Source organism: Numenius arquata, chromosome 16 (genome assembly GCF_964106895.1).
Source record: "Numenius arquata chromosome 16, bNumArq3.hap1.1, whole genome shotgun sequence".
Taxonomy (NCBI): Eukaryota; Metazoa; Chordata; class Aves; order Charadriiformes; family Scolopacidae; genus Numenius; species Numenius arquata.
Genome location: NC_133591.1, coordinates 4567884 through 4689737, shown reverse-complemented (window position 1 = coordinate 4689737; position 121854 = coordinate 4567884). Strand labels below are relative to the sequence as shown.

Sequence of the window (121854 nt, the reverse complement as noted above, 5' to 3'; positions counted from 1 at the left end):
TTCAGTTCCGGTTTTTGTGACCTTTTTCAGGGATCATTTCAGTGCATTTCTGTATAAAATAAAAATTTAAGGAAAAAAGGATTTTGAAGTATATTAAAAAAAAATGCATCTTCTGTACATAGGCAAACTCAAGAATCTTCTCTTCAAACACTGTTTCTTGTAGAAACATGTTGAAATTTTTTTGCTGATTTCTTTGTACTTCAAGAGCATGTAAATAATTTATTAAAAGTGACTATTGTAATTTGGAGTTCTTTTTAAACAGATTCCAGCTCTAAATCATGTCGAGGAGATGGGGAGGAAGAAGGATTAAGTATAGCAAAGGAGCTGGTGGCATTTACAGCTTGTGTCAAGCTTTGTATAATGTAAATTCTGTATAAATATGTTTTTTGTCAAATAAATAGATGGAATTAGAAGCATTAAGAACTGAAGACAAAAAATTGCCAAGTCAAGGCTTGTTCTTTCCCCCCCCCCCCTCAGTCTGAAACCTAATGTGCAAAAATCTATTTATTTCAAGCGAGGAAATGTGTACAGTCTAATAGACAACCTAAAATGTATTTAAGCGAGTTTGCAACTGGATTTTTTCAATTTAATATTTGTTTTGTTTTTATGAGTTTCCTCCTTAATTGCCACTGTAGTATTTGTCCCAGTGAAAAGAAACACATCGTAACGGACACTCTAAAACAAATGGGCAGTTTTAAAAGCAAAATAGAAGAACATCCGGCTCCCAATCCTTGCAGGTTTCTGGTTCTATAAACAGGTTGTTTTAATTCACAGTGTGAAAATAAAGGGCCTCCTTTAAAAGGAGGCAGGTAAAATGGTTTGCAATAAATGAAAAAAAAAAAAAAATCTTATTTTTTTTAAGTTCCTTAAAAAAACAACTCTGCTTTGAAAATTTAGGATTTCTGCTTTTTCTTTCGTTAAGCAAATTTATAAATTTAGGGATGTTTTGTGCATATAGAATCTGTCACCAGTATGTATCTTGTTTTGAAGAAAGTGTTTTTGTTGTGGATGTGTCATGCTGTATATATTTGTTCATATTTTTGTGAATTGAATACTATGTACCATTGTATTATAGTAACTTTTATAAAGCAAACCATAAATATACTGACTTTTCTTACAGAAAAATTATGTTGTGCTTAATGTATAGCCAGGGCAGCTTTTTGCTCTCAGACCTGTGCTGGGAACTGAGAGAGCTCAAGGAACCAGATCCAGAAAAAGAGCAGTCCAAAGAACTGATTTTCAGCAAAGTTTACTCAAAATATTAATTCTGGTCAGCAGGAAATGACTTGAAGCAACGTTATATTGCATGAAAGAAACATGTGAGTGAATTAAGTTTATAAACCTAAAGAAAATCTTCTTAGTATCAAAAATCTTTATGGCCCTGAAGAGCTGAAGCACAGCCAGGCGCTTGCCCCTGTGCCACGGTGCCGGGTGCCCCCAGCCCGTCCAGCCTCCGAGGTGATCCCTGCTCCTGCAGCCTCTGCCCTGGATTTTTCCGAGTTCACATCTTTTATTTTTTAAACTTTACAGAGGCGAAAGTCCTTAACCTACGAGCGAGGTGTTAGTGCTGCTGGTTCGGGTGATGCTGGAAGGCTGTTGGGGCCAGAGGCCCTTTGGTTTCTTTCTTTTAAATCAGTTTATTCAAATCTGAAATGAATTCTGTTGCCTGGGATTTACAGGAGGGGGGAGCTGCTGGGTTTGATGGGGATGAAAGCACAGCCTGGAGCTGGCCACGTGCCCCCCACCCTCCCTCTCTGGGGCTGCTGTGGATGTGGTGGTGGTCGAAGTGGCTTCTCTGAGCTTTATAAAAAGAGATACCCAGAGCAGAGACAAATGGAGTGGCTGATGGAGGAGGAAATGGAAGAAATGGGAGACAGTGTGGGCTGGAGGTGACTTCCCAGCTCAGTTCTTGGCTTCTATAGTCGGCCACGGCAGCTGAAGGCATGGGGATGAAGCACAGCCAAACCTCGGGGACAGAAGGCAGCAGGGCTCAGCCTAGAGGGTGGCCAGAAAGAGGCAGGGGCTTGGGCTGGTGGAGGGACTCATGTCCAGGGAGCCCGCCCCGAGCCGAGGGCTTGGCAGGGGCTTTGGCTGCTCGGGGTTTGAGCCGCTTCAATGCTGGGAAACTTGGGGAGCAGTGGTGGGTGCACCAGGGCTTTGGAGGACAGATGTGCAACAGCGGGGAGACCTGCAGGCACCAGAGACCCTGAGATGTTCTTCAGCAGTCATGTACTGAGGTCTGCGGGCTCCTCAGGTACTGTTCAACCTGCAGCTGCAGCGAACATGGGGCAATGGGGCTCCAGCCCCAACACCTGAACTTACCAGGCACTCAAGCTGTGACAGAAAAGGGTTTTATTGTGTCAATGGGGAAAATCCCCTTGCAAAGGAGAGTGACAACACCAGAATGATGCCCAGAGGGGACTTTGCACATGCAGCCGGGATCTGAGCCAAGGAATTTCTGCCAATGCCAGCAATTACTTCTTGAAACACGGGAGAAACCCCAACCCTTCATTAACTCAGGAATTTACAGGTATTAGAGCGAGACTGCGTTGCCTTGGGAAGGCTGAAATACGTAAATTCGATTAAGTCTCATTCTAGAATGTTGTAGCTACCCTAAAACCATGTGTTTAATCTCAGCAAATTCAAATTCAAGATTGAGTCTAAAAGCAATTAAAATAAAATCTTACAAAATGAGATGCACAGAGAGGCAAACGCCTCCATGCTTTCCTCTCCCAGCTTCCTGCCTAGCTAAAATTAACAGAAAACTTTGGATAGACTAAATTTAAGCGCTCCCAGTTGTTTCTTCTGTCTTCCTCTGTAGCCACGTGTCTTCGGCACATGCCTTAAACCTGCCCTTTTTAAAGAATTTGGTGGTTTTCATCAGATTAAACTGCTTTTTAAGAATGTCTTGACTATTTTCCATGACGTCACCAGAGGTCAGCGCCAGGGCTGGGTCAGGATGGCTGCTGGGTCCTTTTACACCTCCACCTTGGCAGCAGCTTCCCTGGGTTTATGACACTTAAGTCTGGACTATTTACCAAAACATCGGCTGTTTCCCGGTTCGCTTGTGAATCAGCTCATTTGGGGTGAGGGCGGCATTTTCTGCCATCTTCTAGATGCGCTTGGTCTCCCCGTTGGCTTCCAGGATGGTCAGGTTTCCTCTTGCATCTTGATCCATTTCTATTGCTTCAAACAGAGACTTGAAGTTCCCGGCGCCGAAGCCCTGTGGAGACGACAACGTTACAGACCACGGGGATGGGCAGCAGGTCCCTCAGCTCGGAAGTGGCTGGGAAGGAGCAGCACCAAGAGCCAGCTGGGTGACGGTACTCGATGGCCCTGAGGTCTTGAAGCCAAGATCATCGTGAAATCCTTAAACCAACCTGGTGGTTATGCCGCTGGATGACCTCCAGAAAAACGGTGGGTCTGTCTTGAACTGGTTTGGTGAAGATCTGGAGCAAGTAGCCTTTCTCATCAAAATCCACCAGGATTTTCAGTTCCTGGAGAAAAGAAACAGGACAAGAGCTCAAAGACCCACAGAGGAGCAAGGGGATCCCTCTGTATCACCCTCATCCCTGGAAAACACCATGGGGAGCCTGTCCAGCCCCGGTCTGACTCACCGCCAGCTTGTCGATGCTCTCCTTCACTTTGATTTTGGCAGTTTTCAGCCTCTCCCGCAGCATCTGGTAGTAGCTGGATGGCACGTCCATGAACTGCACACCCCGCTGCTTCAGGTTGGTGATCTGCAAGGCAGGGGAGACCCCGGCGTGGGTCAGGCTTGGGGCTCGTTTGTGGAGCGGTTTGTGCCAAGAGGATGGCCCAGGATGGACGGTGTCAGGAGGCAGAGTGATACTTTCCCATGACATCAGGCAACCTCACGGGTGGGGACCTGTCCCACCCTCTTGCTTTGGGCACCAGGAACGGGAGGGCCCAACATGCCTTCTCCAGGCAATGCAAAGAGTTGGCCACCATGCAAGGAGGCTTCATCCCACCCCAACCCCCCTGATAACTTGAGCTCTTTGGTCTGGAGAGGAGTCCAAAACCAAGTGCTCAGCTGCAGTGGGGCTCAATCCAGAGCAGCATCCACCCCAGGCCAAGGTGGGTGATGTGCTATGGTGGGCTGCCCAAGCTCCCCACCAGCCATCGCCTAAGGACAGCACATGCCGTTGGGGTCCCTGCAGACCCCGATTGCTTTAAGCTGGAGGGATGGACATCTCCCAGCAGCTTGCAGATGCAGGCAGGTCCCTTTCCAGGAACGAACTGGTACAGAGGGTGGTTAATCCTGGTTGTAAAACAACCACAGCACAAAGCCTACTCAGCCTGCCCCTGTCCTCGTACCCCGACGGGGGTCATAGTCCACCACTGCCCTGTGACAAGGACCGTGCTCGGTGGGACGGGACAGGACAGGACAGGGCAGGGAGCTGCTCGGGGCTGCACTCACCGCCGAGATGATGTCGGAGGTGTTCAACGCGATGTGCTGGACTCCGGCCCCTCCGTAGTAGTCGATATATTCCTACAGGGGAAAAAATGTCACCACATCAGTGACAGTGCAGCTACAGCGTGCAAAGGGCTGGACTTGGGCTTAGAAACATAAAAGCAAAATTGGCTGAGAGACCACGAAATGAAAAAAATGACCGTTTTAGTGAAATCAGGGGTAAACTGGCACTGTCCCGGCAGCGCTCCAGAGTTTGACAGCCCTTGGCAGACCTGAGCAGCGCCAGGACTGCTTTCCAGCAGCCACATTAGCACAGCACGTCTGTGCCAACTCTGAGTCACTGACCCCTTGGTCCCTTTTCCTTCACCAAAGCCCCGCTCAAGGCGGTGGCAGCCTGATGGATCAACCACCAGCGTCTGCTCACCTGAATCTGGGATTTCTTCTTGCCAAACGCCGGCTCATTGATGGGCATCTTAATGGTCTCTTCATAGTTGGTGACCACGATGGAGCGCAGGGCACTGAACTCAGTGTGCAGCTGCTTGTCATCCACTGACCAGAAGCGGTGGAAGAGCAGGTTCTTCTGGTACCTGCCCAGGCCACAAAGGGTACGGTCAAGTCCCTCGCTCCATCCACACACTAATGAACCTCTGCTCTGGCTTAATTAGCCTCAGCCGCTGACGTCAGAGGGGATGATGCCAGCAGAGTGATGCTGCTGCTCCATCCTACCTCCCACCAGCCCTCCCCAGTCTTACCAGTCTGCCACTGGGACCATCTGGAGGTCGGGCTGGTTCCCCACAACATGGTCAATGAAGTTAAGCTTGCCGCTTGGTCTGCGGGGAGAAGCCAGGGGTGGGTCTTGGCTTGGGGGCACCCCATTGCATGGGGGGCTCTGGAGCGGGGTGATGGGGACCTGTCTAGCTCCTTGCTGGGACATCCAACCAACACATGGTGGCAAAGAGCCAGGCAGGACCCTCTGGAAAGTACTCACAGCTTCATCAGGAGGGGGTCCTTGAAGAGGGGCGGATGGTACCCAGGTAGGAAGAGGCCCTTATAGTTGAGCTTTTCTATCAAGGTGTGGGTGGTGTCACCATACTGCAAGAGAGGGGAAAGTGGTTGTGTGGTGGCTCTGTTTTTTCAAGGACCTTCTGGGTCCAGCCTGTTCCTGTGGAGCCCGCTCTGGTGCAGGGGCTCAGCCTCCGCAGCTGCTCTGCTGCTTACCGTCTGGATCACCGCGAACTTCACCTTCCCGAATTTGTCCTCCTCCACCCAGGGTTCCTTCACAACCACAGCTCCACGTTCCTTGGCTTTCTGGGCAGAAGGACAGAGGCCCTCTCCTGCCACAGCTCCCCTGGGCCAGGGGAAGATGTCTCCAGGCCCTTCCCTGCCTCCCCTTGCCGTTTTGGGGTGCCATGCAGGAGGGAGCAGAGGGGCTGCCTACCTGCACGATGAAGTCACAGTCCTCTACTTCAAAGGCGACATCCTTCACCCCATCACCATGCTTCACCAGGTGCTCCCCCATCTCTGCCCAGAGCAAGAGCAGCCGCGGGCATGAGCAGAGGGGCTTTGCTCTGCCACAGCCATTTCCTGCTCTGTTCCCCCCGCCCCGCGACACCTACCCTCATTGCCTGGGTTGAGAGCGGATGAGAGAACAAACACGATCTGGTGAGGAAGAGGAGGATAAGTGAGGGATGGACACGTGGGCAGATGCACCACAGGCGTGGGGTTTAATTGCTGCCAACAGGTTTTGTCTCCTCCCCGACCTCTGTGAGGTGCACCAGCCCCCTTACCTTGTCCTGCTTGATGGCGTGTGAGACCACCTCCCTGCTGCCGGTCTCCAGCCCCCGGTACGCCAGCTCCTCGAACCCCAGCTTGTTGCAGTAGTAGGATGCAGCCTGTGGGCAGGAGAGAGCCGCTCCGGGTGAAGCTGTGATCCCCGGTTCCCATGGGGCTCCCCCTGACCAGGGCAGGGCAAACAGCCCGTGGGGAACAACCACAGCCGTGTGTGCAAGTCACACATGTGAATGTGTGTGTGTGTGCAGGGAACAGCCGAGCTTTCCTGCTTTCCACCAACAACCCGGGAGGAACGAGCAGGACTGAAAAAGGACCCACACTGGGGAAAAACCCCTAACCCCCAAACCTCCAGAGCCCTCCCGTGCCCACCGCTGGCCGAGGGCAGGCAGGGTGCAGTGGGTGCGTGGCCGGGCAGCAGGCAGAGAGCCTCCGCTGTGGGGGAAACATTTCTGCCTGTCTCCTGTTCCTCTGCAAGGCTGTGGGAAAAGCACCTCAGGTTTGAAGCAGAAGGATTTTTAAATCGCCATCAGCCTTTTAGCAGCAAATGATGAAGAGCAGCGACCACACTGCCTTCTAGGAGGGCCACAAAGATGCTCAGAGGGCTGGAGCCCCTCTGCTGTGAGGACAGGCTGAGAGAGCTGGGGTTGTTCAGCCTGGAGAAGAGAAGGCTCCGGGGAGACCTTAGAGCCCTTTCCAGTCCCTAAAGGGGCTACAGGAGAGATGGGGAGGGACTCTTGAACAGGGAGTGGAGCCATAAGATGAGGGGGAAGAGTTTTGAACTGAAAGAGGGGAGAGTTAGATTAGCTATTAGGAAGAAATCCTTTGCTGTGAGGGTGGTGAGACCCTGGCCCAGGTTGCCCAGAGAAGCTGTGGCTGCCCCATCCCTGGAGGGGTTCAAGGCCAGGCTGGATGGGGCTTTGAGCAATTTGGTCTGGTGGGAGGTGTCCCTGCCATTGGCAGGGAGTAGGAACAAGATGATCTTTAAGGTACCTTCTAACCCAAACCATTCTATGATTCTGTGGTTCCCGCTGCAGGCTGGTGACCGCAGCCCAAGCCCTGCTGCATGTGCCGGTTGGCATTTTCCAGGCCCCCTCCTGCACACACCCCCAGGCAGCCACCCCTCGCCTTGCGCAAGCCCCCCAAGGCCATCAGCAGAGGCTGTGCCAAAAAGCACAGGCTCCAAGCCAGAGACGGGCTTTGGGACGCCGGCAGAGCCCCAACCCGGTGGGTTGCTGGGACAAACCACCCCCCTGCCAGCCAATAACCCGAGTGGCCGCCCTGTCCCAGCACAGCCAGTGCCCACTGTTACATGTGCCCAGCTGGCCACAGCCTCTCACCTGCTTGGCATTGCCGACCCAGAAGGTGATGGAGTGGAAATGGATGAAGCGGCCTCGCGTGGGCTAAAGGGAAGGGGAAAACAGGGCTGAGAGCCACCGCCGCAGCCTCTCCCGTGACATTGCTCTTCTCCGGAGCAGGGAGAAGCGGCGGCTGCGACCCTGCAAATGTGTCTCATACAAATGTGTTGAAATTAAGTGTGTGAAACCCCGGCTGCTGCCCCGAAACAACGATTTTCCAAAGCGCTTTACAGTCAGGTCCCGCAGGATCCTGCTCTGTGGGGTGGAAGGTGCCGAGCCCCAGCTCGCCTGGGGCTGGGTCAGTCCCGGTGCCCCCAGTGCTCCCTGCGGGCTGCCCACCCGCAAACGCAGTGAACCTTGCTGCGTTAAAGATTAATTCTGCCTTGAAACTGTCTTACACAACCGCCAGTGCTGGGACAAATCCCCCTTCGCTCTGTTCCCCACCACCGTCCAACCCGGGCACCCGGCCACGATGTGCACCGGTGGTTTGGAAAGCACTTCACAGGGGAAAAAGGTGGCGAATAGGTGCAGCATTTGGAAATAAACGTTGGAACATTTGAGGATTCTGCTCAGGCATTGGGGTTAGCTGGGAAATACCCATCGTCTCCCATTCGTCGTTCTCCTCCCAAGCCACAAAGAAAAGGGAAACGAAAAGATTTCCATTGTTAATGTTATTTGCAATGAGAAACCACTCCTGTGTGGCCCAGCCAGAGAGCAGTCTTACTTCTGATTTTACCCGGTAATCAAGGAGTAAGGAACGAATATTCTTTGCATTAACAGAGTTTCACACCAGGCAGCGGGGCAGGACCGAGGACACGAAGCGGCTCTTACCTTCTCTCCCTTGTCTGTGTAAGACGTCTAAAAGAGAGAACCAGAAAAGAGAGATGTTAGCAGCTCAGGAAGGTACCTCAGCCCCCAGAGACCTCGAGTCCAAAGGTCAGTGTATGAGGAACAGCTCTTCTACATCACTTCCAGCACAGTCACTAAAAAGTCCGAATTCAAGCAGAGATTAAACCCGGTAAAGCTCCCGAGATGTCCCGTGCCGTTGAGCCCTGGCCGTTAAAATTAATTCCCATCTCTGCCCCTCACCATTTTTGTGTCCTGGCAGTGTGACAGTGGCAAAGAGAGAGCAAGTCCACAAGGGCATTTAATATAGTGGTGGGACTGGGGAAGCTCCTCCTCAGCCCCACCTTCTCCCACCCCCAACCTGAAGCGTTTGTGACCCAGAACTGTGTGGTTCAGGCTGGGAATTGCCTGTTCCAGGGCAGAGGGCTCACCCCTGCGTTTGGGCTTGTGCAGGGAGCTGAATGTGGGATGTTTTATGGAAGGGGTGAGCTGTGACTTCAGCTGTGTGGCCAGGTGTCCCAAGGGACTGGTGGATAGGCAGCAGCACCCCAGTGTGGAAAGGGGTGCCAGCATCTTCCCATGGGTGGCTTTTCCGGGGTTGTCTCCTGGGGTCGTTGGTGTTCCTGCCCCCAGCACAGCAGGGCTAAATGTGGTGGGTGGCGAGCGTGTGAGCGTGCAAGGCTCAGCGGTGCAGGAACCTGCCAACTCCATCGTGAAACCTCCCAGGTCCATGGTGGGGTGATGCAACCACGACAGCACATACTCTCCCAGCCCGCCCACCTGCCCCCGGGGACATTCACCCCTTCATGGGGACATATCCCCTCCCGTGCCCATCTGCCTTCCCAGCCAACGACGAGCGGGGCCAATTTGGCTGTGTGCAGGCTGCAGCCATGCTTACAGCGTCCAGGCCCGGGGCCATGCGGTGTCACCTTTGTCCCTGGTGAGCCCAGCGCTGCAGGGGTCCTCAAATTGTGGAAGCAGCGGGAGGAGGAGCAGGAGGGAGCCCTGCCAGGGGACACACCAGCACACGCACCCTGTGACCAGCAGCGGTGGTAAACTGGAGCTGCTGGTGAGACTGGGGAGGGCGAGCACAGGGGGTTTGGGTGGGTGTCAGCTGTGACAGCTGTGTCCCCTGCTGCCACACACCCCGGGGGGCACAAGCCATCCACCACCCCTGCAAGCACGCTGGGGCACGGACCAGAGAAGGGCCAGCAGCAGGGACAGGGTCACCCCGTGGGGCCACCGCGGCTGTAGAACCCTACGGCAGCGACACCGCTGTGCCACCACGTGTCCCTGCCACCGCTGCGTCACCCCGTGTCACCGCCACCGCTCTGTCACCTCATCGCACCGACACCGCCGTGCCCCCCCCCCCCCCCCCCGGCACCGTCACACCCGTGTCACCCCGTGTCACCGCTCCGTCACCCCACGGCGGCGCTCTCCCCGCTGGCCCCGCCCCCTGCTCAGACCCCGCCCTCCCCGCAGCGCTGGCCACGCCCCCAGGTGGGCGGAGCGTCCGACGGCGGCCCCGCCCCTCCTCCCGTGACGCGCTTTGTCCGCGCCCGTCGCGTGGCGTCGCGGCCGGTGGCGGCCATGGCGCAGCCCGGCGGCAGCCGCCCCATCACCATCAGCGACGTGCAGCAGCTGGTGAAGCGGAAGGACGAGGTGGAGGCGCAGATCAAGGCCTGCTACGAGCTGCTGGAGGGTGTCAGTGCGGCGGGGAGGGCGGGCGGGTGGTGGGGCTCGGGGCCGGGCCGGGCCGGGCCGCAGCCTCACGGGTGCTTCTTCCCTCACAGCAAAAGGGCGTCGGGATGGAGGAGCCGCTGGTGGACGCGGAGGGCTTCCCCCGCGACGACATCGACCTCTACCAAGTGCGTACCGCCCGGCACAACATCATCTGTGAGTAGGGACCGGCGGCGGGCGGGGGGGGCCGGGGGGCCGGCCCGGGGACCCGCGGGGCCGGGAGCGTCCCCTCCAGCAGGAATGAATCAGCAAAAACTGGTGCTGGGGGCGGGGGGGGGGCCCGGCAGGCTTCTGCTGCCATAAATACCCCTGTTAATACCGGTACAACCGTTTAAGTGGCTCGAGCACCGTGTTGTTCTGCCTGTGCATTGCGGTTCTTCAAAAACAAAAAAAAAAAAAAACAAAAAAAAATGAACCGGAGGGTTGCTCTGAGTTTGTTCCTCAGGGGTTTGGCTCGGGGCTCGCAGCGATGGGGGTCGGCTCAGTCGGTAAAATGCTTTTCTCCACGTGTTGTCACAGCGGCACAGAAATTCTGCTTCTGCCGTGGAGCCCTTTGGGATTCACAAAATACAGCGAAGCATTTTTGTGGTATTTGTAGAATAAACTTTGGGTAAAAAATAGCTTGGCATTTATTTCTTCCCAGGCTTATCCCGTGCCCCGTTTTTTGGGAACGGCTTTTGCTCTACATACGTGAGTGGATGGAAAAAAAGACTCGATGATTTCTAGGTGATCGTAGGCCTCCATGCTCTGCTTTCTTGCGTGTTTACCAAAATTTGTAGGGTGGTTTTCTCTGCATCTGACTTCTACTGATAAACATCTGCTGGGCTGTGTGAGCAGGGCTGGTGCCAGCACCCAGCAGATACACCAGCAGAGGTTATTGTTGGTCACAATAATGTTGGGATCTGAGACACCCAGAACACCATTTTCTGCGCAGCTTCAGAGGAGGGTGTGTGCTGAGAAAGAACCCCTAGGTATAACTCGCTCCTGCTCCCTCTGTGCTGATGGTGTCACCCACAGGTTTGCAGAACGATCACAAGGCCCTGATGAAGCAGGTGGAGGAAGCTCTTCACCAGCTGCACGCCCGGGAGAAGGAGAAGCAGGCCAGGGATGAGGCGGAGGCGTTGGCTGAGGCGATGAGCCAGGCCCAGAGTCTGCCACAGGCGTTTGCCAAAGTGAACGCGGTGACTCCAGGATCTCCTGCAAGTATCTCGGTAAGTTGGTGGAGTCTGACAGCCCGTGGGGAAGGCTTCTTCTGGACCCAGAGAGAAAACGTAGCCGATGGGTTTCTCTGTCACTTGTTAATAAGTGGGAATAAGTTGGCAGTTGATTAGGGTTCCCCTCCCTTTTTTTTTTTTTTTTTTTTATTTTTGTCACACTGGGATGCACTGTCGCTGTGCAGGAATGAGATGAGTACTCCCTTCTCAGCTCCTGCAAGGCCTCACTGGCCATTCTAGCCTCAGTGTTTCTCTTCCCATGAAGTAGGACAGAGGAATGAGTACTTTCTTCTCTCTAAGGACATGGAGAGGGTGTAAAATAGTTCAGTTGTTGAATGGTGGGAACGGTGTCATAACGCACCTCTCTGCATGTGGCTGTGTGAAGGGTGATGCTCCTGTGGTGTTACCTGTCTTTGGAGAAGGCAGATGCTCATCTCTCTTCTGTCTCTGCCCAGGGACTTCAGGTTGATGATGAGATTGTGGAGTTTGGTTCTGTCAACGTAAACAACTTCCAGAACCTGCAGAACATCGCCACAGTGGTGCAGCACAGCGAAGGGGTGAGCTGACTTCTGCTGTAACTGTGTTTTCTTGTCCATCTGTTAGCCATGGCTTTTGCTGTGGAACTTTGACCTCTGGGATCATTTCCCTGTCAGAAACAGTCTCAGATCCAGTCTGTGCTGTTGTAGCCCTGTTGTCTCACAGCATTGGGCTAATTCCTGCTGGATAGAAGAGAGCTAAGAGGTGTCTGCTCTTTGCTGTGAGCATCATATTATCTGTTCTCCCCTGTGGACTCCCTGCAGCTGCAGGCTGCATTGCTGTGCCACTCTCATGGACAGGCCAAAGAAGCTGCCACAGCCATCAAGTGCTTTATAGTGGAAGTGAGGGACCTCCTGGAGATGTCTCCATACCAAATACTCCCTCCTTTCAGATCTAGCCGTGGGGGTGGGAATGGGAGCTGCTGAAGAAGAGCTTCTCTGGACTGAATGTTCTTCTGGTGTTTCAGCAAAAGAATGAAGAAGAGGGTTGACTTGGTGATGAAAAGTTGCCATCTCTTATTCTTTTTTTTTTTTTTATTTCCCTTTCAGAGACCTCTGAGCGTGACTGTGCTCCGCGGTGGCAAAAAAGTGCACGTGGGGCTGACTCCAAAGCGCTGGGCCGGGAAGGGCCTCCTGGGGTAAGCTGCTGTTTCACTTTCCGGAAGGGGTGAGGCTTTCACCCAGCTCAGAGCAGGTTTCCTGCAGCCAGGCCAGCTCTTCTGCTTTGCTCTCAGTATGTGCTGCTGCCTGCTCTGGGGGACTTCACTGGCGGGTACCGGCTGAGAGCTGGAGGCTGACAGTTCTGCACAGCGATGTTGGGGGGTGAGCTGTATCAAATGTTGAGGACAGGGAGGAAGATCGCAGTGGCTAGTTTGTCTGGTAGAGGAAACCAATGGAGGAGGGTTGTGATGGGTCTGATTCATGTCATGTCAGATCTTCTGTGCTTGTTTGAGAACTGAGACGATAATGTTTCCCTCTACCCTCTTCTTTTTCAGCTGCAATATCATTCCCTTGCAAAGATGACCATTGCTTGGAAAACAATAAAGCTGAAGCTTGTGCCTGCTTTCTGGACTCTGATTTGAAAACTTCCCCATGTGTTTTTGCTGAAGCAGATGTTTCAGAGGTTGTGACCTCTACGTGCCAGACTCTGAGTCTGAAGAGGTTCTGCTGGAGTGAGGTCTGACTGCAGTTCAGAATTGTGCTGGTTCATCACCAGTAGGTTGCAGAGTTGCAAGATATGGCTTTTCATCTCTTACACCTTGTGTTAGTTTGGAATGAGGATACAGGGAGACCCAAACTTCACTTGACACAGACCAAAGAGCATTAAATGCTCTTATTTGGTGATAACAGAGCATTCCTCCCCACCCCCCTTTAAAATTCCACACTAAACATCTTGTAATATATGCTAAAAAGTCCTGGAGCACTTCTGGGTATCTATAATAGTAGATCACAGTCAAGAAATATGCAATTTGATATTTTATCTTCCCTGTGTTGCCACAACTTTTGAAGTCACTGAACGTGATGAAAGAATTTTTGGAACACTTAATTATTTTAAGTTAATGATATAAGGAATAGGGGTTATAATTCTACTTTGCTTTACTTCTAGTATTTTATGTGGTCATGATAAAAAAATACTCTTAACTTGATGACTTTTTTATTTTCTTTTGGTTTTTTTTTATTTGTGGTAGTTGATTTTGGGGTATATAAACTCTTCAAGGGGATTTCTGGGATGACTGGTTTGTTGTAAGTTTGTTTCCAGTTGAACTTCAAAATACTCTTCCAAAACAATAAAACAGAGTAATACCTCTCTCCATTCTGGTAGAAGTCATCATTTTGGACAATAATTGTGGGCCAAGTCAGGTGGGTTAAATGCAGATCCACACAGACACAAAACTGTGACCCCTTGGCCTTCCAGATCTGAAGCCCAGGGAAGGTGTGAGTCTTTCATTGGTGCTTCATCAGCATGTGTGGCATAAGTAACACATCACACATAATGAGCAATTTTGTTATAATGGTTATTAACCACACCTGAAATAGGCTGAAAAAGTGGACTAAACCCCAGAGTTTCAAATGACTAACCCAGGGCTGTGTGTTAAATTGAGTAGGTTTACCTGTCTGATATTTCAAGTGTCTGTGTTTCAGCAGCTTCTCACTGAACGGGTGAAGCTTCAAAGCAGAGCTCCTTGCTCGGTGATTCCTGCAGGCTTCGCGGTGCTGCGGAGGAAGCACTGCTGTAGCAGCCCAGGGCAGTGTTCCTTGGATGAGATTGTGTCTAGATAATCCACATCAAACACAGTCCTACCCTGGTCTGTCTTAGCTGTTTGCGTTTTGTCCTTTCAAGGAATTTTAAAAGGGCTGAAATATGGCACCATTTCCCTCCCATCTCTTTTCTTGAAGAATAACTGAGAATGGGAGGTGTTTTAGGACCCTCTGTCTCATCTGCATCCTGCCTCACTTCACCAGAGCAGTTCTGAGGCTAAGCCTGCACTGCTGACCTTCCCTGGGCGCTATGGCCCACAAAGGCCACTGCAGCTCCCAAATCCACTGTCAAATCCCACTGGGAAGCAGTGGGATGTCCCCATCTGTAGTCACAAGGTAAGTACCCCCGTGGGGTCAGTCTGTAGGAGGCTGAGTCTCTGGTGGGACCACAGTGCCAAATGACTTGCATAAAACAAGAATTCTTAAGTGCATGTTGTGTCAGGTTTGGGAGCTTTGTTTTCCTCGAAAGGGGTTTTTGTATCTGTAGGTGCTGCTGCAATTTCTAAATGTGGCTGGCTGCAAGCTGCCCCATCTTCCGTCCCTATAAAACGGAATGTAAGTGTAAGTATGTGGATAAACTGGGCATCAAGGGGCAGCTGAAGTGTCAGACCGTCAAGGGGCTGGCCTTGGCCTTGTGTAGTTGGGAAATGCCTGGTTATCCCAGCTGTGGCTAGCTTTGACCTGAGCTGCCGGTGAATCTGGGCCTTGATACCAATCCAGGAGAAGAAAAGCTCACGGGATGCATCCTTCTAGGCCTTCGCATTTGTGCCTCCTGGGATGAAACGATCTAGAAAATCCCAGCTTTCTGTACCGTTCCTGAAATGAGGTTAGGGGGTCGGTCCAGCCCCGCCAGCCGGGTTAATCCCTGCTCTCAGGGAGCTCATTTTCCTTTCTCCATGGAGGGTGTTGAAGGCTTCAGAGGGCTCTCGGCTCTGCAAGGCTCTTATAGGGTTAGGGGACACACTTCTACATCCCAAGTGCTGCATCTCCAGCCCCTCCAGTTGTGTGTCCTGACTAGAACAGGTTCAAAGATCCCGACAAGTGTAATAAACAGATTATGTTGCAAAACCTGCTGTGGGTAGGTAAGCTTTGAGCTTCTTCCTTAGACCACGCTCAAACCTCTGCCACAGGACCAGAGCGGAAAAGGAGCTGCTCTCAGTCAAAATAAACAGGATTTTGGTGCTGGAGGGCAGAGATGACTCCCTGTACCCCATAAGATCAAGGAACATGGCCTGGATGATGTCACCTGGGAAGAGAAGCACCATGTCTGAACAAGCTGCATGTGCAGGAGCCGATGCACTGAACGAGGCCACCTTCTTGCACCTAGCAGAGATGGGTGCAAATCCCTGCCCCTGAAACCATGAAACTGCCCCGATTTGAGGCAGTGGGTTGAGCCACAGAGGAGGAGCTGAGAGTGCTTTGGACGTCCTGCCTCTGCGCAGCAGCCTCTTCAGGTCGAGGAGATAATTTGAGCTGATAACAAAACTCCTTTCATCTCCCAGCAGGGTATGGGGCTCTTGCTGGGCAGAAGGAAAAACAAATTAGATTTGGAAATTGTTATTATTTGAGCTTAACAGCAAGGCTGAAGTCAAGAGTTGGGAGTGCTTAGAGCTGGTTATCTGCGGTGGTGATGGCTATAGCTCAGAGTGAATCCTAGGAATGGCATCCCCTGTGCAAGTGCCACACTGGCACAGAGCTGGAGATGGCAGGGGGGACCTGGTGGTGGCTGGAGGCTGATTTTTCTTGCTTTGACTCTGCTTGTCCTGCTCAGGGGTGACAAGGGAGCAGAAGATGCCTACAACCCCCTGGGGGGGGCACCGGGTAAAGATCTGTCATCCTGTTCCCCAGGGAGGGTGAGGGTTTGGTCTCCAAGGGGTCTGGCCGTGCCAGGGGGGGGCTTCATCACAGCCACGAGCAGGGTTTCGGCCTGGGCAGGGTGAAGGGCTGAACATCCCTCTCTCAACCAGGTTCCTGCCTTGGCCAGGGGGACAGCACTGCCCCTCCATGGCAGCTGGCGGGGAGGGGGAGGGTCCCCCCTTCTCTCCCTGTACAGCCCCCCGTCTCCCCTGCTGCTTTCCGGGCTGTCGCTGGCGGCGGCCGGTGCAGCCGTTGCCTGGGAACAGCGGTCAGAGGCAAACAGAAGCGGGGACTGGTGTGACGGTGAGCTGTGGGGTCCCTCGGGGCAGTGGGAGGACAGGGACGGTTGGGGAGCCACCAAGGCCTGGAGGGGGCTTGGGAACAGCTCTGCGGTGGCCCCGGTGAGAGCTGTGGGGCTGCGACTGTCCCCGAGCATCCATCCTGTGTGCCGAGGCCGGAGGGAGGGTTTTTCCCTGGGCCCCCTTCCCACTCCTGTGAAAGCTTTCTGTGCACAAGGTTTTGGTGGTGGCTCAAATCCAGACCTGTGGAGCCAGAGATGAACCAGCTGCTGCCCAGGGGTAGCTCTGCTGTTTACGGGGACAGTGACAAAACCCCATCCGAGGGGAAATGTCCTTACCCGGTATGGTGTGCAGGCAGACAAGGGAGGGAGCCTGATCGCAGCTGGAGTAACAGGGGCTGTGCTGGGCTGGCTTGTGCTCGGCAGGAGCATTACTGGAGCTGAAGAAGGGCTCTGAGATGTGTTTCCCAGCTTCGCGTGTGCCCTTTCCTCCTGCTGTGCTGAATTCCAGGTTGCTGTGCAGCCAAACCCTGGGTGGTGAGTGAAGTATTTCAGAGCATCTCCGCGCCCCAGCTCCCTGGAAGGAGGGTGAAGGTGAGGATGCCAGGTCAAGTGAAGTTACACCAGAGGAGACAACTCGGGGAAGAACAGGAGTAAGCAGTGAGCCCATGGAGACGTCCCAGGATGGACAGACAGCTCAGGAGGTGGCCATGCTGCCTAAGCAGGTGAGGGCAGCACCACCGCAAGCTCTGCCCAACAGGGTCTGTGAGCAGGTCCTGAAGGAAGCAGAGCCCCGGGCTCCAGGACTAGGGGGTGGTGTCTCCCAGACATGATTTCTCACGAGACGTCCCCAGGGAGGCAGAGCAGGGACCCCACCAGTGGGGCTCAGCGGATGCAGCATCTCTGTGCAGTCTCAGTCCAGCCATCAATATTTGCTGAGCACTTGAGCTGCCTGAGAGTTACATGAGCAGGAGAGAACCTGGCCACCTCCCTGCGCTGAGCGAAACGTTATCTCACCTCCCTCGGAAACAGAAACCGTGTCCAAGTGAGGTTTATACCTTGCATGAGAGATTGCCATAGAAAATCAAGTAGCCCCATGGGGAGAGGCAAAAACTGATGTGGATCCCAAGAACAAGCTTAACTGGCTGGTGCTCAGATGGGGGAAAGCCTGTCCAGGAGCTGCTGTGAGCTCTGACAGCCCAGGGCTAGTTAATACGCCTATTAACATCCTGACGAGGGGCCAAGGAAGGCAATGGTGGGATTTTTTTTTTTTTTTACCCTTGCTTCCTACCTGCTTGATGGGCAGCACAGCGGGAGACACTGGCAGCAGAGCTGGGATTGCTGGAGAGTCCTTTGCAGCCACCTCAGCCCCAGTTCCAGGACCTGATTCTGCTGTTTTTAACTTCAATTTCCCACCACTCCCTCTCCAGCCTGTGACTGTTGCAGCAACCAGTAACCATTGCATGGGGAATAATTGGGGGATGGACAGCAAAAAGGCCAGGCTTTTTGCCTTCACAAGATCTACAGGTTAGTTCTAGAGGAGAAACTTGGGCATCTTAGTCCAGGCAATAAGACCTGACTGAAAGAGGTTCTGGTGTGAGACACAGGCTGCTGTGGAGGTGCAAAGAGAACAAGATTAAGATGTGCAGAAAGAGAAACAGCAACTGGTGGGAAATTTTCCATGTTTTTTTTTTTCCTGAGTACAAATCCGTAGGCAGTTTGGACAGGAGCAGAGGTGTATCCTGATATTGGGGCCTGCCCTGAGAGTGGTGTAGGTTGGATCTGAGGTGTGCTGGGTTCCATTCCCAGCAGCTGCAGGGCAGCCCCCAGCCAGACCAGCCCAGTGCTCCTGGGGCTGGCACCCACTGAAACATCTCTCTCTTTCCAAGGACCCCCTTGCTGCTGCCAAGGAGAAGGAAGGAGAACCGGAGGATGCTGGAGCAGATGCACTGTTGGGTGTCCTGTGGTCTCCTTCAGGGATAGGGATCTCAGGTACCTTGCCCAGCACCTGGGCTGGGAGGCAGGACACAGCTGCTTCAAGGACTACCCTGGGGGGAGATGCTGCTGGGACATTGAGCCTGGAGGGTGCCAGACCCCCTGGGCTACCCCAGCACTGCCTGAGCCCAAGGGGGGAATTTCCAACCCTTGCTTAGGCTGCAAGGAGCAGGAAACACAGCAAAGGAGCAGGGAGGTCGACCAGCGTGATGGCTCTGCCAGCTTGGTGTGGGCGGCCACACCAGGGATGCTCTTCCAGGACGACAAACAGACCAGACTTCACCCCCTCGTGAGTACCAACGGGCACAGTGCCACCATGATGGTCCGCACAGCACCTGGCACTCCTTCCCAGCTCTCTTTCATCACCCCTGAGACCTTTTGTGGCTTTTTTTTTGCAACCGCTAAGAGCCAGGAGTGTCTCTTCCCTGCAGAGCCTGTCCTGGGTGTTTGGCTACAACAGCAGCCTGGGCGTGCACTGCCTGATGGACGGGGAGGACCGGGTGCTCCTTTACATCTCCTCCCACACAGTGGTCATCCATGACACCCTGGGGAACAGGCAGTACCACCTGCAGGTCTGGCACACAGCCCATGCATCTTTTCCTTCCTCCTCCTGAATTCTCTACCTCCATCTCTTCCCAGTGCCCTCTGTGTGCTCGCAGCTGGAGCGGTCCGTGGTCTTTGCTGCAGCTGCCGTGGCAGCTTTGCCGTGTGGGTGTTCCATACTTTTGTGGTGTGAGGGTGCTTAGGAGTCACCTATAACTGAATTGAGGAGCAGCCCATGCAAAAGAGTGCATCATTTTGCTCACACGCCTGTTGCCATTCCCAGCACGTGTTGGTGGAAGGCACTTTGTGTTGGATTGCAGCGGTGGTGGCGAGTGGCACATGGGTCGTAGCCCCCTCCTCTCCACTGCTCCTCAGCCTGGGGAGCCACAGCCAGAGCAAGGCACAGGGACAGGGTGACAGGCTCAGAAGAGCCTGTGAAAAATGGGATGCAAAAGTTGGGCTGGAAGGATGAGAGTGGAGAACCCATGGGAGGGAAGACAAGGGGAGCTCATGAGCAAAGCGGTCCGATGAATGCTTTAAAGAGCCACCAGGTCTGGAGCCTCCGAGGCACTTTCCTGCTTCTCTTTCCTCAGGGCCACACAAATGTCATTTCTTGCCTGTGTGTGAGTGAAGACAGGCGCTGGGTTGCAACCGCTGACAGAGGGCCAGATGCTCTGATCATCGTGTGGGACTCGTACTCTGGGTAAGCTCCTGGGAACCTCCTCCTTTGGAAACTTCTTATGTCCAGTAAATCTCTTAGGACTGACTTCAGCCTCAGCTGAGAGTGAAATGGGAGAAACATGGGGATGGGATAAAGCAGCAAAGGAGCCAAAAACCAAACTGAGGGCTTCATCGTCCTCATATCACCCACATCCAAGGAACACTGAGATGGGGCCAAGCTCCCCCAGACTAAGTGCACCATGTCTCCAAGCTGTAGTATTGTTTTCTTAAAAGACCACTGGTGAGTTGTTTCCCAGAGCCATTTGCTTGGGAGGAAGGGGTGGAGAGGATGTTGACCATCAGCCATGGTGCTGGCTGCTCCAGTGACAGCACCGGTGTTTGAAGACCCCCCGTCCCGCCAGCCACACCGCCTGGGCTGCGCTGTGCCACAGATTTTGCCAAGCAATTGCCAGGAACCCCCTGTGTTCCCTGAGCCCACGAGGACTTTTCTCCGTAGGATACCGGTGCGCACCATCTTTGATAGTCATCCAGAGGATGGGGTCAGTGCTATTGCCATTTCCCAGGATGCGAAGTATTTGGTGACTATTAGTGCTGGTACAGTGCAGGTAAAGAAAATATCTCCTCTTTGGTAGCCTTGCGGGATAGGTCCCTGGAAGTTGTTCCTAGTGCAGTGAAGGGGAAGGAGGGAATTCGGATGGGGAGAGCAGAAGAGAGGTGGAGCAGGTTTGCAGAGTGATGGCTTGGTTCTGCTGAACCATTGGAAGACAGACCTGGATTTCATTCAAGGGAATGCTGTGGACTTAAGGAAATGCATCTTAAGTTGCAATAAAAGCTTCTGACCCCAATGCACTTTCATTGAAGTAGTTTCTAGCATTTTTTTTCCTAAAATTAAGCTCTCTGCTGCCAGGCTATGCTGGGTTTATCCTGCTCCAGTCTTTTATATCCCCCCCCATCCCCTGCAGCTGGAGGGAATGGGGTTCACCTGGCTCCCCCAAGCCACCAATGTCCCTTTGTTTTTCCTTCTCTGCCAGAGAGTTTGTGTTTGGAAGTGGACCTTGCCCACAGAGAAAGCCATGTGCAGCACAGAGCTGAGGCCCGAGTTCGGACATCAGGTGAGTGATGGTGGCCGAGGGGTACAGAGGGGTGGGACTCAGCAGCCTCATCCTCACCTACTTCCTCCTGTACCCCTGCCCCATCCAGTACAGGGCTGCTGGTAGATGCTGGCTGGGGATGGGAGACAGGATCACACCCTGTCCCTGTGGAGCATCTTGGGGCTATCATCACTGCTCCTCTGCTGCCCAACAGCCATGGGCCGTGGAGGGCACCCTGGTGGGATGTCCTCCACTGCAGCCCTGGCACTGGCCAGGGCTCATGGCAGGAAAACCCCACAGCCCTGCTGGCTTGTCCCCTATTGCAGAGTAGAGAGCACAGCTCTAGTGTTTCACAGGGAATTTGCCCTCTCTTTTCAGTTCAGTGCAGGTGGTAAAGTGGGTTTTGGGTAAAAGCAGATGTTTTGCATGAAAGAACAAGCAGAAAGCATTGCTCGGCTTGGCGTTAATGAGATTCTCACCTTTTAATTTCAGGATTATGTCATTTTTAACCCCCAAAATTCCTATGAGTTTGTCAGCAACAGCAAAACCCAGGTGATATTTTACCTGTGGGTAAGTAGGGACATGGAAAGTTGTATTTATGGTGCCAGACACAATCCCAGAGGGTTGGGAGGCAGCACAGAGGGCTGCACACTAGTGAGGCAGTGTGCTGGTCAGCAGATTTTGGGAGAAGAGTGGGTGGAGGGAGGGTGTTTTGTGTTGTCTGGAAGGTCTTGGAGCCTTTTTGCCCCAGGAACCCTGCTTTGGTCACCACGGCATGGGGCCAGTGCCCAGAAAACGGGGAAGGGACATGCTGGCACAGTTACAAAATGCTTATCCCGGACATTTTCTCTGCTTTCCCCAGGGTGATGCTGGTTTGCAGTACAGCGCACCGCTCCTGAGCAACGAGGTAAGCACAGGGCAGGGGACACCACAGCATGTCACCCTCTTGGCTTTCCTCCTGGCAGCAGCACTGTCTTTTCCCATCTCCTTAAACAAAAACAGTGGCCACATCCCTATCCTCTCCCCCTTGGGTTCCTAAGGGGACAAGCCAGGATTGCCTGAGCTGAGGTCAGGAGGGGCGCTATCTCCCAGAGATGTCCCACTGCATCTTCTCCTTTGGTGGTCCTGCCACGGGACAGGGAGGGAATGTTACGTGGAGGGGCCAAGCAGGAGCATCTCTGCTTGCGGAGGGAGGACCCAGCACCCTGGATGAACGCATGACCTTGCCGCTCTCTCTGCAGACCTTCAACACTGTGGTGGGACACTTCAGCCAGTCGATTTTTCATTTTAACAACTCACAAGCTCTGACGGGCACCTCGGCTGGGAAGCTGGTGGTGTGGGACATGGTCAGTCCCTCCACCCCATCCAAGGAACTGCGGGTCAAGCTGCACGGCATGAAGGCCACCAAACTGGTGCCTGTGCAGAAGGACAGCCTTACCGTGCTCGTGGTGTTTGAGAGGTAACAGGACAGCAGTTTGCAGTAGCCGTAGGTACAGTCCTTAGATATTGCAGCCACAGAGCTAACGTTGATGAACTACAGCCAAGTGTTGCATTTTTAAGTCACTTGGCAGCGTGCAAGGACCAGGCAAATTCATGCAGGAAAGCGCCGCTGATTTATGAGACACAGCTCTGTTTTTTTTCAGCAATGAATTTGGCTGTGGGGGAAAAAAAAAAGAAAAAAAAAAGAGGTTGAAAACTCCTGCCAACGTGATTCCAGCTCTGCTGGGGTAGCTCAGGCGCGGGGTTGGCCACGGTCACAGAGGATCGTGGATGACTTGCTCAGCCTCCCGGCCGTTACCGACAGAGGGAGCAGACAGCCACCAAACGCTTTGACAGCCCTGGGGACAGGGCAGGGGACACCAGGGTCACAGCAGAGCCTGGTGTTTTCTGCACAGCCCTGGGCTTTCCCTCTGCACATCTGTATGGGGCTCTTCTCATGCGCTTGTGCAAAGAAAATGGGGAGAGTTTTGCTTCTGCCCAAGGATGCGATCCAAGAGATATTTGGAAGTTCTCAATCAGTGTGTTGCTTTCCCTTCCTTACAGCTGCATAGTGACAGGGGATGTAAAAGGTCAGGTTAAATTCTACAATGGACAGCTGCAGTTCCTCACCTGCTACAGCCACAGCAAAGTGGGTCCCATTCGGTCCATCTCCTTCTCCAAAACTCCTTCTGAGCCTCCCGATGCCTCCCCAGCCTGCTCCACCTCCGGCACCGCCAGCAGCCAGCCCTTCATTGCCAGGTGAGTGCCCCTTTACAAACCCAGGCTTTCTCCTGCATTTGCCCTGCATCTTGAAAGCGGGGGAGATGGTCAGCTGAAAGTTGCCCCATGGGATGCTTCTTTGGCTGGAGCAGGTTTCAACCCTGTACCCAAGCTTCTGGGCAGGACAAGGACAGGGAGGCAGGACAGGGAGGGAATGTGCTCCTTCATTCCCCTTCTCTGCAGATTTTCATTTTGGGTGTTTGTGCCAGCTGCCCACTAGAGACAAGTTGGGGGGGTATCTCCTGGGCAGCTCCTCTCTGCCTCCAGCCCCCAAGCATCTCCCAGTGGCTGCCAAAATGCGGGTGGGCTCCAGCACATCCTAAATTCGGAACTCGATGTGATGCCTTGGTGCAGGCGAGAGAAGTGTTAACGCAGGCACGGAGATGATCAGCTGGTCCTGGGGCGCACAGCTCCTCTGTCACGTACCCGGCACACCAGGCAGTGCTAATGCTGAGCCTCCAGCTCCCGCTGGGCCCCTTAATCCCCCCCTTAAACTCCTCCCGTGGATGGCTATTTCCAGTTAGATTTTATTGTGGCTGGGCAAGCTAATCGGGGCAGTGGCAGTGCAGAGACTGCCCCAGCGGCGATAGCACCGGTGCTGGCTTGTGCCACATTGACTCAGGAGCCTGGAACGGCCCCAGCCTGGTCACCGGCCCCTCTCTGCCCCTCTGTGTGACGTAGCTGTGCCTGAGGATTTACAGGGAGTCTGCAGGCCAGATGAAGCTGTTCTGTGGCTCAATCCAGCCTGCAAACCATATGTCTGTCACTCCTGTTAAGGCTCTCCTGGCAACGTCTGTCCTTAGCCGCACATGTTTTCCAAAGAGCCATGTGGGACAGATTCCTCTCCAGCCTGGAGCAGTGCCCTGGGGAAGGGTTTGGTTTTCCCTCTCGGTCTCTGTTGTCTCGTCCCTCTTTCTGGGTTGCTGTTGCAGCTCCTGCCGCTTGCAGCTGCTCTGGGCAGCACAAAAACCAAAAGGGAAGCCTTGAGCCCACTCACCCCACCAGGCTGGTGGCATCAGGTATGGTTGTAGAGCCCAGCTAAGGCATGCAAGAGGCACAGCATCCTTCAGTGCCCGGGCCAGATGTTCATAACCCAATGGCTGTCACGGGCCAGCAAAGAGGCTGCCGTTTCCCCACTTGTGCCGCCACATACGTCTGTCTGTGCAGCTCCTAGATCTCTCTGTGGTGGTCTCTTGACCTTTTAACTGGGCCCAGCCTCCCAGTCCTCAGGCAGACTGATGACTATACATATTTGTTCTGTAACGTGCATAATTATTCAGATGTCTGCTTTACACACCACCAATTATGCAGCAGGACCCGCTTGCTGCGTTACGGTCAGCGTGGCTGAGGGAACAGATGCAGCCGCTCTGTCTGCAGTGTGGGACTGAAACTGTCCTCTGACCTTGTCCGTGGCAGCGCGGTCGACATGGAGCCGCTGACAGTGGTGGCATGGAGACATGTGAAAAGACTATTCAGAGTATCTTCAATTGCTCATTTGTCCGTCTCACACACCAGTGACTTGCAAACGGCAAAAGTTACACAGATGTCATTCATCTTCTGGCTTGCCTACCCAAGTAGAAAATGGAACTGGCTCCAATGTCTTCCCCGTGGAGATTTACCAGGTCATGAATGCAAAGTGCCACCTGCCTTCCAGGTCAAGAAGTGTCTGCATATTGCATATCGCAAAATATAAGTGATTGTCCAACTAAGTTGCCAAAAAGAGACTGATGTGTAATATAGCTTGGAGGGATGCGAGCCAGCTAGTCTGATTCATCAAATTCTGTTTCTCTCACACTAAACAGGAACTTTATCCTTTCAACCTCTGATGCAACCGTGCTCCATGTTGCAACAGACAGGGCAAACGTTGAAAAAGTCATGGAAGAGGTGAAGCAAGCTGTGAATGCTGTCGCCTGTCACCCCCGGCAGGCACTCGTTGCTGTGGGGAGTCACTGTGGGCTGCTGAAGGTGTGGGACTACCAGCAGACCAAGTACCTCGTTAGCAGGATATTCACTGAGGCCGGCATCCAGTGCTTGTCCTATGATCCTCAAGGTATCCTGGCCTCATGACCTCCCCGTGTGCCAAGTACTGGGCTTCCCAGGAGGAGCAATTGTGTCATGAGAGTTTTCTGGCATGCTTTTCAGGTTATTTCCTGGCCGCTGGTTTTACTGATGGAAGTGTTTACATCCTCGATGCCATTTCCCTTCACTCCAGCTGCAATGAGTTCAAGTTCTCGCATGGTCCTGTAACTCATATTAGCTTCTCTCATGATTCGGAGTACCTTGCAACTGCAGTAAGCTTGTTGGTTTTTTTCCTCTCGGTGATTTACATGTGTAGCTTTTGGTGGGATTGGGAATTTCCAGCCATCCTGCGAGGTACGGCAGAGCTGCCTGTCCCTCCCCTGGGGCTTCGTGACTCTGAAATGCTTTTCCTGGCTTAAAGAGTCACTCTGGAAAAACGTCAGCAGTCACAGCCGCTCCACAGACCTGCTGCAGGCAGTGTCCCATCACTAACTTTAGTGACAAGCTTTAGCTCTGCATCCATCTGTAGAAAGGGCTGGAGCAGGGATTTCCTCCTGGCTGGTGCAGCTGAGGAGGGTTGCTCCCTTCGTCCCACATCTTGGTGCAGAAGTGTGGAGGCAGTGTTGAAGCAGTTTGGCACAGAGGTTGTAGCAACTGGTGATGATTTGTACAAAGGGAAAGATTCCCCCTTCAGGCATGGATGCCAGAGCACAGCAGTGCATCTTCCTTGTGATTTCTGGGGAGTCACTGAACTTGATTTACTATCACTCTGCTATAACAGCATGTCAGGGAATGCTCTCCAGCCAGGAGGATGCTCCAGCCAGGCTGAGGACTGCTGCGGTGCTGCCCTTGGGAGCAGCTGCCCAAACCTGTCTGACCTGGTGTTTTATCCTGGCTGTGACTCTAATCCTTCTGGTGGGACTCACAAAACTGAAAGGGCTGAGCTAAGCCCAGAGGGGACACGTAAAGCTGCCTGCTGCCAGCCAGGGGACATGTGCGAGGATCACGGCTTTGTTGACCTTTGCGTTGTCATTCCAGGATGAGAAATACTCGGTGACCGTTTACAAGAGAGTCCTGCGAAATGGGAGCAGATGCTGGGAACATCTAGCAGGGCTGCACTCCCACTACAAACCCATCCGGAGCATCCTCTTTGGGGTCCAGTTAGACAGCAACGAGCCCAGGCTCCTGAGCCTTGGGGAGGACCGGCAGCTGGTAGGTTGGCGTGAAAGTCTAAAGGTGGTTCAAGAGGGAAGCTGGACAAGGGCATCGAGGGAGACTCGGTCTTTGGTTCTGCATCTCCTAACCCTCTCCACACCAGCCCCATGGCAGGGAGTTGTTTCTCAGCCTGGTCTCAGGGCAGATCTGCCCAGGGTTCAGGTCTGAGGCTCTGCCGCTGCAGGCTGGTGGCCCTGGCTGCTGCAAGAGATGCTACATCCAGTGAATCTGCAAGGTTCAGGGTGCTGGCAGACCACAGGGGAGTTGCTGTGTTTCCTTGTCTTCCCTCCAGATTGAATACGACCTGAACAGCAGCAGCAAGGACCACTTGGTGGTGTTGCACAAGGACCGCATAGAGCAGGTTGCCGTGCCCCTGTGCTTGGCCTGGTACCCACAGCTCAGCACCGAGTCCTTTATCCTCACTGCCAACAACTGCTACAAAATGAAGCTCTACAACACGACAACCAAAATGTGCAGGTAGAGGAGAGATTCATGCCCCCATCCTGACTCTATGTTCTGGTCTAATGCCTGCCCTGCTCCCACCCATGAGCATGTGTTTGCTTATCTGTGATGCAGCTTTTGGGATTGCTCTAGGGCCCCCAGGTTGCTCCATCCTTGTGTCCACTCTGCTGTTCACTAGTGTGTCATCTAGCAAGGTTGTGGCTGCAGGTGGGTCTTGGTTTGCCCAGACTGTTGGACTTGAGATGCAGCAACTGGACATCAGATAGAGACAGAAGCTCACACAAGCAAAGCTCAAGACCTGATTGATCCCTGAGCATTAAATTCCTCTCTTAGCCCCAATGTGGTCCCTTCTAGCCAGGGACCCAGTCCTATCCTGTCCCCTCAGCCAGTAATACAAAGCCTTTACACCCACCACACATCCCCATATCTACACATCCTTGTGCACAGCAGCCATTCAGAGAGGGAAAATGGATGAAAATGTTGCTTGCTTTTTAGAAAGACCCTTTTGGGACCAACCTATGGCTCCCCATTGGAGAAGATACAAATCCTCCCAACAACAAACACTACGGATCCCCAGAAATGCTATCTGGCCTACATGACAAAGGACAAGGTATGGAGCCCCATCTGCCCCACCTGTACAAGACCCCCCACCTGTAGAGGTGGTGGTCCCTGGGGGAATTTCACTGCAGACAAAGCCATGTGTAGACTGGTCCTGTCTGAGAGGTGAGCGAGCTCCTGGGAGGAGGATGCAGCGCTGTCCCGGCATGCAGCCCTCCCATGGGACCCCCGGCCCACCCAGGCTCCCTCTTTCCTTACAGGTGGGCTTGCAGATTTTGCCTGTTGATGGCAACCCCCACAAATCTGCAGCTTTCATTTGCCACCCGGATGGTGTCTCTGACCTTGCTACCTCCTATGACGGACGCTACATCTTTACAGCGGGGGGAAATGACTGCACTGTTATGAAATGGGAGGTCAACCTAAAGTGAGTACTGCAGGAAGGAGAAAGGAGTCTTGTTGTGTCTTTCCACAGCTGTTTAGCCAACACAGCTGAAACAAATGTTCCCCGGCATTTACTCTGAGAATGGGGCTTTTGTCCTAAAAGGTCTCTGTTTGTGTCCAGAGGAGTTAAAGCCAGGTGTCCCAGCTATTTCTGCACTTATCCTGGTGTGTAGGGCAGTGCTGCGCCCATGGGGCAACACAGCAGGGTGCTGCTCAGGGAGCATTTCTTTGCAGGGCTCTCTTGAGCATGTGTCCCTTTAGAGCAGGTGACAAAGCCCTGTAGCATCACTCTCCTTCCACAACACCGTGCCCAGGCCAACAAACTGCATCTGCCAAGTCATGGTCATGGTGTGAAGGACAGGTCGTAGCACTTCTGCAAGCAGGAGACCCACCACTCACTGAGGGGAGCATGAGTTGAGGCTGGCAGCATCTCTGTTCAACCCTGGGGGTTGCCAGCTCCTGGGCACCTGGCCTGTAAGTGGGTTTATCAGTAGTGGAACCTCACATCCTGCACTCACACAGGCTCTCCAAAAGCCCTCGCTCAGCACCTACAGGCAGCTCAGCACGGTGGCCATGTGCCACGCTGGGTATGGTGGCATGGTGGTGGGGTCAGCCGAGATTGCAGTGACCTATCAGGCCCCAAGTAGGTATGTGGGATGGCAGCTGAAACAGGAGGGACACACTTTTGGGGGTGCTTTTCTCCCGTCTGTGTGATATAGCCACATAGTCAATAGGGGGGATTAAACCAGCAGACCTTGCAAGCGGTGGCTGTAGCGCCTGTAAAATACTCCAGTCTGGGAAATGGTACCCAAAGGATAAGAAGTTGAGCAGAGGATTTTCTGGTCCTTGTGAGAGCCTGGCCAGTGTGATGGGGGATTGTCGGGGTTAGGCAGGGGATTGGAGGAGCAGCACTGGCTGCAGGAGGAGCATACGGGGCGGCTGCTGATGCAAAAGTGTCTGCTCTCCAAATGGGATAGGCCAGCATTTGCTAGGAAATCCCCCCTGCATTTGAAGACTGGATTTAGGACAAGCCACCTTAATCCTATAAAGCTTTGCTTACATGAGTAAATGGACTGCAGTAAATGGGGTGGCTGGAGGAATGAAGGCTGCTTTTGCAAACGAGGATTTCCAGGCTTTGGCCCGGAGCATCAGCGATAAACCCTGCCAGGTTTCTTCCGCCTTTCTCTGCAAATGTGCAGTCTCCCTCTGCCAGCTCCCTTGGGCAGCGGTGCCAGACGCGTGCTCCCATGTGGCAGGCGGGTAACACGGCAATGATAGGAGATATATTTTGGATTCTTTGCATGTCAAGGACCAAAGCTGCTCGTGGCAATGTCTGTGCTGGGCAGAGGGCTCTCCCCTTGCGAGCACGGCAGCGGATGCCTGGTAGATAGACGTGTATATCGAAAGGGAGCAGGCAGCTGTGAATGAGCTGAAAACTGCCAGGCCAGCATGGAACAACTTCTCCTTCACACTTCGAGGACTGGAAAGGGAGCTTAGACTATGTCAGAGCTAGAAAACTTAGATAGTGTGGCATGGTCTCTATTGGTTTGTGGCTGGATTTTTTTTTTAATCCTGCATGTTACCCTGCTAGCACAGAGCACGTCTCCTGGTTTCTGGCAAATCAATCCCATGGGAGCTGGCTTTTAGCCCTCACTCCTATTTTTGCCTTTTAGAGTGCACCTGTGAAACACCGTTGCCCCTCACCTTCCTAGGACAAAGACCTCACGTTTAAGACACGCGCTGGTCCTGTGTAAAACATTTCTTGCAGGTACTGCTTGCTCAGAGGAGAGCCCAAGGGTGCTGAGCCAGCTCACCTTCATGTGCCAGAAACAAAGGAAACCTGGATGGGAAAGCAATAGGCTTATTTATTTTCTTTTCCACTTTGTGTGGCTTAAGCAGTCGGGGGTCAGAATAAGCGACATTTTAAGGAAGGCAATAGAATATAAATGATCCTTCTTTATAATGGTTGGCCAGGGTCCAGGCAACATTGAATTTCTATGTAATTTGTTTTCGGAGCGAAGCTCTTGATGAGCTAATTATCATTTTATTGCTGCTTCTGGCATCTTGTGCATCTCCACTGTGTTTAATACCCAGATAACTTAATTATGAAAAAAGCATGAAGCTTGCAAAAAAAACCCCAGTGGAAGCAGCACTACAGAGGTGTGTGTGAAACTGCAGCCTTGCTGCCAGGCGTGGGGTATTATGTGGCAACGCTATGCTGTGATTGCGCTACCAGGCTTGGTTTCCTTTTTCATCTGCACAAGCTGAACGGATTCTTTTGGCTCCAACTGCCTATGAAATTGAAACAAAGAGGTGGCACTCAGATGCTTTCAGTTTAATGTAGACTGCACCTGCGACACAGTCACCCGCTACAGCAGAGGAAGTAGCGTAATGGATTGGACTGAGTTATTGGGGAAGAATGTGTTAGATCAAGGAACAGGGAGCTTAGGTTTGTGCGGTTTATTGCAAACACCAAGCCCCAGCCCTCTCTGCATGTTCAAAATGCTGATCTAGCTAATTCATCTTCCTCAATGTCTCTATAAGGAAGCAGAAAAGCTAAATGCCAGACACCAAGCTCAAGTCCATGGAAAAGCTCCTGGCTCCCAGCCCTGTGCTCATTCCACTAAACAAGAGGGCCATTCAGTAATAATTAATTCCCACACTGTGCTATTGTATGTAAAACCTGGGTATGAAATATGCTGTAGAAGTACAGGGTGATGATAAAATAGTACTCGGTTCAAGGCAATGCTTTTCTTTCCTGAATTCTGAGGAATTATTTATTGAAAGTGTCTGTGAACAATGACTAGAAAGGGAAACGTGAAATCTCTCCTCACATGAACCCTTCCTGCGCCTTCTTTTCTCTGCTTCTGCCAGTGCCTTGGATGCTGCTGCTTCCCTGGGTGGGGAGGACTTGATCCCATTCTACGACCTACTGGATGGCGGCAGAGAAGGCGAATTTTTCAGGGTAATTATGCTCACCGTGAATGCTGTCTGGCAACATCTGGTTGGAGTTTAAGATTCATTTATACGGGCCTGACATTTCCTTATTTTTTGTCCAGCTCGCCTTTTAACAGCAATCTCATTGATATGCCTCTTAGTAAATCTTAACAGAAGCCTTATCTTCTGCGCCTGTTGGTAACTGAACTTTACAGTATCTTGTTTGAATCCTGCGCAGGAACTGGAAGACTATTTTTACTATGCACAGCTGCGCAGCCATGGTATCGATACACTGGAGACCAGACAGGTGTCAACGCATATTCCCTTGGAGGAAATTCCTTCTGTAATGAGAGCAATGGGATTTTATCCATCAGAGGAAAAGGTTGGTCAGTTATTTTTACTGTTGTTAGTAAAAGAAAAAAGGGCAAGAATTTTTGTACTTGTATTTACCAAATGTCTTGAGGGCCAGATTCTGACCATTGTGCTGGATGGCTCCACAGTATACTTGCTGGCTTTCAATGTGTTTAGCTTGGTCTGCATCAATATAGTAGTGGTCAGAACCTGGCAGCAAATTCCGCGAAAAGTAATGATTCCTCACTAGAGAGCTGGGCACCGCAGGGGCAGGCTGAGCAAACCTGGAGCCTGGAGGTTCAGGAGTGTTCAACAAAAAGATGACCTCAGGGTTTTCTGGAGGTTGAGTGCTCTGCCACCGCTGCAGAGGTGGGTTTCTTTGAAAAGTTAAATGAGAAAGTTGAGAATTGAATCTTCCTTTGGCTCCTAAGGGCAGCAGCCTCCAACTATCCAAAGTCTATGGACTAAAGTACCTCATGTGCAGGCAGCGCTGTGCTTTGGTCTCTCTGTGACTTCTACTAGTGGCTGAGCTGCTTTACACACAGCATGTGGTTGGGGGGCCATGGGCTGAGTCCCTCCAGGTCAGATGGAGACTCAATCAGAGCATCCTACATGTGTTACCAGCATGGGTGGGAATGTCCATGCAATCATTCATTTGGACATTGACAGAGCCTCTCTTTCTAGTTCTGCCTGGGACTGATGAAAAAATTATTTTAAATGGAGACAGCAGCTTTTATTCCCATGGAACTTAAAGCTCTTTCATAACTGATAAACTCTGCAGAAGCACTCTCTGAGCTTGCCTTTCAGGTTCCAGCAGCGGAGCTTCCTATCAAATATTTCTCAAGAGCTTTTTAGCTTCAAATTTTACATCAGACAAAGACAACTGATTTAATAAGGGTGCTGCTTCTTCCCCTTTTGTGGCTGTTTCTACAAGGCAGTTTGTATTGTATACAAACCTCACTTGTAATGTTGTAACCTGGCAAAAATTAAAGCGCAGACAAAAAAATTACCGAATCTGATGCAAGGAGATTTAAATAACGACCTCTTTGCACAAGCTACAGCCCTTCAACGCAGGAGGGGTTCTCCCAAGGGAAGCGGTACATCGCTGTGTGCTCCCTTCATCTTTCTGCGGGGGAGGCTGTGTTTGTCTCTGCTGATTGCACAGGAACCCCACGGGCTGCTGAGATGGTGCTGTGAGTCAGTGCCACCCCATCTGCCTGGGCATACTCTCTGCCAGGAGAGCCAGCAGATGGGAGGCAGGACCTTTGCCACAGCCACCACCTAACAGGCTTGCTTTGGAGCCCCCGCAACCAGCAAATGTTAGTCTAAACCGGGACTGCTTTGCCCTTGCGTCAAGCTGTGGCGTTATCCCCTCGTACTTTGTTAGATCTTTTCCTTGGCTCATTACATTTTCACCTCATGGGGACAGAAAGAGCATGTTCCCTTGGGAAATGTCTCTGGAAGAATAACTGTTAACCCTCCCCTACCCCAAATTAAAAAGAAAACAGCATTTCAGGCGTGGAAACAGAGGTGCTAAGCTGCTGTGAAACCAGGCAACCTACAATCTGCGTCTCGAAGCAGGCTGGACAGTATTAAAATCCAGAGAGAAAGTTCATTTCTCTCTAGAGTGTTTTAATAAAGAACAAGCAGGAGGGAGAGAAGGCAGCTTGGGCTGACTAGCAAAGCTTTTGGGAATTGATGTTTTTCTTTTTGTAGCTCAGTGGGGCTGATATAAAACCTAATCCCAGATCAGCTAGAGCTGAGTGAAAATGACTGTTCTTGCCTGGCGTGACATTCGCTACAGGAAAAAAAATCTAAGGCTGAGATTTCCCTCTTCCCCAGGCTTCATTCAGTGGAAAAACTTGTGACACAAGGACAAAGGCCCAAGGCTGAACGCAAAGTCCTCCCCAGGGAGATCTTGCATCAGCTTCCCTTCCCGGGGAGTAGCATGCTTGGTACGTGTTGGCACGGGGAATTCTCCTGGCATTTCTCTGCTGCCCCTGTATCTGCAAGGGGGCTGCTTCTTGGAGCACAAGTACAATGAAGGCATGGAGCAGATCCTGCCTTTCGGACACACATTTGCACAGCTGCCAACGGGGCTGACTCACAGCACCAGGCTTCAGGAAAACCACTAGTAACCAGCACGGCCAGCGCTTGCCTGTTTGCCCAAGAGCAGAGCGGTCCAGCTGTGCAGGATGTCAGCCCCTCTGAGCAAATTTTTTCAGATTTGGCTTGTGCAGTGGCAGAACTGCACCAGAGGCGTGTCGGGGGGAGACCGCTGATGCCTCCCAGGGTGCGTACATACTGTGTACAACCCACCTGGTTGTGTTGGGACTTCCACGCATGTACTTTTGTAGCGGGGTGGTATATTTACCGTTCTGTGGTTTGCCTGCCCACTGTCCCCAGAGGTGGAGCCACAGCTGCAGCAAAGGTCCTGGTAACTGCTGCTGAGTGCCTATCACACAAGCAGACAGAGCAAATCCAAAATGACTATGTATCTGCTACCCCCACCTTTACCTAATATTGTCACAACAAGAAGTGCGTAACCGTTAGCCACGTCCATCCTCAGCTGCTGAGTCCTAGCTCATTATCGCGATATGGCCACGACATCTGTGGTACCAGTATGTGTGCAATTACGGCACATTGGCATACATGAGATCGGAAACCGGCCTGGTGCTCCTCAAAAACAAAGCGTGTAACAATCTGTCTTGCCTTGATCTTTAGATTGAAGACATGATAAATGAAGTAAAATTCAGCGAGTACGTGGATACTGGAGAACAAGTGACAAAAATAAATTTAGGGGATTTTATCAAACTTTATATAAATCATCGACCTGCGTTCGGCTTGTCAATGAAAAGAATACAGAGAGCGTTTCAGGTTCTTGGCTATGATAATGAGAATGGAGACAAAGTTATTGAGAGAGGAGACTTACTGTTGCTGCTTCAGTGCAGAGGTGAGTTATTTCTTTTCTAATATTAGTTTTATGCTTCCTGGTTCTGCCTTCAATTTCAGCACGTATTCACTGCAGCAAAAAATTAATCTGGAACTATAGCTTGGTAACCAGGGCAGGCGTGTGGAGCCACTTGTCTTAGAATTTTAAATTGAATAATCACATCTATTGTCTCAGCTGCACTTCTTTACTGCTCTGGAAATCTCTGCTGGCCTGAGGTGTCTTGTCTGTCAAATGACGAGTACGGATCTTGTGTATAAACATGTTTACGGCCAATGCCACAGACGGGTAAATAACGAACTTCTGTTGTCTTGCTCCTGTTGTAAAAGTGCAGCAAAGCATTAAAACAGGTAAAGGGAAATGCTGTTTTACTCAGTACATTGCCTGGTAAAACTCCTTGCCACAAAGATCCTTGGAAAGCAAGGATTCAACCAGCCTGAGAAAGGTTAGTTATTTATACGGATGGTGTGAACATAAATAGATACATTAGCTAGAACAGTTTCATAACAGATCTATAACGCTATGCTTCAGGGCATGAGCCAGCTACTAACCGGGAACGAGTGCCATGTCCTGGTTATTCCAGGATACCAGATCAAGACTTTCCTGCACCTTCCTCTTCCTCCTCTGTGTGGAAACGGCTACAGCCATGGACACGGGGCAACAGGGACTGTGGTCTCTCCTGTGCCAGGAATTCAGTGGGAATAGAAGCTCAAGCCCCTGCAAGTGCAATGTTTCCTAGAGAGCTGTCTGCATGAGAATCGCTTCCTTTGATAAATATTTTTTGCCCAAAATGCAATATGCAAGAACAATTTTCCTTAGGATCAGCATTTTCCCATGTTGGGATCACACGTTTTGATTGGCGATGTGTTTCTATCTCAGAGAAGTCAAATCCTCTTTCAGAGTGTCCTGTTTTGTTGTACACCATTCTTACTTGAGTTGTCTTCTAGTTTTTGTGCTGATCTCGCTTTGCTCTGTACAGGAGAGCATATGACAGAGGACGAGCTGGCGCAGTGTCTGACCACCCTGCTGGGCAAGCATCCCGGGGGAGAAGGATCTGATCCAGACACCTACGATCCCTCAGGTACAGGATTAGCATTCCACACAGCACAGAAGCCAGATCGCTTCAATTCCCAAACAGAATAATTTAAATTGCAAGGCAATTACCCTGTTAGGCCACGAGCTGTCAAAAACGCTCAGATGGGATTGCAAAAATAGTCGTAGAGTTATAGATTGTCCTTCATCCATGCAGCAATTGCATGGGTGTGTCTGAAAAAAAATAAATGGACAATGAAACATAACTGGGACCTGACAAGACTACATTGCTGTCTGTCTATCTGCTGGCTCGGAACTGAAATTAGAAACACACAGTGGAAGGTTTACACGCCAGCGTCCACAGGCAAAAAGGAATCCTACAATATGCAAATTGCAGTGTTGATTTCATCCAGGCGGCCATGCCCATTGTAAGGGAGCTGTTGATAACTACCGCATTTGTCTACAATTTATGTCCCAGTCTACACCAGTCTAGAACAGCAAATTGCACACTGATTGCAGCCAAGCGGCATCGCCCATTGTAATTGGAACTGGTGGGAAGCGCCGTGTTCTGTACAATTCACATCCCAGTCTCACACCAGTCCAGGACAGCATCTGGTTAGGGCCGTTGGCAATGGGCAGCCTGCCACGAAGGTGCAATTCCTGAAGGGATCTGCCAAGCACTACAAATCAGCTTTGAAATCCCCTTGGGATTCCTTGGGATCCTAAAACCATGTCAAATCGCCAGTGTGTAAAAGTTGCATTTGGCCCCTTGACTCTGCTGAGGCAGGGACCTGCTGCAGGGCGAGACTCGCAGCCTCCCAGCGTCGATCCCTGATATGAATGCATAAAGTCTTAAGCTAGTAAACCAGTGTTTTTCATGATTACTTCATACATCTTTAAAAGCATTCTATCCACTTACTGCTGCTTATAAATTTTACTGATCTGGAAAGCCACTTTTACATCACTTACTGTGTGTTTTGTGGTGTTGTTAACTGCTCTCCAGGTGCAGCAGCTTTGACTGAAGAAGAAATTCCAGCAGAAATCACAGCAGAGATATTCACTGCTGACATTCTTGGCTTACCTATTGCTGAACCAGAAAAAAGAACAGAAAAGAGAGATAAATCTTTGCTCTACAAAGACACAGAAGCGTAGCTGCCTCAAAGTTTTCTACTTGTTCCTACTTTCTAGTCTCCTCTCCTCAAATGTCTTCCAAATCTGTATTTTGTGTTTATTAAAAAGTAAAGATCATGTAGTTTCATATTAATGAAACTCTAACGTAAGCCCCTGGTTTAGTATTGCCGCAAACCTATGGGATCAAATCTATGTAGGGAAACACTGGGGTGGCTGTAGAGTGAAGCAGAGGTTGCCCCACTGTTTTCTTGCATTGGCCACCCACCCTTGACTGGAACCTTCCTAGAATTCATTTCAGGTGGGTTTATGCCAGACGCAGTCTATTTTCATTATGTTAAGACAGTATTTATTTGTGAAACCTGACAGCAAAAGAGTAATGCAAAAGTATCATATCGATTAAATACATCGATAAATGCAGTATATGTAGAATACAGTGTACAAAATGCTTGGATAGGTTAGAATGGATTTGTAATTATAAATTCAACAGACCTCAGTAAAGAAAGGAATGCTGTGTTGTACATTAAAGCCAGGTTTCCATTTTGGCCTTTAAAACTCCCTTTTTGCTGTCTGAAAGTAGTAGTTCCAATTAGTAGTGTAATACCAATGGGAGGGCATCTTACTGTGTTTGTATAAACAGCATAATGAGGCTGATATAAGTTGCTGCAGAAAGATCAGTGAAGTGCTGTTGAACACGCTTCCTTCTTTACATCATCCTCAGCATCAATTTGAATAATAATGTAGGCCCTTAAGAAGCGTTCCTTTCAGTGGCAATGTTTTTTAAACAGAGATCGCTGTTGCGTACTCTGGAAGTATCCGTGATTGTTCAATTAGTGCAAACAGCCAGGTGTGCCCCGGATGGAAGTTAATGAAGTCCAGCAGCACCCTGACCGGGGCACACCGGGAATGGGACATTTTATGCAGAGAATCGCTTCGCCTCTAACTCTTTGCCCATTTACCGAGATGTTCACGGACTTCCATGAATCCGTGTCGGAGCAGCAGACCCTCAGCTACTTATAAAATCAGCCCGATTCCACGGAAATCACTGGAATTGTTTTAGGCAGCTGAGAAACCTTACAACCACTGGAGAGGAAGAAAGCAAAAAAAAAAAAAAAAAGAAAATCAATCTCCATATTATGGATTTACTAAGTATTGTGTTTAACAAGGCAGATGTTTTGCCTAACAGGAAGGATTGCCAATCCCCCGCGCTCAAGGTCCGCAACGCTGTCACAGCTACTTGCACAAGGGCTGGCCGGGGTTGTCACTCCTGAGCCGGCTGCCCAGGAGCGGGGCTCTGCTCCGCCATCCCCGCACCGAGCCGAGGGCCGGCGGGTCGGATCTCTTGTCAGCGGCGGAGCCGCTCCGGAGAGCCTCGGGGGCAAACCTCCCCTCAGGGACGCCCGCCATTCCCTCACGGGGCCCGACTCTCCCCTCACGGCGCCCGTCCCGCGCGCCTGCCCCTCCCCCCTCCTCCATCCACCGCCTCAGCCCCGCGCGCGCGCGCAGGCCGCCGGCGGCGGCGCGGCGCGCGTGCGCAGTGCGCGGGCCCCGGCGGGCGGGCGGAGCCGAGCCGCGCCGAGCCCATCCGCGCCGCGCCGCGCTCGAGCGGAGGGAGCATTGTGCGGGCGGGCGGAGGGACCGACGGACGGACCGACCGACGGACGCCGCGAGTCAGCGCTCGAGCGCCGCGTTCCCCACTGAGGCCGCCGCCGTCCCCTCAGCAACATGTCGGGCCGGTCGGTGCGGGCCGAGACCCGGAGCCGGGCGAAGGATGATATCAAACGGGTGATGGCGGCCATCGAGAAAGTGCGCAAATGGTGAGCGGGCCGCGCCGCGCCGGGACCCCGCGCCCGCTCCCGCACCCCCCTCAGCCCCCCGCCTTTCCCCCGCCCGCACCCCGCGGTGTCCCCTCACGGGGCCGAAGCCCGCCGGGCGGCTGCGGGGGGCGGGGAGCCGGCGGCACCCAGAAGCCATTTCGCTCCTGCGAGTCACATGAAGGCGGCGGCGGCGTGTGAGGGCGAGAGGCGGCTCCATTGTGCGGCCGAGCCCCCCTCCCCGCCGACCCCCGCCGCTCCCCGCCGACCCCCGGACCGCCACACCGCGGATCCCGGGCCGGGCGGGGGCGGGCGACGGGACGGGCCCGGCTCCTCCCGCCGCCTTCCCCTACAAAGGGCCCAGAGGAGCGGGCCTGGGGGAGCCCCGCCGCCGGGTCTGTGTGGAACTAGAACTCGAGGAAGTTTTTAAATATACGTATATATTTAAAGCATTGAAAATACCCCTGCAAAGCGCTCAAGAGTTTATTTTTTTATTAATTTGTCTCACCTTTCAAGTTCTCGGGGTTTGCACGTAAGCGGGGTCGTCTCCCACAGACGCTCCGGCGGTTGTAAACCCCGAGCGGGGCAGGAGAGAGCGCCTAATTGCCGCTGGAATTTGGTTTAAATTATATAATTGAAGGTTGTACCCCTAGTGAAATAATTCCCTTTTGTTAGGCCTTCAACGTGTTTTGGCATTTTCCCGCTTTTGTCTTTTTTTTCCCCTTTTTTTTTTTTTTTTCTTCTGCTTTTGTTAGGAAAATCAACATGAGGTGTTCGAACAATACAGTGAAACAGTCACTGCAATGTTCTGCACAGTCAGTCCGGGGTTTTTGGATGGGATAAAGAGCGGTGCCAGTGTGACTCGAGGGGGAATCTCTTTCTTCCAGCAAGTTGACTGTTCAGTAGTCTTTGTGCATGGATCTTAAAATACTTCCTTTAAACGTTTGAAATCCACTGGGAAATCCTTGGAGTTGGTATTAATCTGCGTTACTTGGCTTTTTTGAACCTGGTAAAATAAGGGGGCACTTTCATTGCAATCCACAGCTAATGCTTTGTTTGCGTTAAAAGAAGAGCAAAATACGGAATTAAACGTGTTCGTTATTCGGGTGAAGCAGATTGTTGCATTTAAATGGCCCTGAGCAGATGAATGGGCTCGTTGGCTTGAGCCGGACAAAGAATCGGGACGTGTGTCCAATAACGCAGGGCACGAGATGGGGATTTCAAAGAATCCAGCCATTGTGTAGGGAGCTGGAGCAGCCCGAGCACCGCAGTTCGATTGGTTTCAGGAACTCTCTTCTACTCTGGTGGTATTTTTAAGTGCTGTTTGCTGACTGGTGGGCCAGCTTTGAAGGGTCAGAACAATGTATAGCGATGTGACAGGACTTTTGTTCAAACAGGAGCGTTGTTGGATATGTGGGACTGTTCTGTCTGTAGGTATTTCATTCATGAGTGCAGTGTACTTCCTTTGAATCCTAGTTCATGGATTTCGGAGAGGAGTAGAGGCAGAAGGTTGGCCATTCAACAAAATGTCTAACTTTTTATTTTTTTTTCTTGGCAAGGGCTCTCTGCCATCAATGTCAGTTGCTATGGCTTCCTCTATAAAACAGAAATCTTACGGCATAAATAGATTTTGTACGTCTTAACCTTCATGAGAGACAACTTGCTTTAAAGGGTTCCTGTACAGAATCATGCAATGTTTCTTTTGATTATTGCCAGGAGTGTTCATATGGCTTTTTGTGTGTGCGTCTCAAGTATTTACATAAATAATTTTTCTTATTTTTAAAGGAATCGTAATTTGAAGGTGAATCTCATGATTCCCCCCTACCTGCAGTCAAGTACAGTGGGAAGTTAGCAAGAGAGATTCTGTGTCTTGTGGTTTAAATGTTTTGGGAAGGCTTGGCTTGTTAAATTGAACTTTACAGGCTAGCAATTCCTGCATCTTCAGAAGGGCCACATGGGCAATTTCCAAGCGTGCAGTTTTATTTGCATAATAGGAGCAATTTATTGCCATCCACAGCTCTTCTGTGGAAATGCAGCCACTGAAGATTAAAATACCTTGCATCCAGTGTTTCACAGAAGAGAGTTTTCTGAGGCTCGTGTACTTGGAGCGCTGTGTGTCGAGGGGTGAGCGGAGAGGCAGACTGAGCTGTGAACTCTTCCGAGCGGAGGGGTGCCTGCTGCCCAAAGCTTTATCGATCTGTGGAGGTGGGCAGCAGCCTTGCTGTGCAGCATGACCAAATGCCTGTACTGCCACCTCTACGAATGTGCCTATTGGAAAGCAGTTTCCATCAGTGCAGACTTTGTTCCTCAGAAAATTAGTGTTCTTTCTTAGACAGTGAGCCCTTTGATGCGGATACCCTATCTCCATGGGTGTTTGTAGAGCACCTAGGGCTTCTGGTATTACTGGAACTTAGTAGTAAACAGTGAAGCTGTTACATTTTTATCTTGTGATTAATGTAACCGTATCTCCTTTGTTTAAACTACTCTTGTGAATGAGCATCTATTTTAGAAAACACGTAGCACGAGTCTTACAGAATACATGGCTGTGTTGTATTTGTGTGACAGGAATGTTAAATTTCTATGGCTAACAGAGTAGTTCTACATTTTTTTTAACAGCACTTAAAATCTTTCTTTCAGTCTATTTTAAAAAATCCTCTGAGATAAATTTATCTCAACGAATTGTGAAAGGTACAGGATTGGTTTTTGCCTTTAAAGATTGATGGGTATGTGTAGATTCTAAGTGGGCTCTCAAGAAGAGAGAAGTAGAAACTATTGTGCCCTTAACCAGCATTAGAAAAATACTGGAAACACTCTTGTTTTATAAAAGTCTGTTTTATTAAACAGAAGAAAATGCAGATGCTTATTAAAAGACAAATAATGGGCAGAAGGCAAGCATAAGTGGTAGGATGTCTTGGGGGGCAGTGAAATAGTTTGCCTAGGTATGTAGCACTGCTGACCTTTTGGGCAACTGTGCAAACATTTAAGGATGGAGCTGTGATGTGGCTGATGGGGATAGGTACCCTGATATAGAGTACGCATCAGGAATGAGGAAATCTCATTGTGTTGCCTTGTCTTTGAATTGCAATATCTTTGCAGAAGTCCTTCGGCCTCTTTCTGACCCATCAAAGCCCTAATCTAGTGATAGCACCTTATGAAGAAGAGGTGAAGCTCGGCAACTGATGAAAGTACTTACAGCAAGTGCTAAGTATTTGTTACGGCAGGGAATTGGCTGTACAGCCAGATATGACTTGAGTTGTAGCTTCTCAAAGCCCGAGAAGTCAAGGAGCGAAGTCATCACGGGCAATGTTAGCCGGTACCATTGGTTGGGATCGCTAGCTGCGGCTAGTTAGAGGAGAATTTCTGACAATGCTGCTGTAGCTTTTCTGTTCGCTGTCTGCATTTGGACTTGCTGAAATATTTTTGTGTGGTATGTAATGCTCTGAGGTTGAGCTTCTGCAGGTTTTGCTGTTCCTGCTTCCTTCTTAAAATAGGCTTTTACTCTGAAAAGTCGTTATGACATAGACTTTCTTAACATGATGTCTTTGGAAAAAGACTGCTACTACCAGATTGCAACCCTAGTTCAGTCTGGCTGCATTGGCTGTGTTTGGTTTCCTGCTAAGACTGAAGTTCAAGTAGTGGCAGTTGAACTAAAAATACCCAGTGTATGTGCAGGAGCTGTTCTGAAGTACCATAATGGCCCAAACACACTGTTATCGTGCTTGAATTACGATACGTTTTTCCTACTGATGATTATTTCTTTTTGAGCCAGGATATGCTCTCTGACTTCAGTGGAAGTTGGGTGTAAAAGGTAGAGTTTTGTCATGCATGAGCCATATTTCCCTTTACTGTAGGAAAAGCTGCTTGTTGCAACGTGGAATGTAGCAGAACTTGCTTAAAAACGTGTTGGCCTGTGTAAGTTAAAAGGGACTCTCATAATGCACCATATTTATATAAACTCAGAGAGAAGGTGTTCTTAACGGTTAGTCTTTGTCCATTTGTACTACGTGGTATTTTATTGTATTTGCAGTGTGGTCAAGAAACACCATGTATATTTGGGGCTACTCTACGTTAGTCACTAGACAAACATCTACATAGCAATAGGCGTGCTCTGAAAAGCAAGCCTGCGTTTCAAAAAATCTTTTTTTGTGCACTTTTCAGCACTTTTTCTGTATAATAATGGCATTTTCTTTCCCATTCCCCTTTCTCCTTTGCTTGATCCCACAGGGAGGTCATAATTCTGTGATTTTCACCAAACTCTGTTGCAATGCAAGTGAGTGTGATGTGATAAATTCAGCATTATGACGTCACTTCGTGATCATCAACAGAAGATGGGGTATGTGGGTGCAAATCCTTGTGTAAATACAGATCACTATGATAAATGACAGTCTTGGTAAAAAGCCAAACAAGTGTGAAAGCCTTTTCTTGAATGGTAATATATTGGCAGTAAAGGCTTTCTATTTCTGTGCCATCAAATGTTTCTAGCACTCATTGCTGCTGCAGAAGCTGCCTTGACACTTTATGTATAAGTGTAATATACACTGTTGCTTTTGCTCACCGGTATATTACTTTTATACGTGAAATTTGATAGTCGTCTTTGGAGCTTTAGTGTTAATAGACAAAATATAAATATATTTAATAGTCTTGGGCTATTTAGAATGGGGAATTGAGTATATAATTATGGAAGTTCTAGGATATTAGTATGCCTTAGGCATAAGCAATAAAGGAAGTGTTGGTACTAATGCTTACCCAACGTATCCTTGGCTGTCCTTTAAATGCTGTGCAGATGGGGTTCAGAATTTAAAAATGCTTTAACACAATTTCAGATAAATGTAAGGGTTTGTTTCTGTTGCATTGGTTAGTTTCTGAATTTACTGTAACTAAAATATTTAAGATATTTTTCAGTGTGGAAGATGAAAAGAAAAAAGTATTTTTGTATATATTTTAAGTTTTGCCATTTTCCAGTGTTGTTATTCCTGAGTCATTCATGGTGGAGCAGGAGAGGTTTAAAACCAGAAAAAATGCTTTTTTTAAAGCTATGGAGTTTGTCAGCCAGACATGGACAAGTAAAGTTGATAATTGCCACCTTTTTAGCCCAATTAACTCTCAGTTTGATGGTGTACCATCAACCACCTTTTCCAATCCACCAACTTATAGATCAACCTATATAGTATAACAGGGGCAGGGCAATAAAGATTACTGCCTAGTGATCACTTAACAAAGATGGACTAGAGGTTCAGGGGTGGAATTCCGGTCAGGGTCTCAGAATGAGTGGGTTCAACAGCAGATCCATTTTACAGACAGGAAAAGGTGGAGAAAACTACATAAGGTTTCACAACAGAATGGGCACAAGAGTTCATTAATTCCTCATTCCTACTTTGGCATTTGGTTAGCGGGAATATTTTGTAGTTTGTACAGCATTTAGCAAATGTATTGTTACGGGCAGCATCAGTAAATTGTCAATTCTAACTAAATGGAAAGCCCCCGATCAGTGGGTTGGGATGGTGTCTTTCCACAAAAAAAAGTGAGTGTTGAGAGTACAAGTGGTTTTGTGGGTTGGGGATTTCTTTTGTTCGTTGGGTTTGAGTTTTGGTTTGAAATGGAAAGGCAGTAAGTATTACAGATAATATTCAAAGCTTTATTTGCAATAAACATCTTAAATCCTCAAGTTATTCTACCCTGTTGATCTTAAATGTCTGAAAGTCATTATGTTTCTTTGTTAACAAATTTGTGTTTGTGCTGCCAATGATTTTACTAACTTTAGGGGAGGTTGTTGTCTTTTTTAATACTTTCATGGTCTTAAACCTTTAATATTGTAAATGCTTAACACATGTGAAATATTTGAATAATAGCAGTGTGATGTTGGGTTTTCTTTTTAGCCATAAGTGTTTGCAGGACTGGGATGTTGGTGTACTTCCATCACAAAATATCCTTATTCCCATTGTTGTCTGAATTACTATGTGTTGAATTCAGTGAAAAAATCCCTATAGTTGAGGGTTATAAAAACTTAAAGTGGTACTTAAGAAGCTCAAAAGAATTAAAATGTCAGGGCTAACTTTAATACTAGAAGGAAAAAGTTACTAATATAGGTTTCCTCCTGTGTTCTACAGTCTGTCCAGTGAAGATGCTGTGTGAGGCTGCTTTGAGATGCTAACAGGTATCTTGAACTTTTGGTTTTCCAGTGCAGCATCTCTAAGTAATATTTTGCTGTAGGAAAAGACTAAAATCTTGATTATTTTTTTTTTTTTAAGCATTTATTCACCTCTCCCCACACCCCAAAACAAAACCCCAGCTGGTTTTATTTCCATAATAATTTCAAAGGTTTTCCTAAGTAGGAATAAGTTTAGTTTGTCTTGTATCCTTTAAAAAAATAAATTATATCATGATCATCTCTTCACAATTAAGTATGCTCTCATTATTGACATGCCCTCATCTCCACTGTCATTTTTATCACATCTAGCAGTAGAGCTCCAAATTAGCGTAAAATTGGGTTTTGACATACTTTAGCCATCTAGCGAACCCAAATGGATGTATCTAAACACATTGAGGAAAAACTGTGCTTCAGGAAGAACAGTGGGAAAGAAATGAATCTGAAATAGTTTTGTACTTTAATTAAAATATCCTTGTGGACAGATCCAAAATTTATCAAACTGCCTTTTTTCTTTTCTTTTCTCTTCTTTTCTCTTCTTTTTTTTTTGTGGTTTTTTTGTTTGTTTGTTTGTTTTTTAAAATAGGAAAGTGTTTCCTCTAAAGAGAAACAAATAAGATTGGCTTTAATAGCTAAAACAAATAGTCAGGAGGATGTTTGTGGCATTTGTACAATGTGGCTGCTTCTGATTCTGGAAACCCTTTCTAAAAATGGAGCTATCGCACATCTATGTATTTGGAGTCACATCCAGCTTCTCCCATCCTGCAAAGAATATTTTTTTAAAAAAAAAAAATCTCTAACTGGATCCCAAATCTATTATTTAAATGTGTTTTTAAAAAAGAAAAATGCTTGAGATCTCATGCCAAATTAATTTCAGATGTTCCTGAATATTTAATGGAATTGGTCTTTGTTGTTAACTTTTAATCAATCCATTTGCAGAGCTGTATTACAAACCCAAGAACCAGCAGTGGTGATCTGTGACCTGAAAACTTGATCACAGAAATGTGATGAAATTTCTCTGGCATTGTGGACCTTCTTATAATATTCTGCTGCAAAGAGCTCCAGGAATTCATCCCTTAACTAGGCGTTCAGCATCCTTTCCATCTCTGCACTCTGTGACTGTGTGACCCCCAAATGTAGTGATGCCCTCTGGCCAGATTTCCTTCACAATTTGTCAGTGTCACAATGTCACGGCTGGCTGGCGGGGGTCTGCACAGAGTGCCCTAGGTTATGCTTTTCCCCTTTCTGATAGCCTCAGCCTTTCCTTTCCAAGAGAGCTGGGCTCTCCAGTCTGAATTCTGCATCACGGCACATATTGTTACCAATAAGGCTCTTGGTTCCAAGGCTGGAATTTCAGAGCTGTCTGACAGGAGTGTTGAGTGAATGTTAAATTGCTAGCAGCAAATTTCTACCCAAAAATAAACCTCAGATGGTCAAAATGCATTTAGATTTCTAATACCATTAAACAGCTTCATGACAATCAAAACACGCTGGTTTGTCTAAAACCTCTTCTGCTCTCTAGAAACTTAAGTGAAAATTGTAGGCATTAAATCTGCATTTTCAATAGCTGTTCTTAACTGTACCTTTAATCCAGATCTTATTACTGCTACCTAGTCAAGTAACAGCCCTGAGAAATCTGGAGGTTAGCAGTGCTCTAACAAGTTTGTGAAATGCAAAGAACAATTTGCACAATGCAGTACTAAAGACGATGTAATAGAGATCATCCTACTTAATAGCCTATTTAAATCCTTGACAACTTACAATAGTAGATCGCTTTCTTTTGAATCTGAAGTTTAACTTTAACTTCTCCTGCATTGTAATTTTATAGGGAGAAGAAGTGGGTGACAGTTGGTGACACGTCCCTAAGGATTTACAAATGGGTACCAGTAACAGAGCCTAAAGTCGATGATGTAAGTATCCTGCAAGTATCTTGCTTTTTTCAAGATGTTCAGGGAAACGTGGTGTTGAGGGAATATGATCGTTATTCTTTGAGCCTTTAAGCTACAACTGGTGTGGGTCTTGCAGCCGTTTGACTAGAAGGACTCTAGGGAGGTGCTAATCTCTACAGAAGTGATGTTGATGGTTCAGTGGGTGGCAGCCTTCCCAGTGTCCACTTGGATCGATTCTCAGGTAACTGTTAAACAATAGGCTTGAAACTGGTTTTTGAAACCTTTCTCTAACATAATAATTGGGAGGTGGGGAGGGAAAGCTGAAACATCGATTACTTTTCCCCTCTTTCTGCCTGATGCTTTAAAGGAAGATAGTTGGTTTGGAACTGTGTGGAGAATGCATTCTATCTGTGCATCGCTGCTGTTTTGCTCAAATATACATGCAAAACACTGAAGTAAGGGTAGAAAAATCCTGTGGAACTGAGATCATTTGTATTAAGATGTCCAGCCCAAGCAATACAGCAGACGTGCTTCTGTTGTAATGTGTGTTTTCTCTTAATAAATGTTTTGTGTATGAATCATGTTTACGTTCTTAGTGTGCACTGTTCATGTGCAGTGATACAATCATTTGGTGTAAAAATAAGTGTAAAAATCAAAGCTGATAGGGCTTACAAATTGTTTTTCAAAATGAACATTGTTCTCATTTTATAAAATGAGATACTGTAATAGAAAACTAATCCGTGGTACCACGTAAGTTAATGATACGATGAATATATATCCTAAGTTTCGTACTCCTTCCTTGGCTGTCATGTGCTTTTACTTTATTTGAAATACGAGTTAAGACCTACCTGGAAGAAAACTACTATGTTAGTAAATGTGTAAAATGATTGTTTTTCAGGCAAGACAGTATCATGGTCTTGTCTTATTCAAAGTCCAAATTCAAGACCTACTTTGGATTAGTGTTGTTTTAACTGAGTTTGTTTATTTCTGTACCTTTGGTTGTACCACAGATTTCCATGACTGTCGGAGTTGTGGTAAGCCTCTTGTATTCTTCCAGTGCTTGAGCAGCATCTCTGTGAAGTAACACCTTGTGAATCGGGAAACCTTTCCTGGTTTCTTTCCAGAAACTTGTTCATTTTTCTAGTTGTCAAATGTTTGGTCTTGATTTTATTATTTGTAATATTAGGGGGAAAAAGCTGTGCTATGTGAGTGAGGGAGAGAGAGATTGAGGATATTTAGGCTCACAGCTTCTGAAAATTGTCTTCCCGCAGTTAAGCCTGCATGATAGGTACCACCGAACTTTGAAATAAAATTTCTAGTGAGTTTCTGGATGAATTTTCAAGGTGACTGGAACCTGAAGTCAGATTCTCTGTTAAGAAGAATGGTTTATGTAACGGTCTCTATGTGCAGAGTTTAATTATATTCTTTGAGCCATCATCTTCAGGTTTAGGCTCCAGATCTGCTGAAATTTGGGACGCTTGTGCAAGACCAGTTACTTTAGTGTCCTACAGTCATATTCTGTTCATTACAAGTAGAGGCCGTTGTGCAGCTGCAGTTGTTGTAGGCTTGATATGGTAAGGTTTCTGTCTTTTTGCTCTGGAAGTTCTCACAATTAAAACAAGTGCATATATTTTAAAAATAAATATCAGGCAGGGGTCATCTTGGCTATTTAATTTTGTTGTGGACATCCTTTTATATCCAATTTCATCCACCTGTGAAGGAGCAGACAGTATATTTGCTTTTTACTAGAATAGGAGAATGGGATCTTTTTTACTGCTTCATGTTTCAAATGGAAGTTGTCTTTGATTTTAGTGAACAGAGATTAGATTGCTTCCCCCCTCACGTGTTGTTCCGAAGACCCTTTGACATTTCTTTGAACTAGAATTAGCTAGGCTCTTTCCTCCTACTAGTTTTGGAAGGCTGTTGTAGAACCTCACCACTTTGATGGTTAAACCTGTTTAAAAAAAACCTTTTCAGCTTAAATTGCTCACAGACAATTTTCAATATTTCTTTTGTGGGAAAAGTGTTCTTTTTACCTTTAAAAAAAAAAACCAAACAACACCAAACCTGACAGAGATTATGTCCCCTCTGAACTTTCATTTTTCAAGGGTAAAAAAGTCCATGTGCTTTCACCTCTGCTTCACATAATAGGGAATAAAATCTGGTTTCTCTGAAGTAAAAATACAATTTAAAAATAAGCCTAATAATCTGTTTAAAATAGATGGAAAAGTCCTTCCACTTATCACTTGTTGAATTTCTTCTTCAGTCTTGTGTATATTTGATTGTGGGTTTAGTTCCTTCCCTTGTTGGAGGACACTGTCTTATCCAAACGGATGGGTTGATGAGCATTCTTCCTAGAGTCAGGCTTTTAATTGTCTTCTCAGCAGGCACGCAGGATCCTCCAAAAGCAGTGCAGCTGGCTCTTTCTCCTGTGAGACTGATTACGTCACTTCTTAATTGAAAATGCTGCATCCCTTAGCAGACGCAGATTTTCCACGTGACGGATGCTACTGTCTCTTCCTTTGTTTTAATGCTTGCAGTCCATACTGTTGTTTGGTCATGAGCATGTTGTGGCCTATTGTTCATGTAGGACTGTCTTGCTTATGCTCTTTGTTTTAGGCCAATCTGATTTTTCTTAATCCATCTTTTAGTTTTAATGAAGAAACAGCATTAGTTGTAGAGAAGGAGGAGGTCTCTGCAGTGTTGGTCATTGAGAAAGAGGTAAAAAGCTGTCTCTTTAGTGTTAAAATTCTAGATCTGTTAACATTCCTGTTGTGCATGCATGCATATTGTCTAAGTGTATTCTACAAACTTTCTGATATGAAAGGGAGAATGTATTGAGTTTCGTAGCGGTGTGTTGATATGCATAAACCATACAGTGAGCAGAGTTACGAGCTCAGAAATAGGGTAGTTTCGTGAATCTTAGCCCTGCCTCCGATCAGTGATGTTCTTCCCTTTCCCCGGTGTAGCAGAGATTCTTTTGACCTTGGTTTTGCAGCTCTTTGGATGGAGTACAAAGTTAGCAGCCAGCACCTCCCAAGTTTTCCGACTCAGTTTCAGCAAACCATTTAATCATTGTGCCTCAGATTCCCTGTTTGTAGAATGAAGGGTATTATTGGGAACTTTGTACTTTTTACAAAAATTATGCAGTTGTTTGAAGATGAAAAACATGTTTAAGTGCTAACCGTTACTAGAATTTTTGAATAAAAACCTATATATCCCAGTGTTTTGTGTCACGAAGAATACAATTAGAAAAACAGCCCTGCAGTTATTGGGACTTATGCATTATTGATAATGTCAGTTATTATTACGTTGGCTTTATTTCTCACTTGAAATTGAGAGGTGTTTACAGAAGTAATGAATGGGAAGGGTATTATATTGCAACATGGATTTCTCTTTACGGTGATAGTCTCATTTGTTTATGGTACTTTTTGTTTTTCAGAAAAATAAGAATAAGAAAAAAGGCAAAGATGAAAAATGTGGCTCTGAAGTGACCACTCCGGAGAACAGCTCCTCTCCAGGGATGATGGACATGCACGGTGAGTGGGAGAAGGTCAGCCCCAATTACCCTGTTATACCGCTGTGAAAGTACAAGCTCACAGTATCAAGTTTCTCCGTTGCTCAGATGTATGGACAGTGTGATTGAGTCAAAGTGAAAACAGGATCAGAGACTCATCTGGTACCTTGGACTTCTCTTCTGTGGATGTACTAACAATTGTTTAAATACCATTTTTATTAGGGCTGCGTGTTGGGGAAAAAATTGTTAGTGGAGCTCAATATGAAAATAAAAATAGAAATATCTACTATTCAAAATACTATACTCAGGTGAAGTAGTAGCTGTTGAGTTTGAAGCTTGAAGAACCAAAGCCTCAGTGGCACTATAATTTGTGCAGGTTTTGTTCTTTTTAGTTTGGTGGGTCATTCAGGTCAAAAGAATTCTGCAAGAGTCAAGAAAGCAAGCTCTGGTTCTGTGGCATCTTCAGGCACTATAAAGTAATTTTTTTTATGGTGTCAACTGTTGAGTGGTAACCTGGTGTTTATTACAGAGGAGCGTGCACAGCTCAGCTGTTTAAATTTTTTACCTTCTAGGTGTTTGGATAACAATTATGGCTGAGAATGCAGCACTGCTTGAGCTGATAGGAGCGGATCACTTTTTAGTGGGCTGTAAATTTTTCATTTCAGTTTTATTTGCATTTGTATTGCCTCCTGGTTGGTTTTTGCAGCGTTCACAGCAATTAAAGGATTGAGCAGGATTTTCACAGATCTGAATTAATTTTTCCTCTGTTTCAAACTTCTCAGCTTTTGCCTTGGTCAGATCTTAAGTCTTGTTTCTCCCATCCATGAGGTGAATATACTATTTGTTTTTTTATCATATATCACTTGTGTTATTAAGCCATACTGTACAAATTAATGATAAGCTGACTTCAAGCTGCTCTGAAAAGAGATGGTCCCATCACCAGCTATGTGTTTCTGAAGTCCTTTGGATGTAATGAGTTGTACAGATGCAGAGGGAGGTGGATCGACTTGAATTCTAGTAATTTAACTAATAATGCTGGGCTGGGTTAGTTTTCTTTAGGGAGCAAGAGCTTCCTTCTTGGTTACCCATGTTTGTTAGACTGGCTTAAAAATACATAAAATATTAGCTGAAATACTTAAACCACTGTCACTGGTTTTCACAGGAAGAGGGTACAGGCAAAATATCTCGTTAACTGCGAAGACAGGATCTGTGCTGCAGAAAGTTGCTGTGATCCAAGTTTTTGGAGGCTAAGAGAATATTCTGGACAATTATCACTTAGAAACTATTAATATTGGGACTGGATGATACATTTTACCTTGAGAGGGTTTTGTTGGGGGGAGTGTTTTTGACCTTCAGGACACACTTCAAAACTACCTGCTCATCTGAACATTGTAGTGATGGGTGTTTGTAAATTTGCAGCCTGAACACTTAATTAGCCCTGTGTTCTATGAACTATAAGATGAGATTGTCACTTTGATCTATTTTACTCATGTTGCAAAACTCTGGGTTTTTTTGAAGAGATTTGAGTAAAAACACTCTTGATTTTGTTGTATAATATTAGTTAGAGCACCTTTTTTCAAGTTTTCTGATTTTTAGTTAGTGCTTGAAAACTCCTGTATTACAATATAGGCTGCAAGATCAAAATTTGTTGTGGCGTGGAAAAAAAGTTAGATGTAGTATTAGTCTAAATGCTTGGACTTGATCCCCAACAAGCCATTATCAGGAAATAATACAGGAAAAATATGGAAGAATTAAGGTGTGTTTTTTGTCTTGTTAAATTAGACTTTCTTGGTTTTAACTCTTTTGTTAACAGATGACAATAGCAACCAGAGTTCAATAGCTGATGCTTCTCCAATAAAACAAGAAAACAGTAGTAATTCAAGTCCAGCACCAGAACAGAACTTGGCGACACAAGCAGATGGCACTGAAGTAAAGTCTGACGAAACTCAGACAGAAGCAAAGGAGCAGCCTGGTTCAGAAGGTAAGTTGAAAAGATCCATCTTCAAAGCCAAATAAAAAAACCTTATCCTTTAGTGTATAATTTATTTGCTTATCCTTTTTAAGAACTGAATAATAACAATTTGAAAGAAATGGTGAAAATGGCCATCATCTCTGGCCTACTAGCGATCTTCCCATACAACTGGAAAGGTCAGATTGACATTCAGGGTCTTTTCAGAGAGGAAACAAACAAAATAGTTGTCTTATTGTCAAAATCTCAGTCTTGAAAGAAGAAATAATTTAAAATCATCTTTAAAATGGTTGCTGCCATGTAATCACACAAATCCTGGAAAGTAGTACTTTTGTAGGTGCATGAACGTTCATTATCTAGTGTAAAGTAAAATAGAGGTGAGGTGCTTTGAAATTTTTTTTTAGTTGTGTAAACTAATGTAAGCTTTTTTTTTTCCTTACCCCTGCTAGTTACTTATTCAAAAGTTAGCTCTGAATTCTGTCTCTAATTTCCTAAAATTGTTACAATATTGTACTGCAGTTGCACACAGATTAAAAATACATGTGGGTTAAGAGATTGTTCTGAACCTCGCTTTTAAAATGATATTTTGGGTAATTGAAATATACTCTGTATTTATATTCTTTTGAAGATAACTTTCTTCATCCTATTACAATAGATAAAAGATGTCCTTAACACCATTCTAATGAATTGGTTGCAGAATTCTTCCCATAGCAAAGCAATTAAATTATGCCCTCCTGATTTAGTTCCTAGCTCAGTAGATCCACTAACCAATTTAAATTTAGAGCCTTTATCTTGGTAATGTCAGAATGGTTAAGTATGTTAAATGTTGTCGTTGTTCAATGGGGTTAAAATCGGACAACTGAATCATCACCAAATTGGAATAAATCAGAGTGCCATATCCTTCAAAGAAAGAAGTCTCAACTAGCATATTTGGTCATGGTAAAATGGTAAGGAATTTGCTCCTAGGTCTAATATTGTCTGAACCTGCTTGTGTGAAGTTGTTACATAGCATACGTGCTCCCTGACTAAATTTAGGTTTGGGGAGAATCATACCAAGTTCTCTGGATTAGTTCCAGAGACAGTTACTGTAAAATGAAAGGGAGAAGTAATGACAAAAAATACCCGTTATTAATTTATTTCTATTGGTTATATGCCTTTTAAAAAAATCTATTAAATAACTATTTATCTACCGAAGTGTTAGGATCAACCAAACCGCTGGAATTGTGACATTATTCAGCTGGATAGGGTTTAATGACCTTGTAGGTCTATCCCATGTTACTGTGCCGAAATCAAGGAGGTTCCTTAAAGCTTGGGGACAATTTGGGTGATCAGGAATGCCTAGTGAGGACTTCTTAAAACAAAACAGGTGCATTCAAAACATTTTGCTGTGCAAACAAGTCATTGCAGGCATTGAGTGACCGATAGTTGTCAGCAGCAACTGGAAGTGAAGATGGCAGCTATAAACTGTCACCTGTGGATGTTGCTCTAGGTGTGATTTTGTTGTGTGGAGATGGGCACATCACAGAGTGCTCCTGAGCTCAAGTTGCAATGTATGCTGAGACATACAACGCAGAAATTGAAATTCTTTCTGACCCTTGGGACGTGTTTCTTTATCAGTATGAACATGCTTTTCTGGCGAGACATGGAAAGGAAGATGATTCTGTCCGAGTTTGCTGAATATGATCTTTGAGACTGCTCGTCAGAGGTGTCACTTTATCTTGAATTCAGTCAGAAACTTTCAGAAACGCTTGTGATGCTTTTTATACAGTGCACCACAAAAATATCTGTTACTCCCTGGTTATGTCATCTTCATTAACCAAAGTTGTCCAAAAATTTTTTTGATCTTGCATTTCTCTTCATCTAGAATATATGTTTCTTGGGTCAGGGAGCTGTGGAGAGATGACTTTATAAAACTTGACTCCATGCATACTTCTGCAAATTCATTCAAATCAAAAAGGATTTTTTTAATGAGGTTAAGGAAAGAATGGGTTCCAATCCTTACACTGTGTTGATGTGGATACTGAAATAAATATAACTGACCCTTTGTAAGCAAAGGAGTTTGGGTGTTTATTTGTTGTTGAGTCTCTGCTTCTAGACATACTGTGTTAAACTTCCAGGGATCTTTAACCTGTAAAGACATTTTAAGTGCCCCTATCCCCTCTTCAAGTGAACGGGTGCTTTAACCCTGAGTCCTCTGTAAGTCTTGCTTTGAGAAAGAGAGAGAGAGAAGGGTTTTGGGAAAAAAACAACAACAACAAAACCCACAACAAAAACCGACAAAACCAAACACCAAAACCACAAATTGTAAGCAGGTAAGGGCTATAACAAGCTGGAAGGCTTCTCCGTAAGTGTGCACCAGAATTAAAAAGTCTACAACCTTAATGGTAAAAAACGTCTAAATTTTATCTTGAAAATTTAGTATCAAGCAAAAAAGTGGATTTTAAATATATGGCTGAATTTTGATTCAGATAACCTTATTCTCTCTCCTTAGCTACAGAGTTTTAAGTCCATTAGTTATCACAATTCAGCCCTTCCTGTAACAGCCTTTTACTTCTGATTTGAAGCGAGTTTCCTTGCGATCAGCGTGATTGCAAAGTTTGTGTTGAAATTTGTTGGCCAGCAGCATTGACACAGTTCTGAGTCCCAGGGTGTGCGGGAGCGTAGCTCCCTCTAGGGACTGAGTCCAGCAACTGTACACTGCTGGCAGCAACCGATGGTTGTGGTCCTGGAGTTTGGGCGTAATTCATTATATTCATACAGTTATGTGTGTTATCATTAATGGTTACACGTGGGTGAAGTTTATGCTTATTTATGGGATGTTGTTGCTAATGAGAAGACACGCTAAAAGCTCCTGCTGAATGCTTTCACTCGTTTGTTTAAAATTATTTCTTGATGTTTCAGATACCTCCGATGAACAGAATTCACAGTCTTCAATGGAAAATTCCATGAATAGTTCAGAGAAAGCAGAAATTCAGTCCTCTGGAGAAAACGATATAATTACAGAGGCATCTAAAAACTCTCAGGTAACTTTAAGTGTAAAAGCCCAATTACTTGGAATTTGGAAAAGAGTATTTTTACCAAAAAGCAAATGTAAGGAGGCCGGTTATGTATTTAGACTCATTTCCAAAGGTGGTGACAGTAAAGTAGCTGTAGAGTATTAAATGTACACGTATCTTGTTTTGTGGTTAATTTGGTTGGTTTCTTGCATTTCACATAATTTGAACAGTAAGACCAGACTGATCTGGTTTACTTTTCAGTTTCCTAAACCAGCCTGTTAATTTTGTAAGGGAATATTAAAACTTCGTGTTAATAAATTGCTTGGACCTAACTTACTGGACAGGCCCCTTTGAGGACCATTCAGAAGTAAAATACCTTCTATAAAAGTAAATGCATGTAGTGGTTAGGAAAGTTATTTTTTGTAGATTCAGTGAATGAGGTGTTTGGATATTTACTCGCTGGTAAACTGAAAAATTCTGGGTGGGTGGGAGGAAGAAATTATCCTCGTAGTTGTCCCTCTCACACCGAGGTCCTTGGGCAGAGCACTGCTCCGTCCCTTGTTTTTCCTTGTGGGTGGTTGGTTTGTTTCAGTGCACACTTTGCGCTTTCCAAACCCTGCGTGTTCTGTCCTGTAGAGATTGCTTTGGCTACAGCAGGAGAAAACGCATGGGCACTTGGTGCAGGTTGTGCTCAAGTGCGGAGCTGGGCGATTCCATGTATAACCATGCACCAAGGCTGTTGCTTGGAATATTCACTGTGATTTTTAGCCCGGAACTAGAATTTTACCCTTTGTCAGTAGACGACGACGAGTGTAAAGGTGTTGAGGTAAGATGGAAGTGGAGGAATGATTTCAAGAAGCAAATGCGTTTGGTCACATCATTCTCACGTCCAGGGATGCTTTGTATTTTACAAATGAGACAGCAGGGAATTTGTTCGTGCTTTTTCTTTGATGTTTATGGCGCCTGAAATTCAGTGCAATGATAACGTGGTTGTTTTTCTTTTTCCCCCTCCATTAAGGACTCTGAAGGAGTGCCACCTTCTAAAAAGATGAAAGTAGAGGCTTCCCAACAAAATGTTGAAGAGATTTAGACTATAGATTTTTCTGGTCAGTTTTTATGTGAGGTACATCAGTGGGCTTAATTATAGAACAACCTTACTTAAGCATCTTCTCTTGGATGAGGACAGAACTCCTAACTTTTCAAGTTACCAAGCAAAAATCCAAGAAAGCCTAACAAAGGTTTAACTTCTCAGACACTGAAAACTTTTTCCTGTGAAACAAACATTGAGAACTTTTAAGTTACTGTCTCTGAAATGGTTGGAGTAAACAACTCAGGAGGGGTCTACGCACTGTTTCTAAAGTCAAAATTACAATTATGTTGCTGCTGTATTTTTTTTTTTTTTCATTTCTCTATTTAACATTGTAAGATATTTAAGGATGGTACAGGTCAGGTATTAGCTTTCATGTGAAGTTCATTGTTCTGGCGTGATGTCTGCTTTTGTTTTGTGCCTTGTGTTCTGAAAACAGTGCTAACTTTTAAAAGTTGTTTTGCAACTGTCTCCTTTGCAAAGTGGCCTATGTTTGTATAATGCCATGTAGTAAGGCTTTTGCTTTTTCTTTTTCTTTCCTTTTTTTGTTTGGGGTTTTTGTTTTGTTTTTGATTTTGAAATCCCTGGTGCTTAAATTTTTAACAAATACAGATCAGGAAGCCATTTTCACTCTTGGAGTCCAAGGAGAAAAAGGAGCTTGATATTTTATTTTAGCAGCTATAGTGGAGATCTTTTATTGAATGCATGGCATTCGCAACTGTAAATTTGGTCTTCTAAATACTTAACTTCATCAGAAGTTAACATGATCTGTTTACCATTTATAGTCCAGATCTGAATATATACTATAACACAGCAGTGAAAATACTTGCGTATTAGGTCCAGATCTCTGTACTGGGTACAACTTGCTTTACAGAAAAGTTCCACTGTGTACATAAATAGGATCAAAGGGATTGATGCACAATGAATTTATTTTCAATTGGTCTTTTTTGATATCATGTTTTCAGTGAACTGGATTTCATTGTACTGTTTATAAGATGTTTACTTCTGTGTTCCAGGTTAATACTGTATTTGGGATTTCTTTTTTTCTTTCAGCAAGTCTTGTAAATAAGCCTTGTTGTTTCCATTGTCCCTACATCATTGTTAGAAGCGTTCCTTCTTTTCCAATTATGTTGAAATGTGCTTACGCTAGAGTTGATTGAAAGGCACTAAAGTATGTGCAACTCCCTTCAAATTCCTGGCACGGAGAAGTGCAGAAGCATCCGCAGATACCAGGTCACGAGGGCCTGATCTTCCAGTGGGCTTTGTACTTCCAGGGCGAGCTCCCAGTTAGAAATACCTGCTTTCGGTGGGAGCCGCGTGTTTCTCACTTCAGTGCACGCACGTACGTACACACGTATTGCTGGGTCGGGCCCTTAGCCTTTCTTTGCTTTGTGAGGGAGATGGAACTTGTAATTTAAAATACGATCTCACAGCTATGAAAATGGTTGCATATAGTTTGTAAGCTAGGAACTGTAAATACTTTTTTAAATTAAAAAAAAAAAATAAATAAAAATTGCTTCCAGTTGAAACATTTTCATAATTAGCTCTTCATTAAGCTTATTTATTTCTGAATTCTCCAATAGTGAAAATGGCTTGCACTTAGACTACTGCATTGCATTTGCAATTACCACTTTGTTATGAAACAACAATGGGGAAGTGGAGGGGCTAGGGGGGGGAATGGAGGGAGGGAGGAGTGGGGAGCCAATACTGACCTTCCAGAAGATGTTTGTAGGATTGAACTCCAAGTTAACATATGACACTCTCACTTTTGGAACTTTTCCTTTATGTTGAAATAAAACTTTTTGGATTTTAACTGAATAAAAATTTGATTGCAAATCATTAATGAAAACAGTGTGCTCCCTAATAAGTTTTTTGGGATTTCTGGTTTGATCATGAAGTCCATTAACATTCTGAAAATAAGGAAATGAGGAGCCAAAAACTGTATTTGCACAATATATGCAATGAAACGGTAGAATTCTCTCTTGAATTGTGTGTATGCCTAAAATGTGGATAACTGGTCAATGATGATTGATTTGTATGTATATTACATTCAGATTTAAGTGATATTTTGTGAGAAGTTCTATTGATATATTAAACGGGCAAATTTAGAAAGATTCAAACTTAAATATTTTTGATTTACTAACTTTTTGTTGTTTTTAATGCTAAAACAAAACAAATCTGATGCCACCTTTGACAAGTAGTCATGTTTACTAATCCCTATCTTCAGGTGCATCGCAGCAAGTTTTTAATTTTAATTTTGTAGACATTTCCAAGGGAGTAAATAGACTTTTTGTTTAGAAACTAATTCCTGTACTTTAGGAAGAAATAAAATATATAAATAGCACTAAAAATACCTCAAATTTTTCATTAGATAGAAGCATTTATTGGCATTATTGACATCAACAGGTTTAATTATAAACTTCCTTTTCTCTCCTGTGGCTTCTGCTCAGAACTGTTCATTGTTCTGTGGCTTACAAGACAAGGCATCATAACCATATTCCTAGAGGCTTTATTTCTAAAATAGTAATGCTTTATTTACAGCTTATACAGAATACATTCAGAACTTTTTTTTTTTAACCAGAGATTCTAGTGACAACAGACAACTGAACAAGCAGATAGATTTGGGTTCCTTAGACCTGTTATTGTCAGTCTCTAAGGGAAGAGACTTTGACATATCTGGTATGAAGAAATCCAAAATAGTGTATAAGACTGTTATTAGTCTTTTTTTGAAGTGCCTGATAACATTTATGGGCCAACGGATGTGATTTAAACACATTTTAATGCCAGAAAGTACAGATGGGACCAAACCAGAACATTGAATTGAGGTTTGAAACCAGATCTAAATCCATCTTTTTTTGGCTTGGACCTATCTCTACCAGAAACTTGTTTTATGAACTCACTGTAAAAGGGTTTATTGAAAGCATTGAAACGTGGAGCAGGAGAGATGTAGTTTTCTTCAAGATGACTGAAAGTTCTCATACAGCTAATGTTTTAGAAATAGTGCAAATATCAAGAAGTGCTTCCTTGCTACAATGCTGAATGTTGGAGCTTCAGTTACAAATAAATACAAAAATAAAAAAGAAAGGAAAAGAAAAAAAAAAAGAAAAAAAAAAAACTAGACGCAAGTAAATTAGCTGAGTTTGTGGAACATGTGGGAAGGCCTTCCGAATAAGCGATTTACTCAGCCAAACATTTTATAGCAGAACTATTCCTTGGAATTTTTATGCTTGGGAAAGTAGTTGTTAAACATTCCAAAAAGTGCTGGCACTTACAAAACAACAAAAAAAATAATCAACAAGGCAGTATAAAATAATGGTTTTGGGTGGCTATCTTCATACATAACATTGTCATGTTTTGGAATGTTCTTTATATCTAAGGGCCTGGTAGAAGGTGTAAAGAATTTTGTTTTCTTCAATACTTAATCGTTTTCCATCTTATGATTTGTGTGTGTGTGTGTTGTACAGCAGTATAATTTTTCACTTATTTATTCCATCGGTAGTTATGGTTTGTACAATGTACAATGGTTTCATTTCAAAAATAAAATAAAAAAATCACAACATGAATACTGTGTGAATAATTTTTATCAAGAAACTTAATCTCAGTTTGTTTTTTAAATTGACAATAAATTTCTGTTTTTATAAATGGTATTTTTAAATGTGCATTCTATGGTGTTGTCTCATTTGGTAATGTGTAAAATGATTCACCTTTAAGTGGATCAAAGGTATCTTGATATTGTGGGGCGGGGGCAGGTGGTGGTGGTGGTTGTTGTAACAACAACAAACAAATAGATCTGGCCAATGTAATTACAGCAACCTGCAGGTAATTTAAGGTACTTACTGTTGGCTTGGTACTTGGCTAATGTGTTGTGGTAATTGGGGGGAGGAGGGCATGGTGTGGAAACATGCTTCAGTGTGGAAACATGCTGGAGTCTGATGCTGGCAAGGGTGAAACCCCTTAAGAGTTTTGGAAAGATTCTTTACATTCAAGATGGATATAAAGTGTCCAGCTTATTTTTAGTGTTCTGTGTGCTCTGTCCCAAAGTAGCCTGCAGTTTCCCAGGCAGCTGAAGCGCTCTGCTGGCTCACCACTGCCAGAAGGGCCAGCCACAGCCCGCTTGCCTGCTCCCACCTTGGTTTTGTTGCCTCCTTTGCATTTATTGAGGTGCTCGTAGCATCCTCTCGTCAGCAACTTAAATTTGCTAACCTGGGAAGAAAACTACCCATTTCAGTCAGTTTTTTTTCTCTTCTCTGTATTAGTGAATGAAATCAGAAGAGTTGTATACGAGAATTATATACAGTGTGGAACTGGAGAGAGAGAGGGGGAGAAAAGAACAGGTAGAAATGAGGATATAATTCAAGACGAGTCCCAGAAGTAAAGGCCTCTGCACAGGTAAGGCTTGTGCCAGTAAAGGGTGAAGGAGTGAGCCACAGCCCAGCCGAGCGGCGGGGCATGGAGCTGGAGGTTGGCCTGTGGTTTGCCTGGGAGCAGGACGGGCAGAGGAGCCAGCGGAGCGGTAACGGGATGGCTGGACTCCCAGCACCTGCAGGTGGCCCCGCAGTCTGAGGCTGTGAGTAAGATTCTTTGAGCTCTTGCACCTCATCAAAATGGAAATGCTTATCTTCCTGTCTGTAGATTTAGGAGGATAATCTCTTACCACTAAGTGTTGTGGAGTACACTGTGGGTATATTTTTAAAGGGCTTGAATGCCTCTCTGTTTGGTGCGTATTACAGCTGAATTCTAAGTTGGTAAATGGCTGTCTCCTCCTGTGCTGAAAGCCTGTGCTCGTGAAGGAACATCATCGGAAGATGGTGGCCTATGTTTCACCTTGCACTGCAGATTGCTAAAAGGAATCAGTAAGAAAAAGCATCCTCAAAAGAAGCTGCAGTGGCTCCTTAGTGTTTCCCTGTGCCTCCTAGAATTCCTTACCGTGGAGGAGGAGAGGATAGCTAGCAGTCTTGACCTGTTGCTGATCACCTAAATGCTGATCTTAAAAAGGCAAACCAAGAGGTCTTTCTCCAAAATAACTGGATTTCTTTTCAGGGATGCTTCTTTCCTTACGTCTGCAGTATTTGCTCTGAGGATGACAAGAAGATAAAACCCTGAACTGCATCAAATGTTAGTCATAGCTTAAGACTGCTATCCCTATTTTAAATGATGGTCTGGTGTGCTGCTAGCTCTTCTTAGAAAATTGCATTGCCACCTCACGACTTTATTTTAACAAGTTACCCCTCTTTTCATACAGGAAGAAGCAAGCCTGGCTTGCTTATAATTTTGTGAGGTAAATGTATAGGCTTTTGTCATGGAAGTACTATATACAGTGCTGGTAATGACGTGTGGTTATTTTCTTTTGTTTTTTTCAGTTCAGGATTAGTTCTTAAACTACACGTAAGACTTAAAACAGATACTGTAGAACTATGAATGTTGTTTTGATATGTTTTAATGTTTTTTTACTTAAAGTACTCCCAGTCAGAATAACTTGCTCGGAGATAGCATTGCTCTTTTTTTTTTTTCTTTTCTTTTTTTAAAACCAGCGTTAATATAAGGTAGCAATAACCAGCTTTGAAGCTAAATATGCCTGTGGCCTTTTCTTAAGCATTTTAGTCATACATGATGCTGACTAAGAGCTGAATGTTAAAGAGCCCTCACATGATGCGTCCATGTCTTATTGCTCCTTTCATGTTTGGGGAAGTATTTGACCTACCACTCCTGCCCTAAACACAGTGATCTGTCTTGATTTCATTCTCTAACAGAGAATATTAGATCACTGCAAGGACATAATTGTGATATTGCAGGAATGCCTCTTCCTTCTGTGCCCAAGAGTTGCTAGCTCATCCCTTGAGTTTCCCTTGATCTTTTTTCTGCTTTTACAAAGCAGAGAAAGTAGCATGTGGCAATTTAATGTGTCCTCTTTTTTTCTCACTCCTGAGGATGACTGTGTAGCAGAGCCTGTTTTTTTTCTTTTAAGTACAAGGTCCTAGAACTGAGAGAATATGAGCAATTTAGTATAAACGCTTTGGAGTATGCCACCTAGAATACTATTGCTCTGTTGATGATGGAGGCTTGCTCTACAGGGCAAGCTAGAGATCTTTTCTCTTGACATATGTATGTGTATGGGGTTTTGTGCTGTAATAGATGTCCTGGCCCTATTGCTGTGCTTTCATCTTGACCTACAGATCCATTGTTTCCTTTATGCTTTTGAGAAGGATGAAATCTGATCCTTACTTCCCCTGGAAGAACTGTGCTTACTTTAGGCACGCCACCGAGCAGGTATGTGGTGGGTTAGGTGTGAGAAACCAGGCTAGCTGTAGAAGCTCTGAGTCTTGAGCTTTTTCCCTGCGATTGCAGGCTGGTCCCTCCAGCCGTGTTTGCAGCCTGCCTTGCTGCAGGTGTCCAGCTACTTCTGTCGCTGCCCTGGCTTCTTGCAGACTGCTTCTGGAAAATAATAAGCAATTTACTGTATTAAAGATAGAAATATTTAATTGATTTAAACTAGCACAATCGCTATCTCGTCAACATTCTGGTTCATGAGTCCCTTGAGGGGGGGGTTAAGTCCCTTGATGTTATCCTGCTGGATGGAAGTGCCATGCTGGATTGTTTAAACCAGCGGCCCTGGGGCAGAGTGAGGACAGTCCTCGGGGCAGTAGGGACAGGGCAGCAGTAGCGTGACACCGAGGCCTTGTAGCATCGGTGCCTTCCCCTTTCGTGGTGAGGCTGGTGGTGGTGCAAGGTGGGGGCTGTTCCACCATCAGCAGTGGGGTTAGGGGATGGGTAAAACATGGTGGGTGTCACATATGGCCAAGAACCATCTGGTTTGGGGGGTGTGGAAGGGGAGCCCTTTCTTCTGAAGAAGCCCTCCTCTTGTAACTAAAGGGCAGTAGGGTGAGGAGGGAAAGTGCTCTAGGGAGGTGCCTTGAGGGAAAGCGGCCTCCCGGGTGATGGTGGGCTGCTGCTTTCACTGAGGGAAAACACCCTCAGGGGCGTTTTCCAGTGGCCTTCGGGGTGGGTGATGGCGGCCTGGGGCTCTCCCTGAGGGGATGCTGCCGAGAGAAGGCAGCCTCAAGGGTGGCAATGGCGGGACGGGCCCTTCGCTGAGGGAAAGGGGCCCGAGGCGCGGCCCGGGCCCGCCGCCGCTGAGGGAGGTGGCTGAGGCGGGAGCGGGGAGGCCGCAGGGGAGGGGCGGCGGCGGGGCCGCTCCGGCTCCTTTAAGCGGGGCGGTGCGGAGCGGCGGGGGGCGGCCCGGGGCGGAGCGGGGCGGTGGCGGCGCAGAGCGGGCGGCGGGCTCGGCCGGCGGCTGGGCGGCAGCGGGGCCATGGCCGCCGACGTGTTCATGCGGCCGGCGCGGCTCCTCGGGGCGGCGGGGCCGTTGTCCCCCCGCACCGAGCCAGACGAGGACTCGTCGGACACGGACGACGGGGGCGCCTCGCCGGGAGGCGGGCGGCGGTGCGGGCCTCGGCGGGGGCAGCCCCCGGGCCCCCAGATCATCCACTCGGGCCACTTCATGGTCTCGTCGCCGCACAGCGAGCACCCGCCCAAGAAGGGCTACGACTTCGACACGGTCAACGAGCAGACCTGCCAGACCTACCAGTTCGGTGCGGCCCGCGGCGGCGGCGGGGCCGGCGGGCGCCTCAGCATCGACGCCTCCCTCACGAAGCTCTTCGAGTGCATGTCCCTGGCCTACAGGTACCGGCCGCCGCCGCCCTTGAGGCGGGGGGCGCGGGGCAGGGCGGCCCCGGGGGCTGGGGACGGGGCGGAGGGGCCGAGCGGCTCCCGGAGTGAGTCAGGGCGGCGGGGAAAGCCCCGGCTGGGCGTCGGCGGGGGGGGACCGGGCCGGGGACCCGAGGGCGCGGTGAGGGGAGGAGGGATGGCGGGGGGGGGGGTGGTTGGCGAGGCCTGAGGCGATCGGCGGGGGGCACGGGGGCAGCTGAGCGTCGCCCTTCGGCGGTGACCCCCCTCCCCGGCTCCACGCGTGGGTGTTCGTGTCCCTTTTGTTTTCATTGAACTTTAGGATCCTCGCGGGCACTTCGCGTAGGCCTGAGACCTCCCCGCGGGTGGTGTGGGGTGAGCGGAGAGGTTGTCACCGCGTTTTCAGCGGGGCCCGGGTGGGCAGGAGGAGGAGGAGGAAGGGGGTCGGGGTGAGCCCCTGAGGCGAAGCGGGACCTGGTCTCCGGCTTGGGATCGTGCCCTGCCTCTGCGGGCTTTTCGTGGCACTGGGAAACCCTCAGCATCCCACGGGCAGGCTTGAAGTTGCTGGGAACATCTAGTGCTGAAGAACATCTGGGGGAACCCCTAAAGGGCAAAGTAGGCGTTTGTGCCCGGTCTGTGTGAAAATCGGCCAACTCTTCTTTTATTCCCCCTCCCCTTCCCCCCCCCCCCCATTTTATTTTTATAACAAATTCAAGAAAGCGGGATCTGTCATTGTTCCCTTTGTTCCAGTGGTTGCAGCTGGAAGTAGCACTTCCTGGGTTTATCTGCGCCTTTTGCTCAAGCTTGAGTTTTGCTTTTCATCTATTTAATAAGGCGTTATATTCACACTTACTCCCTTTGTCTGTCATCCAAAATGGAGGCAGAGCTATGGAAAAGAAGTGTTTTGAAAAGATGTGTGCCTGCTCGAGTCTTTTGTTCCGTGTGATATAGCAGAAATTGGATCCAGTCTGATGTTCTCTGTTGAGCATATTTTGGAAGTTGATTAAAAGGAATGATGGAAAATGCCTCTGAGCATATCAACGGAAACATTTATTTTCATTTATAGGAACTACGTTAGCTTGGTAAAAAAAAAAAAAACAAACCAACTTTGCCCACTCCAAATTCTTCTATTTAAGTATTGCTCAATGAAGAGGAAACAATAGGGCTAACCGTTCTACAGAACAGTTCTTAAGGTTAGCAAGAAAATGTAATGTGAGTAATCTTCTCGGTCTGATAATTTTTACCAAGCAAGTTATTAGTTACTGGCATGAGAGCGAATCTTAGATAGGTGTGTACAACAATGGACATAAATTCTTTGCATTTGCAAAGGAAATAAAAACATAAAACGTAACTGAAAATTAACCAGCTTGTCTATCGTACAAGCTGAGAAGAACCTGCAAAGGAACCACAAGTATTATGAGGGATGGAACTAGACTTCTCATGTTTATCTTCTCATTGCCCTTTATCAGCTTTGTTTTATGCTGTGCTTCCACTAGTGTATCTGTGGGATTTTGAAGCTGAGGATCACATCTAATGCAAAGGAGTAATTCTGTGATACTAATTTGACAATACCTAACTCTGATGCAGCTGCATAAATTGAGCACCAAATCTAGCTTAGCAGAAATAATTTTATCCTGCTTGGTGGTGGTAGTATGAGGCAAGGTGCAGAAAATATCTTCTTAGAGGTTACCAAAGAAAACCATACTCTTAATACTTCTGTACTTGGATACCTTAAGGTTTGCATAGTTGCAGCCATGAAACACCCTGCCTGGATTCAGCCTGCTTGCTCTATGGTTTTGTGATAAGTTTTTTATAATCTGGCTAACAAACCAATTGTAAACTTGAGTCTAAAAAGGATTAAAATAATTTTAGCCTAATTTGCCTCTTGCCTCAGCTGTATCTTTCCCACTATTGTCTGTCTGATCTAGCATGGACAAAACACGCAGATTCTGTGTTTACATTTTTCGTGCTGCCTTTGCTGGGTAGAAATTCACTCTGGAAAAGAACTGGGAGGTGTGAAAACCAGCACCAAAAACCGTAAAAAAGGTGAAGAAGTGTGGTTTTTGCTTTGTGGCTGTTGCAGAACAGCAACAAGGGGCATGAGCTAACTCCTCGTGTTTCTAGAGCTGGGGTAATGCAGCTATGTTAAACACAAAAACAAGGAAGTTGCTGTAACAGAGCCCTGTGTGTAATATTTATTTACACTTGACACCCATTGCTCGTATTTCAGTGTTTAAAGTTTTAAAAAGAAGCACTAAGTTGTGTGGTATCCATTAGATCTCCCAATGAGGTAGAAAGCAAAGTTTTTCTAGGGCAAATGACCATTACCTTGGTCATTACTTAGGATGGTTTATGTTTGGAAGTGACCAAATTTGTGCCGAATCACTTTCACATTGGGACGCACAGTGTAGCCTGGGCTCTTTCAGTTGTGCTGTAAAATTTTCTTCTAATATGGCTTTGCTGTTCACTGTCAAACTTTTTATGATGATAAAAGCTCTTTCTGCACACGAGGGAAGTGATTCCCTCATGCCTTCGAGCAGTACAAGCTAACCTGATTTTAATTTTCGTCATAGCTGTTTCAGTCATGTATCCAGTTGCGCAGGTTGGAAATCCTCACTTCAGATGAGCCGTTTCACAGGGGAAAATGTGACCATAGCCTACTGCATTGTACAGTTAGGAGATTAAAGCAATCTTCTAAATCAATAAGTTACTTATAAACACTAGCATTTACAACAGTTATCACGAGGGCTGAACTTTATCTAAATGTCACCCATTTTTCTCATGAGATTGATTGTGGGAACTATACCACACTGACGAGAGTAAGAGAACCCTGTTTGTCCTCATTTCACCCCTTTATCTCAGCCCTTTAAAACAATGCGACCTTGCAGGTCTTGATGTGTGTACGTAGCTATAATTGACCTGTGGCAGGTAGGCCACTTTAAAGGCAAAAAAGATTTTTAAAAAGGTGCTTTTGCAAATGAAAACGATCTCTGACACTGTTCATTCCAATGAGATACTCTGTGAATAGTTATATGGCCTACAGCGGCTACTAAGCAGAATTAAGTCAAATGATACGTAATCTCGATACGTAATTTAGTAAAGCCCATTAATAACTTTACAGTTATCCAAATAATTACTTTACTTGAAAGTAACTTCCCAAAACTGAACTGTATTCTGAAATGTTCTGACTGCAGTGTATCGTGAAGTTTTTTCTTGAGATTAGGACAGAAGAATTTTTTCTCTTCATTTTGGAGTGCTGTTGTCTTCAGAGGAAGAATAATGCTCAGCTCCTTGTAGAATGCAGGCTGAAGCTTATGTGAAGTGAAAATTATGCTTTACAGAAGGGCGCTGTAAACCATTTATTGCCCTAACAGGCTGGAATACGGGGACATTAGACTTCCCTGGGAAAGCTCTGCTTTGGGAACAATGATGTATAATTTGTTTAAGGTCCAAAACCTGAAATGTGCACTTGGAGGTGCGGTTCTGCATATTCTGAACTCTGCATGTGGAGCTCTGAAAACGTGTGGTGGGAATCAGTGCATTGTGCTAGTTTGTCTCTAGGGTTCTGATGCTGGGGTGGTATAGAGGTAAGTCATGATGGAACAACTAATGTAATCACTGCAGGGAATAGGAAATACAATGTATTACTCCTGGAAAAAGTAGATTTAGGTAAATTCTTTAGTTATTTTCTCTAGGTGTAAAATGGATAAGTGACAGTGCAGGCTTCAGTTACTCACCCACTGTGTCTTACCCGTGCCCTGTAAGAAAATAAGAGGTTGATGAGGCTCTGGGACCATATAAGTTACTCATTTTCTTCGTGAAGGTTCCCCTTTTGCAGTACTGGGGAGAAGATCTCTGCAGTTGAGAAAATGGGCTGGTCAGCTGTGTGTGGTCATCGTGTACGTCTTGTAAACAAAGCACAAGCTTTATTTTAGGGATTGTTAAAGATACTACTCACACTCAATGTGGGTGGTGTTCTTTTTAAACTTCTGTCACATATTATTATGTCAGTTGGTGGCCATCTTACGTAGCGGTAGGGTATGATAGGGTAAATGAAAATGATACTGTGGGCTCATTTGTTATTAAGCAGCCTCAGAGTTCTCTCACTTTCTAATAAGAGCTTAAGGATCAAGCCAGATGTTGTACTTTAGGTAAGAGTGTTAACACTGGCATCAGATACTTGTCTAAACCCTTCTGGATCCTGCTTGTTCAAATTGCACGGAACAGGAGAGTGGGGTCTGGGAACTGTGATGAAGGCTACCTTTTGAAGAGCTTGCCAGGTCATTTCTAGATCTCATCTCTCCTCTTTAGCAATATGACTCCTTCGCTTCATGTAAATGTAAGCCAAAAATATTCCCTTCATCAGTGGACTGACATGAGGGATCAGCTTATTTCCAAAGCACCTCTGCCACATATTCTTTGTTAATGCAGCATGTGTTTTGGGAAGTTCTTAGCTATGGCGATAGCAGGTTTGAGATTAAAAACTTCCAGAATTTAGTTACGTATTTTATATGTTGCTTGTAGAAACTACTCTGATAAACGCACCTATATTCATCCCATGGATTGAGCCTACCTTGAGCAGAGTTGCTGTGTTATGAGTACTCATGGTTAAGGGTCATTTCAAAGCAAGGATGCTGTATTCAGAGCATAATATGAATCAGGATGTTGTTACTAAGCCTCTTACCTTGCTTATGGCAAATGCTTGATATAGTCACAAGCTTTTAAGCTCTATATAAGATGCGCTTTTAAATTCCACCTTGACAACCTTGAACCACAGAAAGGTTTGCAGAAAGATTGCTGAGCTGTTCACGTTTTAAAGATGCATTTCTCTTGCCAAAGTAAACACTTAATAGTGGTAGTGTAAAAAGGTCTTGGTTGAAATTAAGGTTTTGGTGTCTTCAGGGCTACACATGACTTATAGGAAGAAAAGACAAATTCTGTAGCCAAATTTTTTTTTTTTTGTTTTGCTCCTGGCTATTTTGGTGGCTCTGCATGCAGGTCACAAGCTTTTAGCGATTTCTGTGGACTTGGCTGGGTAGGGTGTTACTACAGAGGTGTGATGCACAGTAGTCACATTTTTCATAAAAAAGCACATAATTGATACTGTCTTTTGATTTACTGTTTAATCTACATGTTTTGTTGTACTTCTGTCTTGTGTTTTCACACAGTAAACAGATGTTATTTCCTGGCTTAAATACAACATGGATTTCATAATCATATTTTTTTATGGGTTGCCGAAATAGGGAAGAGGGAGCTAGTTTGTCCTCAGATTGCCAGTTCTCAGTAACTTCTGCGTGGTCTGAAAAAAGCTTGGCTGAACTGTGGGATTTGGCATTACTTTTGGTGAAGATTTTGTGTTGCGTGGTTGTGACTTACTTTAAATGAAGTAGAGTTTGATGACAACAGAAGTTAACACATTGATTTCCAGTTCTCTCCCCTTTACCTGATTTAATTTCCTTCTGCTGAATGGCAAGGGGAATTAAAGCCAAGAAACCCGAAATTGAGGTCTTAGCTATACTCATGTTTTCCCACATGCTCCTTTAGTAGGTCACTGAATCATTCTTGTTTGTTTCTCTCCCATGTGGGGAAAAAAAAATTCCACTCTTTTGGAAGGCAGAGTTGATATACACTCACTTGAGCAGCTGCTTATCTGTCTGTGTGTCCTTAAGCTATGATTAGTCTTAATCAAACAAAGGGGTATGTAGTGGTGCAGCAAGCTGGAAAGTGGTGGGGAGGAATAAAGGGAGCTTTGGAGCCGTATTGAGCTGATGGCTGGGCATTTCAGAGATGTCAGGAATTTTAAATTTGCACAAAAATTGAAAATCTTGAAGTAGAGAGTGGACTCTCAGAGTTGTCAAGTGTGAGTGGATTTTTTCCCGTAATAACAGAGATCTGTTGCAAAAAAGGAAGAGTTGAGAGGGCAGGGGGCGAGGTGAAAAGCTCACTGAGATTTGAAGTAAAATTAAGAAGATCTTTGAGGAATGCATTGAATTAATTAGAAGGGCCAAGATAAAGCTGCATGGTGGGGTGGATGGTGTCGACAGAGGAAGTCACAGAGATGGAAATAGGAAGGGAAAAAAGAAAAAAAGATATTATGAAGTTCAAGTTAAACAAATTACCTTTCAGCTGACTGGGTGGGTTTGAGCCTGGATTACAAACTCATTGAACAGTGTGAGTGAGGAAACGTTCAGCAGCAGGGTTGGATGGAATGGCAGCAAGGGAAGGGAACTGTCTGAGGATGATAGGGATGTTGTAGGGAAGAAAAGAGACTCGAGTCAAACTTGGAGGAGATCTGATAAAAAGGATGAAGGTGAATGGATAATGATGAGTTGTGGAGGAAGGAGGATGCTGGAGTAGGGCTGTTCAGGGCAGGAGAAATAGGTACGAAAGGGAAGATGGTATGGAAAATAAGGGTAGATGATTGAAGGTGTGGCTGGAGTTAGAGAAGTCCAGCATTTCTTCCCTGTGCTTTGATCTGTGATGGAGCGTTAGATAGGAAGCACTTTGTGAGAGTGTGCCTGATAAAGGGAGAGAGAGCGCCAGATGGACCCAGATATGGAAGTCGTGGATGATCATGCAGTAAAATGGGGGCAGGAGAGCTGGGGTTCCTGCTTTGGCTCTTCTAATGCTGCCTTGCTTCCTTTTGCTGTTAGAGAGAAAGGTTTGTCTTTTTAAAGCAAAACAACAACAAAAGACCGTATCAGTTTAGAAACTTGGACCAGTTTGGGTTTAATCTGGTATTTCATTTTTAATTAACAAACTTCAGGCTATATGCTTGCTACTTCCTTTCCTTTGTATGCAAAAATTAATTGCATTTACAGTTTTCCTCATCTGCCCTTTGATATTTTAACGTCACAGGCACAAGCAGTCACTTTAAAGGCAAAACTTCTAAGCTACTTCTAAGGAAAAAGACAAGCTTTCTAAACTCTTTGATGGCTATTGAAATATTTTACAGCTTTCATACAATTTTCCTTTCGCTCTGGGAAGGAAACCTTTAACATGTCTATAAAACAACTATGAAGATGATTAGGAAAAGTACTTGTTTCAGTTGCCTCCAAAGAAAATAGAGTTGGTTCTTTGTGTTTCAGACAGTGATGGAAAAACCTGAATCTGATTGTTTTTAGTGCAAGCTAGAGTTACACTATTGTCACAGTTTCTGAAGCAGGAAGGCTTGAAAAATGGGGTTAGGAAAAGCTAGGTTTTCCAGAATTCGCTTCTAACACTTGTAGTACTAAAACAGAAATTCTAAACATGGCCTTTTCAAAACAATTTTTTGTTTGTTTGCTCAAATGGGAGTTGGAAGGTCATTTTTGATTGTTTGTTTTGAGTGTAAAACATGCTGCCTTGGTGCCATTCATAATATAATTAATATAGACATTTCTTTGTAAGTAAAGAGTAATAGCTGTCGGAAATGTTCTAGTGTGCGTTTGCCGCAGCTTATTTACTTTGTGACACAAGCACAAAGCTTTTCGCTAGCCCTTAATTTCTTGGCTTGTTGATCTTAGATAAATCAGTTAACTGCTTTTTCCTCCCTTTCTCCCTTCTAAATATGACCAAAACGGTCTCAACACTTCAGAGACCCACATGTGTGCTCTGGTCTTTCTTGAAAGGGGGAAACAAAGACATGAAGTTTAGAAGTGAGCTAACATAGTGAGTCTAAGAGGAAGCTGTATAAAAGATGACACTTCAGCTACAAACTTAAATAGTAAAGGAAAGGAGACAAATGGAAGGAAGATTTAGGAGGGAAAGAGGAAGATGTGCAGCTTATTGACACCTCTGTTAGAAAGGCTACTGGCCGTCGTAACTGATGAGGAACCCTACAGGTGAAAATTGCAGGGTAATGAAACCAGGCTGGTATTTTAACGGTAATCATAAAGCTTCTGGAAGGCAGTGTTCTGCTGACTGCCTTTGGCATTCGCTGAACTGCCTGTGAAAAGCACCTGCTCCCCGCCGTGAGTGGTAGTTGTGGTTCTGAGAAGCATCATCGCCCTCCTCATGAAAGGGCTGTGCTTCGCAGTCGCCAAGGAAGCTTGAATATCTGGAGCATCAGCTCTGGATTCTGGAGTCTGTTGCTGATGGTGGCCTTTTGGAGAACCTAGAAAATCCTCCTACTTTTAGAACAACAGAAGCTATATTTTTCATAGAGGAATTTGGATTTCTCATCTGTGAGATGTTGTTTTGTTTGGCTTGGAAGTCTAAATGGTGTCAGCTTCCCTGAGCTGTCAAACGCCTAGTAGCCATGTGAGACATGACCCCTTTCTGCAAGAGAGGTTTGTTTAGACGGTGAAGGTGCCACTCCAGTGAGCTGAAGGACCCTGCCTATTAGGGAACTGTTTTTACTCTGCAAGCACGAGTGACGAGGGCTCCTTGTCTGCTTTCCTCCCTTGGCTTGATGTGCGGCAGTCGCTGGGCTCTGCCTCTCTTCATTAAATGTAGTGTTGGATTGAGCAGATGTTTGTCTATTCAAACTCCTGTGGGGATGGTGTTTGTCTTACTGTCATTGTCATACAGGTCACGGTGTCTTATAGGTGTCTTACAGGCTTAATGCCTCTGAGGAGGGGATATTAAAGGAGAGTCTGAATGACACCTTGGCCATTCTGCTGCGGTGTGAACAGTTTGCTGGAGCGTAATCGCTATTCCCTCCCTGTTAAGTAGATTTCAATTTGTGCCTTAAGGTATTCACACTCGGGTGCTACTTAAGAGCAAGCTCAGCACAGTTTATACTGAAACACCAGTATTTTTAAAGTTGGACTGTCTAGCTGTGCCATCAGATGGATAATAGAAGATGGGATCAGAGAGGACTATAGGAAGCCATCTAGGCCCAAGGCACAGTGAAATGATTCCTTCCCTTAGACTGTGACCGCTTGGAAGATACCTTAGAGGTACAAAGCCCGTGGTGTTATGAGTGGCTCTCAGAGCTGCTTCATCTCCTCAGAGACTGTGAAACAAAAGGTGACAAGCCAGATGGGAGAGGCCTGCAGGCTATCACTTGGATTATCATATAGCAGGGTATTAGTGAAAGAATCTGATTTTCTTTAATTACTGATATGTAAGTGTGTTTAGGCCAGACAACTGCTGACCTACAGATAACCCTTTTGACATGGTAAGTTTTATGACATAGCATGATGTTAGGAAAAGGTTTCATTGTTTAAGTAGCTAAGCATGCTACCTAATGAATTAAATGCTTTTTTCTGAAAAGCAAAGAAAAACCCCAATATTTTAATGACTTGTTAGAAGCTTTTTGACCTTTGGGTTTGTGTTCACAGCATAACATCATCTACATCAGTAATGCAGAGTTAGAGGCTTTCTCATCTCTTTGATTCTACTTCAGCTGATGGTGCAGAGCAAGGAAGCAGTGGATGGATGCAGTCCTTCAGACTATACTTAATGCCTTTTCTTACCTGAATTTTTTATATGTGGGAATGTCTTGCTGCATACAGAGAGAAATACTGTTTTTAATGAGTGGGAGGTTTCTGGATTTCCAGGGTGTCGTGGTTTCAGCCGAATTTACCAAAACCAGACTGACAGATGGCCCTTCCCTCCCCCTCCTTCCCCCAAAAGAGGAGAGAGGAAGAGAAAGAGATAAGGAGATTTAGAAGTTTAGAATGAACTAAACTACTTTAATGAAGAATTAATATGAAAATAAAAATAAAGAAGAAAATAATGAAATAGATACAATATATACAAAACCGTATCAAGCTCCCAGGATGACAGTCACGTCACCGGCAGGCACTGGGGAAGTCCCAGACTGGACTCAGCGACGAATGGGAACTGGATTCCAGCTCTGGAGTCAGGAACACACGGATCGGGATCAAAGGCAGATGAACAGACAGAGTCCTCTCTGGACATCGGCCATCGCAGGAAGGGGGTTGACCCTTTGATCCCTCAGCTTTTATACTGAGCATGGGGCAGGTGGGATGGAATACCCCACTTGGTCAGGTTTGGGTCACCTCTCCTGTCCACTCCTCCCCACTGATGTGAACCCTCTACGTTTTTTCCGTTTCCGACCCTCTAAGGGGGCAAATAATGAAATTGGCTGCCCTTGGTTGTTGTAGCAATAAGTATAAGCAAGGGCTTCCCTGCATACCATCCCTTGGCATGGAGCACAAACATTGGGCTTATCATTCTGAGAACGAGCAGTTTTCTCCACAATATGCCGTTAATTTCAGAGAGTTAGAGGAGGCCTAGCTAGGATGTAAAGTTACAGAACAAAAAATTGGTTCGGTTTTACTTCAAACCGGGACACAGGGATATCTTTATTGTTCATTTTTACCACACCACAGCAAGCCGAGGGTATCTTCATGGGTAGAGTACATACGTGTTGTTTGTGTTTCTCTTTAATTGCAGATTAACAGTATTTCCCTGTGCATTCTCTCAGTGATTTGGGAAACGAAGGACAGAATTTTGGGGGGGATAGTTCAGAGCACAAATGAAGAGCCAGAGCTTGTGTTCAGCTGAAGGGGCAAAGGAAGAAAGCTTGATAGAGCTATCTGTTTTGGTCCTTAAAGAATTGTCCTTATACAAGTTCAGGGATGATCTGCTGCTCCCAACAGCTTTGTTTCTGCATGAGCGTGAAAAGGCTTCTTCCATCTCAGTTGGGAAATGGAAGTGTGATCTTGTATTTGCTGGTGTTCAGTGAGGTTTACTTGTACTAGGGTTGGCTTGTGAATAAAAGCAAGAATTGAAGAGTTGAGCCTTGAGGGTGACCGAGGGGGTAAGGAGAAGATCCAAATAGCCTTGCTCTTGTGTAATAGGTTCGCCCTTCTTGAGAAAGAGGATTGTCCTTATTAGTTTTGGAAGTGATACAGCAGCTGCATTGCTGGTACTTGGGTCTTGCAAATCCGGGGGGAAGGTGGCAGCTTGCAAGTCTGCCCCAGTCTGAACCCTCTGTGTGGTATACATGTGGTCGTGTGTTCTGCTTGCTGCCTGTGCCGTATCTACCCTGGTGTCCTTCCAACAGAGTCCTGCTTATGTGGACGCTTGAGGTAACTGTGAGAGCTTGTGTGAACACCAGAGCCTTACTGCCATCAGAATGGTCATGGTAAATACAGGAGCTTGGTCCTGGGGCAGTGTCTTGCCTGGCTGCAAGAAGAGTACAAGCCTCTTCTGTCCTGAAGAGTTTTTGTTGCATCTTGCACTGCTGCTTAGAACAGATCCTGCATATTAGTGTCTGCACAGATAGTTCAGCTTAGTCCAGCTTTCTGTTTGCTTGGTAAACATCTGTCCCTGACAGAACGGAGGTTGAGAACTTGAACAGAAAATATGGTGGTGGCATGCCAGATGTGGGAAAGCATGAAGCAGTGAAAGGGAATGATCTACTTGCTTTTGCTCTTTATACATAAACAGGATGAGGCCTTTTCTTTTCACTGATCCGTCCAACCCTGAGCCTGTTAGTCCTCATATATCAGCAGGGTGGGTTTTTTTTAAGTGATATGTCTGCATAACAAAATCCAAGCAAACACTGCAGAGGCACGAAGGACGCTTTTGCTGCTGGAATCTGTCAAGTTCATTGTTTTCAGAACTCTCTAGCATGCGATGTTTACTCGAAATCCTGGCCTCTCTTACCCTCTGCCACTTTGTTTACTCTCCTTTCCCTCAAGGTCCCATAGTAACGGGTGCTCTGCCTGCAGCAGTGCAGGGACACGTCTACTGAAATGACCTTGGCCAGCGTGGCTACGAGACCTCTAGTGAAGTCAAATGCAGTGACTTCTCTATCCAACAGCCAGGCCGCTTTCCCAGCCCACTTGAGCTAGTTGTCCAAAACACTCTTCTCATCCACATTGCCCTGTCTGTGCCAGGGGCTTCGTCTCCTTGGCTGGATTCTGACCCAGCGAAGTTCTAATGCAGGACAAGGGTGAGACTCGGACCATCAAACCAGGACTGATGACACAGAGCCCCAGGCCTGTGTGATGATACTGTTGTGTCTTTAGAGCAGCTGGAATGAAGTGACGTTGAGGTTGCACAATAGACCTAAAAATAACTTAGGCCCACTGCATTTGGTTACTATCTAGCAACTGTACATTCATGTGAATGTGCATGTGAGCCCTCACAGGCTGTTCTGCTAGATTCTTCTTGCTGCATCTTGCATCCGCATTTTAGGCTGCTGTTAAATTTATTCACTGTTTGTCTTTATCCTGGTTTGAGGGACACAGAACTAATTCCTCTTCTAATGCTAGGGAAAACTACACTTTTAGAAGACTCCAGTGTCTGAATTTGTGAAAATATTTACTTTATAGCCAGCTATGGTGTGTGGGTTTCAAGGTCTTGGTGTTTTTGAGCTCGCCAGGAGAAGTGAGACCCAGGCTGGCCAAGATAATTATTTCATACCATGAATGTCACATTCAATATAAATAGGACAGTTTGCAAAATTCTTTCTCTTCCTTGATGGCAGGGGTCCAGAGAACTCCTTGCCCTGGTGCCGGACCCCTGAGCCCTTCCCTTCCTCCCGAAGCCATAGTGCTCAACAGTGTCCCACATTTGCTGTCCACTGCTGGGAGTGCACAGCTTCCTACTGATATAATTGGCTGAGTATAATCCTTGTATATTTTATATTGGTATTGGTATCAGTACTGTTTCTCCAGTGTTACTAATGTTAATTATGTAGTCTTGCTCTGTTAAATCTGTTTACATTTTAACCCTTGGGTTTCCTTGTTTTTTCCTGATTTCCCTTCCCGGGTGGGGAGGAGTCATTGAGTGATAGAATAATTGTCTAAACAACGAAAAATTGTTGTGCGTTTCTCAAACCATAACAGTCTTCTCTACTGACGCCATTCCCCAAAAGACAGGGACCAAATGGAGCATGAATTGTGGAAGTACTTCTCAGTTCTTTGTGATTCTTCTTTGAAGTCTATTACTGCTCTTCATTATCTTCATATTATGCTTTTGATGCTGGGTTATGACATTTGATGTAGCCTGTGTTAGTTATTGGAAACTATTACTTTGCTGTGTGTCAGAGGCAGAAGTGATCAACAAGGTAAAAAAGGAGAGGCATGCGTGTAAAAAGGAAAAAAAAAAAAAAAAGTAAAAAAAGTAAAAAAGCCCCCTGGGCTGCGGGCCTGGCAGCAGTTAGAGAAGTGCCAAAGAGAAGAGGACAGTGGGAGATCTTGTTGCATTCCTGATCTGCCAGTCAATGGATATGGATATTATCTGCTGCCACATTTTCCAGAGTAAAGAATAATATAATTTGTTGTTTTCTAGGATGGTTGGTCTCTGCTCATTCTGATGAATTTCTGAATGTTTGTATAGAAGCTGTAGCAATGTGAATAAGCTTCTCCATGACAAGTCAAGCTCTGCTAATAATATTTACAGTGACAACTGCCTGCATCAGGAGAACTCACGGTATTTGAGTGAGAGGCAGCACAATGAAGTCCTGGTTCTGCAAAGCTGCATCATAGATTCAGGAATGGGCTCTGAAATTTGCTTGTCTGTTAGCAGCACGTAAAGGTCTGGACGTTACATACCATGCTTCTCATGTTAACTCGTTCTGTACAGTGTCCAGAAAAGGTATAAATGTTTCCCTGTATACATTCAAACTCCTGCATACTAGTATCTGCACAGATAGTTAGCTAGTCCAGCTTTTTGTTTGCTTGGTAAACATCTGTCCCTGGCGGGATGGAGGTTGAGAGAACTTGAATAGAAAATATGGTGGTGGCATGCCAGATGTGGGAAAGCATGAAGCAGTGAAAGGGAATGATCTACTTGCTTTTGCTCTTTATAACACAGCTTTTGAGAAAGAAAATTGAGAGGAGGGGTTGTAGTGTGGGAAACAGGTTAGTGACCTGGGAACGCACACAAGAATGACTTTTCTGGGTTTGAGGATACGGAAGTTTTAGAAAGGAAGGACTAAGTCAAAGGATTTGGATATGGTTGTGAAATACTTAGATCTGCTACAGAGCCAGAGAAGTCCTTTGAATGTTGTCAGCTTATTTCAAACGAACCTAGTGTTGGGATGGGAGTACTGACTTGATCAAAGATATCCTCAAGGAGGAAACTGCACTTGTTTCAGGTAATTAGAGACCATGTTTAACACCTAAAACCTTTTGAAAATAGAAAGCAGGGATTGCGAAATAGCCCAGAGCCTGAAGCAATCTATCCAGAAGCTGGGGCATCCGAGTCATTGCAGTAGTCACCATAGTGGCTGTTCTCTATTAAAAATGTTATTATCCCTCCATTTTCAAAGCAGAGACCTGCCAAATCAAAACACATATTTGACTCACTTAGGTATGGGAGGAAAAAAAAAAGTAAGTATCTATAAACACAGCAAAAAGAGCAACAATGTAGTTCTTCCAATTCACTTGTAGGAAGTTAATATAATAGTTAATATCATTGTCCTTTACAGTTGAGGTGGGCTGTAGAGGGCTGGTTGTTGGGGGCTGGAGGGAGAGAGAGTGTCATACAAATGTGCACATCCTGTTCTCACCCTTCCCCAAGCACTGGCTTGAGTCCGCTGCTGGAGATGGAGCACTGGGAAAGCTGGACCTTTGGCCCAACCTGTATGGGTGTTCTTACAGCTCTTGCTAAAGCAGATGAGTTCTGGTGCCAAGTACGGGAGTGAGCTAGACAGCATTTGAGTATCAGCTGTGAAAAAATTCCAGGCAGCACTTTCACTGTTAATCTTTTTTCTTCTAAATAAGAGATTTGTCTTGCCTTATAAAAACTACAGCTTTAGGGTGCTCTCATTTTATAGCTTTTGCTTGGAACAGAAACGTGTTTTCTTCAGGGCAGCACAGGGCTGTACGTCAGTGGCATTTGGTCTTTGGAAGCGGCAGATGAGCCCAGTTTGTGTTGCTGCCTGGCTGCTTGCTGTGATATCAACTTAGTTCTGTGCTGCTGCCTTCCCTAACTGCCTGCCTGAAGGTACTGGATATTCCACTGTATTGTGAAAGCAGAGAGCCGATATGTTTGTGACTTGAATGAGGCTGTGATCTGAGTCATTCCTGGTATGACTGAGGGGTAATCTGTAATCAAACTGCATGGGAGCAAGAGGCATTCCTATGTTCTGGTCTGTCTCTCTTGCTGTGTGCAATAGTTAACCCTTCATAGGAACCGTGTGATTAGATTTTGCTCATTTATGTTATCAAATCAGCAAATGTTATTGAAGAGCACAGCTCAACTTCCAGACTCGGTAAGTAGATGCACAAAAATATGCCATAAAAGCCAATTCATTACTGTTTCTAATAAAGTTTTGGTCTGTGAAGGCAGTTATTGAGGAGCCCAGCGTGCATCCCATCTGTTTTCGGTATCCAGTCATACAAGTAGAACACTCAAATCTCCAGTAAAAATCCTAGCAGAGCTTAAGGAGCCTAAGATTTTTATTAGCGGTTTTTATTAGCGCGTTAGTAGGCTTGGGGTCAGATCTCTGCATGTGGTGATTATAGGCTGTGTGGATACAGCAGGCTTTTTGAAATGGAGAGACAGATTCTAGGAAGTGTAGAGAAATTGCTTCTGTCTGTAGCAATAAATGTGTGAGAAATGTTATTTACCTTTCATTTGAGCGTTTAAAGGGGCTCTGCAAAGTGAAGGTTGGTGCTGGTTTCTTTTGATTTTGGAATATGGGAAAAACATGGCTCAAAGAAGAGACTTGTGTGAGGGTCATTTAGTGATGGGTGTTTTTGTTTTGTTTGTCGTAAGATTCAGGAAAGTGCTGATACTGTCATTTGTTTTACTTGGGAAGTCACCTCTTGCTTTGGGACATAAACCATCTCAGTCCATTTGAAAATGTGTTTTAGGTAAGGAAAGAGGATAAGTCAGTCCAACTGTGACTTAACTACTGTGTGGGTGAATGGCGTGAGAATTTCTGAACAGTTTTGCTGGTAGATATTTGAGCATGGTGGTTACTGTGGGCAAAGGAATGACTTTATAAGGTTGTATTGCAATAAAACCAAGGTCTTTCTCTGACACTTGCCACATATAGTGAGATTAAATATTACTTTATAAAGTTAACCGCTGTGAAGCGTTCATCAATGCCCTGTGCTGAGCAGAATGAGCATAATTGCTATCATTATAAAGAGACAAATTCTACCCTTCAGCATGACTGGAGCCACTTCCCTAAGAACTGGGCTGATCATCTCTCCATCTGGGTGTGGGAACCAGGCACCTCCCTTGGCCTGTCCAATCCTAAATGGACAACCAGAGCCGTCTGGGAAAAGCGTGATGAGGATTGTATGTCACAAGCATTAGTATGCTCCCCGCCATGTCCCAGTTAATTAACGAAGGGTCACTTGCACAGCCTTTCCTGCAGTTCTGAAGACAAGTTTCCACAGCTCCTGTGTGAGCTGGTGACCCAGAGGTGAAGGTCTGTTTTCCACTGTTCTCTGAATGTTCAACCTTCCTTAGGAGGCTGTGGTTTTTGGCTGGTGAATCCCAGGAAGTTTCACTGCCGTGCTTTGAGATGTGGCTGCTCCTGCAGCAGGGGCAGGAGGAACTGCCGCTTCACAGGTCAAAGTGATGTTCACCTCTAACTGAAGGGCTGGTTTTGGTGAAGGCATCATCAAAGAGTTTATTTGCACTTAGATCCAACAAAGCTCTAAGTAGAGACTTTTCCTGTGAGGTATGCCTGGCCTTTTAGAGGTGCTTTTATTTTATTTTATTTTAAACTCCTTTTTTTCCCTCATTCCAGTCTGCTTTATGTTAACTCTGGAAGGGGTTTTCTTCTTACATTATCTTTCTATGGGATTTTGGGTTTTTTTGATCTTTTAGTAGCCTTAGTAGTAACACAACGGTGCCTTTAGGCTGTTTCTGTCTTTTGTGTAGTTTCTGGGTCAGCTTTTAAATAAACTTAGGATAAACTGTATGTGCTGTTGCAGTCTTGAGTTTTTAATAACTGAATTTGGTAATAAGTCTGGTGTTTTTCATGCTGCAGGGAGGGGGTTGCAGGCAGCTGGTATGAAAGCTTTGTTTCACAAGGGGAGAGGTGGGGGAGCATCTCTTTCTTTTTGAAACGCTTAAGTGTCTTTCAGAATAAGGTCCCTGAAGTCTCGCGGTATATTTATAGGCTGGTAATGTTGTGCAGGGAAGGTTACACGATCCTCTGTGGCAGAAGGGCTGGTTTCAGGTTGCTGCTGAGCGTGGTAAACAGCTCTGGGTTCCTGTCGGTATGTGCGCAGCTCAGAGGGCTGTGCTGATCTGCCACGCTGATACCCTTTGTTTGGGTTTTTCAGAAGCTCTGTGTGTGAAAAGTCTTTGAAGCATAATTTAGGTGCTTAGAACAAGGTCCCGGATCATCACATCTTAATCAGTTTATTAATGTAGGTGATGACCTCAACATCCAAAAGGACCCTGACATGTTCGTAGCTCTGTACTGGACAGTCCTTGCTGACAGCCATCCTTTTATATGAGAAGGAAGGTGCTCTGAACAACTGTATCAGCTCCTGACCATCTGTCTTGGAAAACAGCTCTTGTAATGAATATTCTGATTCTGAGAGGTTTGAGCAAAAGCCAGTGGCAGAAATCAAGTTTTAGGAAGAAGTGGAAAATTTCAAAAGACTGTGAAACAAGCGAGTAGGATCACTTCCCTGTATATTGAAGCTGCTCTGAAAATGACGTTTCTTTTCACCATGAATGAGAGAGCGCAAGAAACACTTCAAGGAAAACCAGATGTATTGACCTGGTGTGAATTACTTTGTTGATATGTTTGTCAATACAAGGTGTTGATCATCATCACAGTTGATAGCACTAGGAGAGCTCCTCCACCTCCTAGCAGAGATGTTGTAAGAAAAGATCACACTAGAACTCATCATGATATCCTTGCTACGCCACCTGCAACATTGTTAGATATATAATGTTTCCCTTTCCTCACCAAGATCCTCTAAACGTGGTTTGAGCAGGAGAAATGTGAGATGAAGAGAAGGAAGTGATGGAGAGTAGAAGGGGTGCATGGAGTGCAGTGGCCGCTTTCTAAAAGGCAAGTATTGCAGCTGCGAGGGAGGGGGAAAGCTAGCTGTTGGTAAAGATGGTGCAGCAAAGAAAATCTGATAAATCTCACAGCCCTCACTGCTGCTGATCACGGTGTTAGTCACTGGTGCACCATTGCATATTACAAAGTCGCATGGTACCTTAAAGTTGGTGTTTCTCTTCTCCTTTCAGGCAAAGAATAGGGCATGTGTTCCCTAAATGAAAGTTCTCAAGCTGGTTGAGAGGTGCTGAGAGCATTGACTGGAGGTCCATCTAGCATGGTGAGAGATCAGGAAAGAGAACTGGATGCGATTTTGCGAGCAAATGCAGGCATTTCATCTCACGATGGCCAGATCAGAGAAGTGGATAATGAAATGTTAATATGTCTATGCCTCATTTTCCCACCTGCAAAATGAGGTGAGAGCACCGTAGAAAAGCTTGTGAGGAATTTGTTAATCCTAAGTAATAATCTATAAATCAAGGCATGAGCACTGAAAAGCAAACAGCGTAAGAGGTCACCAATGACAGTGCTAAATATTCAGGATGTGCTGTTTACCATCTATTCTGTACACAGAGGCTTAGGATGTGGACAGATTGCTTGTGATCCTGTAATAAAATCTTTTCATCATAAGAAATGTGCAAAGATACCTACATATAAATTCAGATGCTTCCTGCCTTTCATAGTGATTGTGTATGCTGCCATAGTTTGCATTTTATGTAGGATTAAATGATAATATTAAACATGCATTGGCAGTCAGTTCCAACTGAGATTTGAACTCCCCTGTATAGAGTACGTGTTAAATCTGTACAGTGTAGGTTCAAGTTCACACTTGAACCACTGGTCCTTGCCTCAAAGGAACATTTTATTTTTTTCAACTGAATACTTAGAAATTGTGATAATCTTCGTTTTGTATGCTCGCCACGTCTACATCTAATCTGCCAGTAATAAAATGACAGATTGTGTCTCTCAACATTTTATACCAGACTAGAAACTCTGGGTTGCAGTGTTTATTTAAACAAAAATCAGAACAATTTCCTGTGTGGTTTATTTTTTAAATAATAGGCCTATATTACTGCAAAAGTTTTGTAACTCAACTGTAATATTCTTAGCTGCTGCTGATGTTTACAATGACATTTTCTTCTAAAGGAAGGTTGAAGAGATCTGATGTTTTTATCTACATGAAATCTGACCAACAGATGTGTTCTTTTAATGTTTATTTGTAAACTTTTACCACTCAGATAAAAATGGATTCTCTGTTGTTTTGAATTCTCTACCCAGTGGCAGAAAAAGTAAGACTCTGAAACAGCAATGCCAAAACAAATGATAATGCAGGTGCAGGTCATCTTAAATCTTACAGTGTTACCTCTATACCATTTTCATACTGAGCATATTAAGATATCTCATAAATCATTCTCATGCTGGGGAATGTGTAAATTGACATATGTAAATCTAATCCTTGCTAAAACTTACTTTTGCTAGTAATGTTTCTACTATGGGGCATGTGGCTGGGGTATGATTGATCACTGGCATTCTGTCCTCGCTTTGCCACCGACATACTTCGTGGCCATGGGCACCTGCTCTCCATCTTGGCATTTCAGATTTGGGCAAATGAAAGTAGTGGTACTTACCTCTGACCCTGGATCTCAAAGCACTGTGTAAGTTCTGTATATCGGTCTCTTTTTTTCATGGTGATATCTGGTGGTTCTTTGAAGAAGATCTTGATTTTTAGCAGTTGAAGTATGTGACATTTTATAAAGTTTTATTGTTTAAAAAGTACATGACTTTTGTAGATGGGCGCATTTCAGTACAGCAGGGATGAAGAGGAAGTTTTGGTCAAGAGTAAGCAGGGGTAGATGGTGATAGTGAGGCCTATTTCTCAGCCTTTTGACTGAAGTATTGTTGACGTAACTTAGGAAGCTTTTCCTGCTTTCTTGCTGTTTCAGCTCTGTAGTACAGTGAGTCAGTGTTGGACAAATGTCAGAAAAGCAGGAACGTTTTTAGAAATATCCTTTGATTTCTGGCTGGAAATGAGAAACTGTCTAAGTATTCTGAGTCTTTAAATAGACGCTGGCTGAAGGACACTATAGCCGCCAAGTCTCCTTGATATTTATACTGCTCTTTATGTTCTCTTTATGTTTTAGTGCTCTTTTCACCCTTTTGTAACTTGCATGAAACCTGTTTCTGATGAAATCCTTTCTCCAGTGGTTGTTTCCAGCTGTTTGCCAGCTTTCCTCTTCATACAGAAGCTCTTGGCCATATTACGTTTGGCTAAAACTACAGTGTGAAGCTCCTTTCCTTGATTGACATCATGGTGGTATAAAAAGCTGTCAGTGTAGGTGCGGTAATACTCTCAAAATGTGAGTTTTTCAGCTCTTGCTTTTCTCTGAGGCAGCTGCAGTAGGTTGCCTTGGCAAATACAGGTCTGCTGGCATAAGCCAGGCCCCTTGCAGGGTAGTGCTCAGCGTGCCACGACACTTACTGGGTCCATTCATGAGTCGCCAGTGTAGACACAATCTTTATCAGAGCAAGAGCCCAAACGCAAACCTTCATTTATGCAAATTAAGTTAAACATCCAAACTTTGCTTAAAATAATCTTCAACCTGGAAAATAAATAAGTGAAGGTTTATAGTGCATTCGTTGGGGCAGGAATGCTTGCCTCTGGTGTATGACTGATCTTTAACTTTCCTGTTTCTTTTCAGGAGGTGCATACCTCAGCCTTCCTGCGTTAAATCAGTCTAGATAACGTGTCCTTGGCAGGTGTTGCAATTCCAGTTTGCTAGTAGATAACTTTGATTTTTGTTTTTTATTTTTCTAACACTTCTTAATATATAATGCTCGCCATAGAGGAAAAATGTTTGACCATTCCAGTATCTCTGTCTTCAAGATTGAAGTATTATTTTTAAAAGGAGATGAATCAAACAGTGGGGAGGGTTTGATTGTTTTAAAATGTTTGGTGTAACTTCAGCACAAAGCTCCCTACTGTTGTTTGTGGAGTGTGGGCCATGTAACATCCTTCCACAAAGCTGGAGTCCACTACTGCGGGAGGATTTCAGGTAAGGAGTATGAGCTAGGTAACCGAGAAAGTGAGCTGCCCTAATGCTTTGCTTTTAAAATTAGCTCTGTCTGGGATTAGTATCCTAGGGCTGCAGCTTAACTTTGTAGGTACGAATATAAGATGCTAAAGCGTGGCCTTCTCGCAAGTCCTACACACATTCACTCACTGTAGAAATGTTTTTGTTTCACTTGCCTGCCTCTTTGCTCCAGCACACAATGCATATAATCTGATTCTCTGAATGAACCTTTGTTTAGGGAAATACTGTTAGTTTTGGCTCTTGGAGAGCTGAGCTGACAAGCCCAACTCCCCAACAAAACAGTTTGGAGATTAAAAAACAAACTAAAACCACGCCTTCAAAAAAGAAATGCTGGGGAGAAGCCAAAAAGTTCCTTTGCTGTGTTGCTGAAAAAGCTAATCTATTTAGCTACTGTAATATCAAATCAGCTTCTTTTTCTATTGCTTAAATTAAGAGCCTCATTACCATCATCTACAATAAACAGTAAAATCGTAGTCTACCTCAAAAAATTGCATTGTCATGTACAGGAAGGGATGGGGGGGGGGAAGGCACAGAGGAAGTGGGTTTTGAGGCAGGAGTTAACAAGGCAAGAAAAAGGTCTTGTAGCACAAGGGCAGTGGGAATCTGTTAACTAAACAGGAAAATGCAATACGTTTCTGTAGCTTGTTGCTGTAAACTAAATTTACAAAATTCATGTTTGAAAACAAAATAAATTGCTTACAACTATACAAGACCCCTATGATCTGTATGAGAAGTGATTCCTGCAGGTCCGCAGTAGCTGCTTTTCAGGGTATCTTTGCTGTGTTTGCTGAGAATATATATTTGGGCAGCAGGGTCAGGCCTATGGAATCTAAGTCACGGCGCTCAGAGGTTTATGTTTAAATTCCATGTACGATAGATCTAGGCCAGGTGCTATCTGAGTGCAAAAGCAAAAAATAACTTCTCCTGAGCTGGAGAGCCAACTCTAGCCAGAGATTTTCCTTGTCCCTGCGTATCAAAACAAGTGAAAGATGAGAGGGTGGAAATGAGGGTTCGATATGTAGAGCGTGGTGGAATGTCAAAACAATGTGTCCCACTTCTAGTGCTGTTGCTCACACACTTCGTAGCCATGGGCATGTAATTCAGTCTCACTGTTTCCTTATTTTTAAACAAGTGATCATACATTTCTTCCTTCACAGGGTATTTTAAAGACCTCTTATTTTGTGCAGCATTTAGTTCTCTACAATCGCAAGAGAGCTTGGCAGCTGAAATTCCTTGCTCAGCAACGTTTACCTGTCATGGTGTGGAGAATTAACTTAATTTTTTTCTGAATGGGGGAAGGGGATTTTTCAGACGGGTGTTTAAAGCAAAGTCTTCTCTATTGTCTTCTATTAGAAAAGGATTTGAAACATAATGATCTGGTACTGTTTTGACCGTTTCTGAGGTAGATAAAAAATGAGGAACTGCAAGTTGAATTAAAAACAGTTTGATAAAGCGTGAGCTGTATATAAAAAAAAAAAGTTCTCCTATACTACAGAGTTTTATTTAATCAACATGTATTCAAACCACCTATTAAATAGAGGCTATGTAAGCAGACCAGATCAGCCTTCTGAGATTGTCTTGTTTTGGGTGGAATTTATCTTAATATTTAAAGCTTTCCTTCTCTGCTCCTTCAGTGCTCTTTGTAGAAATCAGTGTTTCTTAAAATGCTGGTGTTTCTTAATGCTAATTAGTAATGAAAAAAAAAACCCCAAACTACTTGTGGGTTTGCACACAAATAAGTGTCCATTTCTGTCCAAATCCAGAGGGTGGTTGTGTCACGTGGTTTTCTGCTGACGAAAGTCAATCTTAAAATCCTCTTGATTTAAGGGAGGAGAACAGGGGATTCTTCTGTTGCGAGTCATCTACTATCAGAGCTTGACCATGCCTCTAGTGATGTCGGCAGGAGTTTTTCCATTGAGTTTATTGATAGAATGGTTTTCCAGTGTTAGAGAGCTACTGGTTTAAATTTGAAGTCATCCTAACAGCTGTGAATGGCGTCTCACGTGCCCCGTACTAAGGAAGAAGGTCGCCCATTTGCCTTGTCCCTCCTGGGTCAAAAGCATCGCTGAAATATCCTGTAAGACCATTCATTAACTGCTCTTTAAGATAATATTTGTCAGCCATACACTTAAAATGCTGTTAATTGATACACACCAGGGGAAGGCAACCCTTTAATATACAGCTTTTTAAAAAAATCTATGGAGATGAGAAAGGAAGAAACCTCCATAGGTACTGTTTGCCTGAAGTGCTTTAGTTTGGGTGTTATTAACATAGAAGAAAATTATGACATTCTCAGAGGCAAAACTTTGCATAAAAATGGACATTGCCAGAATAAAATCTGTGTTGTACGATGTTAGAATAAGTATCTTCTCCCTAATTACATTTCAGTCGATTGAAGAAAAATTTAAAAATCGGACGTGTATAAGGGAATCGACTCTCACAATTGACACCTGTTTCGTGTACTTTGCTGCAAATCTTCTGGTGTTTGAAGGTTTGTAACTGTTTTTGAAACAGCTGCTTTCACTGGAATTTTAAAAATGGAGAGAATTGTATTACTCTGACAGATCAGCGCTGTGTTATCTGTCTGCCTGCTTGGATCTCAGTTGCCTGAGGTAGTTCTTGAGCTGGGAAAAAATATTTAAAAAATACTTGGGAATGGAATCCAACCTCACTTGGCATATCTGGGACTCCTAGGGGAAAGCTGCAGCATATGGAAGCACCAGCCTCGATTGTCTGCAGCTTCTCTTCTGAAAACAACTTGTGACTCCTCCAAAGCACATCGGGGGCCCCTGTGTCCAAGGGGAGTTCCAGCTCTGTTGGCTGTTCAGCTGAAGCTTTTTTAGTTGGTTTGCTGTGATCAAATCACTTGAGGACGTTTGGTCTCAGGAGGTGGAGATTTCTACATGGGAGACTGAACTGAGCTGCTGGAATGTATTGCACATTATCCACCAGATGGTTTTCAGCCACTTGGATTTGATCTGTGTTTGATAGCGATGAAGATAGGAAAGTCACATATTCCTCCAGCATTGCTTACACGAGCCGGCACATCCTGGGTAGCACAGGCTGTGCTCCTGGCAGCAAGGAACCCTGCAGAATGCAACCAAGAGCCTAGTTCCCTCTGCGTTCCTCTTCTTGAGCACGTCTGTGCAGCACCGACATCCTCGAGGTCATGCCACCGGCTGGTGTGGATGCAGCTGTCCCGGCTTGTACCATGGAGTGTTTGGTCCAAGCCTCCTCCTGCCCTCTTTGGAACCAGGAACTCCTGCAGAGTTCCAGCAGCCGTTGTAGAAGGAGCGAGGACCATGTGTGCACTGACGTTTTATGCTCGCAGGTACATTGTGACCGTCTGGCTGGTCGGCAAGTTGCTCTGCGTTTCTTGTAGGGAATCGGTGTGGTCTTAGGAGACAGAGCTGGCAGGAGCAGCAGCCAGTGGGTGTCTCCATTTTGGTTTTTTTTTTGTTTCTGTTTTGCGGCTTTAAAATCTGAGATGGGTTTCAGTTAGGCAGCTGCTCTCAGTCACAGTGTTGTTCAAAGTAGTTGACTTTCCATTGACTTTGGAATTTAGAATAATGTCTAAATATTGTTGTCAGCTTCATGCTGATTCCTCTCCACTGAGGCTAAAGTCATTTCACTTACGACCTCAAGCTGGACTTGTGCTTTGCTCCCATGGGAACTAAAAATAATAATTATTTTAAGAATAGGTTCTTAATCACTTCCTTCTTTTGATGCACTACTGTTGTTTAGCATTTTGTAAGAATGTAATACAAAATGTTTTAAACTATTTGTGTTTTAATTCCAGTTTTAATTGGCTCTTTGAAGATGCAAGGAGTGTACAAGAATTAATTGCAGTTCCTTTTAGTTGGTTTTGGTTTGGTTTTTTTTTTTTGAAAAGCATTTGTTCTTGTCCTTCTGAGTGAAGATTATTAGAGTTTTGTTGCTTTGGCAAACTGTCCAGTCACACAGAGATATGAAGAGATGAACATTAAGTTGACAGATTTCTTAGTCAGAGGCGTGTAGGCATTTTGTCAGTGTTTGTGGTGCATCAGCATGTTAATCTCCTGTCTCTGAACTCTTAACGTACATATGAGAAACGGAAAAAGCTGTGCTTTAATCTGGATTTAGAAGGTATGATAAGACAAGGTACACAATGATTTTGAGGCAGAGCTGGCTGTGCAGTGAGCACTAAAGGTGATGAGAGAGTTTGCAGAGATGGACAAAATATTAAACAGATGAAGATCCACAGTCTGCCCTGACCCACAGCAGCTGGGTAACAGCGAGATCAAATACTTAATTTGGAGACCTTTCCATAAACTGGGAGAGTCTTGAAATTTAGAAGTGGAGGTTTAGGAGATGTATTTCGAAGAGGGGCATATGGGTGCTCTAGCAAAAATAAACGAAATCCAGAATGGCTTTCCTAGACTTCAGTGAAGATACAAAGTGTGTTTGTACTGAGCGTCTTAGAGCACAGCTACAGAGAATAACACAAGTACATTAATAATTGGTTTTCCTATTTCTTGCTATAGTTTACATGACCTACTATTACTTCCAGTCAGTGAAGTTGCTTGCTCCAGCAGGTCTACTTGCCTTAAAGGGAGCCAATGTTTTATTTTGTGTACCAAATTCTGTTTGTACATTACTTCTTCTCAAGCACCAAAGGCCTAAAGGCTGTACCAGAGCCTGAACTACAGAAAATGAGAGGGAGAACCTGGGATAGACACAACGCCTATACTTTAATTTGTGGCTTGAAATTTACTACGTTGTGACTATTTCCTACTTCCTTTACTCTGTCAGTAGTATGGATTAATGATTCATGAAAGTGTGTTTTAAGGGCTGGGTAGTTTGTGTTGATACAGTGTTTACTGGAATCCCTGTTGCTTTTTCCTTTTTCTTTCCATCTCCCTCCCACCTCCCAAGATCGTTCATACATAAGCCATTTCTCTTTCCAGCCTTTCCTTTCCTTGGAGAAAAGTTACTATTTCTAGTCTGCTGGTGATCCTGTACACCCAGCTGTGTTTACCAGCATTGTCGAATTGGTGGATAATGTTTTCTCTTGGGCCAGAACTGGCATTTTGTTCTTCCTTTCCAGTGTTACCAGACTGGAAAATCGAATGGAACTGTAGAAGTGAACTTGTGTTGACTTCATCCAGCTCCTCAGCAAAATCCAAGACAAAACTATATGTTGCCAAATGTGTGAAAACCTCTAGGCCAGGTTTTGGGCTTAATTTTGAGCAATCTTGCTCTTAGTTGATGGAAAGTCATAGGCTGGTGTTAGAGAACATGGGATACTGGCAAGGAGAAAAGTGTGGGTGAAATGAGTTTCTGACCTGCTGAAGATACTTGTGAGGCCAGTTGTGAATGTTGTTAGAAGGCAGATGAGAATGTAAAGGAGTCTTGAAAACTAGACTCATCTCTGGCATGTAGAACAGTACATCGTGGACACTATATGGCAAAAGTTGTCACTGGCCAAGTGTGGCTTGTTGTATGTTTTTTCTGTTGACAGTTGGCAGTTTTAGGGGGATGCTTTGTCTTGAAAGGAGTGGCTAGAGAAAAACTGAAATCAGAATGATTTGTTGTCTGTTTTGTTACAGCGGAAAGCTGGTCTCACCAAAATGGAAAAATTTTAAAGGCTTGAAACTTCAGTGGAGGGATAAAATCCGTCTCAATAACGCCATCTGGAGGGCATGGTACATGCAGTGTAAGTATCATGCTTGACTGTGTCACTCGCTATAAAATATTTTCCAAGAGACACATATGTAAGAAGTAAGAGAATTGAAATTACTTCCTAATGAAAAGCCCAAAAATCTGCTGAAGGCCCAGATGTTGAAGGCTGTCACGGTAGTGCCATTGGATCAGTGCTTTCTTAGAGATGTCCACACAGAACCATCGATGTGATCAGAGCAGATGTACTGAGCAGTCCAAGCACAGCCTGAGATCTCTCCATTTCCCATTGGTTATCTGGAAGAAACCCTGGGTAGATTTTTTTTCACATCTTGCCATTGAAGTGGCAGAGCTCTCACATTTTCATTCATGTTTCAGACTTGGAGAAGCGCAAGAATCCAGTGTGCCACTTTGTGACTCCACTGGACGGCTCTGTTGATGTCGATGAACATCGTCGGCCAGAGGTATGTAAAACGTGAGGAGCAGACTAATAAGCTCTAGAGTTTATAACAAGATTTTTCTAGTCCACTAAATATAAGAGCAGCATAGCAATTCCTTGCTCTGTTGTCTTTATTTGGAAGGAGCCATTGATAAAAGCAGATTGAACCCATTTTTGTAACTTTATTCTATTGAGATAATCAAGGTGCAACTGGAAAGACATTTATCACCTATGTAACTTATGTCTGTGTTATAGTTTAGTGAAACATAAGCCATAGAAGTGCAATTTGAATAGTTAAGGTTTTTGACAGCCACTGCTCTCTTCTGGCTGGAGATTGCCCCAGTCAGTGGGAAATCTGTGAAGACTGTTTTCAGGACTGAATCTAAGTGACCCTGTGAGAGTTTTCTGTATTTTATTTAATTGATGCGGTGTCGTTTCAAGACAACAAGCAATTTCTTTTTCTCTGTCAAGGTAACTTCACAAAAAGATGCATGCTTTCCTCTCTATGCACTTGTAAACATAAATGAAAGCTAACGTCTGCCCTCTGGCTCCTTGCAGAAAACCAGCGAGGCCTTAGAATAATTTATAACTCAAAGGAGTTCCAGATGAGTTTGTGGAACTGTCTCAGTTTTTGAAAGACCAGTGTTGATGTTGGTGTTGAAAAATGACCCTCGAACACAAGGAAGTTGTGTTAAGGCTCTTGTTCGTCTGCTGTCCCCAATTTACATGCTGCTGTCTGTGATACATCGAAGACCCGCATTGTTCTGATCTTTCTGTTGCTGTTAGTATGTGGCCTGCAAGGTTGTGCTTCTCCCTGAGATGGACATCAGATTTCTATTGCTGCGTGTCATTCTTAACAGCTTTTGTGTATGTGTGTGCATGTTCTTGTAACCTTGTGAAATTCTCTTTGGCTGTTTTCTGCAGAACAGGATGTCGTATGCTTTATACATTATATTTTAGTAAATTAATTTTAAAGGTTTGGGTTTTTTTTTTTTTACCTTTTTAAACTATTGGTTATGGTTGAGCTGATGGGGGAGATGCTGACAGTGCAGTCAGATGTCATCTCTTGTGTGTTTATTGTGGGAAAGATGAAGTTAGAACTGTCGAATTTGCTCTGTAATAGCTGAACTCTGGGACAGTGTGGGCTGCTGATACATGAACTCAAACAGAATTAGCATGCTTTCTTTTGCATTTTTTCTGCCTGAATATTTGCTTGGAAGTTTATTGAATGTTCAGTCATGTGATTCCGTGTAATTCGTGGTATGTGTTTGTGTTCTCAGGCCATTGCAACAGAAGGGAAATACTGGAAACGAAGAATTGAAATAGTCATCAGGGAATACCACAAGTGGAGAACATACTTCAAGAAAAGGGTCTGTTGGTTCACATAGTGAATGTGTCTTACTTGAACTTGATCAGTATATTGTTGCTTTTTGAGTTTTGATGTCCCTTTTGTTAGCGGGCAAAATATTTAAAACAGATGAAAAGCTAGTACAAGCATACTCATCTGATTAGTCTCACTTAACTAAAAATTATTGTACCAGGAGTCATTGTGTATGATTGGGTCTTAAAAGTTTTGCAAAATTAGGTCTTCTACTGGCATGTATAGGACCTATTCTGACTTTTAACATCTGTTTTGCTTTCCTTTTGCAGTTACAGAAACATAAAGATGAAGATCTTTCAAGTTTGGTCAGGGTAGGTAATATTGCTGATAAGTGGCAGCATTCATGCTTGTAGAAGCTGCAATTAGGAACAAAGCCATAACGTGCAGTAGCTTGCATTGATTAAAATCTGAAGACAAGCATCTTGCTTAATTCTTAATTAAGGTTAGACACCTTAATGTTTCTGCGCCTTAGAGAGCAATGTAAGACTTGTAGCTTAAATTGGATGGAGGAGAGGTTGAATGTAAAGTGCTGTGACAGAAGAAATGAAAATTAGTATTAGGTGGCCAGAAAGATCAATCTCTTTGAGGGCTGGCACGTTGTTTTATCTTGTTACTGAGTCGTAGCTGGCACTACTGCCTTGCTTGTGTAACTGGATCTGTGAAGATGTGGCTGCTACATGTTGCAAATCTTCCTGCTGCCCACAGCATGGACAGATAATGTGCTGGGATCCTAAAAAAGGCAAAATGTTTAAAGGAACAATAGTATCACCTTTTAGTAGGCCCCCTAAAGCCATCAAACCTACTTTGGGCATATAAACTGATGATGGGAAGCGCTGTTCTGATGTTTTGTTTTTTTTTTTCTTTTTGGAGCTAAGCGTAAATCTGTATCTGTTCGAGTTTCACAAAATTCTCAGCTGCTTTGGCCGTGAGCTCCAATGCACCATCGTGGTGTGTTGGTGTAGTTGCAGCTGCACATTGGCTCAGCCCCAAGAACCCGACTGGGTGTGCTTTCAGTCTGCAATGCAATTTAGCTTAGCCTGTAGAGAAGGACGGGAAAGCCAAGTCACATCATGTTGTATTTTTCATGGGCTAAAAGTGCCCACAAGAATATCAACATACCTTGTGCAAAGTCAGATTACAATTACACTTAACTACATTTCAGAGATTCAGATACACTTCAAGATATGAGTTGTTTGCTATGAGTTTTTGCTGTGCATGTTATTTTTAAATCTTTATTCAAACCAAGGGATCGTTAAACTGCAAAAATATGTGTGTAATCAATGAAACTATAAAGTGTTGGCAAAGTTATTTTGTTCTATGTCCTTCTAGTCACATCTGTGTTTTGGGCAAAAACCTTTCCCAGAGTATTATGGTATTCTGCTGAGGTTTTCTGTTGCTCAAATCAGTGAGCTGAAGTTGTTGTTGTATTAGAAGTACCACTGATCTGTTTCAGTCCATTTGAATGGCTCCTAAATGAGAGCCTTCATTTTAACTATCTGCGCCTGACTGCTTTAGCATTGTCTAGGCAGCCTGACTTTTCTTCCTTTCCTTTGGCAGGATGATGATGTGGTTCTCTGGCAGAAAAGAAGGTATGGCAGAGAAACCCCCGTCCCGATGGAGGAAGGCAGCCTCTTGGATGCAGATATGCTTATGTCCGAGTTCACCGACACGCTGTTCTCCACGCTGTCTTCACATCAGCTCGTTTCCTGGCCAAATTCCAGGGACATAGGTATTTGTTGGCTATTAGCTGTGTTGCAGTGGGAACCTCTAGGAGAAGTCTGGTTTGTTGCTTTGCTGCTTTTCTCGTCTTGCCTAGGAAATTTATCTTACTTTGCTGATACAGATAAAAGTAGGTCAGAGCATGTAGCTGTCTTATGCTGTATAGGTTATGGAATCCCAGTTACTCATCCAAATTTAATTTCTGTCTTAGCTGCTTGCATGCTGCTCCTAGCCTTGTCCTCTAATGTTGCTCTGAATAAATCTGTATGAGCAGTATTTATCTTTATCAGTGGTGAAGATGTTATTTATCTCAAGGCTTATATATGTATGTGTGTATTTTTAAGGGATTGCTTGTGTATATTTCTCTGGATATGTCCCTTAGAACAACTGCAAGTCACATCTCCTGTAAAAACACTCCCAAGAGCTATACAGTTCTGTTGAATGCTCTCTAAATGAAGGCTCTGGCTGTCCAACGGGACAGCAGATGTCCCCTATGCATCATCCTTGCTGTGTGGATGTCTGAGCTGTCTGAGCAACTCCAGAGCAACTGTGTTTTACATGAAGTGTACTTGAGGCAAAATGAAATGGATGATGGCGGTTTTTTTGGTTGTGGGTTTTTTTTTTTCCTTTTTTTTTAAATACTGTGCTATGAGCTGTGGTGGTTCATGTTGTGCTTCCCAGCAAGTTTATGTATTGTGCGGCAGGGGCAGAACAGGAGGTTTGGGAGCAGTACTTATCCAAGCTCACCAATCCTCAGTTGTTAGTTAGAGCCTTCAGGTTTCACCTCTTCCATTTCACTAGTTGAAAGTTTCATTCCCCAATGGGTTTGATTTCAGAACTGTGCTGTAGTTCTGAAGAAAAGCAGATGCTCAGTTCATTTCAGCAGCAGTTTTTCTGTAAACATCCTGGCCAAGCCTGGCTGTGGAGTGTGAGTTAGTGTTCTAGCCAAATGCTATATTCCTACTGCTGTTACAGTGTGAGTCACGTGAAGCTAATCTAATCTAATCTGTCTCCTGAATTTGGCAGCACATTTAGGAAATGCTGACATGATTCAACCCGGGCTTATTCCTCTCCAGCCAAATTTTGATTTTATGGATACTTTTGAGCCTTTTCAGGGTAAGAATCCTATATATAGTCAATAAGTTCTTCAAATTGTAGTGGTTTATGAACTAGTTTTTAACAGAAGATTAAATGTTGCAGGTATCTACTCTCTTTAGAAGGCAGGAGATTTGAGTGAAAGGTGAAGAATACTTGATGCATGTTTTCATTGTTTATTATTTCAAGCAGATGCATATGTGGGTAGACTCCCTTGTTACTGTGACCACAGTCCTTTGCTTACCTGGGTTTGAGAGTCACTTTAGGATTGTTTATTGCAAGGTTTGAACCTGGCTGTTAATTTGCCTTTAAAAAGAATAGCATTTAGACCTTAAGTCATTGAGTAATTAAAGATAGTATGTCAGATGTGGACAGGTGAACTCAACAGAATCACTAAGGTTTTCCCATTTAGCACTTCTTAGTGAAGAAGTGATTTAACACTTTGCCTTGGAAAATTTTCTGGTACTCACAAGAATTACATGTGGCATTAAGCTACTACTGAGAACTTTGATGGTTACGGATCTTCATGGAAGTCAAAAGTCACATCTGTTTGCTGGGCCTGTGTGCAGTCTGCATCAGATAACTGAATTTTGTGCGACTGCACTGAGAATCAGCTCTTAGCTATCTGTGTGTAGGTGCACCTTAAATAGCAGACTGATTTTTGTATTGTGCCCAGCTTGCATGGAAGTTAAAGGAGTCTGCCCTGAAGAGATTAGTTCCCTGGAAGAGAACAATTCATTGCTCAGCAGCAGTTGTAAGAAGCAAAAATCTTGTGGTTTCGTTATTTGCTAAATAATATTTATATTCCTGTGAATTTTAGTATCTAGCAATGCTGTACCTTCAGTATAAAAAGTAGAAAATTAATAGATGACTTTTGATATTTCAGATTTATTCACGCCCAGTCGTTCTAGTAGTTATTTCCCTCCTGTGTCTGCTGTCAGCTCAGCTACAACAGATAGCAGCAGCCATTCTTCCCAGGTAAGAGAGGTTCTCAATGTTTAAATCAGCCTCATTTCAGACATATATATGCCGTGAAGATTCTCGCACGTGAGCCATGTCCTTCTCAGAAGGTGTTCAGACAAGAGTTTCAGGGGCCATGTCTGAATCTGTAATATTTTTCTTTTCTGTCAGTCTCCTGTCCTGCCGTCGGGTTCGTTGCCCAACACACTTCCAGCAGGGAACATCAGTGACGGACTGATCACTTCCTCAGTACCTTCTCCTGTCATTCCCGATGTTGGCACTGACCAGTGTTCCAACATTAGAAGCGGGGGATCTTTCATCCAGCCACCGGACTTCACTCCTGACTCATCTCTCAGCGGGCCACAAACTTTTATGCCAGTGTTTCAGACACCTTTGCCACTGCTTCAACCTGCCACACAACAGCACCAGTCCCCGTTGCCTGCAGTGCCTCTGAATTCTAACGTAAGCTCTCCACCAGCTTCGTTTCCTGCACCAGAAACCCAGAAGTTTGGCCTCTGTGAATCTACAGTTATCACCCACACGGCTTCCGCTACGTTGACCCACAATGCCCCTGCCACCACCTTCAGCCAGAGCCAGAACCTTGTCCTGGCAACGCAGCAGCCAAGTGCAGGAGTGCCTTGTAACCTGGCTTTCCAGACTACTGTCCTGCAGGGGCAGCCCCGGCCCCAGATGCAGTCCCAACTGACATTTGCACTCCCCAAAGCTGTTCCTCTGGCCAGTGCTGGGACAAGACCCAAACAGTCACAAAAAATAGTGCCTGCTCCGAAGCCTGAAACAGTGTCCTTATTGTTAAAGAATGCCTTCATCACCCCAGGTGAGAAGCACTGGAGGGGTGATGTTTTTCTTTTCTGAATGGGAATAGCAGGAGGGAGACACCTTCTTGCTTTCCTTGGTTTACATAATAAGTAAAAATGGAGCTTCCTGAGGGTATCCAAGGAAACCCTGAATTCGCTGGTGTGTGGCTACACTGTTCAATGGGACGCTCTGGCCTGCTGCGAGGATTGGAAGCAGTTTGGTTGTGAGTGTGAAAAGCTGACCTGTGAAAGGGAATATCTCCTTGTAAAATTTGTGCTGGGCTGTATAGATGCATCAGCTCATGGAATGACTAGAGGTCTGTGCTCCTGCCCCATAGAAACCTTGTTTTTGATGCTTAATGCTGTTCTGATTCACTCTGCTCCTCAGAGCATTCGACCACAGTAAAATAGGAGATGGTAGGGAGATGGTGTGGATGGAGATTGGCAGATCTGTCCCTGTCATTGACTCATCTGGTTGCTCTGGACAAATCACCATGCCTGCCCGTGCATCATCACACTTTGTAATACCAAAGTTGTTAATACTTTGGATGCGTTCTAACGTTCATCTTAGGTGTGCCTGAAACTCTTTGAGACAGAGTACAGTGTTAGCTAGGGAGCAGCTGTTGAAGTGAACCACAGCGTTGGTCCAGATGGAAGCATGGGAGTTTGCCTCTCCTCAATCATCAGTGCTCACTAGCAGGACCAGAGTGGTGAGAATCAGTCCTCCCAGTGGGGAAGGACTATGAACAAGCAGGGGGAGCTGGAGATCTTTGTCTCAGGCAATCTACAGACTCTTGAGATGCTGTCAGGAGTACATGGTTTTCAGTTCAGAGTGTGAGTGCCTTTCTGATAATGCTGGGACCTCCCCATTGGGTGTGATTTGGAGCTGTTGGCACTGCACAAGGCTAAGAATAGCAAGCATGAGCAGAGAGAGTTTTGCTTGTGGTGGTTCTTGTGGGAAAGCTCAAGGCTAGAGCAGGACAGGCACTTTTTTTTTGGGGGATTATTGCATGCTGTTTTTAGACTTGTGCTGGCTGGGGGCCAAGTGATTTCAGCCACCTGAAATGTGCAACAAGAATCCAAGAAAAACCCTGCCTGGAGGAGTATTGTTAAACAGGCTTTACTAAGGAGTAGGTGTATCTGTCAGGTAGTTACCCACCAAAAAAACCCACCAATCTCTGTTCAGGAATAGAACACACCCAAGGATGTAATTCTAGTATGTCACTGGGGACAAGTTGGTCCATGATTAATAGCACTAGGGTGTTAATGGCAGTGTTTCTGTCTATACTACTTTATAAAGCAAGAGTCCGTGTGCCTTCAGCAGTCAAGACATGCATTTCTCACCTAGTAAAGCACTGTAGACAACTCTCATTTTCAAAAGCCTTTGCTTCTAGCTTTCCTAGTGCTTCCTGGGTTGTTCCTCACCCATATATCACTTTTCCAATGTTTCATCAGTTACTTCTAGACCATCACAAACAAATGTCTTTATTTCTTATCTAGATTTAAAGTTGTTGCTGTTTTTCATTCCTGGTAGTGGCATGTGTTCAGAGATCACAGTGCTTCTAAACTGCTGGGACACCAAGCTCAGAGGTCAAATCCAAGATTTTATGTAAAGACTCATGCTTTATTTTTGGCAATAGAATAAACATCAGTACTTGTAACTGAGGCATTTTATGCCTGTCATTTACGTTCAGGACAAACAAGGCATCTCATAACTATAAAGCAAATTGCATTATAACTTGTGTTAGAAAGGAAGGTATAACATTTACTGCCCTGTGATATAAGGACTCAAAAATCTGCGCAGATTGTCTCATCAGGTGCAAGACATCACATGGGAAAGAACTCTGTTATCACCACTTCACAATAAGTGTTCTGATTTTGAGAGGAAAGTCTGCAAAAGATGTGTGTGTAGTGTAGAAACATGGAAAATGTAAAGGGGCGCCTAAATATGTGCTGATTGTTACAGTTACATGAATGCGGAAGCCAGAAATACCAAGTTTGTGCAGCAGTGTTAATGCACTGCTAAGAGTAGGCTCTTTAGCTCGATAGAGATGTCGTAAGTCCCGCTGAACATTATTGAACAGTGGAAGGGTTGTGATTCCAGCTTTGTACAGTGGGAATGCTCAGACAAAGAATGAACTCCCTGTGTCAGAGTGACAGTGCTCTCTGCCAGATATACCCACGCAAAGGCTGGCACAAGGTTTGTGCAATCCACAGGCCTTTCTAATAAAGGCTATACAGAAACTTTAGTTGATTCAAACCGCAGTTGTTAGTCACAGAGGACATTAGATATCCTGCACTGTCTCCCTGTTCTGCTGTGTGTGTCCTTCAATATCCTGATGCTGAACTGCAGGGGGGTAGGTTGCTCGTGACTGAGGAATTGTGACGCTTTTCATACATCATGACTTTACTAGTACAAAGGAGAGCTGAAGCCAATACAGGCTAGAATGAAACCGAGTAAGTTTGGTTTAGTTTTCTCAAAAAGCACACAGAAGCTGTGGCTTTGCATGATTCTTCCCTTCATTACAATATAGGATGGTTAGTCCTGTTCTCTCTAAAGTCTGGGCAGGAACAATGTCAGCATTAATGCTATGTCAATAACTGTACATCTGCATTGGTCAAATAGAGACCTTACAGACTTACATTAGACCCGTACTGTAGTGTTGAAAAAACCCTCAAAGCAAGGATCTTGGTTCCCATCATGGGGGCAAGCCTCCTATACAGACTTTTTTTGAGAATTTTTTGTAACTTTGTGGAGACAATTGCTGCTATTCACAATTATCTCTAGCTGTCTAATGCTGCAGAACTCATGGTTCTTTAGCCTATTTTCTTTAATTCTGGTGCTGATTCCCAGTTGCACGTGGTTGTCTTGTGCTTGTGTGTCATGTAAAGCAGCTGTAAAATCAGATAGTGAAAGAAAGTGGTAGAGTGAAGTGGTGAGGAAGAGAATTTAATGTATATACAAGGATGCATGAAGTATTGAATATGCATCCTTTAGTTGGTTTCTGTCATTGACCCTTTCTGGAACAGCAGAGCAAGCCTGAGATCCAGAGGTATGGATGTGAGAAGTGAAGGTGATCCTCCTGTCAAACCCAGCTCTGATAGAATAAAGACACGTTGCACCTCCCTGATTTATGAAGTACCTCATTCAAGTAAATTCAGCTTGAAATAGTGACAGTGATGCTAACAGCCTCAGAAATAACTGGTCTGTTAGAGTCCTTTGTACTGGATTCATGGGATTGAGATTATCAGAAAACTGGTGGCCCTTTGTATTACAATGAAATAGTACCAAATAGGTGCCCATTAATTCATTTCTCTGTTCAATGACAAGTTATTTCATACGAAATAATCTCCGGCTTTTTTTTTTTGTCTCATTAACTATTCTAACTTAATTGTGTTCTTCAGCTGCCTTTCAGGGACAGTCCAGAGCTGTGATTGTAACTCCAGCACCTTTAAAAAGAGAGGGGATTTTGACGCCAGCCACGTCTCAGTCTAATGTTGCAATTGCACCAGCTGGAATTGTCAGAGTAAGGAGAAGAAAAAAATATATATATTTGTTTTCTAGGCCTGTTATTTGCGAGTAGTTAGAGCCATAATGTGCTCAGGAGGGTAACTAGTACACTAAATCTCACCTGTTACCCAGCGTATGCATTTGTGCATTCAGCATTGTGTTTGCTTATTTTTACTTTAGCTACTTTATGGGCCTGGAAGCACTATCTAGTCTTTACAGACTGTCTCACACAACAGTAAGATTACAAAGAGGCATGTGTACACAGTACATGAATGGGGATGGTTTGTGCTTTTTCTTAATTGTGCAGAAGCTAGAAGGCACCCAGGATGCTCACCTTTCCATTTACATATGGGAAAGCATGCCTTGCGTATACGAGTGGGTTTCTCAATATGTTGTGTGCAGGAAGATGGAAATAGATTTTAGTATATTATGCTGTTGGTGTGTTGTAATGCTTCTTTAAGTTATGAAAGGATACTGGTCTCCTGCCAGAAGCCTGACTTCAGTGCCTGCCAATTCCTTATGTATTAGCCCTTGTTTCATTTCGTCAGATTGTTAATCATGCTAATAATTTGCTACTTTCAGCGAAAGGCAAGGTAACAAATCTCTCTCTCTTTCTTTCTCTCTCTCTTCCCCCTTTTCTCCTTTCTCTCATCCCTTCTCTCCCTCTGCCCCCATCCCCCCCCCTTCCTGTTCTCTTTTTCTTTCTCTGTTTTTCTCTGTGCTATTTCTATGCTGTTCCCAGGCTCCCGGGGTGACGGAGTTCCGTAGTAACATTCTGGTTGGTCCAGCACAGCGAGCACCAAGTAGTCAACAAACCCAGTCCACAGTCTCACATCTCTTCTCTCCTAGTGTAGTCCAGGATGTGTTGGTGAAAGGAGAGCAAGCCCCTTCCCACTGTAGCAGTTCACAAGTTCCCTCACCTACACCTAGTAAGTTAGAAAGCTGAAAGCATTCTCTCTCCCCTACACGTGTAAGTGTGTTTCCATTGGTGAGGCAGGGTATAACTTTTTGAAGGAAAAGCTGTTTAGGCCCTTCTACCCTGCAGCTTCGGTTGCGTCCCATTGTTTGCAATTTTGTATTAAACTACTGCACAACATTCCCAGAAACTGCAATTTTGTGTAAGTGGCTCCTTCCTAAAAGGATGTACTGTCAAAGTCACCACGAAATTAAACCTGTTTGAAAGGCATCTGTGTAGAAAGTGCTGGATAGGTTTGTTGTTCAGTATCATAACTATAATTTTGATTGGAGGATCTCAGACACAGACCTTGTTAAAACAGTAGGTAAGTGCAAAGACTCCTTTTGCATGCGTGTTGATGGAGCAGTATCTGTGCTGGTTTTAGAGACATATGCTGGATTTGCTGGTAAATGGCTTGTGAGTGTTACTGTCATGGCCCAGGCCATTAGAGCCTCAGGTGGGGGAGTCTAGCAGGACGATGAAATTGCAGCCTACGCATTCAATGTGCCTTTGCTGAAATGTGTGTGTGTGAAAAGAGTATTACATATTAGCCTTGTGCCATGAAATACTAAGCTTTCCCAGCAATCTTGACATTTTCTAGCATGTGGTTGCTGCATCAATGAGTATAATTTGGTTGCTGACTGCACTTCAGTTCTGAATAGAAACTTCTCAGCGGTTACATTTGCTACAGAAAGTTGATTGTTAATGTGACTTGTCTTTCTTCCTTTATGAAGGCCGAGACTGTCAGAATTCAGGCCAAGCTTCCCCCTGCACCTCTGAGCAGAGCCCCAGTCCACAGTCTCCCCAGAACAGCTGCTCAGGAAAACCTGCCACTGACCCTAATATGGCTGCATTTAAGGTGTGTGTCCTTTCCTTTGAGGTGCTTTTCTTCTTCACCTTTGTAGCTACTTTTCTGCCCTGATGTCTGAGCATGGACTAGAGAGTAAGTTGCGCTTCAGGAAGAGTGGAGTATTTGTGCCTTAGGCTTAGCTTGCACTGCATCTCTGCTGCTCTGTTCAATTTAAAATGTCAGACTTTAATAATCTGCTCTGATCCTCAGGGTTGTGTCACCAGAGGGGCCAGGTTTAACTGTACTTCTGCAGGTCCTTAAGGTCATGACAGCAGTTCCTGCTGTGGCTCACAGGAGTGTTATGACAGGTCTCAGTTTACTTGGTCAAAGGTTTCAGGCTTAGTTTTCTAAACCGTGGCTTTTTGCCATTGTTCTGTTGGGGATCTTCAGGTCTGCAGGGCTCTGGCCATCGCTGGAGGGGGAGTTCTTGACCTGCTGAGTTACTTACATGTCTCCAGTGATGCTATGCTGCTCCACAGAGAAGCAGCTCCACAGACTCTACAAGTTACAACTGTAAAACACTTCAAGAATTATTGGGGTAAGAACTCGGCGGTCTAGAGATAGCATCTGAAAGCTGGCTGTACCTCACACACAAGCTGACTGTGTCAGACACTTCCTGTGATGGTATGAGGAGCTTCTCCACAAAAGAACAGCCAATGCAGGAAAATCTAACTCTGTCATTCATTCTATTGTGAAAGGGAGTGTAACAACCATTTTGCAAGTGCCAGCCTCTTTTTGGCTTCTCTGTCTTTCTATACCCTGTGAGTTGGTGTCAGGTTGATTACTCCCAGGGCAGAAAGGTAAGTTTAAACACTTAGAGCCTGTGATTGCACTCAATTCTAGCTCTGTTGCAGAGGAGAATCAGAACTGCCACTTGCTGAACATGCTGCAAGCTACTCATTAAAGTTTGCAGTTCTTTGCGTGGCGTAAATGCTCACGATCAGTAGTTGCAGCCTGTTCTTGCTGCTAGAGAGTAAGTTAACAAAGGAGGAAATTATTAGGACTGGCTGGTTGTGGGCAAGTGGCCACTAGATGGAGGAGTGTTCTTAAAAGTAAAGGCATTGACATGAGATAGACTTCAAGGCAATTTAAACTCACCTGCTTTGACAGGAATTGCTTCGGATGTGTAATGTTAGTAACTCCCTTCTAAGACAAGGGACAAACAGTGATTTTTGCCAGTCTCTAGATGTATGTTGTTTTGCTCCTCTGCGTTTTCAGTTAGACGAAACAGTTCTGTATTGCTGGGTAACATTGTTTTTTCAGTTTGGCAAAGCATAGAGGGCACTGGAAATCTCAGTTCTGCTCGTGAACCTGCATTTTCTGTGGTTTTGAGCAGCCACTTCACATTGTTTCCCTCCATTATAAAATGGGGTGATGGTGAGCTACTGCCAGAAAGCCTAGCTCTAGAGTGCAAACTCCTTATTTTCTTCCAAGAATTTTGGTGGAAACAACTTCTAAGCTTTTAATACTACAAATTAAAATGCTAATTCCTGACAAATCAGGGTAAGCCTCAGGGTAAGCCAGAGTTGAGGATTCTTTTTTCTTTTTTATTTTTGTCAGACTGCTTGTTATATCAGTAGACGTTATGTATGTATTAGGGATAAATGATATGGTCTGTTTTAAACTTAAAGGCTTCTACAAGATCCTAACTTAATTACATGCCTCAAAAATTGGAGTTTAGCTTCAGAAAATGAAATTGTATAAGAGTTTTAAAGGAATTTTTACTTTAGGAAGAAGACTTACAAGGTTTGGAATTAAATTTAATACCCTAGACGCTTCTTATTAATAACTTAAATCATTGTTTGCAAATTTATAGTCATATGGCTTTGACTGGGAAGACTGTGAATGTCATAATTCAACAAAAATGACACTGTAAATTTGAATAGCTGAAATAGTCATAGCAATAGAATGGTAAAGGAGAACTGCATAGACTGAGCTAATTTTATTTATGCAGAATCGAAGAATGAAGCATATTTCAGAACAAAAACGAAGGTTTAACATCAAGATTGGTTTCAGTACTCTGATCAGCTTGGTTTCAGCTAACTCCAAGTCGGTAAGTAACTTGGCAGCACTAACAGTTTAATATGGAATATAAGAAACAGCCATTCTAAAAAAGACTTGTTAATGAATTTAATCTCTTCACTGTTGACTGGAAGTGCCAGTCAGTGAGTGAAGATACTTGAACTAAGGGACTTGGAAAGGGGAGGGTGATAAATCCATGGCTTAGAGTCAAAAGAGTGTGTGAAAGCGCCTCATCTTAGACATTGTTCTTCTGATTCAGCTTCAAACGTTGAACAGGTCTTGGCTGGTGAGATGCTGCAGCTTTCAAGCCAAAAGGGAAAGAAGGAAAACTGCTCTTTGCAATCCTTGCTCTTGGAACACCAGTAATGAAGATTTTTGTCACGTTTGCAGCATGAGAGACCATTCTGTGACTTTTCATTGTTGAATGGCTTTGTCCAAATTAAGAATATATTCTGGCTGTACTGGTTAACATAGTTCACTAAATTGAAAACAAAATAATTGAAACACAGACTTGTCTGCACAACAAAATTCTAAACATCCTTTAAGTTCCTTTTGAAACATGGAAAATATGAAAGCTTATTGTACAGCATGTTGATTTATTTACATAATTTTTATAGTTTTATAAATACATGCCATAAGTTGTCAGAATTTCACTTCCTGATTTGAATAGTCTATTTGAAAGGTAATCAGTTTTGAAAACTCAGCTTTAGTAAGATAACAGATTTTTAATTCGTTCCTCAAAACTGAAGAGTATTTTTAAAAACATCTGTGACATCTGAGACGGTGTTAACTTCTGTTTAATAACTTCAGGTTTCCCAAATCAAATAATCTATATTGTCAACTTCAAACAACACTTCTAACAGCACTATGAATCTGTCAGCAGATGTAGCACATCCTTCAGTACTGAAGTAAGAATTGTAAATATTTTTAAGAGGATAGGTAATGAAATGAAACATTTTAAATTATTAAAATACTTCTTTCAACCAGGTAGCAAAAATATAATTTGTGGAAGAAAACAACCACCGCAACCACATTTCTCTGTACTAGTGTGCAAACAGGAGTCGGAGAAATGAAGAGTTTCATATTCTCTTAAGCATTTCGCTCTGCCTGTCTGTGCTTTTGCACACCGTGAGGGAAACGTAAGAAAAGGTGCTGAAGTGCTTTTCTGGGTGATAGAGCAGGTTAGGGGCAAACTCTTCTTCTGTCTAGCTTTGTTCCAGAAAGTGAGCTCTATGTTTGTGTTTGGTCTAGATCAGCCATGCAATCACGCTCCAGAAAACAGTAGAATATATCGCTAAACTACAGCAGGAAAGAACACAGATGCAAGAGGAAACCAGGCGCCTTCGGGAAGAAATCGAGGAGCTAAACGCTGCCATCATGTGAGATTTGGGGAAATTTCTGTAATGAAGCAGAGCAGCTTGAATGTTGCTTTGGCTAGCAACAGGGGATGTTTGCCTCAGATGTCATGCCAAACAACACATGGGTATTGAACAGAAGTAGAGTTGCTACCAACTTCCCAAAAAAAAAGCAGACTTGCTGTGGGATGGGCATTGGTAGGAAACCGTGTGGATTTTCAGCAAGCTTTGAGTATGAATGCGCAGCAGTGGCAACATCAGAAAAGATGCATCAGATCAGTGAGAATAATTCTGAGAAGAAGCCACTGATGATGTTCTTTTTAAAGCTGTGCTCACTGGGTGATCAAACGCTCTTACTCTTCATGATGGCTTTGCTGCAATTTTCTTTCCAAACGCAGTCAATTTTTATAGGAAAATGTGGTTGAGTACGTAAGACACAGGACTTGGAATGAAGGAGCTTGCTGCTGGCTGAACATAATTCTGAGAAGTCACTTCACCTTCCTGGTGCCTCAGTTTCCTCTGTGGGTTTATGATAGCCATGTACTATTGCAAAGCATTTGGAGAACCCCAGTGGTTTTTCTTCCATCTACAGAAGTGTTAGGCTTAGACATTACATTAGACTTATCAGCAAATCAAAATCTTTTTATTTTTCTTTAAAAGTATGATGACATCTGTTTGGTTTTATTTTAAATTGATCTGTTTCTTAAGAATCTCTGTAACGTTTTCTTCTGTAACATTGCTCAGGAGCAACTGTAAATTTTTCCTTGACTCCTAATGTGCCTTTTTCTAATTGGACGCCAAAACCTACTTTGTTCTATGTTACACTTTGTTTTCAGTTTTGTTGCTTATAATATGAAGTGTGTAGCAGCTTGAGAAATTGCTTTACTGCGTGAATATAGACAAAATTGATGGGAAAACAGTACGTATTCCTGGCTATAACAATTACATTCTGGGGGGTCATGCACTGGGAAGCTACCTCAGTCAGGGATACTGGGGATACACACATTTCTGTTACCATAATTTAGTCTGGAAGAGAAGTGTGTCCTTTCTGGTGGGGATTCTGACCTCAGAACAACATCTCTTCAGTTCTTGTCAACAGCAGCTCCCTGCTACTGGGGTTCCTGTGACACGGCAAAGATTTGACAACATGAAGAGGATGTTTGATGAGTATGTGAGAAGCAGGACCCTGCAAAACTGGAAGTTTTGGATTGTATCCTTTTATATTAACCTGCTGAACTTGAGGTTTGGTACTAATATAACTAGAGCCAAAAAGTGGATTCTAATGCTGTGACTTTAAGCCAAGTTATTTAAATAACATATGTCCTCGGCTTTCATTCACATCTGTGTGTGGATATGAATCCTTGCCACATAGGCCGTTGTGAGGCAGAAATTGTTCAATTTAAAGCATGGGAGTTAACTTGAAAGTAAAACACAATACAAAGGCAAGGCTTTCTTGGTGGGTGATTGTACTGAAAAAAATGTTTAATGGAGTGCTTCTGCAACTGTAGCTCTTGTAGTCTTTTGGAAGAACTGAACAGAAAATAACAAATATTTCAGGAAAAAATACTACAATTACTGAAGCTGTTGCAATGGCAACTTTTAAAAACTTGCACGTTTCTCTTTTTTCCTTTTTTTTAAATTTATTTTTTTAATTTTCTATTTGTCTTTTGTTACAACACTGAATCAACTTAGTTTCTCTCTGCTTCTCCAATGCTAGCAGCTGTGCTTGTCAGCAAATGGTAGTGCAGGAGCTAGAAAGGCACAAACGGAATGAAACCAAGTTGGCTGCATTTGTGCTCTGCTGTATAGACTTAACTAGTTTGGATGAAACATTATTAGCTTGAAGCAGTTCAGGGGTGTTAGTAATTGGCAATGAGCAGTAAGTGGTGTTAACCTTCCCTTTTCCCATTAAACTTCATATATTCATATAGCTATTTATTTGCACTTTATATTTTGTATGTCTGTGTTCTGTGCTAGCTAGTTTCCTCTGCCTAGATAATCTGAGTATATACGTGTATGCTTGTGCATGCACGAAGTACAGCATTTTTAATACTTTGATATGTGAAAATGCTTTCTTTGGTGTTTCCTGGTTTATGTTGGCTCTAGAAAGACACTCTTCCTTTTAGTGTCCCTTTAAGAAACAATTCTTAGAAAGATCTCATGCAGTCTCTGATAACTTAGAACTTACGGAACACAACTGTGGAACCTCTGCGTTCTACAGCACTGTTAACTCTGGAGCAATTTCAAATGAATTACAAAAATAGAGGTCTTTAATACAACAATGAAAATGATTATTTAAAGACAATCCACCACATGTTTTCTGATTGGGTAGTGTGTTTATTTTATGCTCCTCCAAGATGTTAAATAGTTCCAGAATTTGGAAGTGAGGCACTTCTAGAAAGTGGCAGAGGTTATCAGAGGTGAAGATGCAATTTTGGGTAGCTGGGCTTTTGGTAGCTGGGGAAAGACAAAGCCTTCTGTAGTTGGTGAAGGAGAAGGTTGGAAGGCAAAGGAATGTTCCCAAAATTCCCTTTGTAAAACAGGATGTAACTGTGATGGAACAGTGTTCTAACAGCTGGATTGAATCCTTAACACATGCTAAAATGTTTCAGAATCTCTTGCAGTAAAAGCTGACAAAGGCCAGGGGTGAGTTCTAATGATAATAAAAAAATCTCCTCCTTATGAAATGACTGTAAGAGATAGAAGGGTAGTTTCATTACGAGTATGAAAATACCATAGTTTCTCTTGCATATAGCAGGGAAATGAGTAATCTGGTCTTGGGCTACTAGAGATAACCCAAGAATAGAATACTCTTTAATGTTAGAATATCGATAGAATAATACCCATGTTGTTCTTCCAGTCACTCTGTAAAAGGGCATGCAAATCCCCTCGAGTATTCCAGGCAGTTATTAGACCTATCTTGATTGTCAGCCACAGCGAGAAAGATGAGGGTACGTGACAGCGCTGAGATTGGTTTGGGCCACATTCTCACATACTTCTGACTAGTCAGAAAATCCCATTTGGAATAACATGGTAAAATCACAGATTCTGAGCCTTCAGATGAGTTTTATCATCCAACCAGCTTTTGCAATAAATGTACCTGTAACCTGGAACTTACTTGATGAATTATCATGGCGATGTTATAACAAGCTGTTTCGAGTGTCTGTTCTAGGAAAGCTCATCTGAAAGCCGGGGGGCTGAGGCCAACTGAGGCTTATGGTGATGCTCTGTATGTTTTAATACACTACTGGCTAAGAATTCTGTCTGCTCCTTTTCTGCCAGGAAGGTTATTACCAACTCCAGGCCCATCCTTCCAAGCAGTGATGATAGAGAGCCAAAAGGAAAGCCTGACAGTCCTCGGCTTGCTACTGTTTTGGTCCAGATAGATGCAGATCAGCAAGTCTGGTCTTTGTTGTGGGAATCCTTGCCACACTGTTGATTGTGTCTGAGAATATGCTTATGTACTTGGAGGTCTTTGTTTAGCTGCAGTAGCAGAAAACTTGAGTGTTTACTGAAAAATGTGCCTGAGAAATTGGCTGAATATTTCACTGTTGGCCTGTGCTGGACTCGTTATTGCCAAGTACCCCACTTTGGATGCATCTGTAGCGTGCTGTGGAAAGTGGTGTGGTTACACTAAAGCTTCTATATCCTTTTCCTGTGAAAACATCATTGTTACATGAAAAAGGTGGCAATGAAGAAATCGAACAAATTACGTGTATCTAGAAGTTTCAGATACACGTGTGCTTGCAACAGTGCCACAGCGTGCAGTTGGTTTGTAGGAGATCAGGTGAGTTGTGCAGAAATTTTACAAAAAATAAGGAGCATCACTAGAAATTGAAGTTCTGTTTTTTCCTTTGTCTTAGTGTTCCAGGTTTCAAAAAATATTTTTTGAAATGTTGCAATCTCTCTCGTCGTTGAAGTCCATTGTTTTCTCTGCAGACTGAGCTGTAGTAGCCTTTCCCATTGAATGTTTTGAACTCCCCCTTTGTTGTCTTCCTTAACATTTGATGATTTGCAGTTCAGCATTATTATTAAGCCATTGTTTGAGTCCTTCAATGGGATGGTTTCCACAACAAGCTTTAAGGATCTGAATCAAACTGCAATGGCCTGGTTGGATCAGCACTGTTCTCTTCCTGTTCTGAGGCCAAGTAAGTGAATCATAGAATCATAGAATTATCTAGGTTGGAAGGGACCTTTAAGATCATCTAGTCCAACCATCAACCTAACTCTGATAAAAACCATCACTAAACCATGTCACTAAGCACTATGTCAGCCCGTCTTTTAAATACCTCCAGGGATGGTGCCTCAACCACTTCCCTGGGCAGCCCGTTCCAATGCTTAATAACCCATTCAGTGTAAAAATTTTTCCTAATATCCAATCTGAACCTCCCCTGGCGCAACTTGAGGCCATTTCCTCTTGTGCTATTGCCTGTGACTTGGGAAGTTCTATCCAGCAGTTATTCCAGCTCATAGGAAGTGAAACCATATAGAATACCATTTCTTGAAAGTCAGGTGATGACAAAGAAAGCACATGATGCTGAATATGACTTCCTTTTTATTATCTCAGCAGAAAAATAAGAGCCTCTTTTGACTGTGAAGACGCTCGGCTGCTTAACACTGAACAGAAACAAAAGCCAAATTGCTGAGTATAGATAGCACAATTTAAACAGTCTTAGGCTGCGTGTAGATTTGAAATACTCCACTCTAGTGGGAGTAAGTTTGGCAGCGTGATTTATTTCATTATGAAGGAAGACTTCTGAGATTTGTGTTCGGCTTTGCAATGACCTTCTGTTTAGGCATGATTGCTTGATCCTTTCCCCCTTGCAATTCAGCAAGCATTTACAGTTACAGTTTTGATTGCCAAGCAGTACTCTTTTGTAGAAGAAATAGATGGGGTTTTTTTAAAAAGTCTTAGATCTCCATTCCTTGTTCCCTGGGCACAGTTCTTGCACATCTCTGTTGATTGCTGTCGCTGTGTGTAGAGGTGTGCGTGTTTTGCAGAAGTATTTCCATAGTTCTGTCATGCCTAACAACTTTGCAGTACCTGGATGCTATCCCTGATGGATCTGTTTGCAGTCAGACTAATGGCTTTTCTTTATATTTTTCTGACTTTTTTTATAGTGGTGCTGAACACCCTCCGGCATCTAAGTACAACCACCTCAATTCTGTCAGATCCATCGCGCCTGCCAGAGCAAGCGGCCGAGGCAGTTATCAAGATGAACAAAACAGCTGGTGAAACCTAACAACCAAAGACACTGAGTCGCTTATACAAGGGGTGGAGAACCTGCCGGTCTGGCAGCCTGGCGAGTCTCCTTTCAGTTGGTGCACTTTAGAAAGAATTCACTCCATCACCCGAGACGTTCAGGGCATCTGGCTCTGCCTTCAGAATATGTGGAAGTATGATGCAACGTTGTCATAACGTTTTGATTCCTCTTCAGTGCTGTGCTGTACTCCATTAAGTGAGAAAACATCAAGCTCAGGTAAATTTAGCAGGTTTGAGTCCTGCAGGCAGCAATATATCTCCATCAATGCAGCATGCATCTATATGCAACAAACGTATTTCTATGAAACAACTTCAAGTACTAAGTTCTCTGAAGTGTAAATCTTGTACACCAAGGAATGTTCTCTTAAAGGGGAAATATACTTTCAATTTCATGAAACAAAATGTGCTTTTTATTTTGTTTTCTGGTATTCAGTTCCATTTGTTTTACTTGAATAGTGAAAATTGTTACACAGGATCATATTAAAAACCAAAGGAGGAGAAGAATCCATCAGTGATGTCAACTCATGGCAAAAATACTAGAATTAAAATCTCAGGCTATGTTTTTTGTATTTTTATTTTAATGAGTGTATCATTGCATATGATCAGCTTCAAGACATGCTTTATTTTCTAGCAAGTAAAGTAGCTGATTTTTATTATTTTTCCTGATATAGCCATTGCAAGTGAGTAGCAGGCTGTGCAGTAAGTGCAAGAAAGCAGTTTTAGATTGCATCAATTCTGCAATTAGGATAGATACATGAATTTCATACCCATTTAATCTATGAACTGTTTTCTTGCACTCTGCAGAGTTCAGCTGCCTTTGTCATAAAACATGCACATATAAAAACACATCCATAGATAAATGTAATACCGCTTCAGAGAAAAGAATTGAGTTTGTAATGTTAAGAAATTGACTTTTTTGTTAACTCAGAAACTGTATCAAACCACATGGACTTGTAGTCAGTTCTTTGCTTCTTTGTTGTTTTTGCTTGTTCTTTTTACCTTCTGTCTGAAAAACCTGAAGGACTTAGCTAAATTTGATCTGTATGGGAAGGTTACGTTCAACATGAATTATAAAACATATGAAAATATGTTTAAACCCCAAAATACTGCATAACATTTTTCTGTGACGGTCTCAGCAAGTACTGTGCTCTGCTGCAGGTAAACATAGTCTCGTTACAGCAGTGATAGTCTGTCCATCCTGAGACAGCGCTGGGGTGTTCACTCCGGCTGATTGTTCATAGTCTGGAATGGTCCTATGACCCTCGTAATTCCACTCATTACTTGATTCTGATTCTTAAGAGCTATGCAAACTGCGGGTAACGTTTCCCTTGTACCTTGCCTGAGATGTTTTCTTCCAGTTTCAAAAGCAGGCTGCCTGGAGGGGATTAGCAGGCTATCACAGTGCTAAAATGAGCAGCTAAAACATTTGGGCATTGCAGATGTTGAAATGGGGTCAGTAGGTTCTCCTTTGGGGGATGTAGGTTTTTCTCAGTATTGTCCCCAATCTTCACCACTTGGTGGTCCAAAGTTTAAAAAGAAACAAGAGGCTTGGGGAGTAGGACTGAGCATGGGGAGAATTTTCTTTCTCCTTTGTCCTGAGATTTTGCAGCTAATGGCTTTCATTACAGAGTTTGCTTATGTGTGAGCAGGACTGCAGCAAGAAGGCAGCATGAGAGGTTAACTCCAGTGCCCTCTCCCTGAGTACAGGTACTGTGAGTTGAGGAACTGGGGCCTGAAGGGGACTGCTGCGGGGGGGAAAGGAGCCGAAAGGGAAGACAAAATGGCATGATCTAAGTACCAAAATGCCTTTCTGTAACTGTGCAGATAATGCTCTCTCTTTTTTTGTTGGGTTTTTTTTTTCCTCAGTAGATCTGATATATCATTTGAAGTTTGAGGCACATCTGAAAACCTGTGTCCCTGTGATAGAACCAACAAAAATCCAGGCCAGCTAAGGAATGGTTTGTTGAAATAGTGTATAAAGGTTGTCATAGTAATTAAATAGCGAATAGATTTTGTGGGGGGAAACAGTATCTATGTCTTTCATATGTAATGTTGTAATCCATTAAGCAATATTCTTTAGGATGCGTCTGGATAAAAAGTGTTGAGTAAGTGTAAATTCCTTTTTAAATCAGTGCTTTAAATCCTCCCATTTTTATCATTGATTGTGAACTTGATTTCAGTAAAGTCATTTAACACTGTGATTAGCCGGGGAGCGTCCCTCGAGTTTTCTTTACTGGGCTATCTCACTGAGATGTGTAGATATCTACATGCATATTTGCATGTAAAAAAAGTATGTATCCAGTTTTCTAGAAAGAAGGTAGGCAAATTGTCCAAGAACAGACCCACCTGTGTTTTTGCTGTACTTTTCAGATGAACAGATTCCGTAATGCCTCCACTGCAGTGTGGTCTCCTGCTTGTCAGGCAGTGATTGTGCTTGATTTTTACCATTACTAGTATCAAAGACATTAAGAGTTTTGTCTCAACAAGCAGAGTGCGCTGCGTACTTCAAAGCCCAGGGAAGTCTGGTGACTTCTAAGCTTAAATCCTGACGTCTCAGGTCTCACTGAATGGATTGGAAGCTGAAAGGGACCTTTCAGCTCAGTGTGACGGAAGTGCTAAAAATTTTGTGCATTAGCAGTTTTATCTGAATGTTGATGAAAAAAACCATCATGCTTGTTGCACCATGAGCTGGTTACAATTGGAGGGAAGGTGTTTATTTTAATAACTTCTAGTGAAGAAACAAGGTCATGGGACTATTAAAAGACTGCAAATCTTAACATAGTAAAGAGAAAAAAAATAAAGATTGCTTACTTAGGCAAGAGTGTAGGAGGGAGGGAAGGAAAAGTGAAAAGACACTTTCCACGTAGTGCAGTTATCAGAAATGATGTGGCTGCTCGTTGAAGCAGTGATTCAGTGTGTTTTTGTCACACTATTATTGCAAATCAGAATTCTTTTATCAGTCAACCTTTTGAGAGGTGTGATTTCATTTCATTTGGAAACAGAAAGAAAAAGCTGTATTATGTGTCACATCTGCACAGTAGAAATATTGAGGATCAGTATGAGAAGAGATTGACCACATATGTATTAATTCCCACATAGTTTTCCACTTTGGTTTATATTTTAACTCCTTAGTCTGTTTGTCTTACCTATTGAGGAGTCTAAATACTGTATTTCTTTATAAAAAGATTGGTAATGCTTTCTCCCCTAATTTAAGTGGTCCAGTTTCCTCAGTGTCACCAAAGTATACTTAAGCAAGCAAAACACACGGTGCCTATACTCTACACAGATTTACAGATGATGCACGTCTGTCTTCAGTGAATTGGTGCTAAACTTTTAAAGGATCCCCATATAATTGAATACAAGTCATATTCAGTCAAATCCAATGTATTTCACTTAATAAGGGAGTAGCTAGATCAAATATTTATGGCCTGTGATATGCACAAAGTCAAACTGAGGTTGTCTAGTGGCTCCTTCTGACCTTGAATTCTATTAATCGGTATATTGTAGATGGCCCTCACCCCAAACACAAGCTCTGGAGAAGTTGTGCATTACCTGATGTAGTTACTAGGTTTATATGATGCTCCCTGTTAGCACGAGGAGTAAGTGGTGAAAGTGCAGGAGCAAATTAGAACTGAAAGAATTAAGGAGTAGTATGAACACAGACAAGTGTGTGCTTCATCTCGACAGTCTGATTTGTGCACAAAACCAAAGGATTCTTAATTAATACCACTTGACCTGATTGGCATATTCTTCCATGCTTTTCTAGACCCCTGAGGAAGTCCTCCTTGAAGGGAGACTTACTAGAATGTTTCCATCTGTGCCTTAGATCTTGGTGTCCTGTATGCATTTGATTTATCTTAAGTCATACATTCTTCCCCTTAATACAGTGCTATGTGGAAAATTCAGTGAATTGACAAAGTGGGGCTTCCCTGGGTTTTAAGAGGACTTTATCTGCGTGGCATTACTGTGTCCCTTTGAAAAATTGTGTGTATGTATGGAAAAAATTGCGTCTTTCCTGCTGACTTAACTGCCCTTCCCTCCCATGTACACAGGCACATACACACACATGTACATACTGTCATACCAGAAGTTTAACAGAAACTCATTAAATACGCAAATCCTTAAGCCTCTAGATATGGAATGACTTGAAAAGACAAAGGGCTGTCAAATTGCATTGGAAAATAACATCCCTTTACTTTGTATCTTCAGGAGTTTTCTACATTCCCTTGAGAGAGAGAGAGTGTGTGTGTGTGTGTATATCTGTGTGTGTGGTAGAGGTGAGAGAGGAAGGTAAATTTTGTTTCATTTGCTTTTAAAGCCCAAAACTCCTGAAGGGCAGTTTGAGAACACGAGAGGGAAGTTGACTGCAGAAACATTCAGTAAGATGATGCTCTTGTAGTACAAAATATTTGAATGCTATTTCACTTTATTTCTGGAGTGAATAATTCTTGCCTTGATGTTGCTAACTAGAAGATACTGTTGAAAATAGAATGGGTTGTTAACTATTTTGACCATTTTCGTTCTTTCTTTCTTTCTTTCTTTCTTTTTTGGTTGCTTTCCACGTTTATTGCATGGAGAAACATCAAAATCAAAAGGCTGATGATACCTGGTTTAGGTGCTTTAGGGATTCAGTCATATCAGTCTCGAAGGGTATGGACAACTGTTGATGACTTTTAGGAGGTTTTTTTATTAGGTGAGACAACAGGAGTTTTCCTATTACTCGTCCTCAATTTATACACTTAAGTTTCAGAGGAGATTGTTTGTTTTGTTTTGTTTTTTTTTCTTTTATAGGGCCCTGATACTGTTCCCGCAACATCAGTTAAGGCATCAGGTTTCCTTTTGTTTCATTCTTGGTTGGATTTCATGCTTGTTTACTGTGTTAGAGCAGAAGTGGTAGTACTGAATTGTAGATCGAGCTGTAAAACTTGATTCAGTTACAAAGAAACACATATTAGGTGTATAATAGAATGACTTTCTAGCCATTGTCTGAACTGCTTTTATATCTGAACTTTTCCAACGTGAATAAAGTTTTGAATCAAACGATATCAATGTTAGGAGCAAGCCTTTTCATTAACAACACAATGAATAAATTACTCTTTTTCTTCTTCTAACCTTGTATTTAAATGTGTTTTAAGTGAATGGAGTTCATTCTTGTTAAAAAGAAAAAGCTTGGAGATATGAGGACTTCAGGTTGTGCTCTTGCTTTGCCTAGGTTTCCTGTTCTGTTGCATGACACAACTTCTGTTGTGCTGTTGATATGTAGCACTTTTCAGTAGGTCTGTTAAATTGTGCAATGCATTTTTTATATTTACAACCAAAACAATAAAGGTTATTTTTTGGAAGAAACTGGTTGCAATGCCTTTATTTTCTAACTAGATGTGGGGAAGTGGTAAGTGGAATTGTTCCTAGACCAGGACCGGCACCTGCTGTTCCTTTTTGCAGCTCTGAAAGGTGACAAGGGCTCATTTTGCTGTTAGCGATGCTGAAGTTACCCCCTTGGGATCGGTGTGTTTGGCTTTCCCATCGCCAGGCTTGAGTCCCCTGTTGAGCTGCTGAAGCTTGGACTCTTTTTAAGAAACTCAGTGCCTCTTGGACCTTCTTAACTGAAAGAATCAGCTCACTCCGAGTCTACAAGTGACTTCCTTTTCTTGTGCATTGGCCACCAGGCTGTATTTGTTCTGTGCTGGGTTGTTTCCTGTCTCACCAGAGTAAGTGTGAGCTAGATTAGCAAAAATTGAAAATCACCCTCTGTAGTCAACACCGCTCCCTTTCACTGAAAGCAGGTTAGAGACTGGGAAAGAATGGGTGGGCTAAAGTACCATCTCCACAAGTCCAGGTGTCTGCAGAGTGTACATGTTTCTTCACCCTAAATAACCAGTAACTTTCACATTTTGCATAACATAATTTTCCAAATGTATTGACGTTCTGGTGTATTCCTAAAGTGATAAGGCCAGTGAGAGTGAGCTCTTTTGACAAAACTAAGCAAACATCTATTTATTTTTGCACCTACAGGCTAGTAATTCAAAGGTAGCCCTGGTATTTCTCTGAGAAAGGTAAAGCTCTTAGGCCCGTAGGGGCTGCATCAATGCCTTCAGCCCTGATGGTCTTATTTTCTTGCAGACTTGGATTTGGGGCGCTTGGCTGACATTCTGCCTGGACAGTGGACCTCACAGAGCGGCACTGGGACTGGATAACACGGTATTCCCATGATGTCAATGTTAGGCACTGAGCTGCTTAAGTCCATGTGAAAAATGGAACAAATAGTATTTCATCTGTGCCTTTAATGACTGATTTTTGTTTTTCCCCAGTAGGACATTCCAGCTCTGTGGGCTTCAGTTGTCAGTCACCTCATTGGTATATTGGATTTTCTTACCTAGTTGGAAGCAGCATTGGGTGACTGAGACTCTAGTTGAAGTGAAAGGTAATAGATGAGGGAAAAGAGGGGTTTTATTTTAAAATGATTGCACAAGAGTTGATGCTGGTTAATCTCATCCTTGTGATTGATGGCTTTGACTTAATACAGCTTATAAGGACTTCTGATGAGTCAGGCCTGTGGTTCCAGGAGAAGGTATAACTGTTTTCTTAATCTGTTTGCGTTTAATTTTTTTAGAATCCTATCTTAATCTCACATAAAGCGTTTTAGTAGAAGGCAGTGATTCTTCACTGCTATTTAAATAGCCATAAACCAATACTGCAGCCTGACTTCACTCTTGACCAAGCATACAAATGCTGGGGTTACAGCAGTGATGTTATCAAACCTTTCTGAGAGGAACTGCTATTTAAACAGTGATTAAACCAACACTTCGCTCTTGACGAAGCGTAGAAATGCCAATGCTAATGCAATGATGCTATCGAGCTTCTCGGGAGGAAGCTGTGGCTGGACAGCACTGTTTCTTTACTGCTGATTTTGTGGTGATTTCAGTGAGGCTGGTATGACTGTAGCTGATATGCCAAAAGAGAGTTATTGAAATGGCTTCTTTTTGTGGCTGATTCTGCTAATCCTTGAACAGTGCCAAAAGGGGACTTACAGTTGCTCAATGGAAATTAGTGCCAAATGAAATCACTGCTGAAGGGAATTGGCACTTCAATGGGCAAACAGCTCAGGGCTCTCTTTATATGTACAAGAATGGAAAGCAATGCTCACTAGATTATTTTTTTAATAATTATTATTTTGTTTAACCTGTATTTACCCTCAGGAGCTTTACTATGGCTATTCTCATCCTTGAGGACTTTCTCGTCCTGAGCGTGGTCATCACAGGAGGTGGGCAGACATTGAATAGTTGGGTGTTGGGGAAGTTCCCTGTGTGCAAACACAGAGTAGTCACTGTTGTCATCCAGAGAGATGTTCAACATGTTCCTATCTCAGAACAAGGTGTATGTATCGCAAACCCTGATGCCTTTCCATCACAAAATGGAAACAAACCCACAGAAGGTTAGACTCATCACGTCCTGAAGTCCTGCTGCTGCCTGCCCTTATGACACTTCTTACAAAGACCACTGGTGACTCCTCCATCTCAAATGCCTCATGGGTCTTGAAAGCCAATGGCTTCATTTTCAGTCAGGATAAATGGGAAACTGCTTGTCAAGAAAGCTTTGCTGGTCACCACCTCATTATCTCACAGCAGAGATCCACCATGTGGCACAGGTGTATGCCCCCAGCTTCCAACCTTCCAGGGCTGAGGAGGATTTATCTGAGCCCTGACAATCCTGCACCAGGAAGGCTGCAGATCTGCAGATGTTCTGTCTGGAGCTGGCAGCCTTCTCCTCTTGGGAGTGACTTGTTTGAGCCTTTTTCTGTAAATGGTCAAGTCATCTTTTGAGCATCTCTGGCCTTCAGCACAAGCTTTTGAGCGCTCTGCCCTTGGCATGGGCAGCAGAGGTCCTGAGAATCTCTTGCAAAGGAGGCCACACGACCACCTCTGCATGAGGGCCAGTGTTGGCTCTGACATCTCTTTACTGTGCAGTCCAAGCTCAGTCACCTGATGTGACCGTAACAAGTGGGAAGAGCTTTTCAAAGAAGAAGCCTCTACATCCACCCAAGGTTGGCAGGGAACCAACGATATCAGGATAGATGAAAGGATGATACCTGAGCAGCCACATATCCTCAGGATGCCTACAGAACCTAAATAAACTGTCTGACAACATCAGTGGCTGTTTGCTGTATGAGCTTGCAGAAACAAGCATAATGCAGGTGTCAGAAGTGCTTTTGTGATACAGTTGTGTCACTTTGTGCATCAGACCATTTGCAGTTGCTGTTTCTGTCTCGCTTACCTGGGCATGCACTTACCCTCTCGTTCCGACTCCTCAGTGAGGTGCTGGTCACCACTCCCCGACCTCAGCCCCTTAAAGTCTGATGTTCTGGTGTCAGCCAGCCTCTGCCTTGCTGCATCCCAAAAGCTTGTGGCAAAGCACCATTCCCTTTCAAGTACATGCGAGGAGGGCAGTGGCTTGCCATGGTTTGGCATAGGTTTGTGTCTCCCTGTTTCAAGCGAGCATCCTGTGTAGGTGAGCTCAGGCTCGAGGTGTGATATGTCCCCGTGGGGAAGAACAACTCTTCTTTTCCAGGTTGCACTTCCCATGACGTGAATTGGGACAGACCGTCTGACTCACTTGAACATCATGTTTGAGTTTCTGAGGAAACCTGTTTCCCTTTCCAAGGAAAACACTTTCATTTAGCTACTTATATATTCAGAAGGTGAAAGAAGAGAGGTGCATGAGAGGAGAAACCACAGGGAGTGGCCCTGGGTAATCCGCTGGTTTAGCAAGGTTTAAGTGGTTTGTGTCAACTATTGGAAATGGTGATGTCTAAGCCCTCAGGACGTACGTGTCTTCCTGCTTGTAGTGGTTTGCTGACCCTACCTGATAAGGTCAGCAGATGTTGCTTCTGTCTTGGGGATAAGCACATCCTCAGACAGTGATCCTTTTCCATTCATTCTTTATTAAAAATTAAGGATGTGAGGTTGGAATTGTACCTTTTGAACCCGGGAAAAATGGGTAGACCTGAAATTAAGCAGAGTAATTTGAGAGTGCCCCAGCCACCAGTGTGTCCCTGCTTCTCAGAGGGGTTGTTAGCACTGAGACTTCCAGGACTGGCAGGTGCCTTTCTGATGCAGAAGATATCACGAGTAAATACCCAGATTTGCACTCACCATGTTTGCACAAACTCCCACAGGTCAGAAAGGTGGTTTATTCTGAATTCTTTGAATTCAAGGTGTGCTAGTGTGGCACTAACAGAGAGGCTTGCGTTAACATCAGAAACCAGGGTAACGGTCTCAGATCTGCCCGCATCCTTCTGCCTGTCACCACTACATGACATCTCCATGGTGGTGTCTGAAGTTGGTTCCATTTGGGAGGAATTCTTCCCCTGGCTCTAGCAAGGAGCTTGGTCCTTCTGTTGCTCTTGGGAAACTAAAATACTTTTCTAGGAGCGCCCCAGACTAGTGCTTTTTGGGGACAAGCAGTGACTCAGGTGATGTCAAGAGACCCTTCTTCCTGGAGAAGTCTGGGCAGAACAGGGCCAGTTCTCCAGCTTCACCGACACTAGTGACACCGTCTTGAAGAACCACCGCATCAGAAGGGTGAGTTGGGCAGTGATGTGTTTGCGTTGAGGTGATTTGGAAGGAGGGTGGAGAAGATGAACTGATAAAATCCCTCACTCCAGCCCATCTTGGGCTTTTCACAGCCTCACAGAGAAGGAGCTCTGGTGTCACTGGGATGCGGGGACTCAATCCAGCTGCAATTCCATGGATGTTCAGAGCACAAATCTGAATACTCCTGTACAAAGTCAACCCTGCATGGAGCTGTGTGCTGGTATGGACCACCATCAATGAACACAAGGGGTGGTGCAGAAACGGGAGCAATCCTTTACTTGTGTTTTAAGTGGATGTTCCAAGTCAAATTATTTTTAATATAGATATATAATGTTATTTTTTGGAACTGATTTTTTGTTTAATAGATGTTAGTTTTGGTACTGATTCTAATGCTTAGACTGGCTTCAACTTTAGTAATTTAGACGAAAATAATTGTATTATTGTTATTAACCTTCCCGTTATTTGGGATAATGAGAAGTTGATTAAAAAAAAAAGGAAAAGAAGTATATGAGAAGTCCTATTGCTCCTAGACCATTTGAGTGTCTTTGCTGTGATAATTAGCTCAGCCTCGTTTCGGTGTGATAGTTGTGTCTGAGCTAATGAGCATGTTTCCAGCACAGCTGGTGCTCGCTGTGAACCACGAAAACTTGTAAACCCAAACCTGACTCTGGAGCTGTGATGCAGAATTCAGCCTTCAGAAGCAGAGGCTGATTAGAAAACAATTTATCCACTGGTGGATCCAAATGAGAAACCAGTTGGAGTCTTAAGAAACAAAACTGCTTCATGTCTTTGATTAAAAATGGATGGGAAAGGAGAATGCGCAATGTTGATGCTTCTAATATCTTCAATGTAAGGAACAGAAACAACTAGTTAATTTGCTGTTTAATAAAACACTAGGTTTTCAGTGCAAAAATATTGTAAAAAAGAATTACATAGTAAAAAAAAATCCACCATTATTAGTTTTATTTCATTTTGTTTTAATTAAATTCCAGGTTTTATCCAAATACAATGACAAAAAATGAGTAAAGCCATTCACCTACTAAGTAGAAAATATGTCATTCATCCCTTTCAGTATTAAAATATAAAAGTTAAAAATCTGAATAAATATATGTAAACTACATCATTGCTTAAATTTATAAAAATAGATGTATTACATAAATTCATAAATACAATTTACTAGCAAATAAAGAAATAGAAAATCAGTCTACTGACAATCAGCTTTTCTTTTGAAAAAAGTAATTGCAAGATAAAAATATAAATAACATTAAAATTACTGAAATCATGCTTTCCTGTTTGCTTAATTATATCACGATTGGTTAATTAAATCACCCTGAGTTACATCAGTCCATCCTTTTTATACGCTGTTGCAAATAAAACTGTATAAATAATTTTATAATAAATACGATCAATAATTTAAGACATTCATCCTTTAAACATTAAATTAAACTAGATTATATAGTTATAACATGTAGAATAGCAAGTACATTATCAATGTTGTTTCTGGCATCAAAGCGATCACCTAACTACTGATAGGGCACATTTAGCCAAGCATCTAGTATCTTTAAGTTATTTTTTCATCCTGGCATATTACATTTCTGCTGAAGAGTATATTTTTGTTGTATTTTGCATAAATCGTTCATATTTCTGCAAAACCCACCAGATATATGTCTTCTTCTGTGCCATTTTCATCCTCTGGACCTGGCTATGATCCATCTGCGGAAGGTCCTCGTTCTTGCAGGTGTAAAGCGCAGCTCGTTCACTCAGTGTCACATTTAGCTGATTGATACTTGCGTTGACAAACTGAGTTAAATTCTTGCCACAGATTAATTCTATATCGCTTCTCACGTTTTGCAAAATGTTGTGGAAAATGTGCAGAGTGCAGCAATCTGCGGCAAAAGCGCGGCATTCAGGTATTTTCTTCACCACGTCTTGGGCTTGGGAGTCGGCAGTTAGCCAGCGCACAGTTTTGGGTGTTACAGAGCTACACGCGTTCTGGAGGGGAGCAAGAGGAGAGAGAAATTATTAATCTTTACATCTTTCCCGGTAGTTCCATCATGTTTGAATGTCTGGGCATGTACACACCTGTCTTTCAGTTTGTGTGTGCTTGGAGGTTTTTTTGTTATTGTTCGATAGCTGTATTAACACCTCCGCTCCTTTTATCGAGTA

The 121854-nt window shown here is 44.5% G+C and overlaps 5 protein-coding genes across 6 annotated transcripts; 4 read left to right on the top strand and 1 right to left on the bottom strand.

The window, feature by feature from the left end:
* Window positions 1-2336: 2336 nt before the first annotated feature.
* Window positions 2337-8431, bottom strand: HPD (4-hydroxyphenylpyruvate dioxygenase). Its single transcript, XM_074159348.1, has 13 exons — window positions 8410-8431; window positions 7561-7623; window positions 6220-6324; window positions 6049-6091; window positions 5871-5953; window positions 5651-5740; window positions 5421-5524; window positions 5185-5262; window positions 4857-5019; window positions 4439-4510; window positions 3618-3740; window positions 3381-3497; window positions 2337-3223 (listed from the first exon to the last, which is right to left on the bottom strand). The coding sequence occupies exons 5-13, from the start codon at window positions 5949-5951 to the stop codon at window positions 3113-3115; spliced, it is 939 nt and encodes a 312-aa protein (XP_074015449.1). The 5' UTR covers window positions 5952-5953; window positions 6049-6091; window positions 6220-6324; window positions 7561-7623; window positions 8410-8431; the 3' UTR covers window positions 2337-3112.
* A 1556-nt stretch (window positions 8432-9987) lies between these two features.
* On the top strand, window positions 9988-13734 carry PSMD9 (proteasome 26S subunit, non-ATPase 9). Of its 2 annotated transcripts, none has more exons than XM_074159570.1 (6): window positions 9988-10128; window positions 10218-10320; window positions 11182-11375; window positions 11834-11935; window positions 12464-12552; window positions 12910-13734. In XM_074159570.1, the coding sequence occupies exons 1-6, from the start codon at window positions 10015-10017 to the stop codon at window positions 12935-12937; spliced, it is 630 nt and encodes a 209-aa protein (XP_074015671.1). In that variant the 5' UTR covers window positions 9988-10014; the 3' UTR covers window positions 12938-13734. The 2 variants fall into 2 exon arrangements, with proteins under 2 accessions (XP_074015671.1, XP_074015673.1); XM_074159572.1 differs by having other exon boundaries at window positions 10015-10128; window positions 11843-11935; window positions 12910-13726.
* A 689-nt stretch (window positions 13735-14423) lies between these two features.
* CFAP251 (cilia and flagella associated protein 251) lies at window positions 14424-36014 on the top strand. Its single transcript, XM_074159791.1, has 24 exons — window positions 14424-14509; window positions 16227-16333; window positions 16902-17053; window positions 18218-18336; window positions 18480-18612; window positions 18755-18895; window positions 19460-19569; window positions 20044-20152; window positions 20579-20659; window positions 21131-21208; window positions 21501-21545; window positions 21880-22097; window positions 22682-22876; window positions 24700-24947; window positions 25040-25188; window positions 25955-26128; window positions 26424-26608; window positions 27089-27203; window positions 27412-27575; window positions 30467-30557; window positions 30768-30911; window positions 33605-33833; window positions 34810-34911; window positions 35866-36014. The coding sequence occupies exons 1-24, from the start codon at window positions 14424-14426 to the stop codon at window positions 36012-36014; spliced, it is 3324 nt and encodes a 1107-aa protein (XP_074015892.1).
* Window positions 36015-37539: 1525 nt separating this feature from the next.
* On the top strand, window positions 37540-58459 carry BCL7A (BAF chromatin remodeling complex subunit BCL7A). The gene is made up of 6 exons (XM_074159603.1): window positions 37540-37807; window positions 45778-45859; window positions 49281-49377; window positions 51169-51336; window positions 54226-54347; window positions 55339-58459. Exons 1-6 carry the CDS (start codon window positions 37716-37718, stop codon window positions 55408-55410), a joined length of 633 nt encoding a protein of 210 aa, XP_074015704.1. The 5' UTR covers window positions 37540-37715; the 3' UTR covers window positions 55411-58459.
* A 4257-nt stretch (window positions 58460-62716) lies between these two features.
* Window positions 62717-115432, top strand: MLXIP (MLX interacting protein). Its single transcript, XM_074159533.1, has 17 exons — window positions 62717-63087; window positions 89664-89770; window positions 90112-90197; window positions 91453-91542; window positions 91823-91864; window positions 93111-93282; window positions 94299-94388; window positions 95254-95345; window positions 95499-96162; window positions 99548-99669; window positions 100396-100582; window positions 101343-101467; window positions 103413-103511; window positions 104732-104859; window positions 105922-106045; window positions 108854-108983; window positions 109957-115432. Exons 1-17 carry the CDS (start codon window positions 62717-62719, stop codon window positions 110076-110078), a joined length of 2751 nt encoding a protein of 916 aa, XP_074015634.1. The 3' UTR covers window positions 110079-115432.
* The last annotated feature ends 6422 nt before the right edge of the window (window positions 115433-121854 follow it).

Excerpts from the sequence above, each read along its gene's own strand:
- HPD (XM_074159348.1), bottom strand. The coding sequence starts at position 5,951 with ATGGGGGAGCACCTGGTGAAGCATGGTGATGGGGTGAAGGATGTCGCC. Across the intron at positions 5,263-5,420 it reads GACCCCCTCCTGATGAAGCT|ACCAAGCGGCAAGCTTAACT; the intron begins GTGAGTACTTTC and ends TTCTCCCCGCAG. Across the intron at positions 3,224-3,380 it reads TCCAGCGGCATAACCACCAG|GGCTTCGGCGCCGGGAACTT; the intron begins GTTGGTTTAAGG and ends TCGTCTCCACAG.
- PSMD9 (XM_074159570.1), top strand. The coding sequence starts at position 10,015 with ATGGCGCAGCCCGGCGGCAGCCGCCCCATCACCATCAGCGACGTGCAG. Across the intron at positions 10,129-10,217 it reads GCTACGAGCTGCTGGAGGGT|CAAAAGGGCGTCGGGATGGA; the intron begins GTCAGTGCGGCG and ends CTTCCCTCACAG. Across the intron at positions 12,553-12,909 it reads GCCGGGAAGGGCCTCCTGGG|CTGCAATATCATTCCCTTGC; the intron begins GTAAGCTGCTGT and ends CTTCTTTTTCAG.
- CFAP251 (XM_074159791.1), top strand. The coding sequence starts at position 14,424 with ATGGCCCACAAAGGCCACTGCAGCTCCCAAATCCACTGTCAAATCCCA. Across the intron at positions 22,098-22,681 it reads GTGCTCGTGGTGTTTGAGAG|CTGCATAGTGACAGGGGATG; the intron begins GTAACAGGACAG and ends CCTTCCTTACAG. Across the intron at positions 30,558-30,767 it reads GAGAAGGCGAATTTTTCAGG|GAACTGGAAGACTATTTTTA; the intron begins GTAATTATGCTC and ends AATCCTGCGCAG.
- BCL7A (XM_074159603.1), top strand. The coding sequence starts at position 37,716 with ATGTCGGGCCGGTCGGTGCGGGCCGAGACCCGGAGCCGGGCGAAGGAT. Across the intron at positions 37,808-45,777 it reads ATCGAGAAAGTGCGCAAATG|GGAGAAGAAGTGGGTGACAG; the intron begins GTGAGCGGGCCG and ends GTAATTTTATAG. Across the intron at positions 45,860-49,280 it reads CAGAGCCTAAAGTCGATGAT|AAAAATAAGAATAAGAAAAA; the intron begins GTAAGTATCCTG and ends TTTGTTTTTCAG.
- MLXIP (XM_074159533.1), top strand. The coding sequence starts at position 62,717 with ATGGCCGCCGACGTGTTCATGCGGCCGGCGCGGCTCCTCGGGGCGGCG. Across the intron at positions 93,283-94,298 it reads GCCAAATTCCAGGGACATAG|CACATTTAGGAAATGCTGAC; the intron begins GTATTTGTTGGC and ends TGAATTTGGCAG. Across the intron at positions 96,163-99,547 it reads GAATGCCTTCATCACCCCAG|CTGCCTTTCAGGGACAGTCC; the intron begins GTGAGAAGCACT and ends TGTGTTCTTCAG.